Source organism: Electrophorus electricus, chromosome 9, assembly GCF_013358815.1.
Source record: "Electrophorus electricus isolate fEleEle1 chromosome 9, fEleEle1.pri, whole genome shotgun sequence".
In the NCBI taxonomy this organism is placed as follows: domain Eukaryota; kingdom Metazoa; phylum Chordata; class Actinopteri; order Gymnotiformes; family Gymnotidae; genus Electrophorus; species Electrophorus electricus.
The window spans coordinates 9,948,092-10,092,270 of NC_049543.1; the positions used below are offsets into that span (position 1 = coordinate 9,948,092).

General features: G+C 39.7%; 5 protein-coding genes across 8 annotated transcripts; 1 reads left to right on the top strand and 4 right to left on the bottom strand.

The window, feature by feature from the left end:
• Positions 1-6,855: 6,855 nt before the first annotated feature.
• On the bottom strand, positions 6,856-61,901 carry pdzd2 (PDZ domain containing 2). Of its 2 annotated transcripts, XM_035530017.1 has the most exons (26): positions 61,883-61,901; positions 61,309-61,419; positions 59,046-59,995; positions 38,961-39,438; positions 34,516-34,661; positions 32,868-33,000; positions 32,107-32,277; positions 28,805-28,904; positions 28,407-28,552; positions 27,606-27,725; positions 27,168-27,282; positions 26,275-26,348; positions 25,681-25,897; positions 23,961-24,078; positions 22,807-22,939; positions 19,776-19,857; positions 19,252-19,355; positions 18,658-18,829; positions 17,714-18,564; positions 15,545-15,689; positions 11,065-13,843; positions 10,157-10,274; positions 9,568-9,669; positions 8,981-9,254; positions 8,441-8,575; positions 6,856-8,160 (listed from the first exon to the last, which is right to left on the bottom strand). In XM_035530017.1, the coding sequence occupies exons 3-26, from the start codon at positions 59,552-59,554 to the stop codon at positions 7,994-7,996; spliced, it is 7,389 nt and encodes a 2,462-aa protein (XP_035385910.1). In that variant the 5' UTR covers positions 59,555-59,995; positions 61,309-61,419; positions 61,883-61,901; the 3' UTR covers positions 6,856-7,993. The 2 variants fall into 2 exon arrangements, with proteins under 2 accessions (XP_035385910.1, XP_035385911.1); XM_035530018.1 differs by lacking the exons at positions 59,046-59,995; positions 61,309-61,419; positions 61,883-61,901 and adding an exon at positions 49,166-49,575.
• A 15,285-nt stretch (positions 61,902-77,186) lies between these two features.
• On the bottom strand, positions 77,187-86,265 carry golph3 (golgi phosphoprotein 3). 2 transcript variants are annotated; one of them, XM_027029058.2, is made up of 5 exons: positions 86,173-86,265; positions 85,797-86,067; positions 82,314-82,445; positions 81,651-81,765; positions 77,187-79,976 (listed from the first exon to the last, which is right to left on the bottom strand). In XM_027029058.2, the coding sequence occupies exons 2-5, from the start codon at positions 86,004-86,006 to the stop codon at positions 79,552-79,554; spliced, it is 882 nt and encodes a 293-aa protein (XP_026884859.1). In that variant the 5' UTR covers positions 86,007-86,067; positions 86,173-86,265; the 3' UTR covers positions 77,187-79,551. The 2 variants fall into 2 exon arrangements, with proteins under 2 accessions (XP_026884859.1, XP_035385755.1); XM_035529862.1 differs by having other exon boundaries at positions 85,797-86,244.
• A 2,828-nt stretch (positions 86,266-89,093) lies between these two features.
• mtmr12 (myotubularin related protein 12) lies at positions 89,094-104,331 on the bottom strand. The gene is made up of 16 exons (XM_027029744.2): positions 104,067-104,331; positions 102,835-102,892; positions 102,220-102,359; positions 99,157-99,229; positions 98,819-98,955; positions 98,655-98,742; positions 96,507-96,630; positions 94,549-94,624; positions 93,886-93,983; positions 93,347-93,471; positions 93,144-93,222; positions 92,974-93,044; positions 92,700-92,869; positions 92,379-92,555; positions 91,789-91,947; positions 89,094-91,554 (listed from the first exon to the last, which is right to left on the bottom strand). The coding sequence occupies exons 1-16, from the start codon at positions 104,133-104,135 to the stop codon at positions 90,964-90,966; spliced, it is 2,235 nt and encodes a 744-aa protein (XP_026885545.1). The 5' UTR covers positions 104,136-104,331; the 3' UTR covers positions 89,094-90,963.
• Positions 104,332-104,966: 635 nt separating this feature from the next.
• On the bottom strand, positions 104,967-123,571 carry zfr (zinc finger RNA binding protein). Of its 2 annotated transcripts, XM_027028934.2 has the most exons (20): positions 123,491-123,571; positions 123,183-123,264; positions 118,173-118,455; positions 117,648-117,792; positions 117,159-117,398; positions 116,794-117,038; positions 116,416-116,616; positions 115,744-116,050; positions 115,216-115,409; positions 115,000-115,119; positions 114,410-114,555; positions 114,135-114,300; positions 113,658-113,860; positions 113,408-113,558; positions 112,941-113,082; positions 110,044-110,141; positions 109,057-109,152; positions 108,573-108,684; positions 107,104-107,201; positions 104,967-106,928 (listed from the first exon to the last, which is right to left on the bottom strand). In XM_027028934.2, the coding sequence occupies exons 1-20, from the start codon at positions 123,558-123,560 to the stop codon at positions 106,746-106,748; spliced, it is 3,282 nt and encodes a 1,093-aa protein (XP_026884735.2). In that variant the 5' UTR covers positions 123,561-123,571; the 3' UTR covers positions 104,967-106,745. The 2 variants fall into 2 exon arrangements, with proteins under 2 accessions (XP_026884735.2, XP_035385636.1); XM_035529743.1 differs by lacking the exons at positions 104,967-106,928; positions 107,104-107,201; positions 108,573-108,684; positions 110,044-110,141 and having other exon boundaries at positions 109,067-109,152.
• A 365-nt stretch (positions 123,572-123,936) lies between these two features.
• Positions 123,937-127,300, top strand: sub1b (SUB1 regulator of transcription b). The gene is made up of 5 exons (XM_027028944.2): positions 123,937-124,043; positions 125,808-125,877; positions 126,045-126,164; positions 126,463-126,571; positions 126,871-127,300. The coding sequence occupies exons 2-5, from the start codon at positions 125,809-125,811 to the stop codon at positions 126,948-126,950; spliced, it is 378 nt and encodes a 125-aa protein (XP_026884745.1). The 5' UTR covers positions 123,937-124,043; position 125,808; the 3' UTR covers positions 126,951-127,300.
• The last annotated feature ends 16,879 nt before the right edge of the window (positions 127,301-144,179 follow it).

Below are 144,179 nucleotides of genomic sequence, written 5' to 3' on the forward strand. Positions count from 1 at the left end.
TCAGTCAGCAACCTGTGACCTAATGAAATACCTTTTGACTTAATAACAGCGCTCAAAATATGTACCCTCACTGCACATCAAAAGACCCACTAGCAACCCTGCAGCATTATAACATAACCTCAATGTAGTTGATTATCTTAATATCATGTTTCATCACCATCACTTTTTCCCATCATCTTCCAATATACTTTATGACTTTGCAACAAAGCTGTTGCAATCCCTTGAAGAGCAGAAATGAGCCAGATGACCAAAGGTCGTTAATTTTTTAAAATTAAATCCACTTCCTGGACTATAAATGTTCATGCTAGCATCAGCTCCTTCCACCTCAGTAGAAATATTAGTACAAGATAAGCACAAGGTAAACTAGGGAGAGAGAGGATGTACACACAGAGAGAGAATGTACCACAGCCAGTGACTGGCACTGAATTTGATTCACTTTGATTCACAGTTCTGTCCAGGCTTTGGCTGAAGATGACAGTAAATGGCTGGAGCCCATCCAAGCAGACGGCAGCAGTCCAGCTGTGCTGTATTAGACAAGGCTGCAGGTAGTGACTGGATGTGCTGCCTGAACAACTCACTTCAGCCACACAGGCCTTTCCCTACCACAGACAGTTTAGATACGCTCGATGAAATCAGAATGACTGAGATCATGAAGGTTTTTTTGTTGTTGTTTTTAACAGTTGATTTCCACTCGTATAGAAAATGAGCCTTTTTTCTCTCTGAACCGCTGCTGAAGAATCTGATGAATTGTTTAGCAAAATGATGGTTTCTTCATCCCCGTTGATGCACCTTTGAGCCGCCTTCTGATCATTTTAATGTACTGCATTATCATGCCTGCAAACGAGTGCTGGAGGTATCCGGCTTGTAAGGTGAAATCTACTGACACAGATCGGTAGAAACAGAGGCTGTAAAAAACATGCTGGTTTAAAGACAGGAATGGCATGAGGGTACTGAGTGTATGTACTGAGTATATGTGTCTGTGCAAATGTAAGATAGCGAGAGAAAGAAAGGGAGAGGAAGTGTATGAGAGAGGGTGGGAGAAAGATGAAAAGAAAGGGGAGATGAGAAAAGCATGGCAAGATAAAGATGAAGAGAGAGGAAGAGTACTTCCCACACCATTTGAGTTGACTATCTGCTGAACCTGGTTCATTAATCCCAATTTCACAAGGATGCAGACAGTTGCCAAGTGTGCCAATGTAACGCATATATGCACCTCGCTGCAATTTATCATCAACTTCTCATGGTACATAAAGCCTGCTTAAGTGGCTCAAGACCTAAGATCCAATTTAATAATAATGTTTATTTTCTTCATCACCATAATCTTGGTTCTGCAGGTAATCAGAATCAGAATCAAAATAATTATTTCACCAAGTATATTAAACATACAAGAAATTAGCCTTGGTTTGTGCACACATTTAGAACGCAACATACTAGACAGAGCAGACAAGTACACAGACTGTTTACACATATTTAAGATAATTAAGATGTTAAACTAACAGGGAGAATTTTTTAAGTAAGTATACAATAAAGAAACAATTATCTATTACTTACAGTATATTGCAGAATTAAGTGAACATTGTACAGTTGTTTACAGTGCATTGTAGGGGTATGGATACTGTACAGTTGTGCAAAGATGTGTTGTGTTACAATGGAGTTGATCCCCATTAAGAGAGATAAGTCCAGAGTGTCCGCTGTGGTTAATGATTGCAACACCTCTGTAGAAAAAAGATATTTGCATGTCTTTTTGTGCTTGGCTTGATGGCCTTGGTGGCCCTGAGTCTTCAACCTGAAGGAAGGGGCTGGAAAAGGCAGTAGTGTCTGGGGTGAGATGGGTCAGTTATAATCTTGCCAGCATGCTTTGTAACCCTGCAGTTGTAAATGTCCTGAAGCGTGGGCACACTGCAGCCAATGATTCTCTCTGCTGCCCTGAGTACTAAATGTTTGTTTTGTTTGGCTGGGAATGAACTAACTTTATTCACCTAATAATATGGTAAAACCATCTTCTGTAGTGCTGATTCATTTTCACTCTGACGCAAAAGAGTGCTGTCCGAACTTCTTTCATGTAATTATTGTATTCTCTTTTATCATAGGCCAGATAGATTACTGCCTCACTTTAAATGAAATTGTTATATACATTTGCTAAGTGATTTTCATGGTGCAATATTTAACTGATAGCTAAAATAGACTTTGCAGTGATGTAGAATTATTGTGTGTGTGTGTGTGTGTGTGTGTGTGTGTGTGTGTGTGTGTACATGCACATGTGCATGCCTGTCTATGTGTATATGGAGCTCTCTGCCTATATGTTTAAAAGAGCATGTATATTTCTTAACTAAGGATGTGAGAATTCTGTTATGACAGTGTTTCACCTCCACAGTATGACTAAATATCCAGTTGCCTTATTGGGTTTGTTTGAGGAAAAGAAACACTTTTCAACCTGTACCAGCCAACGTACCCAGTTATCTTTTAATTAAAGAAAACATCAGAAAACAGAGCAAGGTTTTTTAAGGAGACATCTGAAGAATATGAATGAAAACCTTCAATACTCTGATGGAAATTTACCCCAGAGGGGAAAACGTTATCAATTCATTGCAAAAGTGCCAGTAAATATATTTGTGGAAATATACATGCCTATGTTCCAAAGACATTCTCTCCAGCAGTAAGCACAATGTGACTATGACTCCATACCCCCTCACCCCTCAGCTTATGCCCATTCTTCTAATACCTCAGTGGAATGCTTGAGCCATTTCAGCTTCTCATAGGTATATACTTTGGTTCTTAGCATAGGTCTAATTTATATGAAAAACTCATAAGCACATTGCATAAGTTCAAATGTACGTTACACGATTATACTGAGTAGTTCTTTATTGTGCATGACTGATATCTGCTTGTGAATAATATCGTGCTTTTTGAATTCATGGACATATGATCACAAGTAAAAGGTCTAAGCAGGCAATCTCAGAGACAACACTGCCCAAAAAGGCTCGGGCATTTTCAGGAACTTCTGAAAGATTTTGGGCACTGGAATCATTTTGTGTTCTATGTTTGTGCATAGATACCGGTGCATGAGCAAAATAAAACATGTTCTTATTCTAATCAAGCTTGAAGCTTATTAAGAAATAAAAGGCCCGGCATAACCCAGCCCTCCAACTTCCTGTTTTTCTTCTGTGAAACCAACATGTTGATTGGCTCTTTATATCTGAGATGGGCAGATGAGAGAGCAGACTTATTTAGTAGGCAGTGGGCCATTTTCCAACCAGAGGAAAGCATGTGTGCTCATCTCCTTTCGTCCTCTCTGACAGCAGTTTGAACTCACATTGTGGATTTTGTTAGACCACCCGTCTTCTTTTTTTTAATGCATCAAAAGGTATCACATTAAAATGAAAAATAACATTCGAGGAGGAAATAGTTTACACACACACACACAGGCTGATTCTAGTCTGGCAAGTACATATTTATGTATTTGTAGGAGACATTAGCCTGAATTGACTGCCTAATATGGTCCTCCTTGGATGGTATTAGTTGTTTAAGATTGCATGCCACTTACTTGACAAGTAAAGGGTATAATGACGAAGCATCCTTTTTCACACAGTCTGGTATGTCTTCCTTTTGAGCAAACATCTTTAAAATTCCACTCCCAATTCCATTTTCTCACAATGCAATAATTCAGAGGACTGTTCAAAGGAGTGCAGCAAAGTGAGAAATGAGATGTCGTCAGTCAAAGCTCTGGAGAGATACACATATCACCTCATGCCATTCGTTTTGTAACCATGGGGTCAGAAACCGAGTGTATGAGAGTATGTGAGGGGGTGAGATTACAAATGTTTGGTTTTTTTGGACAGTGAAGAAGAATTAACTGAAGATATTATGTGGCAGGGCAATTTGGAGAATGGGAAGTATGGTCTCACTTTGAAACTGGAACAAAAGTAGTAGGTTCTTGTAGGGCAGAGGTGAAGTCAACTTGTGCTAAATTACTTCAAAGAATAACAGTAAAAATAAGGGAATGCTCATCAACAGAAAGTGAACGAAACATATTATAGCATGCTTCATTTATTTAAAAGAAAGTTGTACTAGCTCTGGCAATCTTCCAAAAGTCATTCTATTCATAGAGTCATTATACTATCCACAGCCTTCCCAAAAGTCAGGGGCATGACTCAGATAACATTACAATTAACGAACTAGGAGTCTTCATGCTTCTAACTTAATCACTCATTTCCATCGCATAGTAAATTTGCTATAAAATTTAATGAATATTGATATTATTCATATTCACATTCACAGCACACATATATGCGAGTTAGCCTGTCAGCCTAAGCTGTATTCAATACAGTCCACTGGTCACATCTTCACATGTTCTGAGGACAATCTAATTCAGTGAAGGGTATGTGTCCAATTTTAAACTTTGTTCAAGCCTATTTGTTTATTTCTAGGTGAAAATGTGCCTTTCAGTGGTCAGCAAAGATGGTCACAAACCTTCAGTAGATATTAATTAGTCTTATATATGACCACACAACTGGCATTTTGACTTGCTAATGTACACATAGATTAAGGACAAAACATCTATTAAAAAATCCCAGCAAACTCTGAAGAAATGTTGAATTGAAAATCAGATTTAGAGTGAGTCTCTTACATTTTGGGGTTTTTTCCCTCAGTGTCTCAGAAAATGGCAGGATCTCTGTCTCTTATGCGCGTGACGTTGTAGTGGTTTTGCTAACACGAGATGGGTGACTGCTCAGAGCAGAAACAGGAAGTGTGTGAAAACCGAAACTTATGAACTGCAACATTTTCTACATCACTGAGTTTTCTTTCTACTATGTCCTGTTATTGCATCCAAACAAGCCCTGGGTACAGTCCAGATTGAACAGGGAAATTACTTTTAAAACATTACACATTACTCATTACTTTCAATGAAAATTATTAAGGTACATTACAATTTTACTTTCTCTTTTTACTTTTGCAATCTCTGAATCTAAATATAGCCTATAACCAAAGGATATAAAAGAGTTAACTAACCTATTCTAAAAGTAACTTATTTCCTTTAAGTGAAGTTAGCATTGCCAAAAATACAACACATTAGTAATACAAATAAATGTATTTAATTTAATAAATGTATCGAATTAATTAATTAATTAATCCAATTTCTACTGAGCTGCAAGTGGATATTTATCCCATTGAGATTTTTGGATTCTGGCAAACGTACAATACTCTAATCTTTCAAACAACATTTTCACCTAAAAATTCTTAATTTGTAGTCAGTGTTGTGTTCTTGTGTTAAATAACTTTTCAAAATGCAGATCTGAGCTTTAAGTTCAGAGTTTGGAAGAGATTCACTCTGGATTCTAAGTGACTGAAATCAGCTACAAAATTTGCCGCATGGGGAGGCGAGGAGGCCGTCACTGATACACTCCTGTCTCTTCAGTTTTTCTAATGTCTGTTTTACAACTGTTACATCAACACATTCTGTTTCCACCCATGCATACTGATACAAGCCATTTTTACAGTCTTCTGGCAAAAGAAACTCCATTCATTTCCAGGTATGTAAACCTCAGAGCTTTTGCAATGCCAAGACATTCAAAAACATCTGTAGCTTCATCGTACCACGGTCAGTTGGGAGCATCCAAACACCACACATATTTACTGAACACAGGGTCCTGCTACGAAGAGCCCCCTGTCTGGCAGGCTTTAATGGATCCTTGGCAGACAGAGAGCAATGGTAAGAGTCTCAGGAGGTTGTCACCACCATCTGGACAGGTACAAAATATAAATAATGCTTCCCTTGCTAGCCACCTTTGTGTTGTAGAAGCAGTACATTCGTGCCATTGTGCCGCAGCTAGGCTAACAGCATTTTCCCCCCCCAAAACTGTGGCGGCGCATGCAAAGTTTCAAGAGAAACTGGACGAAATTCAAAAGCACTTTGCTTGCACAGCTGATGAAGGACCTCTGTGTGAAATGTCGTATTTCTCGGCAAACTGTGTACTTCACTTCAATTTTGAAAATCTCTGCATCTTTTACTATAGTACACTGCAGTTATTGACTTGGAATCTCAGAATATGTATAAATCAGTTTCAGTGTCAATCCACATTAGAATTGGAAAATCAAGCAATCTGAGTGACTTTGGTCAGAATTTGGCACAAGCAGCATGAATCATTGAGCCCTTCCTGTCAGGTGTCAACAGTTCGGGCTGGTGGAGGTGGAATAATGGTGCGAGAAACATTTTCCTGGTGTACCCTGGGTTCTCTGATACCTGTGGATGGATGTTTAGACAGTAGGGTTTACCAAAGCAAAGTGGCCAACCAATATCATCCCTTCATGTCAGCTGTTAACCCTATGGTAGATGGACACTTTCCGCATGACAATTCACCATGCCATGGGACCAAGAGGCATATGGCCATGGACTGGTACCTGGAACATGACAGTGAGTTTTTCTTGCTTCCCTGGCTTTCACATTTCCCAGATCTTAATCTTACAGAGCATCCCTGGGATGGCCAAGAATCCTGCAGAGCAATGTCAGCACCTAGTGGAACTTATGTTATGATGAATTGCTGCGGTTCTTTAGGCCAAAGAACATCCAACATGCTACTATATATATATTTTCTGTGCACATATATATATATATATATATATATATATATATATATATATATATATATATATATATATATATATATATATATATATATATATATGTAATACTTACGTAATGTAAATTAAAAGGAATTATGGGATTTCACAAGTAACCCTAGGAAGGAAAATAAAAAGTGAAAAAATTGCTGAAATGGATGAAAAAAAGCATTGCTCTTGCTATCTAAAGTTAAAATACCACTGCATAATTGACCAAAAAATATTCAAAAATAAAGATTACCGCTGCACTGAAAAATATTTAATGTCTTTACACAAGGGAATTATCAAGAAATGACTGGAGTTTAATACATACAAACATTATTTATAATTACTTATTTGATATGCAATCATTATAAACAAATTTGTGTTTAAAAGCCCAGATACATTAAGTTAACGTATTGTTTGTGGAGGCAGCAATATTTACACATAGCAATTCAAGTAAAATAGAGCTATAGCATTGATGAAGTATTGATACAACATATCAGGGTTAGGGCTCACTGGAAAGTCCCGCTGAAAAATATTCACAGCTGCAGGGATACAATTAAGTAGTCCTGCAAGAATTCAAGAAGCTCAGTCTGCAATTCACAATGTTTTTGGTGAGATGTGTGCTTATCTAACCATACGTTACCTTGAATGATGGAGCGTCCAGGTCCATTTGAAGTAGAATATTTCAAATATAGACTGTGCAACTTCTTACGTTAAAGCATTCGCAGAATGGATGCAATAAAATAAGCATCTTTTGAAAGCAGGAACTATGGACTTCCCATGAGGAGACTGGATAGGAATAAGTTAAAAACCAGGTAGATATGCATGCATGAGTATGCATGACATTTGTCAGTCTCAAAGCTTCAAATCTGGTTTTGTTCAAACAAAATTTCGTCTTAATAAGATTCCTTTTTAATCTACTTAGAAATAAAAAATAAAATACAAAATAAACCCATCAATAGGAAATCGAGGAAATGTTTTAAATTAAGACACATTATATTTCTGTGAAATTATGTGTAAACAGAATTTCATTACAATTTAAAGTTTCTTCCTACAACTCTGAATGAATGAGTACTTAGCTACACTGATTGAACAACTAGCCAGTAAGTAACCAAGTGACTACTGTAAAGCATAAACTGGTTCTTAAGATTTGTTTGGGTTGATTTTAACATTTGAATCAAAACAAGACAACACCGTCTCAGTCCTACAAAAGGTCACTTCTAAAGGCACAATTTCTCAGTATAAAACCCATGAGCAAAAACTTTTATCACAGGTTTGCAGTAAAAAAAAAAAAGTATAAAAGGGAGCAATGGCAAGCCTCATATGTACAATGTGTTTGGCACTCTGATTCAGTGGAGAATATGTCCACAAAACACAGACTTGTCGGCTGTCATACTGAAGTCCTGGGTTTTCTAATGACTAACTGGACAGGGCCCTCGGAGACGGTCTTGATGAAGTTCCAGGCATCAAAGTGTTTTAGGCCTTGCAAGGACCTGCCATTTATAGCTAGAACCTCATCTCCCACATCGATAACCCGTGACAGTTCAGCAGCACCTCCTGAGCACAACACAAAGAGCAATACCATGTGAGATGATCCCCCCCCTTCTGTGAATGTTTACCAATAAAACAACTGTGAGCCACAAAAATTCAAAAAGAATTCAAAAATTCTTGCCAATCATTTCAATAAATTAATGACATACCAACTTTTTAATGTGACATTAACTTTCTACTGTCACTCTGGTACTATGTCAGATGCATTATGTTAATGAACCCTTTGGACAACTGTAATGTCTCCCTCTAATGGAGGACTGAATGGACCGAATGAAGGGGAAATTACCTCTGAAGATCCGTTTGATGTAGAGTGGTCGGTCCCCATTGGCTGATGCTTTGCCTCCGTCTAGACTAATACCCAGGCCTGCTGCAGTCTTCAGTAGCTCCACACTTAACGCACCATCCGTCCCGATCTCCATCACTTTAATATGCCAAGCCACAACAAATGTTTGAATCAGCACAAGCAAGCAGTAAAAAACATTACACACACACACACACACACACACCCACACACACACACACACACACACACACCCACACACACACACACACACACACACACACACCTGCAGATGATTCCAGGTGAGTAAGTGCAGTATACTGTAGTAAAAGATGAAATGTAAGAATTTTGCTTGCATAGCTGATGAAAGACGACTGTCCAAAACATCGTTTTTCAGGAAACCTTGTGTACATCACTGTAATTTTGTACATGTATATCCATCCAAAAAAGTTAAATGTTGAAATATTCCACCTATAAATAACATACTAAGTTTCATGCAGTAGTGTGATTAGTAATGTATGATTGCAGGTTTCAGGTGCGACTTACCTGTTCCGTTCTCTCTCCTGTTGATATGGTAGGTTGGGCAGGGATAGGATGGGGGCCGTAAGGAATGTTCATTCCTGGCTGAGTCTGGCTCACTGTCCTTCCCTTTTTGGATGACTACAAGTGCCTGCTTGGGCAGCCTGGTCTGATGTAGACAAGACAGGGCCTCGCCATGCGTTGTCCCACTTAGACTTCTCCCATTTATGGATAGCACAGCATCTCCCCGACGAATGGTACCTTCCACTCCAGCAACCCCTCGAGTGAACACTCGATGAACCTGTCCAAAGTAAGCAGATTGTACACTTCTTTGTGCATATTATACACGTCTTTTGTGTCAACCACAAGAGGGTGACAAAAAAAAATCTAATCTATATCTAAACAGTTTTATAGATGTATGTAAACCAAATAGATCATTTCAATTAAAGATAATGTTGTTGATCTCTAGTTTATTTATTTATTTGCTTTTTATTGTATTAGAAATAAATAAATAGCATAATGCATGATAAAATACAAGATAAAAATGTATCTATTTAGATTATGTAGTCTATGTGCATTAATTTAAAGAAGTGTGAAGAAATGGTTGCATTTACCCTGACTACTTTGTGCTCCAGGTCCACTCCTCCAGCGATGCTGAAACCCAATCCAGAGCCCTCTTCCTTCACCAAGACCACAAAGTAAACATCCTCTTTAACCTGAAACAAAATGTCAAAATATTTGTCAGATTGAGTTTTAACAATACATCTCTTAAAAACCGTCATTTAAGGAACACTGCATTAGAAACAAAATAATCAAACCTTAAATAAATCTTTTTAAAAAGGTCCCGATCAAAAGCCTGGGTTAAAATGCAAATGATAAACAAACAGAATAGCATAAATACAGTGAAATTACATAAATTTCCCTAACACTGTGATGTGTGTATCTTCTTGTGTCTGACACATCTTCCCTGCATATCCCAGCAAGGACGTGGTGGTTGTCAAATGCGTGTGATCATGCCACTCTTAAGATCAAAGTACTAGCTCTCCACAAGGAAGCTTTTGATCATGCTTGACAGGAAAAATATCATTTGAGATGAAAAGATATGCAGTAAAGCATTATACTATTCCACGATCCCTTGATGGGCCTACTGTAACACTGCAGAATCAGCTGTCTTCGATGCAGTATAAGCGCCCACAGTATTACCTCTGAAACTCTGTTTAACTCTGATATCAAAGTCATCACATCCACTTTGGCCATAAGGGAATTTAGAACCTTCTGCACTCTCTTCTGGTCCAGTGGAGAAGATGACAAGTTATGCAGACTGGGAAGGGAGAAAGAAGGAGCACGGGAGTCAGAAAGCAGCTTACTACAAGTGTCATAAAACAAAAATCTACAGTAAGAGGTGCCAAATGTTAGTCAGGTATAAAGTATCTAAAAATACTTTCACAGCACAAATAATCAGCTAACCTGCACAGCAATAACAAGGCATAAGGCTTTATTTTTTAATATACTGACAAGTTCATTTAATGGGCCATTCAAATAATTGCACAAATAAAACATTATGTATTTGGTACCATTTGCATTTACAAACAAGCCATTTGCATCAATAATTCCAGGGAGAATTCCTAGTCCTAGTCTTCCACAAGAAAATTATTCCTATGTAGCATGACATAATAAACTGAACAGCTGTTACAAAACAGAAAAGCTGGTCTTAGACAAAGAAGCAAAACAATAGTGTAGAGGATTCCAAACAGAAACAGTGATTCCAAACAGTGGCAGAATTAATGTGGATTTTTAAAAATTTGCCTTTTAACTAATTTTAACAGACATTTGTGATGTTATTTTCTCTTTAATTGTAAGATGTGATGCCATTTCACTAACAGTTATTCAATATTAGCCTTAACCCAGAGTTTTCATATTGGTGCATGCCATTTTTACACATGCAACCCAAAAATACACGAGTATACATACTATCACACATACATATCACATACACTCACGCATACATACAAACAAATGCACACAACACTATACCTCAACCAGTATATGCATTACAAAGCTTTCTGTGATATTCAATAATAATAAGTGTAAAATAGCTCAATGCCACTCACCTTATTGACCAACTTGAACACTTTATGATTTGCTCGTAGGGGTGACCACCATTGCTAATAGTGACAGGTGTTTCAGAGGCTGTCATTCTGACTGTGGTCACCACAGTGCCCTGAAGGTTGTCTGATGGCAAATCTTTGGGCCTTGCAGGATGGATTTCAAGCTCTGTCTTGAAAATGACATTGCCAGGGTCACGTGAGAAATCCTCTGGGCTTAGTTTGTCCAGTTCAGGCATGCTAAGAGCCCTAAGTTCCCGCAGTTTTAAGCGTGACAACCCCCCACGGGCACGTGCATTCCGGGATCGCAGCACTGCTGGAGTGTGTGGTACAGGAGTGGACTGAGGTATAGCATTCTCAGTGTTTGTGGTCTCCTTTATGAGTGGCCCAGAGGTTCCAGTTGAAGTTGCTGGATCAAAGTTGTTCAGAATCACATTCAAAGAGGAATTCTGTGGCTGCAGAGTTGAAGAGGGGCCTAAGTTTAAACTGTCTATACAAGAGCTAAAGCTCCTTCTCAAGAAGCAACAATCACTGGATTGGGTGTTGATGGAGTCCATGTAACCAGACAACCTCCTGTTAAGAGGAGTTTTAGAACTAGTGGCATAAGATCGTATGTCTATGCACCTTACAACTGGCCGATCAAAACTTGCCAAGTTCTCAAAGGACTTGATTCTTTGTCGAACAGAAAAGGGGTTAGGGTCAAGGGTGCCACTGGTATATGTGGAGCTCCTGCGGTCCAGTGTCCTGAGGTAAAGTTTAGATTTGCCTGGTTTAAGACTAAAAGTAGTCTCTGCAATGCTTCTGCTCCTGAGACAACTGTCTGCTTTGCACACACTGTGATTTACATTATCAGCAGATTCAGCTGGACTTCCAATAGAATTATTTTGCTCTGGTCTAAACCCAGAAGACTCTAATGATATGATATGAGATCCACAGTAAAGTTTTTGTGTTTGGTCTTCTGGGTCTTTGAGCACTAAAGAACTTCCTTGAATTTGGCTTGAATAAACACTATTTGAAATTTCCTTGCGTGCCAGAACTGGTGTGGATGAAGATGAGGATGGGGAGGAACATGATGAAAGCCGCACCTCAATGAAGGTCCTTTGTGTAGTGGTGGTAGTCTCACATTTAGATGTTAGCTCATTTTTCTTTGTGCAAGAACTCCCTTCCTGCATTTCAGAATTATGTTCTGCCTTTAGACTGTCATTGTTTTTTAAGGTGCTGGAGACATTTGAAGCACTCCTTCCTTGGCTTTGGTCATTTGTTTTTAAGGAAGCACTACTCTTCTCCAGGGATCTGCTCATTTTTGGACTGCTTGTTGGGGTGATTTTTCTGTCCACTGGTCTAGGGGACTGAATGGGGGAACAATTGTCTTTTTTTGCCAGTGGACTTTCAGACTTTGCCGACCAGCACACTGGCTGCTCCTGGCCTTTGCATTTAATTTTTATACTTAAACCTTTAAGTTTGCTAGAGGTAGTTGACTTTTCATTCTGTTTAAACCTGCTATTTAGAAGAGGTGAGACAGGGTTATCGTGTAGGGCCTTGGGTTCCAAAGTTCTAAGAGAGTTAGTGGTGCATTTAATCTGACCCTGAGAAAGAAGACTAGAGTATGCTTTTTCTCTCTCTTTCTCTTTCGTAGTCAGAGTACTGGAGCTTTTCTCACTTCCATAGTTGTGATTTATAGCCTTGGGCTCCACAACAGTGGAGGCATCTGAGATCAATAACACATTTGAATGCATCTTAGAGTTTCTTTCTTGACTCATGTGGTGGTTATTCTGAGCATCGGGAGCACTACTGACACCTGGTGGTACCTGGGTTGTTGTGACAGGTGCCAAAGCCATTTCACATTTCTCATCAGTTTTATGGTCCAGTGGCTCTGAGCTTGCCGGCGTTCTCTCAGTCACACACACAGTCTCCTCTTTTTTGGGAACTTGTTCAATGTCCCCATTAAAAACAGACTCTGGATGTGGGGACTGGGGACAGGACAGACTCTGAGACACTGTGAGGGACGCAGAAAGGTTTGCTGTCTCTGAATCAATGTCCTGCAAGGGGGAGGAAGATGCTGTCTGAAGAACTTCATGAGTGCTCACCTCTTTATCAGTCTGGGTGCCTGAGAGAGAATCAGCCTTTACTTGATTCAAATCAAGCTGAGTGAGTGTGCTGTAACATAGCTCGATTTCCTCTTCTGAATCAGTATCCTGGGGATTTTGGCAGTGATCCTGTGGCTTCTCTGTTTTCACAGCACCGTCAGTGGCTGAGTCACTCTCAGAGTCACTATCATGCAACATGTCGTACATGCTTGGTTTCACTCCACACTCTTTCACAGAAAGAGCTGCGGCTTCATTTGGGAGCTGACTGAAGTTTCTGGAGTAACTGTTTAGAAACGCTTTCCCTACTTGCATAAGGCAACCTCTGTTTTCTGAATCTAAGACAGGAAAAGCCAAAATTTGGGGTTGGACTGATATGGCAGTTGGACTCTGCTTAGGTTCAGAGCTCCTGGTCTCTGCTACACATGCAGCTGTCTCTTTGACATTGGGAACAGTTTCTGCTGAGGTGACAGTGTTTTCCCCTGAGTTTAGTTCAGCTACTATATCATCAATATTAGTGACAGGTACCTCATTGGTGTGGCTTGTTTTCACCTGTTTTGAGTTTGGCTCTGGGAAGGAACTCCCTATGTTTGCAACCTCAGTATTGCTGATTTTCTCAAGAATAGCTCTAGATTCATCCACCTTTGTCAACTGTTCACAGCCAGAAGACTGGAGAGTCAGACTGGAGAGTCGATCTACAGCTACAAAAATTAAAACAAATGGATTGGATTAGACAAAATACAACACATTTATGTACAGTTTAAGATCATCAACATTGTAAATATGCTATATAAATTATATAATGCTCTAGTAAAGACTGTCTGAAAGTACTGTATCTCTCTAAACTAATTTCACAATTTAGACATAGACTGACGCACTGCCTATTATTAATCAACATTCCACTGAAAAACTGGGACAATTTTTACCCATTATCCAGAAATCAGAAATCCAGACTTATATATCAATTTACATGTTGCTTCAAATTATACCAGAGCTCCTGCAATCTACATCATAGCTTGACATTTTGACAATTAAAAGCACATCTGGACCCGTAACTCATAGGCGTATTAAACTCCCATACACAATGCTTGTCTCTAATTTAATCCCCTGTACCTACTCTAGGAACAGTAATACTAACTCTGAGAATATGCTGTGAAATCAAATGACTTTATGACAAAGCCAATACAAAGCCAAGTGGATAAAAATTTGTATTGCTTCATATGATGTCAAAAATAAATTTGAACTGGAGGTAATTTTTCCATTGTTACATTGTATCATCTACTTCATGGAACTTTCCAATTTTGCTTGAAAAATAAGGATGGGTTTTAAAAAGGGTTCACCTCCCGTTCCAGAATACTTTTGTAGGTATCACATCATAAAGCAAGTCTATTCTCAATATAGGCAGTAGTTTAAGTAAAGAAATTCCACTGAATATCTTTAAAAATCATGTATTCATCATCATGGTATTCAAACAATTGTAATGATCACACTGACTTTCTATTGTAATGTCAAATGTATAACATTTCAGCATGCACTACCATATATGCATTAATGCATATGCATGAGTTATCAATATATTTGATGGACAATGTATGTAATAAGTATACATACAAACAACAGGTCCTACTACAGTCAAGCACAGACAGACAAATTACCATTCTAGGGTAATTAGTGTTACTTTGTTAAAAGTCATTGCTGTGAGTATAAAACCAAGGACAGATTACTTATTAGACATACATATTATTAACACAAATGATTCTTACTTGCTTTGCAAATGACACTCTTATGCTTAAAATACTCACAGTAATAACTCTAAATCTACATACTATGCCCAGATTAACACACACTGAGTAGACACCGGGACTCTATGGTCACTAGGGTAGTACATTAATCAGTAGTCACCATTGATACAAAGCCAGCTGATTGCTGTTCCGTTTGAGGTGGAGAGGGGTACTGCCAGCAAGGGTAAGCCTGGTGTGTTCCTACATCTTTAAAGTACCATGGGGAAAGACAGACTGTTCTCTTTATTACAGTTACAGTGGCGACGCAGACTGTAATGGGCACATACTTAATAGTATGTGCAGAAATTTCTTAAAATATACCACAGTCTCTTAAAGAGGGTGGATAATACAGTCATCTATAGCTGTGTGAGACTACACATAAACTTTAACAGCAGCTGCTGTTCATATTAATCTCTGAAATTAATATGTGCCCTTGATCAAAGATTTCTTGGGTAAATGAGCTTGGCTACTGCATTATAGAGCCAAGAACTCTTTTAGGTAGCTATGACACTATTATGGTGTTATAAATAAAATAGCAAATGTGTTGCCAATGTTCCAATTTGAGAGCAGTGATCCAACTTTAAAGGACAAAAGCATTGCTGACATAAAACACCCACTTACCTGAGACTGGCTTCTTAATCTCTAAGGTCAAACTGACTGGCAGGTCATGCATGAGATCACAGATTTCCTGATAGGATGAGGTGCACACAGGGGTGTCACCGATTGCTACGATTTCATCACCTACACTCATTTTCCCCCTGGCTTCCTAATGGTGGGAAACAAGACAGAGCGAGAGCAAAAGTGAGGGAGAGAGAGATGAAATAAAGAGAGAACCGTGTCAGATGAAATACTGCCACAAGAGTGAATTTTAATAGGAATGTTAACAGGAATTAATAGGAATACTGGTAATTGTGGTTTACTTTTTACTATAGTTTTGCTATGTTTTAATAAAGTGAGTTTGTGTTATGTTGTAATAAAGTGACGGATTCAGAATAATTTATTCCAAATTGCAAATATTCAGAATATTAAATTAAATTAGCATAGCATAGTCACGAGCCCTTTATAAAGTAGTATAAAGACAGTAAAATAGCACTGTGACGTTCGGAGGCAAAGCAGGATGCGGGGAGACGAGCCGTGTATGACACACTGAAACGTTTTATTATAAACATAGACAAAGACGTGGTAGACAAAGACGTGGTAGACAAAGGACTTATATACATACACACTAACGACACACAACAAGCAGCAGGTGTGAAACACAAGGAGGGCGTGGTCACGCAGACGAACACACACGCTCACACGGGAAGACGTTTGGGGAGAAGGGCCGTAACGTGACAGAGCCCCCCTTCAAGGGCGCGACTCCCGGCGCGCCAGCCTAACGGGCTGCAGACCCGAGATCAACGCCAAACGGCAAGGCCAGAGGACCGGGCAGTCCGCCATGGGCCAGCGCGAGCAGGAGCGCGGGGGGAAACACCAGGACTAGGACAACAACAGACACAGGGATAGACGCACTGACCGGAACAGGCACTGACATGAAGGGAGACAAGGCAACAGGTACTGTGACCAAGACAGGGATAGACACAGTGATCGGGACTGGTACAACAACAGGATTACACAAATGGCTGCTAATCAGTCCAGGGAAGGCAGCAGGGGCGCCAACCACGCCCCCAATCGTTGGCAGGGTCGGCGTCCGCCCCGGCTGGACAGGATGCCTTTTCGCCGACGTGTGTGGGGGTGGCTGCTCAGGCTTTGGCGCGCGTGCCTCCGGAGATGCCTTAGCCGACTGGCCCATCTCGGGAGCGGGCACCGGTGATGCCGCCTTCTTGCCTTTGCATGGATTCGGCTTAGGCGCTTGAGCTTTGGGGCTGCGATCCTTTGCTGAGGGAGTGTCCTCCTCAAGGACAATACCCCATGACAAGCCCCCTTGGGCCGCCTGCTTGTTTTGGAGCGGAGTCTCCTGGGCGGTGCCTTAGGTGGCACCTTGGGTGCTGGAGGCTCTTCGCATTCAGAGTCCGCCAACACTGTGTCCATATCAGAAGGAGAATCCCAATGGAGAGCCTCCTCCACCTCCAACACCAGATTCTCCTTCTGATCGACCTCTGAGCCAGATCGGGAGCTGACGTCTGTGTATTCCCATCGGAGATCGGTGTCCGTTTGGCGCTCACTCTCATCTTACTCCTGTAAGATGAGAGCATAGTACTCCTGCTGGTCCGCGTAAGGGTAATAGGACCCCCTCCTCTCTCCATCACCTGCGTAGCCCTCCGAAAGGTCCATAGTCCATGTCGTCTGATTCGGAGGACTGGAAGTCGTTGTACCAGTCTAGATTGTCGGACGTAGCCTCGTGGGACTCTCTCGCTTCCACACTGGGACCACGCTCCCCTACTGCGGGAGTCTGGAGGGTACCCAAGAACACGGGATGCCTCCCTGCATGAGCTAAGGGCTTGCGCTTACTCCCCTTCTTCCCTTTCCTTTTTCCCGGCATCCTTTGACGGTCGTTGTTTCTGTGACGTTCGGAGGCAAAGCAGGATGCGGGGACGAGCCGTGTATGACACACCGAAACGTTTTATTATAAACATAGACAAAGACGTGGTTAGCAAGCTAACCTGGTTCAAACAACGACAAAACTAGCATGTAGACAAAGGACTTATATACATACACACTAACGACACACAACAAGGAGCAGGTGTGAAACACAAGGAGGGCGTGGTCATGCAGACGAACACACACGCACACACAGGAAGACGTTTGGGGAGAGGGGCCGTAACATGACAAGCACACAAGGGTACTTACCCTCTCAGCGGCACCCCCTGGCCTCAGTCCAGTGATCAGTATCTTCAGAGGTGATGACTTGATCTCCAGATCTAGCCCAAAGGACTCGGCCTCGCTGCGCATCAGAACCACAGTCTCAATTGTACAGATCCCCGCCAACTCACTGGGCTCTCCTCTCCTGCAGTGGTGTTGGGCTTTCCCTGGGGCCCACGCCCTGCCCTGGCTGGAATGAGCAGAAGCAGCCGTGTTTGGAGAGGATTCCTCGCCTTTGGGCCTCTGTGGCAGGCTGGGGCACTCGGTGCTCATCATGCTCTTGACACGCGTCACAGCTTTGTGTTCCAGCTTGGGTGAGCGCTTTGACTCCTGCCCGTCACGATATGGCTCCTTCTTTACTCCCAAGTTGGCTCCACCCCCTGCGGCATTGTGCTCAGAGCTGCGGATAGGCATGTAGGGTGAGTCGGCGCCGGAAGGCTCGCTTGGCGTTTCCTCCAGCTCTAGAGAGCTGCCAAAGAGCGGAGTTGCGGGCATCTGCCCCTCGCTGCCATCCTGGCTCTCGTCATCTACTTCCACCGATGAGGTGGCTAAGATGATGCCCGAATCTTCTTCCTGGAGGCGGGCACTGTCCTGTTTGGCATGCTGGAGTCGTCGGAAAGGCCCCGTGTCTTCGTCAGGGACGAGCTCCTCGTCGCTGGGCTCGTCCTCGTAGCATATGACCCGCCGCTGCCGGAGGAGGGGGCTGCAGACAGAGCTGGGGCTGCTGCACATGCTGGCCTGTTGGGCTGTGTCCGTGCTGCTGCTCACGGGGCAGGAAGGTTTACCACAGCGGTCTGCACATGAAGGGCTACCATCGGCACAGGGGCTTTCTTTATAAACTGTAGACACAGAGAGAAAGCAAAGACCTTCAGTGGAATTACTTAACAGTAGAGCCACTTTACAGTAGTGATAGAGAAGGTTTCTGAGCTTACAGTGTGAATGGGGTGCTGCTTGCTCATCCAGTGAAGTATTGCAGCTCCTGGTGTTGTGATGCATGTCATCGTCACTGGAGCCCATCGCCATGGTTTCTGAGAGGGAAGACTGGCTGTGCACATCATGGGAGAAGTACTGGGAGAGCTCAGCCTCAGAGCTCAGGGAACCTTGCTGTTGATGGAAAGGTGGCAAAATAAAGGCTATATGGCTACTGTTTTGTACTCAGGCACTGACACTAAAGAATTTTAGAAAATAATTTCATTAATATTTTATATTAGCAATGAGTGAGGACGTTGCATTGATAATTTGGATACTGTACTTAATCTAAGTTCTACTAATCCACTGAAAAGACATGGTGTTAAAGCTTTACTTATTATTGGTCTTTTTTGAAAGGTTACTTAATATGAAGCTTCCTTCACACCTGAAGAAAACCACCAAAGGTCAATGCAAAAATTAAAAATTCCTCATATGTGCTGCCTTCTTTTGCAGAGATATATTTGTAGAAATATTAATACTCAGAATACCCAACTTGCCCCAGAAACATTTCAGCCAGCTATGACCTCATGGTGTTAAAGTGTATGCTGGTGCTTTACCCGGCTGGCAGGCTCTAAGAACCTCTTCATAGTCCAGCTGAGAGCCTGGTTGCCCTCAGCCTGCCTGGTCCTCACTGTGGGAGAGGGGCTCTTGGTCAGAAGGCCTGCAGAAAAAGCACATGGTAACGAGCTACAAGTTGGCCATGTTGTTTATGGTTACAGTCAGGTGTGAGCTACAAAACTGTCCAACAAAATACAGTACGACATAAGTTTGTATTTGAAATTTATAGTAACTATCAAGCTGTTGGTCCATAAGAGAAATGATAAACAGTCAAACACCTCTGATAGGCAATTCAGTCGTAAGAGCATGATGACTGATGAGATCTTTTAAAACCGAATTTCCACAGTAAGTAATGAATGATGAAAGGAGCTCAGCAAGGCAACACTAGCTATTAAGTCAGTTCCACAAACTAAAGGGTAATTTGATGAGAATGCGAGCATTTCAGAGTTTCTACTGCAATTCCATTTTTAGTGTACCAAGGCTATTCTTGGTTATTTAGGAACAAGTATAAGGAGCAGCTTACCCAGAGTGTGGGAGGTATGGCTGACCATACTATCTCTGTGAGTAGAGCGAGTGATGAGCTCATCCATCTCCTGCTCTGACACCTGACAAACACACACACCAAAACTTAGATAGGATTATGAGTCTACTGGTTCTTAGGCCTTGAAAGTGAAGATCTGAGACTAAATTAAAAAAATGTCACTAATGTGACTGCAGAATGTTTTGTTTTAACTTATTTTCATATAAACGCTGATGGGTTTTTAGACTTAGTTTGCTTGATGAATCAGCAGTATTACAGTTTTGGTAACGTACAAATGGGGTTTACACTACCAAATGAAAACTAAATATGTTATGTAGCAGCCAAAAAGCAAGAATGAAATGTGTGGTGCAAAGTGACCACAATCTTCTTTAAGTTCAACATATTTTCAAGTGTGATATTCCTTTGGGGTTTGTATCAAAGATCAGAAGGAGAGGTTTCATTATGAACATGATTCTTGCGATCAGAAGACACACTGAATTCTGGTGCCTTCCCCAACAGCAGGCTTGGACAGCACAATTATGGTCTGTATCACAAGTCCTCTGCAAGTAGTAGAGGGTGAAGTGCTATAACGCTAAAGATACGTTAGGTTAGGCCTACAAATTAATGAATGGGAAATGGAATTGGTTCTAGTGAGTGGCTAACCAACATAGTAAGATTAGTAATGTTCACTAGGTAACATTAACAACACATTACCTTCAGCAGTAAAAATCTGCAAGTAACGCTAAGAAAGTGATTTAAGACCTGTATCAGTACTCTACAATGCTGCCTACTGGTGAATGAACTATAATAGGCAGCATTACTAAATTATACAAGGTTTATTGGTAACAAAATGAAAAATCCTTCTTGTCCCCTGAGCTTGGAAAATGCAAGATTTTAATGAACTTTGTTAGCAGTACTTACAGTTTAGTAATGCTGAAGTTCATGTTTGTTAAGTTTTGACAGTATTGGAACTTTATTGTAAAGTTTAACTGAAAAGGATAATCACATTCCCAATTAGATAATTTTTATGTATTATCTACTTTTTTTGTTTTTTTGTTTCATTTTTGATTGGTTGCTATCATATAGACTGAGTGGATGAATACTTTAAATTTACTAGCAAACATTTTCACATTAAACCATTTGGAGAAAGCTATTGGCAGTCTTGGGCAATCTATGTTATTCCTTCACCTCCCAAAAACAGAGAGTCCAGAAAGTTTAGCCCTTCTTTTGTTGGTTCTGAATTGCTTTCACACTTGAACAAAGCCACACCTGAGTTTGTTTGGCAACGTACCACAACCACACCTAGGTTTGGGTCTAGGTGTGGTTGATTGGTGTACACACAACTTTGAATAACATGTTCACACCTGCCCAAACAAATCAAAATTAAGGAGGCAAATGGTTCGAAATAACCACACCAAAGGAGGTAGGTCTCAAACGACATTAAAGACTTCCCTTCCCAAAGAGTATAGCTGATAAGGAATTATGGCCACTAGATGGCAGTTCACAAACTATTTATAATGCAAAACATCAATTAAAGAGTGACTTAATGAGACAAGTGCTCATGTCTAAACAGGGGCCTGGAAAGCTTCTTGCTCTGTGTCTGTAATTGTGTGTTACTGGTAGTTGTGGCTTTTTCATATATTCCTATTACTACTATATAACAGAACACTTACAAACCCATATGATTTCAACACCATTTCCTGATTTCACTCAGCTCCTTAAGACAATCTTCTAATAGAAGGTTCTACATTAATTTGGCAGAATCCTGTCTGGAATTTCCTGAAGTAACTGCAGATTGTTATATGCAAAATAAATTTGACTGGGTTCAATGCCTTTGAGAACTTTCATTAAAAAACAATAAAAACAATTTTTTTCTAATAATTTGATTTGAATCATTGGATGACATTAACCACTCAACTCCAGACAGAAATGTCATAGCATCTTTGACATTTGTTGCTTTTGTCTTATTATATAGCAGGAAGATACATATCGACAGATGACATGATGCACCTAATGTTAATGTCAGTACCACAAGCTGTCAGGTGTCATGTACAATAACAATTTGTGTATCTTTGTCCACTATAAGGGACAATTCCTCAGTTCATGTTCCCCTTCAGGTGTAGCTGAGCTTTGACTTTCAGTGTCTGTTAATGTGGCATCCTGTCAAACATTTTGCAGATAGAAGAGCACAAATGTAAATCTTTGTGTGACCTAGTGTCTGGGAACAAAGAAAGAAATCATCAGGTCCTCCTACTATTATGTGTGATTAATGTGACTAATGACCTTTAATAGGAGTAACATTTTTTTGTATATTTGTTTGCTTGTAAAATGTAAAATGAGAGACGAATTTTTCAAATCCAAATATTATCATAGCAAATTTTAAAACAAGCCCCCCCCCCCCCCCCAACACACACACCTTTGTCTTTAAGAGGTTAATGACCCCTGAGAGAGGTTCTTGACTTCTTTCCTCCTTGCGTTACATGGTAAGAGTTAATGTAGGTCTCAGGTGCATGCTCCATTAGCATTAGCAGCCATTTCGCGTCAAGAGCAAAGTGGCAAGCCCCTCCCACCATGTGCCACCATGGGCCGGCCCTCGACGCCACTCACTAGGTGGTGAAAAGGCCATGCCGCCGGCACGCAGGCAAACTAATGTTGTGGCAAACTAATGTTGTTTACTTTTTGGTAGGCCTCAATGATTCATACTAAGAGATAATTAAAGTATTAATATTGGTGGATGACGTTGTTAGCTATTGCCTGCTGCTCATATGGCAGTGGGGGGCGTCCAGCAGAGCACTACTGATGCAGGATCTGGGGATGGTTATGTAGAACTCTGAGGGTTTAGCCATCTACGCTTTCAGAAATTTCATGGCCTGTCAATTTAGATCTTGACAAGATAAAACTATGTGCCTAGACATTTCAAAGCTGAGTAAAATAAATTAATAAATAAACAAAAACAAAAAAAAGTGTGTGTGTCTGTGTGTGTGTGTGTGTGTGTGTGTGTGTGTGTGTGTGTGTGTGCATCATTTACACTTGCCTTAGGGTTGGGATGTCTGCTTATGATGAGGCTAACTGGGCCAGGTCCACATTCGCTCAGAATAGCATAGGCCTCACTTAAAGCAGCATGCCGAAGACTAACAGAATCTACCTCCAACAACTGGTCCCCCCGACTGAACACACACACACACACACACACACACATGCACACAAATGCGAGAACACACGCAATTATAGAGGTTGCCTTCATGAGCTTTCCTCTGCTGATAAAAAAATGTAAGACCTCAAAACTGTACAAAAGGTTTGACATTGATGAATATGACATGACAGTATTTTAGAATGTCCTTCAGCCCCTCTGGTGGGGAAAGGGTGACATGACTAAATGTGTGTATTGCGCTTTTATCTTCCCCCATGGACAGCTGCAAACACTTTCACAGAGAGATACAACATTCAGAGGCCCAAATCTCTATCTAATCCCATAAAGAGCGTATTCATGCCCGCTTGGCACCCCAGACGCATTCTTGTTAAGTAAAAAAAACAAAAAAAACAAACAAAACAACATTCTTTGAGATGTTTCATCTTGATATGCACACCAACTTCAGCACACACACACGCACACACGCACTCACACATATACACACTCACACACACATACACACACACACCCCACAACATAAGATGAACTCCAATGTAGACATGCTCTTAAATGTGTAGACATGTGCATACTCACACAAGCACATTGTGGGCTCTAGGGGGAATATAGAAATTTCCACAACTAGGACTTTTTCCCTTATGGGGACTGATTCCTGCCTCTCCCTTCCTTAATTAAGCAAAACTGATGGAGTTCAGCTAACAGGTCAAAGGGAAGCAGCATCTTCTGAATGTGACCTGTGCCATGCAGATTAACGACCTCTAAGCATAAGATAAGCAGCAATATTTTCTTAATAAACTGCACTACAGTTTAGACATAACAGTATTAGGCATAATGGAATTATCATACATGACAAACAGAAAAACCCTTAGTATAGTGCTGCCAGTAGGAAGAATTGTATTTTATGTAAGATGTTCTATATACCTCAATTTGTCAATTCCTGATGGCAAGTAATTTACTGAACAGTTGTGTGCAAACCAGCTTAAGATCAGATGCATGTTAGCAGACCCTGAGGTGAATTTGTTTTGGAAATACAAACGGACCTGAGTCTGCTGTCCATCTTGGCTACGGACCCTGGTGCCAGACTATGAATGTAGATCCCAGGAGCACTGTTTTCCAGTGTTAAACAGCAGGCACCAATGCCCAGCCCAACACCAGGCTCTAAAAACAAACAAACAAACACACACACACACACACACACACACACACACACACACACACCTTACATATTTATCAGCATGACAGTAGATGTGCTCCCAATGAATCAAACCCATGACCTTGGTGTTTTTAGCATCATGCTCTCCCAGGTGTGCTACAGGAGCTGTGCAGATAGTGCAAGACCAGGAGGTTTTCTTGATAACCTCTAGAGCAGGAAGACATTTCACTGTGAAGGGTCAAGCAATAACCATTTTATGAAAATTCAGCTAAATATTGGTAGAGATGTGCATGTAGGAATTCTGATGCAAATTTCACTTTTATAATAGATTCCCATTTGCATTCAATATAGGCACCAGCTAGAAGTGGCTTTTTGTGGCTTATTGGATGAGCACATTTTTTAGATTCACCCACAATAAATCAACTTTGTGCCATCAATGTTTTAGACCCACTTACTCTAACAGTGCATTGGTCAAATTTACACAGACCCAAAAACAAAAGTATAAATATAGAAAAGAAAACGTGTATATTTTTATTCAATTTGTATTCAATTACTATAATTTCATTACAAATACTATTTGTACTATACCATTTGTAAATACTATTTCTAGGAAAGGGCCCACATGGGCTGGAACTGTTTTATTATAGCAGTCAATACAGTCTGGAATATTTAAACTGCAGTCTATAAGTAATTTGACAGACTCTTTTGATAATGATATCATAAATCACAACAGCAGTTCTTACGCGTTACTTCTATGCACCAAAGCAAACAAATGCTTCAGAATTGCATGCATAGTGCTTCCCATGCAAGGCAATGTTTCAAAACGCACATCTAAAACAACTGTGCCAGTTTTCAGGGCCTACCAGTTGTTATGGAATGTTCTTAAGTGGCCAAGTGAATCACTTGATCTGATCCCCACCGAGCATGAAGGGAAGGCAAACGAAGGATTTGCAACCATGTTAATTCGACATGTGTTCAGCCCTTGAAATCAGTGGTTAGCTGCAACATTCTCCACTGAACCCATAAAATGACTGAAGTTATAAATTGGGCTAGAGGAGAATAATTTGATAAGCACTTTATTTCCTTACAGCCTGTATAATGAGCAATGGCTTATGAAGTCTTATTTTTTTACTTACTTATTTATTTATTTAGTGCAGAGTTAGTTCCCCATGAATAAAAGTTCATACTTTGGCAGCAGAATTTGTTTGCGAGAGCAGTTTTCCTTTGCTATAACCACCCAAGTGTGAGTTTATTCCATTAAAGACAGACTTAAAATAAATCACTTGAAAGTAAAACAATTTTTCTGCATATTTCAGTGAGTTTTTGTTTCCAACAAAACTTGGCATGAATATGTGAAGGCATATGTATTGACTGGTTGGTTGTTGTGACAGGTGCCACACATAAGTGGTTGGTTCACTTATTGAAACCGAGAACGTACGTGCACAATAGGCAGTCCAGGAAACTTTCCATTGCAAAACTTAGATGGTTTCACTCTGGCAATATTTAACTCAAATTAACTTCACATCAGTTTTACCTGCACCAGAAATCTGATTGGCTGAGCAGCTTTGCTCCGAGAACTGATAAGAAATCAAAGACAAAGACGCTACCTTTATTTAACGTGACCTCCATAATGATGCGGTCCTTGGGGCCTGGGCCCTTCCGACACTCTCCATCATCAAAACTGGGCAGCACAGGCGTACCGCCGCTGGTGTTGGAGTTGGGTGAGCTAGAGCGGCTGAGCAGGGTGGGCGTTGGGCATGGCGTCAAGCTAGGGCTACGCAGGCGCGTACGCACCGTCAAGGTCACCACGCCTTTCTTCAGTTGCTGTGCAAAGGGAAAACAGAAAAGAAAACCCCATGGAAAACCTGCAATCACTTTATATTACTGCATAATGGAAATATAATACACAGTTTTAGTTTTATACTGACCGTAGGAAAGTGCTGTTAATGAGATGCCCTGGCCACATACATAGAAAAAAATTATTCCCACAGTTGTATCTATTAAATACCCTGAGAGCAATTGCAGAATTCCATGGAGTTTCTAAGGGTGTCTTCCAGTTAGACCCTTTGGCCCAGACATTTGATTCCCACCCATCTTAACCCCATTGTGAGTAGCAGGCTTAACCTTAAGAATCTGCATGTTGCCTAAGCCTAAATCCCCACATCTGACTTCTGCCTGGCTGAGCCGACGGAGCAGTTTACCTTAAAGGTCTGAATGGCCTGCTGATGTGTGAGCCCTTGAAGAGATTCTCCATTCACTTCTAGAATCTCATCTCCTGAATTAGATAATGAGAGACGGAAAACATATGTAAAAAATACCAGATAATCAAGATTCCAGGAAGCATTTTAAAAAGTATATGAGCACAATGAATGGCACTGAAATATTATTAAATCCCTGGTCATGAAACTAGAGACTTTGACATGACATAAATCAACGGATTCAAAACTTCACTAATTTAATGGCTATATGCATATGAATCTCTCTTGATATGCATCAGTCTTCTTAAAGTTCTGAACTGCTTTTCATTGATAAAAAGATAAATATGAAAATTGAATGAAAAACACCTTTAGACAAGGAGCCACTTGCTCTCAAACTCTTCCATATATTCTTCCATAAATTCTCAGTTCACCATAATTTTTTTGCCAGTAAGACTATGGGAAGTAGTAGTATCAAAGCATTTCGTACAGAGACACTACACAGTTTAACACACATCCTGACGATCTTACTCAGGCAGACATTCCTAAATAAAAAAAAAAATAGGAACCTGTTCAAATCATGATCACTTAATGAGCTATATTTAATGGTTGAAAGAGTGATTTTTTTAAGGAACTATGAAGATAGAATCACTGCTAGTCTGATAGCTTGTACCCAAGGGAACCCCTCAGCACTTACCCACTTGTACCCAGGGGAACCCCTCAGCACTTACCCTCTTGTGTCCAGGGGAACCCCTCAGCTCTTACCCTCTTGTGTCCAGGGGAACCCCTCAGCACTTACCCTCTTGTGTCCAGGGGAACCCCTCAGCACTTACCCTCTTGTGTCCAAGGGAACCCCTCAGCACTTACCCTCGTGTCCAGGGGAACCCCTCTGCACTCACCCTCTTTGAGCCTCCCATCTGCTGCTGCTGCTCCGTTGGGGAAAATGGTCTTGACGAATATACCCATCCTTCCCCGTGCTGAATCCTGTCCACCGACAATGCTGAAACCCAAGCCCTGGCCAGGAGGGAAGGGAGAAGATTCACTATGGGACTGGGGAACCAGGATTTATGACATTAATGAAGTTTTAGTTCTATAACCTGCTTCTGGCATATGCTGATAATGTCGATGGCCTCCTGAACAACCGTGGTAAGAAACCTGAATTAATAAATCCAGCTATAACCACCAAGTCCGTACATATTTATCAAATAAGCAAAATTAAACAATATGACCCTTTATGATTTATGACTCATGACCTGACTATGCAACACAGGTCTGTCTGAAGTGATGGCCAGCATAATGTGCTGGCAGTGCATCTATTGTCCAGAGAGGCCACTCACCTTGCCCTGTCCTTTCATCAGGACGATGTTGGAGATAATAGATGGCTGTGCCAGTCGCCATGGAGACTCCACTTGAACAGTGCTTAGGGAACGTGTCGATTTTTTCACAATTTGATATTCCTAGAGAAAATTATCAAAGAAATCCTGGTGAAAAAAAGCTTGACATCATACCAGATGCTATTTATTCTTGAGTGTGATAAACCACTAAGAATGATTATTGCCTTGATAATTCATTTTGCATGATCTATGAAGCCTCAAAGGGTCCCAAAATAATTACAGTTGTGCGACCATATAGGGAACACATTCAGACCATAACGAATGCCCTAGATGATCTATTACTCCCGCCTAGTCAAAACAAATCTCTCACCAAAATTGGATGGTTGCTAAAAGCATCACAGAAATAATAAAAGGTTAATCTAAGTTCATTTCACTTTGCAAACATCTCCATCTCTCAATTAGCTCTTGACAACTATGGCAATTAGTGGATCCTTGATGATCTCACAGTCTGTGTTAAAGTAAGAGACTGGTCGATAAGACTGGTCTTTGATGTACCACTGCCACCTAATTAAACATCAAAGGAGACTTCGACCTTGGCAACGCTCTCTTAAGGTGACTCTGCGTCTCTTCATTACTTTCAGAACCATGAATACTTAGCGGAACTTTTTCAAACATGACATGCAATAAGACAGCATGGGCACAAGACAGTATAAGATATAGTATAAGATCTTAATACTATATCGATAGTCCTTAGTGATGAAAAGTCCTTAGCGTAAAAATGGAGCCTGAGGATAGCTGACTGACCTGTCGCACTCCAACAGTGTCCAGCTGCTGAGGGAGGGAATGTTTACGTCCACCACGTACCGGCTTCTCTGGCATGTCACTTGCTTCTCCGTTTTCAACTACCAGCTCATCATCTTCCCCAACAGACTCTAGACGGCAGCCACCCCCTAATAACATCAATGTCAACATCAACAAAATGGTGACATTTATCTCAAAGACTTTTGAAATGTCCGGGCCTGAGTCAGGCAACAAATACATCAAGAAACATTTTTTAATCTTGTTTGGCCAAAGGGATGTTTCGATTTCAATTTTGACAACAACTTCGGGTCAGAATCCAAGTAATGCACACGCATTACAAATTCTCCGCACTCTGCTTGTGCTTTTGGCTTGATTAAAGATGGCAGCCGTAGTGTCCTGACCTTGAGATCTGCTGCGGAACTTCATGGGTGCTGGGCTGCGGCAGCATCCTTTGGGTCCCTCAAACCGTCCACGCTCGTCCGGTTTAGCCATCTCGCTGAACTGAGTGAGGAGAGAGGGAATTAGTGATGCTGCACCAAGCTAGCCAAGGGAGAGAGGTCTCATCTCCATTTCTTGAGGAGCCCTATAGGAAAACAGTGAGAATTTGCTTGCCCTCTGTCAGCTCTCTAAACATTTGCGGATGGGCCTCAGGAATGTTTTTCACAGCTCTGTATCACTTCGTCACAGCCAGAGATTTTTTTTAAATGATAGCTGAAATCTTAAAGTTTCTCCAGAAATGGCCCTGCCTAATGCTTTGTACAAATGTGTTCAAATAGCAAATTACAGATACTAACAGCCAAGATGTGAGAAATCTCAACCTATGTTGAGTAATTGCCAAAATGTAATCACCTAACTCTGACTTACAAAAAAAGATGAGCCCCTGAGATTCTTTCCTTGATTTAGATTTTGATTTGGAGCATTTATTATGTCAGTGGTATAATTTAAAAAATTAAAATGGATATACAGGACATAACTGCATGATTTTTAATTCTAATAGATATAACATTAAGGTCAGTCAAAATTATTGCTGTTGGTATAGCTTGGCTCTCTCACTTGAAGCCTGAAGCAGGATGTAAGAATGTGAGCAAGGGACCACAAGACCACACAGTAGATGATTTTTCTAAAATTCTAGAATTATTTTTCTAGAATTTGTGTGGCAAATGAATTGGTGAGAAAAGAATACATTACTTTTAGAAGGCAGAGATTCACAGGCACTACAACATGCAAAAAAATCAGCCTGGCTTGGTAAACCTGGGAGTTTGGGATGGGGGCTGGAGGCACCAAACAAAATGCACCAGAAAGAACTTTGTGGACATCAGTGTTGTAGAGACATGGTATGTGTTTACCTGTCTGTATGCCATTACCTGAATGAGACCAGAGGGACAGGAATGTTAAGAATGGCATATCTGGATAAACAGAGCCAAGCCATATCAGCCGCTCAAATCTTTGCGGCCAAAATGTTCTAGATTTTTCAGCTTTAAATTGCATGGTATTAATACTGACCTCATCTTCACATCTGATGAACCCACAGAAGACCTTCCATTCTCTAAAACTGTTTTTCTGTACCTCACTAATAAGTTGTGGAGTAATATGAAACAGGTGAGCTGGCAGTGGTGGCAAAGTAGCAAACCAAAAGCAACTTGAAAGACAATAAGAAAAAAGGGGAAGAAGCAACAGACTCACATGGCACCACACTAACGTTGCCCCTCTCTTCAGGTACACACACACAAAACTTCATTTTTACCCCTGTTATTTTAAACGAAGTAAACAGCAATGCTACATATCAACAGCTTTGCTCTTGAGCTGTGGCCCTTGTCCTTAAACGAGTCTAAACATGTGGGAAAAGATTCACACCTCTCATTTCAGACCTGCAGAGAGGAAGCTCTCCTCTCATATTTGATTAGACTGATTAGGGAGTCCTTTGCTGTCAGCAAAGCATGCATGTCTCCTGCATGAGCGCGCCGCAGATAGCCACAGAACGGGCCTGTGGGCTTCCAGGAAAACCAGCGCACCACTGCTCCTCACACAACTTGGTGTGTGACATGCACAGCTGTGTGACTCTTCTCTCATTTTCGTCATCATTCTCCCCTTCTGCTCTTGCTTATCTCACACTCTCTGTCTTCAGACAACACTATGCCCACCAGATACAAAGGAACCTGACAAATAACTTTATCTGGAGAGCCTACCTAGTGTCAACACTGGCAATCAATACAAAACCTTCTCAAGCTCAGAAATGTGAGAGTAGAAGTTAGGTAAATCCTCAAAGTTTATTAGTGTGTAAGGAAACATTTGAGCAAGTGTCTGGTGTTCTACTATTAAAATGTCCACAAACACTACAAACATGGAAGGGATTTTCAATTCACTTCTAATTGATTTTACAACTTAACTGGTATCCCAAGTCATTAAGTAAATTGGATTTCATATTTTATTTTAGTTTTTCATGTCATCGGTCTCAGGTAATCAAAAGTAGTTTACACAGTAGCAAAGTACTAAAGAAATGACGACAGGGATGTCCTACAATTAGTGGGAGGTAGATGAATCATGAGGAAGTGTTGAACAATGGCAAATGAGGTCATTCTTCTGCAGTCCATCAAGAGCAAGCTACTCTAGCAATTCACTTTAGCCCCCAGGCTCAAATCATGCAAAGAAACCAGCTTCAGGAAGCACACTCTCAAACAAACAATCCATTCCCACGGTGAGGGGGTCCCAAGTTTTGAAATCTATGATGTACACTACACTTAATAGATAGATGCTTGCCAGATGCAGACTCTAGTAACTGCCCTGTATTCATGACTGAAATTAGCAGGCACCCTTCAATACTAATGCAATTTGATGGTGGGCGGGAGCCAAGCAAATTTTCATTTTCACATCCTGCAAACAAGAAGGAGCTGAGAAAAGCCATTTGAAGTCGGCAGTGGTAGTTTGGGGTGCAGGGGGGCCTTCCATCATTCCATCAGCTTGATGACTGTCCAGGATTACCTGCGTCATTGTTGATCGCCGAACTAGAACAGCATTTAGTTGCAGCTTGATTAAACTTTAACAATGTCTGACAACGTTCGTCTGATGAGTTGCTGCTTGCTCACAACAAATTAATTATTTCTTACCTGTGGTGCATCAGGGCAAACACTGGCTCTAGCTGCCTAATAGAAAACCTGGTAAAACAACAGATGAACTGCAAGCATACACACGAGCCCCTAGAACACATGGACATAGGGACAGTGATACAGATACGCTTGGTGGCCTAGGGCCTGTTTTAGTTACATGCCAAGGTGGTGAAATGGCAGAAAAATGGTTGACAGTCCTTATGCTTCTCAGGTCTTTATTGTTGCTTTCAAGTGTTGGTATGAGAGTTATAAGGGAAGAATTTTGAAGAGCTCATAAAACATAAATTCCTCCCTTTCAGTCAAATCTACATAATGCCCCACAGCTCTAGCTGTGTGAAGTACATCTGCAGTCGGCATGTGTGTGCAGACATGTGGTTAACATAAGTGAGAATGGAACTTTCAGTGATAAAGGATTGCAGCATGAAATCTATGTGTTCACAAACACACACACACACACACGCACACACGCACATACGCACATATGCACACATACACGTATGCACACACATGCAATTTGGCGGTCTATCTGGCAGCGACGGGAGGTGTGTGAGATGAAGGCAGGAGATAGTGAGGCTGATATGGCATAATGGCATACGTACCGAGTCCTGGGTGGGCAGGGAAAGGCTGCTGCCTCTCACGTCCTCCACATCCGGCTCCATGTTCTCCTTCTCCTCCCCAGGGGATGGCAGGGCGTCCTGCCCCGAGCACACGCTTACCAGGTCAGGCAGGCTGGTGGACGGGTACTTGTGGAAGTCCACTTCAGTCTCGGCCTGGGAGCGCCAGGGTAGAATCAAGTGGTTGGACAGAGAGAAGCAGAAAGAGAGTGAGAGAAAGCCAGGAAAATGTAGAACAGCCTAGGTTTATTTTTATCTTAATCTACTAAAGTGGTATGATGTGCACATTAAGGCTTCCCTCTTCTAAAACGTTTTAGATGTTTCAGGCTGAAGCTTGCATCTGCCTCACCCGTCAAAGTCGCAGTTGCGTTCGTTAAACCTTGAAACATTACATAGCAAAACTCCCAAATATCTAAAACCAGAGCAGGACTAAGTAGCCCTCTGAAATCACACCTGTCACAGGCAATAACAAAAAGCATGTCGAAACATTATTATATCTTGCTCATACCTCAAATTCTAAATCTGCAATCAATAGTATATCAATCAACAAAATGAGATAAAATTTGATTTAAAAAATTACTCTTGCATAAAGGAGAGTAATCACAAAGCTAAACAGGGTAAATATTAAATAAAAGAAATATAAATATTAAAATAAGATAACACTTTTATTGATCCCAAAGGACACTGAAGATGTGTCTTAGGGTTTGCCCGTATGGGATGTCAGTGTGAAGACTTTTCAGTCGTACCCTGCTGGCAACTACCAGCTGCACCAGGCCTGCCATGGAACGAAGGACTGCCACAGCCTCTTGGTGTGAGAGGCCCACCAGCGAGTGCCCATTGAACATCAGCAGCTCGTCTCCTGCCTTCAGCCGCCCATCCCTATGACAACAATAGCCAGTTTATCCTGTTCACAGCAGGAGCACTGATCTATGATCAGTACTACCCTGGATATGCTAATGATTACAATGGTACCCTCCTAGTTTGGTGGTGTTGGATGTTTGGGGAAAATTAGGTAGCTAGTGGGTAGAATCTGAGATGACTAACATTTGGGGAAAAAAACAGCATTCACCTTAGAATTTGTGAGGACATTGTGAGGGAAATTCAAACTGCCTTTGCTAACAACACGGATCCAAAGATCTTTGACAGAAAAAAAGATATCTGAGAAAAATCCCAGCAATGTAATTTTAAAGGCAAGGGAGCACAAAAATGATGGATATCACATTACTCTCATTAACCCTTCAACGATGAGATGCTTCACGAGGCTCTAGGGCAGAGCAAAACAGGCATGATCTGATGGATGCGTAGGGCTCATAACAAAAAAAAAAGTATAAACTAAGGTTCTACCTTTGTTTGTTGTAGACTAACATTCCACAGAGCTCTCACAACATTTAAGAACTTCCTGTCAATGAGGCCCAATCATGGAAGTCTTGTATGACTGCAGCAGAAACAGTCCACCCTTACTGTGAGGACTCTGAAGGGCTGCTTATATGATCCACACAGACCCTCTACTTCTCAGGAGCTCATATATCATAAGTACTTTGTACTTTATTCAAGGTCTGTAAACTAATCCAAAGGCAAATACCGCAAACTTCATTTTTTTGTGCTAAATGTTTCTCCTTTAACTTAGAATATCACCTACGGGGTCAACTGAAATGTTTGGAGACGAGTGATCTCAATCTACCTCGGTTCCTGGCTCATTACCGTCCAGTTGTGCTTTCATAAGCCTCTGCCAATGATTTGCGAAGAAAAGCAAGTCAGCAAATTCCATAACATATTATAGCTTTAAACACAGTCTGTGTGTAGGCGTAGTTGGAAAGATATTTTGGAGCAAGAGATATATTGGAGCAAGAGAAGAAAGACTGAGTGCAGGATCTGAACAATACAGGACTTTCCCACAGTTTAACATTTCTCAGTCATTGCTGCATTTTAGTGCATTGCCCTGTTTTGCAGCAAAAGGAAATAGTGGAACAATTAGGATACGTCAGCATCATATGCTACATTATAACCCTCTATAACAAATTTTCATTTAAGCATCTATACAATGCTTGTTTATGTGTACTATTAATACATACACTTGATCCACTATGTGGATCATCCTATACAATCAGTGACAAATAACATGACTGCAGCATCCTTTCTTAAAGAATATCCAACAGCATTGTTAAGCTAAGGCTGATATCAGCAAAGGCTGGTAATAGAAGTGTATACATTCTGAATCTAAACACGGACACTGCTGTGGCTTTGAAGATTAATGAGCGTCCTGGAGAGCACTCGAGATGGCAAGACACTTTGCATATGGATGAAGAACCGTTGGGGCAGTGTGTCCACAGTGCCCCTGGTTGCCACGGCACCGCATGATTGTCTCTTAGCAATGTGGGGTGGGGGAGGGATTACCTTTGCGCAGCTCCGCCCTCCTCCACGTGGGCCACGATGATGCCATGCGGGGATCGCTTGGAGCCGCGGCCACCCGTGATCTGGATGCCCAGGCCATCCTGCCCTTTCACCATGTGCATCTTCCAGATATGACTACTCTCCCTCTGCTGTAGAGGACCGGTGGGGCCGAGAGAGAAAAAGAGATGTGTTACTTTCTCAGAATAATGTTAGAAAAGTGGTTTACTTAATGAGATCATATTTACATATTTCCTGCCAAACGCTTTGCCTTTGCAGCCCCAGCTGTTACGTGATCTTAAATTAGAGAAAGTATTTTACAGCACTTCGCCGCCTTTTTCTGCACCAGCAACTACTTGCAAAAACTATCTACAACTTTTCTGACAGAAACTCGCCTCCTCAATTAAACACATGGCCATCTACTGCCTGCAATGCAAAAAAAAGGAAATTCACTTCACCTCTGGAGTGCCATTCACACTGAATGGGACAAAACTAATGGGTTTTCCACCCTGCTCAGACGATCCCACTTTTTGATCCAGACTGCTTCCTTTTTGGAGTACTCTACAAATACAGAGTGAGAGACTTGTAGAAGCACCTGCCTGTGACAGCCGCTGAAGGCAGAGGCCCCAGCCACCTCTCTGCTGAGCAACTCCGTTAATCTCAACATGTCTGCTGCCATTACCGTCACTGAGAGCGGAGGAACTCTAAGAGAGGAATGTTGTAGTGCTTTCAGCAGACAAAAGAATTAAGGGTGGATGAGAGTTCAGGGACAGCAACAGAGCTGTACAACAATGATTTCTGGGGTTGGGGTTTAGTCAAGTCTCAAAGGATTATGAATGAAATCCACATCAGAACACAAATGACTAGTAAACTATTACTATGGTTGTTATTTTGGTTTATATTTCATGGAAATTATGTAAGACCTTCTTGAAAAATCAACAGAACAATGGCTGAGCAGTTCAAATGTTTACCATGGCTCACCACTTTAGGGGTGATGCTAGGGCAGTCACAGATGTCCTCTGGCTGTTCCTGACTTCCTGACTTAAAATATAACACAACACAATGTTTCCTATAGGATGAAGACCCTACTATCACAGTGCCAGTGATAAAATATGGATGGATAAGAGAATCCATTACTCTAAACAAAGCCCAGTCTGGCGTAAAGTTCTAAGTCGCCCTAAAGTGTAGACTGCCACAAAGCTCAGGCTTTATTACATCCTTCACTTTAACCCTTTTTGTAAGCTTAACGTAGGTTTATCCAGGATTGGCTTTGTACCATCGAATTTATATTTGAGCTAGCTTTCCATGCCATTGTGCCCTACTAAGAGCCTAGGTCTAAGAGGCACTACTAATAAAATGTACATCACTAAGAATTGAAGACATTACTCCCCAGAACATCTACTAAAATAAAGTTTTTTTCTGGTAGTACCGCGTGGTCCTGCTCACCACCTCTTTCCATTAGTCTGATGTACTGACCTGGTCTGGACACATGAAAGGGACAGAAAACACTACAGGCCTTCTTTTATATGCTAATGTGCTCACATCAAAAGTGTCCAATTATACCACAGAATAAGAGGCTTCAAGTCTTTACTGTAAACTATACTCCCCTGGTCAAATCTGACACCAAGAAGCATGAGGAAATGAGAAGCTCAGGACAATATTCACCTACAGTAGTAAAGCTGTCTATATGTTTCTTTTATGATACATTGCTGTATGTAGCATATAAGTAAGATGCAGGCTCTGAAATGCAGCACACTTGTAGAAAGTATACAAGAACAGGATTTCACTTAATGAGAGGATTCTGCTTTAAAAATAACCGTCCCAGGGTTGAAAATTGCAAAACAGGCTGGAAGAAGCGAAGAAAACTCACGAGTCAGGAGACCATGGTTTAAAAAAATAAATAAATAAATAGATATAAAAAAAACCACAGTTAACCACAGTAACTATGTATAGGCTAAGTTTGGCAAACTGGAACAGGCACAAATCAGAAAACAGTAAGACAAAACACCAGGATATAGAGTGGTTCAAAAATGACACCGTGAGTGAAGGGGACTTTGCAGAGCACTGTAGAAGGACATGGATAACATAGCCAGGCAGTGATTTGGCCCAAACAGGGTACAGGTTGATATCATTGGGGATGAGCTTGGGGGAGGAGCAAACCTTGTAAACAGCCACATGAGTGACAGTAATGAAAAAAAATTTAAGAAAGAATTGTAACTAATTATCACTGTCTGAAAGTGGTTTAAGGTATTCTGGCTTTAAAAGATCTACCAATTAAGTTCAAGGATTTCATTGATCTACTATGCCTTTTTGTAGCTAAACAGAATTAAGAAGTTAATTAATTGTTTTAGGCAATTACCCTTGAGGCTTTTAGAACATTATGGTTATTGGTTCAGTCAAGAACAGTGTGCTGTTTAACATTCAACCTCTAAAACATCAGGCCTTTGTGCGACTAAAATAGCATTAACTTTGGAGCCTCGAATTCAGAGAAAAGTTCCTGTGTCGATTTAACTCTGAGCTTTGCCTTCTATCAACATGCTGGAATCAAACTCCTTTGAATGTAGAGCCTGAGAAAGCTAGCACTCCCAGCATGAGGCACTCAGACCTTCTGACAGATAAGCAAACAGTCTGACTCTGTCAGCATGTAGGTGCATGTTAGTGCGAGCCTTTTCTATGAGATCCAAGAGGAAGAGACGCGTCTCCTTAAAGAAAGGCTGCTGGCGGGGGTGAATCACTGCTGCTGAAAGGCTGCATGTTGCAATGAACCGGTCTGATCCCACCCCCATCCTCTCACCTCTCAACATTCCCACGACAGCGCTCCACACACCCCAAATACAACCATGGGCACACCTCCCAGCAGCACGTGCTAAAGGCTTATGGCTTTTTTTTTTTACACACAAATGCAACACAAACAAACAAGCATAGAACAAGCCAAACCAGATGAGCATAGTCACTTTTCTGGATTTGAGCTACCATAAACCCCAGTAGAAGTCATACAAAACCAGAGCAACATGTTGCTCTTCTTGAATGGGAGATACATTTTATAGGCATTTCATAAGCAGATATAACAGCCTAATATTGTGAGTTGACTGACAACTTCCAGTATCTAGACATGATATCTAAAGTAAACAAGCACACATTCCACAAAAAGGGGACCTGGTGTACCATAAAAATTTAACCCTGTTCAGGATCTTGCAAGCAACTTTCACTCAAGATTGTGAAACTTGTGTTTCATTTTGTCCCCTGTGAAAAAAAATGGAGACAGATACAACATAAAGCAGACTAAGTAGCCTCTAATCCTAATTCTTTAAAGTGGTCTGTCAGAAATGCCTTAACTGCATGAGGCCCACAGAGCCAAATCCTACTTGTCTTTGAAATACCATGCGATTGGTCAAAATCAAACTGCTAGAAATTCTGATGTTATCCCTTGAAGCTGCAATGAACAACCGCTAGTGCATGGACTCATCTGCCTGCAAGACAGCATGGTTATTTTGAGCTAGCCAGCCTCCTTCAGACATCACAAGGCATATTGGTTAGGCGAAATGCCCGAGGTTCCCTCAGGGTCAGATCAGAAACATATGCACTTGGGCACACTGTGGGCCCCAAAATAATTACATGATGAGCTATAACAGACAGTTCCTTACAGCACTGAAGGATGATGGTGGAACTGATGGCAATGGCACTGTTCTAACAGAAATGGTGCATGGATCACAGTAGCTGTTCACTGATGTGGGATAATTCAGTTCTGCTATTCATATTAGGCATCTACATGTGACAACTACTGATTATGGCTTGGCCTCTTGTCAAGATTTCAGCTGTTAAATGTACATGACTGGGAAATATTAGTGAGAATAAACCAGTTTTCACAAAATTCCTAAGAGATGTCAGTTGTATATCAAACTAGTAAAGCTGTAATTGCTGGTAAATCTGTAAATGTTAAATGTCTTTTTCCATAATACCAAACTAAAATCCACAAACGAGTTATCCCCTCAGTAAGAACATTGAGACAGAGGGAATCTTTCTTAGAGAAACTTCCAGTCAAGGCACCAGCAAAAAAACAAAACATTTAATTCTGATATGTCTACTTTGGACTTTGGATTGCTAGTTTTGACAACAAAAATTCAGTTAAAAATTCTATTTTTACAAGATATAAATATTCTGCTGCTGTTATATATCTGGCTAAGGGCTTTTTTAATGACAGCGCTAACCCACCTTTAGTTCTATGGAGAAGACAGATATTTTAGACTATTTTTAGACACTGAGCAAATAACTATGTCCTGTCTTCTTCACTGCATTCACATTAGCAACAAATTTATAACCATTGTAAAATATATTCATTAGATCTCCTTAAAACTTTATCTGGAACACTGCACTGATTTTGGTTTCATTTAGTCTGAATACAACTAATAAGATATCTATATATAGTATCAATGGATTCCCTCTGGTTTTACCTTGTTGGGGGCTTCACTGGTTATTGACTCGGCCTTCAGGCTGCCTGACAGCCGTGAGTAGGAGCAACTGGGCAGCGTGGCAGTGCTACCAACCCTCATGTGATTGGACAGGGGCACATCAGGTCCCACAACTGGCCCCTCCTCAGTTGGTGTGTCTGTTGGGGTGCCCAGCTCTGGAGATGCAACTTCCATCCCGTTGGGGCCAGGGCCATTCTCATGCTCGCACTCCCTCCCATCCTTGCTGTCCCGCGTGAACGAGGAGCGGGAGATGACGCCGAACTTGCGCGTGCGCTTGCCGTTCTGCGTGGGGCTGCCCGTTGGTTCCAGGGGGGTGCTGTCGCAGTGCTTGGCACTCCCAGCACAGATCCTGGTGCCAACCCCGGCGCCGTTGCACAGATGGACAGGGGCCTTACGCTTAATTCTCCGTAGCATGATCAGATAGATGCAGCCACCATTCCAGCACTGATCCGCCAGGTAGCTGCGCAAAAGAGAAGGAACAACATATGGTCACTTTCCCAAACTCCAAAACCACAGGAATGCCAAAGAAATATACTAAATGCCTAAGAATGTACTAAACTAACTTTGTTAAATGCCCCAAAACCAAAATGTTTCAGATAAGTCTACATGCTTATACACACATGCTACATATTGCAATGCACAGAACACCAAAATCAAGGTAACAATTCAAATACCAGAAAACAGTTCCAGCAAGTTCCTAAGAACCTAACTGTTACACAATTTTAGGATTAGTGAGAGTGGATTAGTAAACCATTACTCTTCCAGGGAGGGGAACAGCAATAAGAAATCCATGAGCACTGTGCCAAACAGCCAGTCAGGTGCAATGAAAGAGTCACAGAGGATAAAATGGATACATAATAGATTACAGATCAGGTTCAGGAACCCTTAAGCTTAGCATTTTCTTTAAAGAGCTTTGGCTTTTTATCTTAAGCCGCAGGATAAAAACTTGAACATTTTGTTAGCCACATTCTAAATAACCTCATAAAGCCTGCATGACCGGCCAACCCCTTGGCCACCACTGAGAAGGATTATTGTTGCTATATATTAACTTAGGCCATCTAACATGTTAAAAAGAGCCACAGTCAATTATTTGCTCTGTTTTCCAAAGTTTGGACAAGCAGTGTCCAATGGTGTAACAATGGTGAATTTATAACAGACCTGGTTCTACAGAGGCAAAATCACATATACTTTACTATCCCCCTAATAAAAGAAATGCAGATCACATCATTAGACTGACAAAATTAGAAACAAAGAAACCTTGTGAAGAAAATTCAACACACATTGTGCGGAAAAGTCTTTAAATATCAGCACACAGCGGCACACAGACGTCAAAGTTATGTCCATACACTGACCATGTCTCCTCTATGACATTCTACAAGTATTCAGTCGGCATTAGGTGCAGGCGGATGATGAGACATGCTGCTCTAGACAGTTTGTCCGGCCTGAAAAAAGCACTGGGCATGTGGGTCTGCTACATATGACAGTGTTCTGACTCACAGTACAATGCTGATGGGATGTACCAACAAAGCATTTTTTTACATCCACAACACCACAATGAGAATACTAAGACCCTAATGAAAGAAAGGCATGTGTCTGCCTGTGTGTCAGAAGAGAGACACACAGGTTGAACTTCGATATTTGAAGAAGCATTTTAATGATGACCAAAGAATGCAATGGCCAGTCTTGGCCAGTATCTGTAAGATTATGAAAGTCTGATAATGCTTGGATGCTGAAACGAGGGAGGAAATCTTGAAGAGGCACTGATTTTTCATTATCTTCAGAGGAGTAAAACAGATAAACATATCAGTAAATGTAAGCTCCACTGTATGCAATAAATAATTTCACATGGAAGGCAAAACATTCTGCTAATGTCCTTTTCCAATAACTTCAACAGTTCACAGCAAACTGCATATCTTAAGATGAAAATAAAGAAAACCAAGTGAAGAGGAGGACCACAGTCTTTATTTATGAATCCTTTTCCACAGCACCTCCAGCTTTAAACTGTAACATTAACAAATGTAGTATAACTGAATGATGACACCCTGCTGCAGTAAATTAGATCTGTATTTATGTGTTTGTGCAATGAGATATGTAAATGGAATTACATTTGACCTCTTGCACAAAGTCTAAAAATGTAATGACATAAATAATACAACAAAGAGAGACATGTCGGAAACCGGAAGTCTGCAAGGACTCTGTCTCCCAGGATCTCTGGAATAATGCGCACAAGGAGAGGCCAGACATTCTTAGGCAGCCACTTTGATGAAATTTGTTCTTCTGACAGAGCTCTGTGTTGCTTCAAAGCTCCATTATGTTTTCAGTCAGCATGAGAATATACGAGTCTATGCCTTTACCTTCCTCCTTTTCATCCTTATCTAGCTAAAATGCCAATTCTTTTATCCATTTCTGCCATGGATCGGTTATATGTCCCAGTGTAAACAAAGACACACACACCCACACACACGCGTAGGCACACACATACACACTTGAATATCAATTGGTTTACCAGCTACAGCTCAAGAGGCATTTTGCTTGCGCAAGCTGATTGGACTTCTTCAAAAACATTATGTGCTACAGCCTCTACATTTACAATATACACAACTAAACTTCGAAAAGTATGTGCTGCTGTTATACAGCATGAACCAGCATTGTTACATAAACCGCTTATCTCACTCTGGAATGCCAACTTTCTTATTGGCCCTTTCACCGGAACATTTATATTGCTACTTCCATGCTAGAATAAAGATTACTGTGGAATCCTTTTGGATGCATGTCTAAACATCTTTACCCTTGACACCACTTCTCTGTTGCACTACAAACAGGTTCTCAGGGAAACAGGTTTCCTGGGGAGGAAACCATTGACATAAAACACCTATGTAGTATAAATAGCTTTATAGTCAAAGCATCACTAAATACATTTTAACTGATTTTACTCCATAAATTGCTTTGCACATAGCTTGGGTATTGTCTGCTGTGAGTAAAAGATCACAGGATTTGTAAAAACCATTGTAACATTGATCAAATAAGACCAATATCATTTACAAATCAGTGAAGGAAATACGAGGCATAGAAAGCTTCACAATTTAGTGGCTACAGTTCTCTCATCAAATGTGTGGCATACCCCAGTAAAGTTTAGTCAAACTTCAGTCATCACTCCCATCACCTTATGCCACCTAAGCAACCACATGTTCACCATTAGGCATAAGAAAGGGGGGCAGTACAGCACCAATCTGATAAAGACAAACAATGAGGAAGAAAAAAAAAGCAAGCCATGACCTCAGCTTTGGCACACTGACGAGGAATTCGGCTGCTGTAAAATGCTAATGGGGCAAAGTGAAACGAAACAGCAGTTTCAGCCCTTCTGCTCCTTGAGAGGTTGAGCCTCAGCTCTGTTACAGCGCTGGGGGGAGAATCCAAACAGACAGGCTTCGACATGTCTCCAGAATAACGGAGACCAGCACATGGCAAAACCGGGCCCTTGGCTTTCAAAGGCCACAGTTTCCTGAGAGTGCTGGCCGGATTGGGCAGTGAGGTTTTTAAGTTCAATGGAGTGATGAGAGAAGTGATGCGGTGATATGTCTGGATGGTGGCAGGTTGTACAATGTGCATCGCTATGCAGGGGTCATGGTAAGAAATTTGGACATGTTTTGAGACAAGGAATTATGAATTTGAATAGAGTTGGGTTTATTGTCCACCTGAATAGTAAAGAAACAGACAATAATATATAGCCTGGTGTTTTTGTAGGTGTTCCTATGTGCACCAACAGAACAATATCCAGAACTCATGCGTGCACCTGGCTATCAGATGCTTCAACGGATCTGGCATAATCCTGAGAACTGGCCTAAGCAATGCAAAGAGCTCATATTTCTTGGATTGGATCTGGATGGCGCATAGCAGTGCATCATAAGCTACCTACCGTTCAGCCAGACAGAAATTCCATTCGGAAATATAAGATTACGTTCACTCGCATTACAGCGGCACACTTTTTCTGTGCCCCTTCATGATCATCTTCAGCACGGTGTAGAGTGAGAGGAGGAACAATCTCCTTGAGCAGTGGTTTGGTGCCTGCCAAAGTACACAGACTTAAAGTAGACAATCTCCAGCAGGAGCAGGGGGAGCAGAAAGCAACATATGTTGGGCTGCTGTAAAGGTGGAAGTCTGGGTTCCTGCTGTGCTACTTGAGACACTATAGAGGAAATCTCCCAACTGTACTACCACTGGCCCATAGCTAAAGGAGTCTATGATTATTTGCCTTGACCACTGATCGACCAGCAACACTGTGGAAACAGTCAACAGATTTAAACATATTTAACAACCAACAAATGGATCTGTCTCTCTACTTAGCCGTCAAGGAATAAACATATGGACAGAACAGACTATGTCATTTGATATACATCTTAATTTGATTACATTCTTGTGCAGTAACCAAATGAGTCCTAATTTAACAAAAAATGCAGAAAGAATGTTGTTGCATAACAGTTAAAAGGAAATTTATGTGGATGTCTATAACTGTAATTCACATTGTCAATGTTTTATTATATTATGTCAAGGTCATTAGTAATAGAACAATTCTTTGTTGGAGAAATAACCTTAAACTCTTAACCTTAACTCTACATAAGATAAGCTGCTAAGGACCAAGATCGGAGCATAACAAAAATACATTTTTGAAATAAGAAACATCACCCATATTCTACAGCACATGGACTGGAGTCCACTTGCTCCACATACTATAATGACAGATTAAATCAGTATAACTATACCTCTCTATCCCGGCCAAGACAGGAACAAGCACATGAACCAAACAGATTCCACTTCTTATACATAATAAACTGAACCTGTTAAACCACCCCGCTGTGCCCAAAGAGACAAGAACCAGTATGATATAAAAGAAGCTAAACTGGATTTCATTAGCTCGGTGAATGAATAATTTGAAAGGCACAGATGTGGATGAGGACTAGAAAAACAGACATTAAGATTAGTATAGGTATCTTATAAGTATCATTTGGTCCACACAATACGTCTCATATTGTATATACCAAGAATCATGGAAAACATGTCAATCTTGAAAAACTAGCATATTAACAAACACGAAAAACCACTCTAATTCTGAAAAAAAACTACCAGTACAATTAACTTGCTACATTATGGAAGGGTCATTCTATTTCAGAGTACAATAAAGAATAGAAACAGAGCAATTACAATAAAAGTACTGTTTCATTGTAGGCACTGTCCAGCAGACCAACACAGTGCTGAAATAATACTTTAGCATGGCCATATAAAAGCAGTAGTTTAGTTGATCCAAACAAGGTGGAAAAGTTGACTTTAAGGGCAGGTGACCAAGTCAAACAGTGAAACAAAGCATAAATGAGAGATACTGCACTGCAATATCAATCAAATTAAAGCCACTGATATCATTACTATAGGCATCACATGATTCATCATCACATATCCAGTAAACTAACCTAAAAATGTTAAGAGGAAACAGACTGCACTGATAGTGTTGTCAAGCAGACAAGGGTTCTAGAAGGCTCTCTCAGCTGTAAGGCTGCAGCTGAGTGGAGAGAACTGAGACACACACAGGACTTCATTAACCACTGAAGTGCTGTGTTATGAGCTGCTTTGTGTGTTAAGGTGTCAATTTTGAACTTATTCAGAAACGGTCAGCACACTGCACATACTGTAGCTCCTTTACATATTTGGCAGATAAACCACAGAAAAGGGTTATTACAATAGAGAAAAATGCATGTACAAACCCTTCAGCAGGGCCTAATAAATATTTCACAGACTTTAGAAGAATGGTTTATGGTTAGTGTGTGCATGTAAGTCAGCTGACTGTCGAAGACAACATTAAGATTCTGTGTTTGAGTAGTTTGGACAGAACTGCTTCAGTAACCATCAACGAAAAGGAGAAGACAACCAGTAAATAGGAAGAACCTACATCTTAGATTGGTTCAGTTTGAGGACACTGCATTGCATCCAGGACTTTATTTCCTTAAGAAAATATAGTAGAACAGCTATGAAGTGGAAAACATCATTGCATAGTGGTGTGCTCCTGCATGATACTGTGCAGCCAAACTGTGCAATCAAACGTTTTTAGATTGAGAAAATCATCAATGTACTGCATAAGAAAAAAAATGCTAAAACTTGTAGGTAACCATACCAAAATAAATCAAGTCCAATACACCATAAGTTGCTTTTAAAAACCTTGTTTGTAAAGAGCACTGAACTAATACATGACATGCCTAATGTAAATGTGGGTTTTGCCATAAATGCATTATCATGTAACCTATGCACAAAGCTGAAAATAAATATGTGAGAAATGCAGCACTCAAAATTATTCAGTATTTGTTTGGGTTTTATGTGTCATTGGTTGTTTCACTGTTTCCCTACTTCTATTTTAAATTCCAGTCACCTTTTAATGAAAACTTAAATAATCAGGGAACCTTATGGACACTTTGCATTCAGAAAACACAGACACCATTAGCTAGATACAAGGGCTAATATCCTCCAATGGCCTTCAGTAGCTTTGCAACACATTACTGCTCATACCACTTATATTGGCGTACATTCATATTACTGCATTCAACATATTGACAATGTTACATGCCAACCACAGTTTTACAACTAGGGTTAAACTTAGCATTTCTATTAACTAATAGGCTAATTATTATTTAGGCAGTTAGCAAGGTATTCCTTGTCTTTGGTTTATTAGTCTTCCATCTTCAAGAATTGTCTTATAATGAAACCCAACATATAGACTTTTGCAAGATCTTATGGACATAGTATGTAATCAACCATGCAGAAAGGCTGTAGCAGGAATGAAATGCAAATCCAAAATGCTCAATTTAAGTGCTGAAATTAAAATGGAAGAAACCCTGGTCTCAATGAGCTGACTGGCTAACAGTGACTAAAAAGAGGATGTAAAAATTTATATATATATATATATATATATATATATATATATATATATTTATTTATTTATTATTATTATTTTTATTTATTTATTTTTTTTAACCATATGAATCTTCAAAAATGACTTTCCTGACATTATTTATTATCTACACTGAAGTTTTGCTGTCTCCCAAAAATAACTAGTGTCACAAAGCAAAGCCTGTAGGTTACAGTTCAATAGGCTGCAAACAGCAGGTCAAGTGTTATTTTCCTTAAATTGGTGCCATGACCCAGATCATCACTGGTTAGAGCTCATAGGTCACCAGGAAAGCTCAAAAAGGAGGTGGGTCAATATCAAAAGAATGGAATCACACATATCAATCTTCAGACGATGAAATGGCTAATGTAGAATCGATTTCTGACTTTTACATTACATAGACAGTTATATGGGCAGAAAACAACCTGCATAACTTCAGAAATAAAGACTGATTTTAGTCCTTTAGTCCTCAGTTAAAGCTCTGACACCATAATTATGGTAGACATGTTCAAGCTTTTGTTTTCTTCCTTGGTATCTCAAGGTTTGAAAGTTTTTTATCCAGTTATCAGTTTCGTTATTAACTAAAATACTCAAATAGCAGGATCAACCAATTCACATCCAAGACAAATACTGTGAGCCTTTCTCTAAATTGATTTATAACTGAAATAACTGATTTCATATATAATTAATATAATGATTTAAAATGAGAATCTGAAAACTATCATACCTTTTGGGATTAGGATTTGGGATTATATGAATGAGAGAGCATAACCTAAAGTGTTAAAGTACAACTGCAGGGAAGACATTCTATAGTGTGGTGGGGAACTGAAAAAATAATCTCAGCCTTATTAACCAGACTAGAGAGAGGAAATGGTGCCTGCCACAAGCCCCTCTGCAACTAGATTCATCAGACAAAACTTGCTCAGATGGGGAGCAAGATTTAATTACGCAAATGTTCTTTGGAGCAGAAATCCACCCTCAACAACATCTAAAGGAGCTTCATATAAACAAGTCTGTGTATGTGCCAGTTAGTTCAAGAGTCTGGTTTTCAAAACAGCTGACCAATCTGGTAGCTCTGAAATGCCAGCTAACATAAGGTTCCTATTATCATATCATCATCTCAATGTAATTAGGAACTCGCTCAAGTCAGTGTGTCTGGGAGACCTGCAATGGAGAGAAACTGAGGATGAAAAACAACAATAGGGTAAATCTGCTATATGCAACACCAACCATAACAGCCCACAGGAACAAAATTATTACTACTTTATTTTAAATACAGTGCATCAAAAAACAAGTCACTAGAGACAATCAAGAAAACAAAATAAGGTCAACTCCAAGTCAAGTGTAGAGCCAAAAACAGCCAGAGCCAAAAACAAACTCACAAACTTAAACAAAGGGACCAACAATGCAAAACATATCAGCCTCTGAAATTACTTTCACACCAGAGAAAGATGGTTTTCTACCTCTAAACCAGTTGGTGCTGTGAAAAACAAAAGATAATATGATTATTTAGCATAACAAATATGACTCAAACACAACCCTTTGTTACATATACAACTGAGGCCAAACTGTTGCCATTACACTTTCAAATTTTCATATTGCAAGAGTTACAATAAATACACATTATTAACAACTAAAGAGTTTTAACAGGGCTTTTTTTCTGCTTTCTCAGTAGCATTTATTGTTCTATCATGACAATAGTTGTAAAAGTGTTAAAATAGCCTAAGGTCATTCAAATAAACAGCAGCAGCAAATGCATTATTTTATCTGATTCCTTTCAGGGAGGTAAATTTGTAATTATGTCTTGTGTATTTCTCATTTGAAGCTATGTGGACCATGATAACACATGAAGCTTAACTGACAGAACATAGGCTAATCATAACTTACACTGCCATCATAATAATAGTCAGAAAAATCACAATGTTCCCAAAATTGTTCAGCTCTGTTTCTGGCTAATACTAGCAGATCTCCAAAGTCAAACTGCAGATAGACTGAAAAAAGCAGACATCACAAAAACTACCTATAACACAATTTTCAGGAAAATAAAAGTAATGCTCTATATACAGATTATATAAGAGCCTTCAAAAATTCAACCAGTTCACCCAATAAATCACCAAAAAAATAGTAAAACGACAGGGATAATCGTCAGAATGAACACAAAGTATAAACACAATAAAATGGTAAGATTAGGCCTACCATTCTGGATTAACATTTAACAAACAACTCTGTGAAGACTGCAAATAGATCTAATTAATGTCTCTCATGGAATAGCTTGTTGTGTCTTTGAATATGAAACATGGGCTTATGTTCATTCACAAATGTGAGCTCATGACATGGTATTCTCAGAAGTCAGTGTAAGAACAGGGAGAAAGCAGAGTATCCATCTTTGTCTAGTGCTCCAGGGGAGATTATGTGGCTCAGAGATAAGAAGATTTCTCTGCTCCACTTACCCACTACGCCCATAGAAATAGAATGCTTCCCACTACAGTGTACAACACTCCCAATATATGCAGCACACGATCCTGATTTATTTTAACATGAGTGTACAAGAAAATATGCAGTATGAATATGACAATGTGCTTTTAAAAGTGATGTTCTATGTGCCTTTAAAAGTGATGTTCATTAATTGGTTAAGAGTCCAAGTCCCTGAAATAGACTATCACTTACTAATTTGCTTGTTACTGTTAATGTTCTCCTTAACAGTAATTGTCAGTGACATATAATACTGGCCATATATGAGGAATGAAATTACTATGCATAGGCCTATAATTGAGTGTGTCCAAGATTGAGGATTGACCACACAGAAAAAAAATCAACAGGCTATCCTTATATAATGCACGTCCATTTCTCGAAAAAACATGGCAAATGCTTTGAGACTGAAGTACGATGGAATTAGCAACCAAAAAAATAGCCAATACATGAAGGACTGGTTTACCACCACTTCGATAATAACATGTAAGAATATTTAACTAGCTACAGTTTGATTTAAACTAGGTGAGTGACAAATGTGGTAATAGAAACGTATAAGAATTAAGATAATTAAGTAATTTAGGATCGTATTCCTAGCCTAATAGAGAACCAGACGTGTCTCACTTCTAACGGTTTTAATTTGTTCAAATAAACCAGCAGAATACTTGAAATCAAACATAGGAAAGATAAAAGCCAATGAAACCATCACACCTGAAACGTAGCCGAGCTGTTCAACAGAATACAGTATTACTTTAGTATATATAAGTTACAGAAATGTTTTCTACCTTACGTTTTTTTACTGTTTCATCTTCACCTATGACTCCAAACAGCGACTTCGCTGACAGCCGACTGGCACGTTGTTTTAACCGTGAAAAATTTCTGGTTTCATGAGTTCGATAATCCGCGAAGCAACAGTCGATGTGAAAAGATTTTTAAACGCTTTAGCAATTAGATATAAACCTTTCATCAGCTCTTCGCTGCGTTATTCTAAACTCTATAACCGCTTTTTTTCCACGGTGTGTCTGCTGAAGGCGACAAGGACTTGTGGAAAGGCTGGCGGGCTCCTCTGTCCTTGGTTCTCTCGCACACGCACACAGTTTGAGCGCTGCAAGATTTTCTAATGCGGACGCTTATGTTACTAACACAAAAAATCCTTTGTAGCATATCTTCACCTTTTTCAGAAGCACATTCCAACTTGAGTTTGCTCAACAAGCGGTTTATCGGAACTACAGTGTCAGATTATATTCTTTCCTTGGCCCGCCCCTTCCCATGACCAGTAGTCTGAGAGTCTTTTCATCTGGCAATGATGTACACATAATGGACATAAATTTCTCAGGGCTCAGTAGAACGTATCCCATGAACTGTTTCAACTTTACGTGCTCATAGAAAATCATATAATATTTGAATTATGTTTCCGAAGAGTGGGATAACTGCTTTTGAGCAACTAAGCCCTGAAAGTATAATGTGCCTTAGATTGCACGCACTTGATATTCTCATTAAAAAAAAGATACATTTCCTTGAACACGTTCTTCATCCTGTTGATCTGTTATATTCTTCCAAAGACCATAACACTCCCACAGTGTACCAAAGGGCTCTCTAAATCTTAACTCCAAAAGTAATAAACTTTTTATAACTTCTTAGGGTCATTTAATCACATGCTGGGGTCATTCATTATCGAGCATGCTATAAAATGACACGCCAAATAATAGAACATTATATTTTATGTAATTAAAATGAACATTTAACATGTGTAAAAGATCTAGGATATTGGGAACTAAAAGTGAAGGCTCATAGCTGTCACTGAACTATAGCAGAATGTTTTTTTCTTGCATCCTGTTACTTCCTGTTTTGAGTATGACAAGCCATGTAACCAGACATGTGACCAATAATAACTTAGTAGCATAAAGGACATGTCAAAATATTACTTTGTGTAGCTATATGATTTTCCTGAAGGAACAAACTGTTAATAAAAACAAATAAATAAAGATGCCTATATATGAGCTATCCCAGATTTCTTCCTATGTTGCCATCTATCTGAATTATATGTACTGCAGATTCTGAGGAATAACAAAAGTTATGACGAGTTATCCATCAAGCAGGTATCACGATGCTCAACTCGATCTTCAGATTTCCACTTTATCACTTCTTTATGAAAATCAGGTTCCACACTATGGGAAATGTAAGTAGGATTGCACAAATAAGCTTTATCAACAAACAAGGTTTAAGTTAGGCTTTGGAAGGGAAATAGCAATGCAAGGGTGTTTCAGGTTTGTTGAGGGATGTTTCCTTCAGTTGTAACCACAGCTGCATTCTTAGCTGGTGAGGTGAACAACACGATTTTTTCTGAGTTTATGATAGTGGCAAGTCAGAGAGAGGGACACTTAAAACCTGTATTTTCAGACAATTTATCAGAAAGAATGTTTCTGTCTGTCTGTCTCTCTGTCTGTCTGTCTGTCTGTCTGTCTGTCTCTCTCTCTCTCTCTCTCTCTCTCTCTCTCTCTCTCATAACAAAACTAGACTGCAACTGAAAAGAAGAAAATACCCTTTACCATATTTTACTATTTAGGCCAGAGGAGACTCTGCTTAAGAGAATTAAATTACATCAACAAACAAATATCACAAATGTCTTTGCTCTCCACTGATTTAATTTCCATAAGCGGCACCTGAGTTTCCACTGGCTGGCTGTCTCCTGCCAAAGTCTCTTTTCATTACACAGGACATCTGAGCTCTGGCGTCTGTCTGGGCACACATTCTTCACATAACTGAAGTTTTGTGGGGAAATGTCCTAAAGACACTAACATCATTCACAACCCATACCCGCTCTGAGAAGACGAGGAAGTGTACTCGAATGGTACTAGAATATACAGAGTGGTCCATAAGTAGCATGACCACATTGATTATAACAGGACTTGAACTGACTATTAGGCTTTCTTTCATGGATATTAAGCTTTAATGTAAGTATATTTCCTTCTATATTGAATGAAGAATATCACAGAGGGAATGATTTCTTGATTTGTTCAAAGTTCAACATAAATTGGCTAAAACCCAAGGCAAAAACAATTTTCATTATGTGATATCAACTAGGCTAATGGTTTAGTTTAAAGAAAAATTACAGTGACCATTTTTTAGAGCCATGATCACATGATTTCATTTGAATGTTCTAAATTTAATGTCTGGAGAAAACCAAGTCACTTTGAATATTACTTCAAATATTTGAAAATACTTTTGCGTTGCTGCCATCTTGTGGACAAAAAACTATTAGTGACTACTACGGATACGCTGTTCCAATGTACAGTAATAAACATGATATGCCTTGCAACAACAGATGTAACAAAATGTAAAGTAACTACATATTTTAGATGATGTCAGAACTGATCACATACTAGAGATCAGCTCTAGAAGGAAAAGGTGCACAGGATTATTTTTGCTTCAATCGTAATAATCACCTCTGCATGAGACCACGTCTAAATAACTGAACTTCACTCCTGTGACATCAGAGATTACACCCTTTACTCAAATAAACAACTAAACCTAGTGTCAGAAGAAAACATAATTTGAAAAACACAAAGGTGTCTGAACACCTGTCAGTGTGTCTGACCAGACTGCAACTGAGCCTCAGGAGCGGCAGTGTTGACCTGTGCATGTCCTTATATCGGCAGTCAGCAACATCATGGCCTCTTCCACGTTCTGTTGCCCCTGCTGCCTGCTTTCTACAGCCTTGCTTTAGTGGACATTGATTACAAGTGCCACATAGCCAAACATGTTGGAACATAGAAGACGGGTGAAGGTGGGGATATTAGGATTGCCCTGCCCAAATCCCCCACCCCAAATGTGGCCAGGAAGTTTTGTGGAGCTTTCCTGCTTATTTCTACAGTGAGGTCCTATGTACACTACAATAAGTATGCCATGAGGTACAGTCATGAATAAGCAAACCGCCATGTGGCAGTAAGGCCCTTCTTTGTGGAACTCAAAACAGGAATTTATACAACATATACAAAGGGCTGTCAGGAGCACAAAGCATCAGGTGTGTGAGTGTGTAAAAAAAAAAGTGAAAGTAAAGCGACCTTGAGTTTGAGAAAGGCACTATATAAATGCAACTAATAATAATAATAATAATAATAATAATAATAATAAAAAAGCTATTCACTGACCAACATATATAAAGCCTACTTCTGCCCTCAGGCATTACACAGCATAGAAACAATGAACATGAGCAGAAGCATCAGCTTCTAGTCCTTGCCTAAACTCTGCTGAGCTATATGCACACTCCTGTATAATCAAGACTGCTTTGCTTTTTTGTACAATGAAACTCTGTTACAGCTATTACAATACTGCACTACTGTCACTCTATGACAGTTTGATGCTAACCACGACAAGCTAAAGCATCTGTTAGCTATGCAAATTGTTTGGTGTTCTACATCTACACTATAACCGGGTGGAATAAATTCACTGACCACTGAATATATTTGAGAAGATTTAAATTTTGAGGGGTTTTTTTATTTCTTTTATTTTCTCCCATTTTTCCCTATTTTAGTCATAGCCAATTCCCAACCACTACACAGCTTTCCACGATTACTCCACAGCTGCCAAGCAAGGAAGGTGAAGGCTGTCACATTCTTCTTCCGAGACACATGCTTTTTCAAATTACCACACGTACAAGGCCGGGGGGAGGTGACAAAACACATTCGGAGGATGGGGTTATCCACCCTTTCTTAATGCATGAGCTCACAGATGCCCATGATTGGTTAGTCTCAATCTGATTGACAGTGGAGAGAGAGAGTATGCCATCCCTCCCTCTCTAACAGCACAGCCAATTTTGATTTCTCAGGCTGTCAGCTATGGATGGCTGTGGCATCATTTGGATTCAAAGACGACACTGAAATTCATTAAAACTGGTGAGCCTTAACTGTAGACAGTGTTAATATACCAATAATATGAACTATAACTTTTGAAATGAGGAATGCACAGAGAGCACTGGATACTGTGCAATAATAGTGTCAGTTCAGTTCTTATAATACCACAGCCTTAATTCCATATGAATGCTTTGACCACTGTACCACAACTTTTTATTAGAACATTTTTGGTTAGAAACTTTTGTAACCTTTTCGATTACAAAAAGCAACAAACCATGGATGCTGAGAAGCCACTGTTCAATCAAAGAACTGTCAACTCTTTTACTAGCCCGTAGCTTTTCATGTGAATCAACTCATATCTTCCACTGTGGGAACGTCTCCTTGATGTACCACATTTCAGATGAGTTACGGTTTGGTTCTCTGTAAGCCATGGGAAAAGTGCAAAGTCAGGCTTCACTTATGCCAGGGAGACTATGGCAAGCATAGCCCTTAGTTATCCATGGTAAAGATGCTTACCACTATGAGTTGGCCCACAGAGGGAAGACGCAGACAGGAACAGAATTAGAGTTCAAAGCAAACAAAGAATACAAGGGCTAACTTACAGAAGGGGCTTTGACACTGAAAGCAGGCAGATCTCACTAGTCTCCATGTTACTAGAGGTGACACTTGGGTATAAGGTTAAAATCTATTTGCAGTGGACTTGGGATTGTGGTTTTGAGAGGACAGATAAATTGATTGATGGTATGCAATTAAAATCACTATGGCGCAATGGCACAGTATATGTCTATAAAAACTAATTATGACAGAAACTGAGACTGACAATTGAGAATCATTGTAGTGGGAACCTTAATTTAATTGTCACCTTGATTCTAAAGTGCCTCCTGCCAGATATTTGTGGTTAATTTCAGACTACATCCAAGATCTTTGGAAAATTCTTTTAAAACAGCTCTTAAATGAGCAGCAGACTGTACAGAACCTGTTTGATCCAGTGTTTGTGGTTTGACATTTCTTAAACAGATTGAGCCTTAAAACATTTTCTGACAATTTCTCTGAATTCAGAACTCCAATTTATGGAAAAATGTGTCATGGCTCCTATAGTGTTTTTCTAACTGTATCATTCCCACCCTCATAAAGCCTTCTCCCACTGACCATGTGGAGAACACTTTGCATTGCCTGGAGGAGTGCCACTGAGCCATTTTCCACAGACAGATGCTGAGCCAGGCTATAAAAAAAGGGAAAGTCATCCAAAACTACAAGAAGACACATTAAACTTTTCTGGAAATTTCTTTTAAGGCCCTTTTTTGTACTGAAAGTATTAACATGAAAAGCACTTGATTCAGCTCAGCACCTTTGAACATTTTACAACCAGGCAGAGTTCTTTCTAGCCCCAAGGCTCACTCATGTCAAACCTATGGGACCGAGCACCTACAGCGCTAGCTACCCATTATAGACCTCCACTTCAACTCAGGGAACAGTGAAGGCAGGGCTGCAAGTATCCACTTCTGTGGTAGTGCTGAAGGATTCATCCAAGGCCAACTCTGTATTTGGTAGTTCTGACAGCCACTGGCACAGGTAAGATGAGAGGAGAGTCTGGTGAAAGGAACTGATTCCTGTGGTCAGACCTTGGATTTCCTGCTTAGACCAGGTTCATTTTTGTCCAGTCTCAAATGTCACTGCCTGTGATATCCTGATCTAATTTCAGATGTGAGAATCTGTGGTATTAAACAATCTCTGTTAGTTTTTTAATCCTTGCCACCTGTAAAGTCAAACAATGCTGTCTAATTTACACACATCAGCCTATTATGTATAAAATAAAAATTATTCATTGTTTAACTTGTACTTTGTAATGCTTTACTGCGGTTGAAGAGGCTAGCTATTTTTCTGAGCACAGCAGTCCATTAGGATATCCTGATCTTGTAAAGGCTGTAATTTGATCACTGTTTTAAGTTTCAAATTCTCAGGGACCTGAGCTACAATAGCTTAACCTCAACGAGCACCAAACTGGAAACTAGAAGGAAATATAATACTTATCTTTTTCACATCCACCACACTAAATGCGTTTATGGCTACTTTTCCTCTGCAAATCTTTTTTGACCCCACCAGTGCTCCTAATATACATCTTCTAATGTGCTCTTCTTTTGACAGTAATCAGTCTACACTGCGTGCACGATTATTAGGCTATGGAGGATTCTTATCTTATTATTTCTATGTACGTTTTGTAAGGGTTGGTGCCAGGCCAAGGCCCCCTCCGGCCACCAGAGGGAGGCCTTGAGTCAGGCACGCCACTAATTAGGCTTAACACCCAACAGCTGGGCTAGGCCTATATAAGCCCAGTGACCCAGTCCCTTAGTGCTGGGTCTTTGACAAAGTTCTAAACCAAGTGCCTAGCTGGTAACTTTAGGTATTGAGGTATGTGTTTTTACACATCCCTTCCTCTCTCCAGTTTTTCCCCTTTGTGCTACACCTTACTTCTGTGCTGCGAGGGTGTCTGTGTTTTTACACGTCCCCTCCCCTCTGCAGTTTTCCCCCTCAATTCTGTCTCTCTTCCAAGGCTCCCCTTATCCATTGCAGTTCCTCCCTGTTTTCTGGTTTTGTTTGGGAAGTTTTAGTTTGGTTTTCCCAAGGGCATCAGGGCTGCCATTCTTCCCGTGGCATCTTTGGTTCTTCCTTTTCCCACGCTCGGCGTGGTGTTTAGTTATTTTTTCTCCTCTAGGTTTGTCGTCCTCCATTCCTTTGAAGGGCGATATACGCACAGGTAGTTTTATAGCTGCCGCAGTCTAGCGGGTATTTGCCTGCCTTGCACCAATGTGGCTGGGGTTCAAATCCCCTTTGGTTATTTACTTTTCTTGTTTACCTGTTCCACGATCTAACTGTTCTGCACAGGGGCCCACCATTAGAGCATAGTTTCTCACCCAATAGGCTATCGGGGTCATCACGTAGCTGACCTGGGTTCAAGCCCACCTTATACATTTTCCAATGCCAAACTGTATAAACTTGAATGAGAGGGTTTGGTCTAAAGTGATAAACACCTTAAATGAAGGCATGCTTATTTATTAGACTGCTTCATTACATCAAGTAAAATGGGCTACAAAAAGAGATTTAACTGACAATAAAAACTAAAAAAATTGTAAAATGCCTTTTTTTTAATTGTAAAACGCAGCACTCTTGAAACAGCTAAACAATTGAGGTGTGACCACCGGACAATTAAACATTTTGTTGCAAACAGGGTTGCAAAAAACATAAGGAGAAGAAAAGGTACAAATGAACTGCAAGGCCTGACAAAAATAAAAAATTATGCTTTCAAGACCTGTTCGGGTTGAACTTGGACTGAAAATCAAATACCAAACCTACTGCCAGTTTCTAGAAGACACTTTCTTGAAGAAATAGTACAGGTTCAGGAGGTAATTTAGCAACATTAAAGAATGCCATTCTCTTTATACAGGATGATGCTTCATCACACACAACCAAGAACTCCACTACTTGGTTAGTTAGGAAAGGCCTCAAAGATGACCAATAATAAGAACTTGTCCCCTTTCCTCACCTGACTTAAATCCTATTAGGAACTTGTGGGCTGTTTTCAAACATTAGGTTTACAGGGAGGGAACACAGAATACCTCTTTAAATAGCTCCACCATTTCACTGCGAGTTATACTGTGTATGGCTATGTATGTGACGAATAAACCAAACTTAAACTTAAACAGCATTTTGGAAGCTGTCGTTGCTGCTTCAGCAAAAGTTGATTGTGAACAACTCAAGAAACTGATGGAATCCGTGGATGGAAGGATCATGGACTTTACTGAAAAGAAGGGAGACTATGTTGGTCACTGAATGTTTGTTTTTGAAAGGCTCAAAATGCTATTTAATGTCTTTTTGGGTTAATTTATTACACGTATATTCTCAGTTTTTTAAATAAAAGTGTGATTTTTTTTAGTTTAGTTGCTTAATAATTCTGCACACTTATGTATTTTCCTGAGAAAGAAAAAACCCTCACTTTTCCTTTGTAACACTGTAACATTCCTTTGTAAATACCATTTTGAAATAACTGAGAGCACTCTATTCGTTCAACAAAATCCTGAGGAATAAAATTTGCCTAATAATTATGCTCTCAGTGTAATAACCCACAAATGACATTCATATGTCACAGAATTGATGAGATTTTCTTTTCCAGTAGCAAGACATCATGATGTCATGATTGTCGCGCTTGGTTTTCGCGTCTTTCTGTCCCCTTTATGCAGCTGCCCTGTTGTGTCTCCCTCAGAGATATATTACGACTTGCAGCTTTTCCTTTGCCATGAGAGCTTGATATGTCTGTGATAACAGCTGCATTTCTTGGTCAAAATCTTGTGCCCCTCCCTGGAACCTCCTCCCTTCCCCGCATCGTCTCATCCGCCTGTTCGCATGGATGGCGAGACTGGTTTGGACCGCTGCGAGAGCAGACTCTGTGGCCTATTCAGGAACACTTCCCATTGTTAATCAGCAAAGCATACACTGCCTAATTACAGAGTACAACCGCTAAGGACAAAACACACTAACCAAGCAACTGTGGGCACATTGTTCATACTGGTTAAAGACACAGGGAGATAGGATGCTGCAGTTTATATACACTTGCTGCTGGATCTGCTTGTGGCCATTTTATACTGTTAGCTACATTGTTAATACATTTTGTACAGTTGGCTGTGGATGAGCCAATTAGACAAGCAGGGTAGAACAGTCTGGCCACAAGCAGATGTGTCAGTTCCCATGGTATTCAGTTTTTCACCACCCAATGATTTGGCCACAGTGGTATCTAAGCCCGCGAAGGGGTACCAGACCAGACAAATGAGTTCTTTTGAATTCTATTCCAAGTACAAATTTCTGCTTAGACTACCAATAGGAAACACATGTAATGTGATAGCACATTCCAAAATGTTTTAGTTTTGTGTCCCCATTGTAATGCTACAAATTTTGCGATGATGTCTTGGTAAGATGGGTAGAGAAAAAGTATGGTGCGTCATCTGCATAATGGGTAATAACACCAGTCCCAGCACTACTGAATGAACTGTGATTAATACAGTGAAAAGATCTATGTACCAATTTTTGCCCACGACCCCTGATTCATCACACTGGGACTCTTGGCAGCACTAATGAGGGCAGACAGCTTCTCCAGATGGAAAGCCAGATCTGAGTGACCAAAGGCTGTCTACGATCTAACACACATATCCTCCTCCGAGCCAGAAGAACTGGGCAGCAATGGGGGCAGAGGCATGTTCTCTGGCCCAGGTTCAATCTCAGTGCCATAAGCTTCTATATGAAGTTCCATCCACCTATGTCAGGGAACATGTCTGTGCAAGATACAGTATGTCTGATGGCAAAGGTCACAGAAACAAGATTGTAGTGTCATAACAGAGTCTAAAGTATCTCTGATGTATTGCTTAAATATTTAATGACAGCAAATGTACAACAGGAACTGAGTGGAAATCCAGGTTAAAGGGAAGTTTCTGAACCCATAAATTCTACAAAGGGTCATCAAAACCACAAACAAAACCTCCACAATGAGAAAAACCATGCTAGGTTGATTTACATTCTTGTAAAAAGGTACAGTACTTTCTCAATTCAATAAAAAGTTAGTAAATTTTCATTTTTCAGAATGCATACTAAATAGTTTCATCATACAGGCAAATTATCCATATAAGCTAAAGCCTTTCCAAAGGTCAACACCCATGCAGGGCACAGTTCTGCAAAGTATCCCTCCTTACAAAGCACCAACGCATGTGGAGACCATAGAGTTCAAGGCAACATACTCGATTCTCGATACTAGATCACCCCCAAGGGTCCTACCTGGCTCCAGTTACATCCACCCCGACCATCAGTTGCCCGTTGAGGGACAGCAGCTCATCTCGCAGCTTGATGTCCCCACAGCGCGCTGCCGGGCTTCTCTTCTTCACCTCCATCACCCAGATGCAACCCACATCCAGCACAGGTCCCTGGTCACCTTTCCTGCGCCTCCGCCGGCTCTTCTTCTTGCCCTCAGGGTCCCCGAAGATGGGGATGTTACCGAAGCTGAGGCCAAACTCAGGCCCATCTCCATCAGCCTTGCTGATGTACACTGCCCTTACCTCCACGTCCACCTCCTCTCTGGATGTGCTGCCATTGCACGGAGGACCCTCGCAGTCGGTAAAGTTCAGCTGGATGTATTCAACCAGCTTTCGGATGGCAGCCCGACATGGGCCGATGCTGCCTGCGTCGGTGCCTGGCTCTCCCTCCGGGTCCTGGTCTATGTTATGAGCCCTCAGCCAGCTCTCCAGCAGGGGCAGGTAGCTCAGCGCATTCTCTTGGGTGATGGGCATCCTGACTGCTGGTACTGTCCCTGCCTGGGCCTCCTCCTCATGGTGGGCTGAGGTTGCCCCAGTCCACCCCACCCCAACTCCCGTCTCTGGGGTTGCCGACAGCGGCACGGGATCAGATACACAAAAGCTGGCTTGCCTCCATCTCGGCCTGGCTCGCTATGAAATGCGGCGCCCCTTGGACTCTAGACCTACAGCGCTGACATCCCCTGGTGTTACGTTTGGCCTATGGAGGGCCATGATGTCATTCAAAAACACAAAGGCAGAGGAGAAGATGAAGGGGATAGCTTTTTACGCTACAAGGGGTAACCAGAGAAAACGTGCCATTGGCCAGTCTGCAAGGTTTGTTCCAAATCCAATTTCCAGTGCAGAAAAAGCAGAAATCATAGGAGCGCTGGAAATAGGGGACTTAGAGCCTGACTTCCAGGCATTTCAAATATTCACCTAAAAAGGGGAAGATTGAATCTTGATTAGAACACATAGAAAGACACTCTATGATGTGACAGGCATTTCCTTTCTTTACCTATTTAATCAGCTTGACTTTGTAGATGTTAATCTGACAATAAATGCACAACCCACTGGCCAGATGTTACCATGGTGCAACTGAAGCTCTTTTTTTAGTGAACCACATTTCTGACATTTTTAAGTATACACTGTTGGCTGTGACCACAATAAAATTACTACTTTAGATTTGGTCTCAAAATAGCATGAACTTGTGGTTCAGAAAAGCTACATATACACAACTCAAGCTTACACATGTGCTTTGCCTGCAATCAAATACTTGGTAAAGGAATATTAATGTGACTTTTACAAGGTAATTGAAAAAGTTTCAATATTGCACATCAGCTATACATTAGCACTGAATTATCATTCAGAATTATTAAGCACAATTATTCAGAGTAAAATTTGTAAGATATATAGATAGATAAAAAGACACATGTAAAACACACAAGTATCTAGTAGTAACCCATCCATTACTCACAGTAACCTACAATAGTCAATACCCATGTAATGTTCAATACCTATGTACAATGCCCTCAGTGACTCAAATCCAAATATCTAATGATTCATGAAGTCATGCGGTCAAAATGAGGCAAGAGACTTCTATTGAAACAATAAAAAGTACAACAGTTCTTAGATGGGCATTCATGGCAATTCAGTGAATCAAAAAGCTCTGTGTTAAAGCATACTTTGTTCACACATACTTTACTGTACTGTTTCCCCCACTTTATCCACCATTTCCATTCAAGAGCTAAACGCTGAGTCTCATGCTGCAGCATCCTGTCCCGGTGACACTGAGGGTCTACACGGCCCAGACTCACCCTCAGATCTTTAATCTAATAGGATTAGCATTTCCCCCCTCTCCTGTCACTTAAAACCACAATGGCCACCCTCATATCACCACTTCACTCCTTGTGTGTTCAAGGCTAACGGATATGTTGAAACTATTTTAAAATAATCACCTCATTCATTGCTATTCATGATTGATGGAGGATTATTCCCTGTGGTCCCAGACACTGAAGTGTTTGCGAACATGCAGAGGCTAACAGCATTGAAAAGAGCCCCTGCCAATAATAACATCCTCCTCAACACTCTGCCGCCCCCCCCCAACCTGCCCCCCACCCTCAACAACCTATGCTCCCCCACCACCACCTTCCCAATGGCTGGCAACTGTTTTCCACTGAACAGAGAAACCAAGAACAGTGACTAAAGCTGAAATCAACACTTTTTGCTTGGTCCCACTCATTGATATTCACCTCAAAGTCCACGTCTGTTTAGTATTATCCTGCAAACAGAACCAATGGAGGAAAGCCAGAATGGCACATGACTGTGTCACTGCACCACTTTTGAAGACTTTTTCTCAACACCTAAGAGAAAGCACAAGTGACACATTGAGTTCTACTAAGTGCTGTGCACTTTTGCTTCCTGGGTAATGTAAATAGTGCTCTACAACTGTAGTTAAGGTAAGAAGATTTGGGCCACCTGTATACACAAATCAAAGAATGTTATGAAAAGACATATCAAAGGCACAAAATACACTGTAAAGTCAGCAACTGTATGATGAAATGGAAAAAGAACCTAATTACCAAAAATAAAAAATATGTTTGATGTTGAGATAACAATGAGCAATATCAGCTTGGACTGGTTCACAAAGGAAGAAGGAGTATAAGTGAATTTAATTACCCTCTGGAAGGAAGGGGGAGTCAAAGGAAACACTCAGAAACATGCAACAATGACCTCTGTTAGGAACATTACTATTTGTGCTTTAGACTGACAAAAAACAGTGATGCAGCTTTCTCTTCTGCATTAGGGTTACATTTCAAAAAATACCTTTCCTGCTGCCTTTTTTGATTCAGTCCACACAGTGAGGTAATGGAAGTTAAAAATAAAACTGATGACATGATCCCAGCAAGTATGAAGAAGCAAATGTCCTGAGTCTTGCTGAGGAACCAAAGTACAGCATGTATGACTCCAACAATGGCCGGTCCAAGAGTGTCAGCCACACAGCGAGGGTGGTCTTTCACAAGCACTTGTTTTTTTTCATTAAAGGTAGGTTGTTGAATATTCCTGCCACTGACCAGAATGTGCTAGCTGGATTTCTTTTCATTGATACTGAGCTTTGTGGTTGTTGAAAAACATAAGGTCTACTCCAAAACTAGCACGGACCAATAACAACTTGGAGGGCAACTGTGGGAGTTTACTTTGAGTTTTCTAAAGTAGGCCTCTTGAAACCCTGACTAATGATAGAGAACGTGACCAAGGGAGGGGGTTTGCGGCGGGCTCTTAAATCACCCTACAGGGTTCTGCCCTTGAGTCAACTTGTCACCACTACATAATCTACATTGTCATAACGGGTTGGCTCAAGCTTTGATGTCATCTCCCTTTTGATCTCACAAATGTCTTTCTCAGTTACAAAAGTAATAGGTTTCATTGTTACCAGAGTTGCTAGAATACAAAATATAATTTATATAGCTTTGTTTATATAGCTTTGTCTGACAAGATAATGTTCATATCTGTAAGTCTTATGTACAACCAAGCCCATTTCTATTGCAACACAGAATGTGTTATTTTATTAATAACAGGCATAAAACAGAAAACTAGTTGCTCACCCAAAAATATACTTATTGAGCAACAAATCATTGTGCCTAAGTAAACATAATACAATTGGGTCTGCAACTAGTGTTTTGAAAACACTAATCAAATTCAGTTAACTCACACTATTGTCTATAAGGCCAGGAACAAGTGATAAGTGTTGGAGTATTTCAGTGAATGAGTATTACATTTATGTCAGTAGGTTGAGGGATGTGGCAGGGTGACAGAGGGGGATAGCTATGTTAGGTTAGAGGAAAACCCTAGCTCTGGTTGCTAATGGCAGTGGTACAGATGGCTCTGGCATGAATTGACATCAATCTGCTCAAGACATGGTGCGTTAATCCCATGCTGTCATGATTGTGGGGTGGGGGGAGGGGGAGGGGGTAGTTGAAGGAGACCCTCAGGATTCCCCAAACTACAGAAACTAGGTTGGAAACAGGTGGAAAGGTACCTGCCCTAGGCGGAATTGCCTCAGGTTAACACTTGCATTAATCATGCCCCCCACTTGCTAAAGACTTCCAAAGCCTGGGCGTGAACTGTTAATTGATAATGATGTTTTTAAAGCCGAAGGAGTTCCACGCGCAAAAACACTAAGAATGAATGACAATTAGGGGAGAGCAGTTAGCATGACTGTATTTACAAGATGCTAACTGGCTGTTAGTAACTTTCCTCCACTTTTAGCATCATCATTTTTGAATGAGCTCCATCGTTGTCCTGGAACTTCTATGGCTGATTCAACAGTATTTCCCCTACATGTGAAGTGGTGCATAAAATCAGAAACGCATCCCAGAATCACAGGAATTAATGCAGTGTTCCGGGACAATAGTTTAAGATCACTGTGTCACTTCTGGGTGGTCAAGACATGGTGATGGAAATGTTCATCCAGTGAAAATCATCAGTGTCAAGGATTATTTCCAAGTCTCCAACTATGTGTTAGACACCCAATTCAATTCAAAAGATGAATGCATGTGTCAAGTTGTATCTTGACATTAAAGTAATCCGTGTAGAGCAACTATATGCAATTTAAGTAGTGATTGTATTGTAATAATGCATTTTGAGTATACTATAAGACAGTATTTGTGCTATGTACCATTCACAACAAAAGAGCCTTTATGATATCTAAAAACACAGTAACTAAGGATTTAGAGTAACTAAAATCCAAACTGGGTCAGCACAATCTGTTTTGTTAAATGTTATTTTTTGGCTTTCTTTTTCATACAGTGGTTTAGGTGCACGTTGTCCTTGACTTAACCTTTTTCTTTATTCCTTATCATTTGTCACTGATAGTGTCATTGGGACTGTGGGGTCCTGTACAAATATCTACATTAGATGCTAGAAAGCTTTGTTTGATGTGCACTTATTTACAATCACTAGTTTGCACAATCCCTAGTTTCCTTGCTTGTTTGTGTGTGTGTGTGTGTGTGTGTGTGTGTGTGTGTGAGTGTGTGAGAGAGAGAGAGAGAGAGAGGGAGAGCCTGATAGATAAAAAAAAAAAAAGAAAATGAGACAAAACCATAGACACTATGGCATTTAGAACACCTATCAACTCTGTTTCTCTCCTCAATGTTCATCATAGATTATGACACAGGCAGCCATTTGTATTGTCTGCAGAGTCAGCAGAAAGCTAAGAAATATATATAAACTTAAGCAGAAACCATATATTGTGAGCCATTTGGGATGATTTTTTAAATCAATAAATAACTTGGCTAGAACCCAGAACACTTCATAAACAAACAATCAAGCCGCTGATTTTGAACAGGGTTGAGATTAACAGATTGCACAGACAACTGGCAGACATAGTCTCGCATGACCATAAGGCAGTTACGTGACCACTGATGTAATCAGTGTGGACTCTACTGCTAATTCTGCCGTCACGAAGCATACAATTAAAGTGTGGCCTGTTTAAATCACTTTTTTTCCACACACAGGAAATTTTTCATAATACATACCTAAGCAATTGTACTCAAGTCTGATTGCAACATAATTTTTTTTTTATCTAATGCACTAACGAGCAATTAAAGAGGTTGCACCAGTGTCACAGGAATGTGTGAACCATTACTGCAGAAATTTTAACTGTGTTTGTGTTTTGACTATCATTTGAAAATAAAAATTTAAAGGGTTTCTTTTCAGTGTTTTAGTTTTCTATCTAGTCAACAGGAACAAGCATTCTAAGAAGTCCTAAAAATGTGTTGAAAGTACTCAAATTGAAATGAGATTTCATCTTTGTGTGTGTTTGCCCAGACTTCAACAGACCTGAGACCGTGAGGATGAGTGTGATTAACCAGCAGACGACTGATTAGTATGGCGTGTATGGATATCTGAATGGGACCAGGACTGCTGTCTGCACAGCGCAGGCGAGTGTGTTTGGCACCCTTTGTTTTCCACACTGGAGCAGTCTGTGTGCCCCCTCCCCCGTCCAGGGGGCCCATATGGCCAAAGATTACCAAAGCCCCTATTCCAGCCCACATGACACGGCACTACAACCGCACAATATCATACGGAGGCCTCCTCCTTCGGATGGGAATGGAAGATTTAATGGACTGCCAACACAGGAGCCAGCCCTAGAGGCCAAAAGTGAAACAGTTGAGAATGGTGGTAGACAGATAGATGGTTCTAGAGCACATCAAAGGGGGGCATTTCAAATAAAAAGCTCAAAGATCCATTTGACTTTGATTCTGAGTACTTTCTGCCTGTGTAAATAAAATTAAAAAAAAACAGTTTTCTAACTGGAAAAGGAAAGACTGCCGACAAACACTACTTAAAATGTAGTGTTACATAAAATTGTAGTTGCAATAAATAAATCTTCATATACTATAAGACAAAATGCATATTATGTAATACTAAACATCAACACTAAATATCTTTAAAATCACCAGATATGATCACCAAAAAAAATTATTGCTACATCAAAATTAACAATTTTTAAGTAAACAGACTCTTATTTAATGATCTCCACACACACACAAAAAAAATTAAGCATGTTCATAGTGTTATGCTAATTTTCAAATGATGAATGACCTTAACTCCACTCCCCCCACAGCCTTATGCAAATTAAACATTAATTAGCACCCAATGGTTTTCCTTCGCTGTTCACCATATCAAATAGTTCGTATTTGGCCCCTATGGTTACTAAAAGGGTAGAGAGACTCTATACATGCTGGTACCTACTGACACCTACTGCACACCTGCTGACTCAGATTCACAGTGATGGGCACTTGGAAAAAGGAGCTCACTTATTATTTAGGTGCAGTCACTGTTCACATGTGTTGTTCCAGCTGCTTGTGAGTCATAAACTGCTCTGGTCCTAAATAACGTTTTTATGTAGAGTACAGTACTGTCTTGTATTTTTTTCAAAGCAGAAAAACAGGTACTTTTCTTTGGCCTGCTTCACTTAGGGGAGAGATCTAAAGAGTATTACCACTGTAGGAACTTAAATGTTTGTTTTTATATTTAAACTTAGCTGGAGAGTTAGCATGTGATTTTTAGTCCAAGACAAGTAATCCCATTATTAACATTATTGCCATCTTCCACTAATGGAAACCATGATGCCAATCTCAAATTCACAGCGTCTGCTGGCGAAATTGAGCATATGGTCCTCAATGTCTACTGAGCTCATCTCTAGGGGATGATTCGCTAAGCAAACTCCCAACACACTATAACAGTTTGTGGCGTGCTGGAGGGGGGGCTTATTTAAAGCTACAGCTCAACAACCCGTAGGTCCCCTCCTACGGTGAGTGAATGAATTGCTAAAAAATAGCTCCTGCATGGTTTAATGTTCCCCAAGGGGATCTCACCAGCATGAGGACTGGGTTGGGTAGTAGGGAGGACAAAGGAATGGCCCATCAGGACTGGGTTGGGTAGTAGGGAAGGCAAAGAAAGGAATGGCTCATCCTGGAGCAAACGATCAAATGCTGCAAGAGAGGAGCCAAGAGGGGTGGCCTCCAGCTGGGTATGCAAGCGCTGCGGGGGGGTGCCGGGAACAACCGCCAGAAACACACACACAGATGTCAGAGGTGAGACACTGCCAGCCCTTAATCACAGCTCTGAGATCTTAATGGAGACAATGGCAGGCACTTATATTGGGCTCTCATATGTAAATGACAACCAGGGCCGAATGCACACAGTGACATAGTATGTATATATATATATATATATATATATATATATATATATATATATATATATATATATATATATATATATATATAAAATTTTATGTTTCCCAAAGCATCATGGTAAGATATCTCCTCAATGATACTTCTGGGAAATTCATCCCATTGGTGCAACACTATTTTAACAACAGTGTATTAGATTAGTGTGAGAAGAAGTAAGTGTACTGCTCTTTTGTAGACTCAGTACAGAACAATGTTGAATGTAGGAGTGTATATCTATGACATTCTGCTTTTTTCCTTTGTAAATAATACTTATTATTGCTGTAGATAAACATTATTTTTTGTCTTCTGTAATCTTCTTCTAGAGTGGTCATTTCAACAATAACTGATTGGGGCTAAAGAAAAGTCCTTCAGTCTGTTGGTTTTTTTCATATGAACTTATTCATTTTAAATTAGTATCTCTCTCTCACACATACACACACACACACATACACACAAAGATATCAGTGGGGACTTCCTGGTAAAACAAAAGGATAACAAGAGCCTCTCTTGTTTTAACATTTTGAAACACTGAGCCTTCTTGTTAAACTACCTTATTTTGTGCAGTAGTAAAAATTACTGGCCATTACTTTCAGCTCTTATTGATTATTCTGTATTTGGCAAGTTATATTATGAACATTATATAAAGGAAATAAATATATTAAAACGTAATGTGGTGTGCCGCTCTACCTCAGTGTGTGTATGTGTCTATATCCTTGACCCATGACTCTTACTCTGTGTGTGTCTAAATAAATAAACAAAAAATAATAAAATAAATAAAAGACCTTTACAGTCCACTTTGAATGTTCCTACACTGTATACTGAAAGAGGAAGAGATAATACTTCATTTTTTATAATAACTCTTTACAATATATATTTTTACCAGTCTTTGCAAAAAGGAGGAAATACATGGGAAGAATGGGATAATGATAATGAATAATGTGATACTACCATATGATTAAAGGCATCAGTCAAACCTTTCTGTGGCATTCCTTCTGGGTAGATGTTTACCACAAGCAGTGCAAGGCACCATTTAAAAGCCATACATCTATTTATAATATCAGCTGGGTATTTTAGCAAATGATCTGGTTGGTGAAAGTCTTGCCATTACTATGTAGGTCAAAGTGCTAAATACGCTCTGGACAAAACACGAACTTGCTAAACAGACTCACCATCATTATGCTTGCTCAGTTAAGAAAACAAGGCCAGCTAGAAAAATTTGATTCAATGTTGAAAAAGCACCAAGTATTCTGAGAATCTGAGATCCTGCGCTGTAAGTGGACAGGGCAGACAGTGTAAAGCCAGGTGCAAACAGCCTGATCATGGTACTGGTCAAAATGACGGAGGCGCACATCTGGCCGAGTTTGCATTAATCCAGCTTTTAGCAATAAGGGTTAGCTACATCTTGTAAAAGCCAACCCCCCACCTCCCAAAAAGTGTGAATACAATGTCTTTTGTCTACACATTGAATTGCAGCTGTTGCATCTGTTTACTCCGACTCTTTTCTGCTCTTGCTGACCAGCACAGAGACTGCACCTGGAAACTATGTCCTACATGTCAAGACCAAATTGTCTGGTGGTTACTGGTAGCTGAACAGTGCAAGTATGCATGACAAGTTACAGCACTACTGTGGTTGGATTGCATCTGCATCTTTGAAGGTATTCTGTACCCCTTTATATTTTTTGAAGCACCCCAAATGAGATTAAATGCAGGGAGTATGCTTGTGGGGGCACTGTTAGCTGACTCGGCTCCACTTACTGCCAAGTGCAAGCTGGGCAAGAATGTGCCCTGGCACTTTCAAGCTTGACCAGTAACCTCCAGAATCTTCCATTAATAAACAGACCATCTCTGACATAGAACCCGATTCTTCATGCCCCAAAAGGTTGTCTCACTGTCACTTAAACTGTGTCACTTCACACTGTGTGCATTATGCTAGTTCTTCGATTGTTACTTGCAATAGAGAGGAATTGAGGTGTGTGGGATGATGAAGGGCTCATATTTGTCCTGTTGGGTGCTATAAATGAATAAAACACCACTATGTATGTAATGGACACAGGACTAGAGCAGTGAAATAGCTCTGATGCTAGAGAGAGAGAGAGACAAAACCACAAAGAGAACGAGAGCTGCAAAAGACAAGAACACCTTGGCCTGTTCTTTTTCAGAAGTTTGCAATCTCATTCTGCACTAATGTCTGCTTTTCTCCAAACAGCTGGAAAACAACTGGTGGCATGTGTGTCCACGTGGGTGTGAGGGTGTTCTCTACTAGAAAGTCATAGCATTGTTTTATTAAACCCAGGGCAGGAACAATTACTTGGGAAACTGTATGCCATTAGTGTTCAGAATTTCATAAAAGCAATACAACATTTCGGTAACAAGGTATATTAAGGTGAGTTCCGAGAGCAATGCTAATAAAGATTCAGTACTGAGCTACAAAATAGAAGGCAGACATATATATTTAGGATATTAGTGATGATTCATAAGATCATATTATAATAATTACTTTTGCTTTTGAGACAGATTCCACCAAGCATATGTATTTACCAATGTGTACAATATGTGAGCTCAGAGCTAGTCCAGGGCAGTTTGATGAAATTCCTGACATGGTATAAAGAAATGTAAAAAAAAATGTTAAAGCCAACTTAAAACTAGAATCCCGTGTTTCAAAAAGCATTCTTTTGCAATTACACATTGAAGCTGTGTTGAATCATGTTTGCATTGGATTCAAACAGTTTGATCTCCACCTCTATTAAAACACTTCTTCGTGTATTACCCCATGGCAACCATAACATGTACCTGGAATAACATAGCTTAACATATAATTGTATTACAGAGAGGCCTTGGCTTTATAGTGTTTCACTACAGTATCTAAATTCCATATGCCCAGCATCTATGAAGTTTTTTGTGCTTTTCTGGGTTTATGGTTAACATTTTGTAGGACTATAACCCATGACTGAGAGCGCACTTAAGAGCTCGGAGAGCTACATCACAACTCCCTTGCAAACACAGGATGCCAATCCTATTGTACTAAAATTAAAAAATAAATCTAAATAAATCACACACACGGGAACATGGGAAGCCAAAACAATGTGCCTCAGGGAAAGACAACTATTTGATTTTTCCTTTGGAACTTTAAAACACAACTCATTTTCATATACTCACTAATTTCACACTACAGGGAAATATGTAAACATTCTATGAGGTGAATCACTGGCATTCACATGCTCTTTTTAGCACTATAACTTGTTAAATGCCCTGAAAATTAATGGATTTTTTCTACTCTATGCTGTCTGTGTTAATAAAGTCAATGAGTCCAGTCAGTGCACATTAGACTGAGTACAACTAAACAGTTAAGACTGAACAATGCAACACAACAGTATAAACCTAAAACATACATGTTATCAAACCTTTTGCTTACCAGGTGTGGAGCGTTCAAAAAATGCAATAAAGAGTTGTTAGGATACCTTACACCAGCACTAGAGCATCCTCCACAGTACATACCACTCTCCCACACACTGAATTCACTCTCCTTCCCTGCACCCTGTCCATCGTAAGAGTGGGAACTGTACAGATGTGTCCCCTTCGTTCCGAGTATCTGATCCAGAGGAGGCGGGGTCTCCCCACCCACCAACCCCCATGGGGGACGGCCGTGTGCCCACTGCGGTCTGGCTTGGCTCGGACAGAGCTCCCGTTTCCCAGCCTGCCGGCAGTGTGCTGCTCTCTCATTGGACCCTGCTACTCTGCTGCCATACCTCCAGACCTTTTCATTTGTATAGAGCACCCAGACCACTGGTCACTTTTTCCAGCATGTTCACTCTGAGTCCTTTTCTGTGACACCAGTAGCTTCAGGCATTTGGAATTAAGTTTGCAAATGTTTAAATGGGGAACGATTGACTAATGAAAAAATAACAATAAAACCTTAAAATGGTTATAGAGATTAATTCTAAACTACCTATTCTACTATTTAATATAATTTTCTTCATGACTGTCACCATCCTCTGTGCCTGTCCATTGTACTTGTATTTCAAAAAGCACTATAACTATACGAATTCAAGATGGCTCGTAAATTGATATGACTACACTAGATCAATCGCTGCAAACATTGTAGCAAATAAATAAATAAATAAATAAAATCAGGTAGTAACTCAATGGTGCATAGATAATGAACCCCAGCCTTTATGGGAATTACGCTCAACTAGTCCTTAACGACGAAAAAAATTAAGGCATTCATATTAATATAAGTTGATGACCGTCCAGGCCAGAATGTGGCGATTGGACATAAACCACAAAGCGCTCCCGCGCACAAACGGACGGACGCGCGCAAGCTCGCACTGGCAGACGTGTCAAAACAGATGAGGTTAAATTAAAGAAACCGAGAGTCCCTGCAAACACTGCGCTAAACTGTGTCTACAACTGTGCAAAAGTTGAGATCCCGTTATTCCAGAATGAGTCCGCTAGACTCAGCGTAAGAGTTCGTCAGTTCAGATGAACTCGAGCCAGTAAACAAAAGCGCATGTAGCCTACACAAATCAAATGGGTATATTTATCATCCTAAAACACTGTTTACTAATTCTGTCAGTTTCCCCATTTGGTGAGAAATAACCTTAATATGGTTATTCTAGCGACTGCTCACCAGGTTCGTAACCAAACACTGAAAATAATTAGCTAGCAAGCTAGTTATATGAAAACGAAGTTTTAAACTCCTTTTATATGAGCTACTAAATTCCTCTACGGTTTTCTGCTTCTATGTACGAGATGTCTATTTAAATAACACGGTAAAAATCGGCACATTTTCTGGAAACACGAAAGTATCCCCAAGTATCGCGTAGGCCTTTGCCTGTAAGTATTCGACATGAACGCGTATAGTTTCTTTCAATGGTTTTGGTTTACAGATATAGATGTCAGCGTTAGGATCAAAAGTAGTCTAATCACGTTCATTGTTACCTCTCCCGAATACACGGCTGATACTGCTTTCCTGGACGTAGACCTTCAAAGCCAAATCGGTCGAATGCCGAGGACTGCTCTCTTCAAAGCGTTTTGAAATGAACGCGGTCTGAAAGCCCATTCACAGGACTGCCAAAGGAATTCAATGGACACTTTTTACAACTGCAGGACCTAACTCGGGAAGTTTGCGAGTGCCCACTTTATTGTTGTATCCCCTCATTAATCAGTCGTTTAAGTCGTTGGTCTAAATTATCCTGATATGCCGTCAAGAGTAGCCCACTATTTCTCAACACATCGAGGATGCAGTGTAGCTGTATTCCGATCCAAGCAAGCGTGCCATTAGGTGGTAAACGTGTTGGGAGGCGGCGTACGATTATAATTTCTGATTTCAGCCTTCCCCTGTCCAGTCAGAAGTTGGCTCTATTGTAACCGTCCTCGTTACAAGAAAGCTTTACAGCCCCAGTTTACACTGTTGGTATTTGCAATCACAGTTGAAATGAAGCAGAAAAAAAATCACATATTGGTTATTTAGCTATTTATTTAACTTTATATCCATCTATGATGAATCTTATTTAAGAGTAAAAGTAAAAACGCAGATAGTTATATAACCTAAGAAAATGTTAATAAAATCACGGTAGAAGTCACACATTGTGTCTTTAATTAGGATACAGAAAACAGTTCTTAACATGCTTTACTTCTCCCTGCAGATGAAACACTGATGAGACTTTTGGGAATTCCCACTATTTAGATGTGCCTAGGCATGATAAAACTGACTGGTAAGAACATTTCAAAATAGCAATTTCTGGACCAGATCATGCAACTAAAACTTCACTTTTTGTAAATGTATTTCCACAGTGTGTGTTTGTGTCAGATCAAAACTCTAATCTGAAGACATTTATAAATATTTAGTATTTTAAATTCTCAAGCAAAACACTGCCTGCAATTGCCTATTGGCATTCAGAATATAGTTATTTACTATTTACTTACTACTTCTACTATTACTATTATGACTACTACTACTACTACTACTACATATATATATATATATATATATATATATATATATATATATATATATATATATATATATATATATGTGTGTGTGTGTGTGTGTGTGTGTGTGTGTGTGTGTGTGTGTGTGTGTGTTTGTGTCAGATCAAAATTCTAATCTGAAGACCTTTATAAATATTTAGTATTTTAAATTCTCAAGCAAAACACTGCCTGCAATTGCCTATTGGCATTTAGAATATAGTTATTTACTACTTACTTACTACTTCTACTTACTTACTACTACTATTATGACTACTACTACTACATACATATATATATATATATATATATATATATATATATATATATATATATATATATATATATATGTGTGTGTGTGTGTGTGTGTGTGTGTGTGTGTGTGTGTGTGTGTGTGAGAGAGTGAAATGTGGGATAAGGAAGGTCTAAAGGAAATGTAGAAGGATGTCTAAGCGAGGTTTGACACAAAAAGTCACATAATTCCTTGGCCTGTCCTTGTTCCACCACCATTTTCTCAGCAAAGAGGAAAGCCGTTTATGACCAACATGTAAACTGATGAATATCTTTTACACTTTTTACACATAACAGAGTACAGTGTTGCTATTCAGATATATGGACTTGGTCAGTATCTTCAACACATCTGCACAAAGATTGTCTGTTTCCCATCAGGCATGTTTGATTTATATCTATAGCTGTTACACATTAAACCTGTACCTTTCAAGTATATGAACTTCAAGTGAACTAAACATTACAAAAAATGCATTCTACCTCACCTGTGCTTCTTTCTTCTGTTGTGCTTCTTTTAATACAAGCCAAAAATAGAAATATGAATCATATTTTAGTGACTCATAAGATGAATCTTCATCTTATTGTATTAGCAAACATCAGATGTCTTGCCTTCAGTGTCTTTCTATTCTACTAAAACACAGTTGTACTGAAAGCCATCTGTGTTGCAGATGTTACAGATATTGTGTCAGGCTTGTCAAAACCACTCATGCATTTACATAAAGAAGAGATCTACCTATTCATATAAATAATTCCTTAGAGAAAATATATATATATATATATATATATATATATATATATATATATATATATATATATATATATATATATATATATATATGCTGTACTGTATTCTGAGTTAGTTTTTTGTTAGTGTTCAGAAAAATACAACAATGCATTTAAATGTAGTCACAGTGTACTGTGACTCAAAGAGACCACACAGGCACTGATTACACTCACTTTTCAGCTGGCTTTGAGTGTCAATGCTACAGAGGGAAGAAGGTACACCATAATGGCAGAGCAAACACCAGTTCATCTGTATAAATCATGGCAATCTGGCCTTCATAGTGCCTTCTACTACTTTGACAATGTCTGAAAACCTATTTTAATTACTTATACTGTAGGGAAAAATGTAATTAGAGGTGAACTCCTTTTGAAGTAAGTGTTTTTATTGTGGTCTGGACAGACACACTGCACACTTTTACCGCAGAAATGTCGTCCTGCTATCTGCAGGCTCTAGGCTACACAGTTAGAAACCGAATAGCCCTGAGACACTGTAGCCTTGGCAGACATATGCCATACAGCAAGTCTATATTTTGTTTAAAAATTTTAAGAGATATGTTTCCTTAATTTACATGAAGTTTCATGTAGTTTACTTACAAATTACTATGTTGGCCTAGGTGTCTTTAAAGACCATGTGTGACATGGCAGCAGCAGAGGAGCCAGTGGAGCAAGTGGAGGTTGACAGGTATGTTTCTTAATACAAAGAAACAAGTGGAGGTTTACAGGCATGTTTATTAATACAAAGAAATAAGTGGAGGTTTACAGGCTTGTTTATTAATACAAATAAACAAAAGGCATTTAGCAACGCAGAGGGGTTTTGAAGGTTTTGTAGATGATAAAGAGGGTGAGGCATGAGAGTGTGATTGGTGGGAGTGTGTGTGTGTGTGTGTGTCTTCTGGATTGGGTGTTGACCAGAGCTTGACATCCCACTTAAAGGCCACAAAGAAAGCAGACTAAATGCAAGATGGGTTCCTGGCAGGTGGGTCAGGATTTAGGATCGAATTGTCGTGAGAGGGCATCTGCCTTGGTAATGTTGGAGCTGGATCAGTAGATGATGGTGAAATGCAGTCAAGAGAAAGTGGTCTGGAGGATTTTATGGTCCGTGATGATGACTGAATTCTGGGTGCTTTCTAAGCAATGCCTCCATTCCTCCAATACTAGCATGATCGCCAGCAGCTCTCCATCACACATTCCGCAGTTCCTCTCAGCCGGAGAGAGCTTTTTGGAGGACACCACAGGCTTCAACTTGGTGTTTACTCTGGAACGTTGGTACACCACCACTACCAGTCCTATGTCCGAGGTCTCTACTCAACAGTGAATGGCCTCGAGGCCTTGGAATGCTGTAGGACAGAGGCGGTGGTGAAGGCTATCTTGAGCACCACAAACATACTCTCCACCATGGGTGTCTACATAAGCTGGTTCTGTTTTCCCTGTGGAGGATTTGTAAGGAGCTGGGCCACACTGGGGGGGCAGATAGGGCCTCCTGGATATACTGCTCCATGACCCTAGTCTCCTCTTGGGAGACAGAACAGACACTGCTGACATTCACCACCAGCTTAATAGCATAGTCGTTGCTCCTGTGAGGTGGGAGCTGGGTAGCCTTGATTGAACCGAAAGTCATTGTATGGAGTTGTAATAGGGAAGTTGGAGTCTGGGCTCTCTATAGAGGTGGACCAGAGGAGCAGAGCCACAGATGTAGGGCAATGGGTTTGACAGAAGGACCAGTGGAGGATTTAGTCATAAAGCCAGGACATGAGTGGATTATGTGAGCCTAACTGAAGAAGCCCTAAAGTAACAGGGTGTGCAGGAGAATCAATAAGGAGGAAGGACAGGTATTCAGAGTGAAGGGCACTAATGGACAAATGGGATAGCAATGCTTCAAACAGGGAACCGGTGCTCACTAGCACGATACCCCAGGCTTTGGCTCTCCCTGTCATCTGACTTATAACGGATGCCACCTAGGTGTTGTCAGGAATAAGTAGCTGGAACACAAAGTACACCTCGCACTGAACCAAGAAGTCTTCACACCCCCAGGATCCTGTTTTAAACCTCACGGGTATATGGTAGGATTGGAACCTGGAAGATAAGGAGTTTACAGGCCTGCCCAGTGCTGACTGTGGGACTCGCAGAGAGCTTCCACGCAGTTGGCAAGCTGATCCATGCTGGCTCGAAGCTTGTGGATCTCAAGTTACTGCTCTGCCAGTTCGATATTTGCGGGCTCAGTGCCTTGGCCGGATACATACCACTCCCTGAGCTCGGTTCACCTGGCTCTGCATTCTGTGACAATGCAGCAACAGAGAAGCAAGGTGCAAGTGAAGGTTGACAGGCAGGTTTATTAAAATAAAGAACCAAAGGTGCTTAGCAACACAGAGCAGTTTTGAAGATCTTCAAGACTTCATTCATAAGAATTGTATAATGTATTGTTTAATATTGAGCAATAAAATGAATCCTGTAAAATATGCATCTTATAAGCATGACATGGTGAGGACTCTGAATTTTTAAATCTGACCCACTGCAGTGCTTCTTTGCTTAAGTATCCTACATTTCTAAGAGCAGCACTAACCTTGAACTGCATCTGTCACTTCCTGTAGTCTGCAGACTTCTCTAAGTAAATAACCATAATCTGAAACCCCCATTATTTACCATTATTTATGTATTTCAGAGAGATAGAGGTGAGCTAGGATCAGATTTCCTACTGTTTATGTGATCTTTGTCTCTTTGTGCTGTACTGTGCTACCCTGATCCAGAAACAACACTGGCTGAGGTTCCCTGGGACTGTGGCCTCAACCTCAACTATAGCCAGCTTGTAGCATTGAGAGTGGCTCACATGAGCCTGTTCATAAAGTAGTAACCATTTCCAGGTGCGCTGCAAAGCTCCATACCAGTCATCCAGAAGAGACTGTGTACTGCCGGATGGGTCATACGCTGGCATGTTCTAAAGCAGCTGTTCCTACTGGCCATAGCACAGCACAGTTATAGTCGTAGAGAAAACAAGGGTACCTCAAACCATCCAACGGGCACATTCCTGGGGGAACAAGCAACCTTTCAGGCATGTAAGCCTGAATTGCTGGCTAAATAGCTCACAGCTTTGCACAAATTTAAGTTTACAGGCATCAGTCTCTGTGCACTCTCCAAGCTAAAAATGAAACAGTGTAAAGACAACTCTCTTGCCAGCAAACAAAAACTGGCATAACAGAATATTTCAAAATAAACTAAAATACTGACATTGGAAAAGGTAGCTTGCATGTGCATGGTGATTCTGTGGAGATCAAAAAAGGGAGAGAAAAATGAATACAGGAAAAGACATGCCTCACACAAGCCTATGTCTCACGTAAAATAAAATGACAGATAAATGAGTTTTTGAGGCACTTCCAATACCTTTGTTTATTTGGTAAGAAGGAAATGTACAGATACGGGTCCCTTCATAGTGAGTTCTACAACTACACACAATTTCAATGTTTTTTTTTTGTTTTTTTTACCAAAACCTTTGCTACATATAAGGACAGAAATAGCCAAGTCTTTGAGGCAAGCATTAATCATAATGAACAAAACAAAAAACAAAATTCAGAAAAAAGTATGTATTAGCAAATTATTGCTTAAATGAGTAAAGGTTGGCAACAAAATAAAAGTCATGCGACATTAACTTAATCATATTAAAATAAAATTACTGGTCAAAATAAGGTCTCCTCGGTAAGTTTTCTTTGATGGCGCCAAAAATATATATATTTTCAAAAAAACAAATCTGAATACGAAACGTTTCTTTCAAAATATACAATGCCACCCAAAAAGCTGATATTCACCAATTAGGTGACAGGCCACATACATACAAAAGGAGCCATGTTTTCATTAAATTTGGAATGTAATGTTAAGCAGTCTGTAATGTCTTGCTTCTGTTATGTGCAATCTGCCTCGTTCTCATATTCCTGACAAAAGTACAAAAATAGTCAAATTTACAACTGTTAAACACACAAGGAAACTGTGAAAGTGAGTCTCATTTAAAATGGTCATTTGAATTTTATTTTATTAGTTATGAATGAAATTCCAAGAGGAGCACATAAATATGGAAACTGGGGGAAACTGCAAGCTGTTTTCATCTTTCAAAATTCAAGCCTGCATCGAGACTTTTCATTGCATACTGCCAAAACCGGCACATTAGGACAACGCCTCTTCATGGTGCTACAGAGCTGTAAGCCTGAAACATTACCAACATCAATGCAATATCGCTCTATAGACTCAATGGACAGCTGGAGCGCCTGTCTAAAGGAAGACAGTGTTATTGTAAAGGTATATTATGATGGCGGTGAGGGCCACCATCTGGAGCCATCTAAGCTATTAAACCATTTTTCCCATTTTAAACTAAAGGATGGGAAAAGAAATCCCTTAAATTTCCTTCAGAGATCAAGTGTACCACTGAGGAACAGTTCTTTGAATAACATAAAAACTAGTTCACTCAGTTGTTCTGGAATGCCATGTCACGTTGAGGAATAGCTACAGTACACATTGTAACTTAGGTTACAAATCTTGTAACCAGTATCAGGCACATAAAATTACAGATGTGGTACTGCTTTACCGCATGTTTGTGGAAACTGTAGAGTCATAGCACTAAGGTGACAAAGCCATTGAGAGGCAATTAAAAGAAAGAAGGTGAGGTCTGAGAGGTAGAGCACATAGTGTTACTGAAATAGTCATGAACAGCAAACAATAAACCTTTTATGCCACTCCATGAAAATAAAAGTTGGGTCAAAGGTCTTCCAGTTTCATTGGGTCAATCCCAGGAAACAATTATATTGGGCTTCTTTGTTATTTCAATATTCCTTTTATTTTCACCACCCGAGGAGTCAGCCTTTGGGTTCCCCTGCCAGCGAATGAAGACACCAGCCACATCTGATATTTGCAAAACCTGGCAAAACCTGGCAACCATCAATGAGCCATGACACACAGTCTTGGTTCTTGGTACTGTAAATTGTATTCATCCACACACAAAGAGCCACTGTTGTCACGCTGATGCTGAGCTATAGGTCTCCAGCTATTCTTTGTCCCTAAAGGGAATGTTTATAAACTGAGACCACCAAGTCTGGTATGGAATAGTGATCTGAAATCATTCTACACAGTGAGTTTTTCATAAATCACAGTCTCTGAATATGTAGATTCTCCAATTTGTTTTGATTACAGTTCTTAATGAGTGTACATGTTTATCTCAAAATCTTGTAACACAAAATTAGTTTCAACCTGTGAGCATAAGAAACTGATTCAAAAAATAATATATTTCTAAAATTAATTAATCTTAATATCCATGACCTGTTCAATCATGTCAGCAATATGAACCCAACCCTGTTTCTCATGGTACAGGACTGAGAAAGGAAGAAAGCCCATTTGTCCATAAAAATAAAAGGGTAGAGATTGCTCCTGCAATTCATGTTCAGACAGAGTGTCCAGGTTGAGAAGAAACCCCATGCATGTAACAGACCACAAAAAACAAAACACAAAGGGGAGTAAGGTGTAGGCGTGCTCTCCTTTACCTTCATCGAGACTGTGAAACCCAATGACAAACACTGTAGAGAATGCAGAAGGGAAGGAAGTTCATATCCATAAGGAAAGACAAAATAACAAAAAATAGATAGTTCTGCAGAGTTATTGTTCATTTCTGACAAACTAGGACAACCCTTTCCGCATTTGTTTCACTACTCGGTGTGAAGTCCATTTAATTCCCTCAAGTCCTCATTTGGTGAAAGCGGCCACCACGGCCCAGAGCAGCTCATTGCTATTGGCCTTCATGCTCTCGCCTTCCGGCTCCAGGTCCAGCAACTGCCGCACCCTTTTCATGGCCAGATCGTACTGGTCATCCAGGAGTGGCGCAAATGCGTTCTCCAGCACATCTGAGGAATGCGCCAGGAAGATGAGGGCCAACAGGCGCTTGTCCATGCGATTCGGGTCATTCACCCACTTGTCCAGCACGGCCTCCTGCACTTTCTTGATGAGGCGTTGCTTGATGTTGCTGTTGGTGAGTGGGTGCGTCGTCATGTCAAAGAGCAGGAAGTTCTGCTTCTCGGTGGTGAGCACGCCCTTTTCCACAAGGTTCTTGGCTAAGCGCTCGCGCACATTCCGCAACTGGTAGTGGAGCTTCAGGGGGTTCCATGTCTCACCTTCAGGAGAACAGATCCCAATTACTTGAGTACAAAATTAATATAACTGGAAGAAATGCTAATTTTTTTTTTCCCATCAACCACTTATCCACCTTTCTGAAGATTCTTTGCAGTTGCACACTATGCTCTGCCATGTGTTTTACTTTGCTTTAAAGTAATAGACATATGATGAAACCTACCATGACTGGGTCTTGACCACGAATCCCACTGCACATAATTCCTATTTTATGTAGCTGCACCCCTAGAGATGTGTCACTATTGCTTGACAAACACTTTCCAATAATAAAATATACCACTCAACCAAACAGCAAAAAAAGAAGCATTTGGTAACTGCTTTGACAATTATAAGGATCAGACAGCAATTTTATGCAATTTTTTGTTAAAGGTATACAGGATCTACTGAAGTTTTTGGGCTCTGGTTTAATTCTGAGCAGATAGTTTAAAAACACTCTAGGGAGAAGGAGTTTCTTCCATGTTTAATGCTTTGATCTCACTCTTTCATCACCTAGCTTCCCATGGTGAGTAACTTCCTACTGAGCTCACAACCATATTGTCTGTCAGGGCTAGAACGCTAAATAAGTGATTCAGACGAGAGCAAGTCTGAATCTTATACTTCATTCTTAACACTCCTGACGTCTACCAACTCATATCATAAGGTATTAAACCTGTTTTACCAAATAAATCTAAAACTTTGACTATAGTCTCCAAAAGTAGTCCCTTTACTATGATAATTGTGCCACAGGCCAAAGAAAACCTCAGTCAAACCAATAATGAGTTTAATTATGGCAGTATAATGGTGCATGTGTTCATCCCAAACAGTTGTGGTATGCATTTTAGTTTGATGCATGCAGTCGTACAGAGAATGTGTGGTAGCCCAAGTGCGAACCTTAAGCTGTAAGCCAACAGTAACATGCTATGCTATGCATAGATCAAGCTTATTGCCATTGGACTGAATCAATGACCAGCCCCGAAATACAGCAAATGCAAATGACTTGTAAGAACTATAAGATCTGCCTACTTCTTTCAAATCTGCTGTGTGAAAATGTCTAATTTCCCAGTGATCTGAGTGGTGCACAGCATTGTAAGGTATGTATACAGAAACACACAAACATGCCAATGCATATTCAACATCACCACCCCGGCATTCAATCATGTTACACAGAGGTAGGCAAATGTAGCGTTAGGAGTCGTGTCCAAGGATTCTTATTGGTATAGCATGGGGCATTTGCCCAGATGGGGGATTGAACAACAGTTCCCCATGGAAGAGGCAGTGTTGTTACCCACTACACTATACCAACCAGCTAATCACTAGATCTAGGCAAAATAAACAAAACAAAAAACACCCCACCACACAAAAATACCCCAAAAAACCAAACTTAACCCTAATTGGGGGGGGGTTATACAACATTAGGTGAAAAACTAACTTGCCCTACTGTCTGTTTGAAATAAATTGAAACAAAAATTAAGCCCAATGCATTTGTTTTTTTGTGTTGCTTTTCTATATTGTAGAACAGACACTGATGTTCAAAGTTGCAGTTAAGTGAACTGTGACTTCTGCATACAGTCACACCCCTATTTTTCAATTTTTTAATGTTTTTTTTTCTTCCATGTCATGAAAACAGATCAGTGCACGTAAATGTTATGAGTAAATTAAGTAATACGCTTCCTACTCACCACTAAGAAGCTCAATCCAGCTCTGTACAGTCTCAGGTGGCTGGGTCTCTTTAATATGTTTCAGAGCCTCATCCAAGAGCACATCACCTGTTGCAGCATCAGACTTACAGATGACCTGTAAATATGCAGTGCCAAAGACATGAATACTATGTTAATTAAGCAGCTTGAAGAAAATACAGCAAATTCAAATTAGAATAATGATTACTTGTAGTACCAAACATATGATGATAACTTGTATAACTGGCTACATTGAGTGAAAAATATATTGAAGCGCTCCCTCTTGTGTCAAATTACTACCTAATGTATGTTTCATCTCAATGTACTGAAACATTCTCCAGATGGGATTGGCCACTGGCCTCTATCTGCTTCAAAAAGCTTGAGGTCTTTGCACAAACGTCACTGACATGTTATCAAAGCCAGGATTTCCGAAAGTCTTAAACCGCACTCCTGACAACGTCCCACCTCCCCCCTTCATAAACAACTGAAGAACTACCTATATTTGTTAATGTAACAAGGCAGGAACTATTATGAACTTGTACTGTTCGAGGGTCAATATATGTGAACAAGAAAAGCCAAGAGGAAGCCAGCCTGAAAGTTGGATTTGGGCCAAATACAGAGGATTTTCTGTTTCCACAGGCTCTCAGGTGATAGATGTGGTCCCACCTTTCTGGCAAGCAGGCTCTTTCTTCTCATGCCACTTGCCTCGAGCTGCAGCCTCCCTCGCAAGGCCAGCTCGATGAGCATGCATCCCCGCAAGCCCGACGAGATGCAGTCGTTCCAGAATGAGGTGTAGCCCTGGTCAGAGACATAAACCAAATGAGTCACAAAAGTTCTGAAATTAACAACAGTGAAAAAAAAGTATTTGTGGAATTATTTTCATATTAGTTACTGAACAAAGAGTAAGCAAGAGATAGATAGTGAGAAAGAGAGAGACTCACTGATATCTTCAATAACTGTCACTCCTACCATGCGGTCTATAATTGGTCCATCAAGAGGCATTTTACATTAGCCTTCATTTGAAACAAGCCAGGAAGACTAAGCCTAAACAATGGCAAATACTCAAATGTTACACGTTCACGGTAAAAGTATGCACTCCACAGTAACAGACACATGACTGTGCATGTAGCATTAAATATGAAGAAACAGAAAAAGATGAGCCAGCACAGCATTTTGCACAAGACTCCAAAACTCACTTGGATTTCATGTGTCAACATTATTTCAACAATTAAAAGCTCAGGATCAGAAGAAAGAAAATAATGTTATTTCAAAGCAGCTTTGCTTGTCTTGTGCCACTAGTTTCTAACGATACAACTGCAGCGTCATGCTTAGCAGCGGTCTTTGCGAGGGGTATCTAGTATTTAACAAAGCTAGCTTTGTAATGGCCTAGCCAGCTCGTGCAGAGAAAGTTACGCTGGCACAACAGGCTTCTTTCAGGGTGCTGGCACCATAGCCGACCCCTCGCACATAGAGTGGAGTTCTTAGTGGAGTATGAGGACACTTTGCTGAAAAATGTGAGCTTATAAATTTACCAAACTATTTATCCATTAACCATTGCTAATCATGCGCTTGTCTGCAAGCTATAGTATTGTGGGTCTCTGCATCAGCAAAATTACTAAAAAAGATTTATTAAAATCTTTTGCAATCCAGCAAATGTTTTACATTTCAATTAATGCATCTGAAACACTGCAAATAACTGTAGCACAATAGTTACTTTGAAAGACTACATAAAGTGCCTTTTTGTTACTTTTTCATTTTTGAGTTTGGAATAAGTTAGTGTGTTCTATTAAACTACTACAAAGGGTGAATACTTGCAGAAATTGCTTAGAAAGTCATACAACACTTGCTGTATCACTAAAAAAAAAATAGGCACAGAAATTTTTCTACCCATCTCCCCATTTAGTATTTCTCCAAATGAGCAGAAATAAACCTGTATGGTAGGGCCACTAAGGGGTTTATACAAATGCCATTTCAATGTTTAAACTGTTACTGATCAAATATATTGCAATGGATCCTAGTTATCAACAGGTACTCCCAGCAGTGCACACAGGACTACTAGGTACTTTTGCATTCTTTGTCATGAAGCAATATAAGCACAAGCCATCAGTGATTAACTACAAGGTGTACAAGATAGCCACCTACAGGAACTGTCTATACTCAGCAGGTCATTTGAATGTATGTCATACCACTGCAATGATAAGATACATTAGGTACAAAAGTATTCTGAAGAGTGATGACAACACAGAAAAATAGAACCCAAATTTCCATATACTGCATTTTATGTACTGCAGTAATATTCTGAGTTTGCCATAATCCCCATGCACATTAATTTTTTCATAAAAAAAGCCCACTTCATTACTTTACACTGAAAGCTCACAGCACAAAATAATAAATACTGCAGCCTTCTTTATTATCAGCAGTGCACACACCAGTATTGTAATATGAATTAATTACTGACATATTTAGCAACGCTGGTAGTACAAGCCTAATAGAGGAGGTTTTAGAAATTGATACAATCAAAGATGCAATCACACATACATCTCTCCACCTCACATTTTAGGACTGTATAACATTTTTAAAGGCCACATAGAGGGCCATTATACTCAGTAATTAGGTCAAAATGAACACACACATTGTTGCAGGATTCAAAACTTCTCAGTCACAACAAATGTTGAGAGCTTTAAGATTTAACTGAAGTTGCAATGGACAGTTATATGAATCTTTTAGTTGCCTTTTCTTTGTGAGTGTACTAGGTAGTTTCAACATGCAGACATTGTTCTTTATACAAGTCTAGCACATAGAACTAACAGTTAGGTCCATTTCACGTACCAGACGGAATCACACCAAATAGCCTTCCTTATCTGAAGCAGAACACCACTAAATGCAGATCTCCAAATGAAATAAACTGCCAAACCATGCACAAGCATGTTTACAAAAATCATCAGCCTTTGTACTGTTCAGGTGCCTGCTCAACTGTTAACACTGGCTAATACTTTCATAGCAAAGAAACCAGGACACGACTGGCAGATATTATGATATCTTAACCTGATCATTTCCAATGTCATCATTTTTACTGTGCTCCTACTATTAAAAAAATGAAAACCCGACCTCAGTGACTGATTTTTTTTTAGGAACAAACCCAGCCATTAAAGACAACCTGGCAGCACACCAGCCTCAACAATTTAAGCAGTCTAAACACACAGGACTTACTTTACTCAAATTATATGCATTGTGAAAGTTCTAACTTGTAAATACATAGCTACATAGCTGTAGCCAACTTTTAACATACTGAAATCTCTTAACGTACATCTTCGAAAATCACGCTGCGTCTGTATTCAACATAGTTTGACTTAGTGTACTTGTCTGTTTAATTAAAATGTTCTTAAAGAAAGAGACATCAATTTCAGTTTTTTTTAAATGTAAAATATTCATCTAAATTAAGTAAACTTCACTCAAATACATTAAGGCAGCCTGTGCTTTGAATGGTATAAACAAATCAAACAACTTTCAACCATAATAGATACAGATTATGCTGGCACATTTACATTTACTTTGAGAGCCTAGACATTTTTGATAATATTCTTTCTTCTGTACGACTTTGCTAATTATCTACACGATTAATTTCGATGTTGTATTTTGCAATGCAATTATGCGTAAAGGGAAAAGACAAATCACTAAGAATCCAAGTGTGTTTGCGCACCCTTATGCTATTGACTAGAAAAAGCTAACTACCATGCTAGCTAGGTGACTACTGTACGCTAGCCACCTAGCTAGTTACTGAGTTACCAACAATAAGCTACAAAAAGCAAGGTTTACAAATGAGGTAACATCGACATGTGCAGCCGCCAATTGCTGCAATGATAACAGCTGACATCCTTTTACATGTTTTTATTTTTTACCGATCTAGTAGGAAGTAAAGATGCTAAGGAGCTACTGGTAATAGTAGCTAGCTAACTTAGCTAGCTATGTAGCGATGTTATTATGGTTAAATCAAAACTAAACAAACTACTGATCAGTTATGGACTACTCAGCTAGCTAGCTACCATGTTGTTCAAAACCTCGCTAACGTGTTACCTAGCTAGCATACGGTAATTAACTAGCTAGCTAGCTGATGGGATGAGTAAAATTGATTAGGAAAAAAAATAAAACCTCGCGGTCCTTTAGCCCCAAAAGCAAAACTTCTTCCATAAGGGTCAATCTGGTTTCTTTGGAATCGCCGCTGTCCTCTTCGTCTTGTTCATCTTTTCGGAGCTCGTACTCTTCTTCCCCAAGCCCCTTATCCTTATCGGCCGCGGCACCACGAGAGGCCTCGGTCCGTCTCTGGACAAGGCCTGAACTCCGCTGGGTCAAGGAAGTCATCGCTAGCTGTAACACAAGTCCTAAACACGACAGAACCACCACCCTCCCAGACAATTTCTGTCTGAGATTGGAATATTTTATTTAGTCCGAGACATAAATGGTCTTTAACTGACTGTTAACAAACCACAGCAAACGGAACGTGTGTGTGTATATATATATATCTCACTTCTTCAATCCTTGCTAAGCCTCATCAAATTAGCTACAGTTTGCAATTCTCCCGAGTTGGTAAGAAGGTCTAACATGGCGACCAAGGATGACGTGATCAGTGGATGTGGCATCAGAGCTTCACAGGTATCTAAAGTCTAACAAAAATGTACTACATGGAAATATCTGGGGGAAATCCGAAAAAAAAAAAAAAAATCAGGGGAAAAAACATGATAATAATAATAGTTATAAATGTTATTAACTTCAACTATATATAAATATAAATATTTATTTATTTATAATATAGATTTAAAAAATAGAATATTTTGCTTCAGCACACTGCAGTTACTCCCTGGAATCTTCTTCAGATATGTTCCTGTATATGATGCCTGCCACTTGGTTGTGGCGCCTTTGCACAGTGTGCATTTTGGGTCATGCCTAGTGTGATATGCCCCTGCTTTGACTGACTTAGTGCTTAGTGCTTGATCTTGTGCTGCCATTTGCTTCTGTGCTCTCCTTCAATCCCACCTTTTCCAGCCATTTGCCTTATGTTAGCCACCTCTGCTCTCTGTCCATGATACATTTAATGGAGGGGCTTATCGCACTATGGCATCTCCTCTGCTTCTAGTGGAACTTTAACCCGCACAGACAGTAGTGTATAATGGTTTATCACTAGACAGGAAGTGTCTAGTTTATTCATCAATCATTGTTATTTTCATCAAGATTTGGCAAGTTGAGCCTGTTGGCTGGTTGATTATTTGAAAGCAGCAAATAACCAGAAGCATGTCAGAGATCCCTTATGTATATGAGTGTTATTAAAATTTCATAAATCTTTGTTGAAAACAATCAATGAGCTGTTCATCAATCAGCTGTAAGCTGTTCAGAAAAGTTGTCCCCCCCCCTTTTTTTTTTTAGATTGTTAGATTTAACCTTTTACCATAACTTTTACATTAGCTGTTTAGCCAACAGAAAGCAGATATTCATTTTGCATACAAATTATATACTCACTGGCCACTTTTTTTTAGGTACACCTGTTCAACTGCTTGTTAATGCAAATATCTAATCCACCAATCACATGGCAGAAACCCATTGCATTTAGGCATGTAGACATGGTCAAGATGATCTGCTGAAGTTCAAACCGAGTATTAGAATGGGGAAGAAAGGTGATGTACGTGACATTCTTGTTAGTGTTAAATTGGCTGGTCTGAATATTTCAGAAACTGCTGATCTATTGGGAATTTCATGCACAACCATCTCTAGGGTTTGAATAGTCTGAAAAATAGAAAATATAGAGAGAGTGGCAGTTATCTGGGCAAAAATGCCTTGTTGATGCCAAAGGTTAGAGGAGAATGTTCAGACTGGTTTGAGCTGTTAGAAAAGCAACAGTAACTCATATAAACACTTTTTACAACCGAGGTATACAGAAGAGCATCTCTGAACACACAACACTTCAAACCATGAAGCATATGGGCTACAGTAGTAGAAAAGCATACCAAGTGCCATGCCTGTTACCTAAGACCATGCCACTGTGGCTACAGTTCACACAGGCTCATCAAAATTGGACAAATAAGATTTAAAATATGTTGCCTGGTCTAATGAGTCTTGATTCTACAGTAACATTCAGATGGTAGGCTCAGAATTTGGCATAAACAACATGAAAGCATCGATTCATCTTGCCTTATATCAATAGATCAGGCTGCTGCTGCTAGTGGTATAATGCTGTAGGGGATATTTTCTTGGAAGACATTAGGCCCTTTAATAAAGACCCTTTAAATGGCACAGGCTACCTCAATATTGTTGCTGAACATATCCATTCCTTTACAACTATAGGGTACCCATCTTCTAATGGCTACTTCCAGCAGGATAACAAGCCATGTCACAAAGTTCCGATCTTCTCAATCTAGATCCTTGAACTTGACAATGAGTTCACTGTACTCAAATGGCCTTCTCAGTCACTGGATCTCAATCCAATAGACCACCTAGAGGGGGTGTACCTAATAAAGTGGCCTGTGAGTGATGATCCAGTCCAGTAGTTTGCAAGCCACATTAGCAAAGTACCTGTCTAATAATCTGTCAAGAGAAACAAAATGTAACATGCCCAGTGTCTTCTGCATGATAACACTGCAGAGCATTCCGAATCAAAGGATTTAATCAAATGCAGTTCCCTTGACCCACATCACATGAATAGTATGTAGGGAATATAATATATCTTGTGGAATGGAATGTCTTATTGACATTATACAGGGCTGGATGTTCAAGGAGTATTACAAGGAGACATATGCTTTCTTGATTCAGGCAAATAAACACACACACACATATATATACATTAAAGAGAATGTCGGGCCTAGTTCATACTGGGCTCACAAACTGGTGAGTTGCTGAAGATGAACTTAAGATTAGGGCTAGATAGATTTGGTCATATCCTGTCTTGCCATTTGGCCCACAATCTCCCAGATTCAAATATCTCAGCAATATCCTGTCAATCCGAAACATAATGTGTAACATTATAGTAACACTGCAACAAACAAACAAATAATGATTACCAATAACAAAATTCTAGTATAAGGAATATGTTTTTAAAAATATTTAATAAGTTTTTTTTACACTTACTTTGTACTTCTACTCATTGACTTTGAATTTTCTGTGGTTAATTATATGTTTCTTTGCAAAGCTTTGGACTCTTCCACTGTGTGCATAATAAAGTGTTGGTTCGTTGTGGCATTTGCCACATCCTGCTTAATGAATTTCGCATCATTTGTCATATCAGCGATTTTTATTTTGTTTTATTTTTTTGTTTTTGTTGTGTTTTCTGCTGTCAGATTAGAATGATGTGGTTCAAAATACTGACATATTATGCTCCATTCACTGATTAACAAACACTTGAGTTACTTTCTATGTAAGAAAAGCACAGGTCGTTCAGTAGAAATATTGTAATTTATTTTATTACTCTATGCTTAATATTTATTTGCTTTTTCTAATAGTATAAAGCCATATTTAAGGACAAATATACAAAAAACATAGACACATCTGATATTTTGCATATTCACATTCACCACATATAGTCTACGAACTCTGTTAAGTAATACCCCATTGAAACTGGATCAGCTTTATGTAACTTCATCAATATCAGAGAGCAAAGGAGCACTTGTGCAATCAACATTTTTAAAGCAGCATTGGTAGAAACTTTGTGCATAAAAAAACCCATAAAAATTCTTCTTGAACAAGTGCCTTAAAAAGCTTAAAATAGTTGTGTTTTGTCAACTGAGAAAGACCACAGAACAAAATTAAACATTAGGCACTTGGTATAACTGACTGCATACTGATACAATTAAAACTGCAACATCAGTGTGGTAACAACATAAGGCACACTTATTTTGGTATACTATAAATGTTGAAAATTGGAAAAACATGACAATTTGGTTTTATATTGGCATGGTGAGCTTATACATTCTATTAGATTTGTGCTACACAACTCTTAAGTGTCTTCTTGTTTGTAAGAGGATACCAACAACAACAAAGACCAACCAACCAACTAAACAAACATTTTTTTTTTTGGTGCAAAAATGATGAATATAATAAATTTGGTGTCTTTAGCCTATTTTATAAGTTGTTTACATCAGCAAATACAATTAAATCAGAGTATAAAATCCTTTAATCTAAAGCCATGACAACAAATCCTTAAAGCAGGCATATTTCTGATTTTATGGGATATTTCTGACTTTCCTTATTTTGGTTTCCTGTTTTTGCTGAGGCTGTAAAATTAAAAACCACCAGATGGCACCAAAGCAGAAGTAATCAGATTTAGGAAACATAAATTTTACGACTTGGCATTCCCATGAAAAAAAGTAGTTGAAAATATCTATGCTTCCTATCTGTAATTTCAGGTTATTTAATAAAAATAAACCATATGTGTATTTAAGCTGTACATATATAAAAAAGTAATACTGGCCGTTTTTATCATTGATTTTTACTGCTCAAGGCATGAGCTAGCATACCTTTCATAACGGGAGTGTATAGAACTCCACCAGGTGAGGAATGCAGAATAAAGCTGAGCTAATGTCTAAATTGTAGGTTTCAAATCTCCAGTGAAGTTACTTACATGGTGGTTTAAAGCAAAACAAAAAATAAAAAGGAGGACATAACAGTGTCTTATAACTGTAAATAAATCTAATAGACTGTTTTGATTTTTAAAATTGTTTTTTGGAATCTTAAGACAAGTCTTTCATTACTTTAAAGTAGCTCATACAGCCAGTGGCTAAAGCATATCTATTTGCATTATGTTCTGAAATATTTCCACACATTTCTTAAAAAACTCCACAATACTATATGAATGAATGACTTTTTTTTTTTTTTTTACAAAATCTTTGGTACACTCTGTACATTATTTTAAACTGGAGATTTATATTTTATATTTAGAAGTGTTATCCAACAATGAAACATTTCAAAAAATAATACCTACAAAGACCCTTATGAATCCTTTCAACACCTTAAAATATAAATAAGCCCTCCCTGATGTGATAACATATGTGATTATAGACATGACTAGACTGATCCATATCAGAATGAGTTTGTGCAACAATATGAAAACTTAATAAACACAGAAAAACATAAATGAACAACATGCCATTATTAAGGGAACACTTGGTATGAATAAGGCCTCTAAACACATACAAAAACAACTTCTTTAGCCAGTGTAGCTCTAAGCATCATTAGCATTTCCTGCTGAATGTATTAGCTGCCAAAAGCTAGCCTAACTGTGTATTTTCCAAACAGATCCTTTTAAGCAAAGTCCAAAAACAGAGGTATCACATTCCTAAACCAAGCTTATAACCTCGTTGGTCTCATCCTCTTGGCTGGCTAGCTTGTCGGTCACCATAAGGCTCTGCAGTAGGCCTGTGGGAATGACTGGCTTGAAACTCCAATTGCGGCTGGCGGCGAAGGGGAAGTAGGAGGAGAGGCGCAGCGAGGTGCGGACCAGCGCGAGCGACATGGTCTGCGGCCGGTGGTGACCCTCGCCCATGCTGTCCCACCAGCCTTTCTGGGCCAGCTCCCTCTGGAGCGCCCGCACCTCACCCAGGAGCTCAGCCAGCTTGCTGGTGATGGCCACTGACCCCCCGCCCAAGATCTGTGCCTCCGGGGTCCAGCGGAGGTAGCGCTGCATCCAGAGGCGCATGGCGGGCCCATCCAGGCAGGGCAGGAGCAAGCCGTGGTAATCCAGTGGTTTCTGCTGCCAGGCTTCGTAAAACTGGCGTGTGGCCACCGCCGGAGAGTCGGGAGGCACCATCCAGCGGCTGAAACGCTTGACCCGGAGCATCTTCTTCAGGCTTTCTGCCTCGTCTTTGAAGAAGCCCTTTTTCGGCGGGGTTTTGAAGGCCGAGCTGGGTAAAGACAGCTGCCGCTGGTGCTACCGAATAAAATGATAAGCTTTTGATATGCTTTATTGGTATAAAAATATGAATTACAAAAAGAAATTAAAAATCACTATCATCACTAACATGACAATTAATCCCTTAAGACAGATAAAAGATGAAAGATTATGTTTTAAAATGTAACAATGCAACATTGTAACAAAATGTAATTTGATGGCTAACAGAAAACTACTACAAAGTCTGAATCAAAAGAACTATGTCCCTTTTACCTTGATTCTTGGAACTTTGCGCAACACTTTCTCTTGCTTGAGCTTCTCAGCATACAGAGGGTTGATAAAGAGTTCCTGGGCCTTGCAGTCAAACTGCATCGACCAGTCCCACACTGCAGGCCAGCTCAATGGACCTCTTTGTGAATGCTGTAAGGTAGCCTGCCAAGGCAGTCAAGCAGTACTAGTCAGCGCAAGGCATGCCTGTGAAGTGGCCATGGAGAACATCGGCGCACACCTTACATTACAGAGAGGGAACTGTTGGTCTTTTAGCCAGACCAAGGGGCTATGCCACAGCAGCGTTACTGTGTACCTACTGTATTGCTGCACAACTGGAATTTTAAGTACATCCTTCTCAGATGTTGAAGCAATGTGAAAGTGATTATTCACTGCAATTACAAAAATTATGTAGCCTATTCTATGTATGGAGAGGTGGAATTCACTGGCAAAATATGGCTGGTTTATGATCAGGTATCACCTTGTATGAACTATCTTATATAATGCAACAACATTTGAAATGGACAGGGAGTTGACTGCAATTAAAAGCAACCATTCACCTTTCCACTGTTGTAATGAGTGGGTGCTAGCTCTACCTTCAGGCAGCTCTCCCTCTGAAAGGCAGAGTTGAAGAGGAAAGTGCCAAAGGCTGGCACATGGATGCTGTCAGACAGGACAGTCAGGTACGTTTCGGAGAACTGAAAGGCTGGGCTGTGCTGCTGAACCAACTGCCACACACACTCCAGGAAGAGCAGGAAGACTGGGGACTGACACTGTAGAATATACAAACTGTGTCATAAAGCACTGAGTGCAAGTCATATGTACACTGCAAGAACCTAATTTATCGGGCACGAAAACAGTTACAGGCATGCTTGGTGACTAAAATGAACTGAATAACCAACTGTTGAGCCAACTACCTCCTTGTCCTTCTGATGGAGGTGATTACATCGATCCAGGAAAGCATGGCACCCAGCCACCCATTCTTTCTGCACCAGGTTCTGGAAGCCTGTCAGTGTTCTGCAGTGAGGGTCCATCATGATCTGAACCAAGCTGGAAATTACGCAGCACAAATCTGAACCTTCCTCCTCTGCAATCAGCCAGGGACACAATAGCAATAAAAAATATGTTTAGATGGGTCCAAGAGCTCAGACCATCTGAGCTTTGTGTTCAAAAATAACACCTTTGACGTACCCGTGATAAGGACATTTGTGTTTTCCTTTTCAAGACATTCTACCACTTCAACTGCTTTTTGGAGACACTGCCTGCAAAAGATTTAACAATGGAGATTTCCCTCATCTGTGACAACAGTTTGGGAGGTACCACTGTATCTTTTTTTGGGAGAAAGAGCTGTATTTCTGAACCTGATAATGTCCAGCCAGCCTGTGTTTTCAAGAGAAGAGAACCACTTTACATCCGACATCCAAAAATCAGTTGAATTATCTACAGAGAAGAAAGGGATTATATTTAAAAAATCCCTATAAAATACATACAAAGAAAGACTATATGTCTAAGTACATCTTCTCTTTCTCAAGACCAAAAGCAAAGTGGGCCCCTGAGTACTCACCAATGAGAAAAAACTGCTTGAACTTGGTGTAAGACTGCTGAATATCTTGAATGTTTGGAAGTGTTTCCAATAGATCCTCTATTTTTACAGAATAAAGGTGGGTTTGGGCCACTGCATGCAGCATTCTGCAATAGAATAGAAAAAAAATATGAGAATAGGGTATATTTTATTTTTCTCCTGAAGTACGCAATGCATATCAGGTAGGATGTCACAAGATATCAAGATAGTCACTTGTGTTTACCCCTGAAATCACTGCAGGGAGGATGACTACTTTTCATGGTCAGATAAAGAAAGACTGACTTAGAACTTCTAGAACTTATAGTTGTTATAGTTTGTGTATAGTTTGTATTGGACCTACATTAGAACCAATGTGCCCTCTCTCTAAGAGAGAGAATCAAAATGGTAATGAAATTCACAAGCTGTATACAGTATACCTACGTAACCTAAAATGCTTCGATTTGTAATAATGAGTCAAACCAGTAGCCACTAATCAGCCATATGCCAATGATACTAAAAAATGAGGATCTCACTGTGTTTACCTCTCCATCCAGGCCTGTGCCACACCGTCTTCCTGGGTTACAGGAAGAGAGGAGGCTTTGAACAAAGCACAGCCACTATGATGGGACCAACACCATATCTTGAAGAAAAAATAAAGAGAGAATGCCAGCTATTATATCATTTTATGCCCTGGAAGCATTCATGCCTCATTTTCTTCTATCCATCCATCCATCCATCCATCCATCCATCCATCCATCCACCCATCCATTTCTAATTAATCAAAAACATTGCTTTCAAAACTTCATTAGAGATAAAAACCTGTCATCAGGTTTTTCTGAATAAATACAGTTAGTGTCTATACATTCTCTACTAAATACAAAAGGATAAGAATGTGCATTATGTATTACTGTCAAGTGTAATGCATAATTATACTATAGCAAAAAGACCTATGTAGAATACTTTGTGAAAGATAAAAAAAGAGCAAAAAGCTACATTCTTTTAGAAGTAATACCTCAAATTCCCTTTGTTGACAGTATAGGCTTTCAACTTTAAACTAGTTAGTATATCATGCACATTGATGCATCACAAATTTATTATGTTTTATAATTAACATACATAGCCCATTCAAAACAAAGTTGTATTAGCCAAGTCTCATTAGACCAACACCTCAACAAATGCTGTTAGTTGCATAATAAAACACTTACAGGTAATCCCTTTCCGGGGAATTTAGATAAATCATCATCACTGACAGCTGCCGGGATGATAAAGTACTTTGGTAACCTAGAAAAACATCTGAACATTAGTGTTCAGGTATCAAGACAGAATTTTGACTATTTTTTTAATTTTCCATCTTTTTATGAAAATATTTTCTCATTGCTATTTATGAGCATGTTTTAGTGCATGCACAGTTAATGGTGTATGAGATTGATGTGAGTTTAGTGTACATGAGAACTCTCAATTGTATGTATTATAGTCTGGCTAAGGTTTTGGCAAAAAGATCAGTAAAAAAGGAATTAAAATAGCCAACTGAACAAATTAACTCAACAAAGTTTCTGCATGTCATGCAGAGTAGGAGACAGCAATTTTGCAGAAGTGAAAAAAAAAAAAAGATCCAAATCTTGACAAGAGAAATTACTTGAGGAGAGTCATGAGTCAAAAGTAATCCAAAGATTATGGACATTTCAAGAGTGTTCAGTAGAAGCTGATACAGTGAGAAAAATCTGGGACCAGTTAAAATGGCTAACATGGTGTTTTAACATTTATCTGGGCTTATCTAGTGTCATATGCCACTGATGCAAGATGTGCATGAAGGTAATGTTAATTCTGTTGTGGAACTGATACTGGTTTGCAAGTCAGCACAGCATTGAAAACCGAAGCCATGACGGTTAATGATTTGACAAAGGGGAAGCATTTGAATTCTGAAAAAGAAAGTGCTGAGAACAGATCCCCATGAGACACGCTCACTAACAAAGTACTGTTTCTAAAAAAAAGATGAAATGTCCATCAGTGAGACTCATGCAAAAGCCAGCTCAAAGCTGTTCTGAGGCAGCTCTGCTTTGGAGGTAAAATGAACCCAATTGCTTCAGCCTGCACACTGTATATACCATAGACAGACAGACACACACACACACACACACACACATATACATACATACACACACACACACACACACGTGTGTGTGTGTGTGTGTGTGTCTATGGTATATAAAGTCCATTTGTTTTTTTGTTAGCCAGCTAACAAGCTAAATGATGGCAATTTGATGTCTTGTTGGCACTCTCATGATGTTGTGCGGTGTCTGAGAGAGGGCATGTTCCTGTTTTTTTAAAATCCAATACTCCCTTTTTACTTGTTGACGTTGGGAAATGTCTTTCTGGCATGTGCACCCATGTAAATGTTCCCTCTGATGAAGCCACAGAATGGTATGTAAATGCCCTGCTGTCTCTGAGGCAAAAATCAATGTAGCATAGTACTTTTGCTGCAGTATGTTCTTACACACTTGCTCTTAAAATAATTTGATAGTCACAACAGAGGAACCGCATCTTTGAGTATGCGGAATTTTAAACTCTCAGCCCATTGATTGCTAACCAATGACATTAATCTTCACCCACTGACTGTTAACCAAGTACATTTGTTCTGTCTCCAAGGCAGCAAAACCTTCAGAACAGTTTTAAGTTGTGGTTTTGCACATGAGCATCAGTGGCATAAGAGGTAAACTAGAAAAAACTGTGATAATAATAGCTGAAAGGTAAGAGAGAAGTACATTATGGTGAACTGTATTAAATGCGAATGCATTGTAGCAAGTCAAAGTAAAGAATGAATGGTAAAGTTAATTTATAGAGGTGCGCAAGGCAGAGACCAGTTACTTTAAAGGCAGGACATCAGAGTGAACCATGGCGCGGAGTGAGAGGACAGTACAAACCTCGACTTAAATGAAACATGTTCATAGTTTTAAATGGAGTGATGAATGTATCATTGGTGGCAAACAGTTTTGATCATCATGCACCAAGGATTATCTAGAGTCTACACAAGAGCAAAAGTTCAAACCTCAAAGTTGAGATTAAATATATCTGAACAACACATCTTAACACTTTATAATGTTCTATAATACTCTAGAAGTGTGTGCACTCTGTTGCTCAACTTCATTCAGAAGTCATAGCTTACCTTTCAGAGAGTTCAAAGTTCTGATTTTCAGTGACTATTCTACAGTTTCCCTTGGTCCTTTTCATTTCTTGGCTCCAGTCTTCTTGTGAGTCAAACATAAGAGTCCTCTGTGTCCTCTGCATTTCTGCACAGACATCAATAGAATTGAGATATTCAGTCCCACATTAATTCATTAACATTGACAATAAAACCAGGTTTTTCAAATAAGCAAGGGAATTTCAGCTATCGAACACAGGGAATCTCCTATTTAAAATATTTATTAATTTTAATATGAGGTGCTTAAGTAGGTAAACTGAAGCATATCATATTGACTTACGTAACTGGGACCATAAAGAAGTGTTGGGGGAAAGAATACCAAAAAAGCTGACTGCTGTTCAGATTACTGAGATGTAGTAGACTATGACAAAAACCACATTAGTTGAGATTGGCACCTCAGATCCAACATATATAGTTCAGCCACAGAGATTTAACTATACACATTTAAACTAAGTTTTTAATAAATTATGTATGTTTAAAATGTTAAACAATCATTTTTATTTGATTGTTATTTGATTATCCATAGGTATATATCCTTACACATTGAAAACTCTGGAGGACACCACCTTTAGAAGCCTACACAATGACAATTGCCAGGTGAGCATATACAGTGTAACATATACAGCGTATTTAATCGTGTGTGTGTGTGTGTGTGTGTGTGTGTGTGTGTGTGTGTGTGTGTGTGTGTGTGTGTGTGTGTGTATGCATGTATGTTTGCTGTTTATCATAGGCCTGATTCCTCAGCCAGATCATCACTAAATGTGGGTATGGGTACAGATTCAAGAGTAGAACTACCATTAGCCACCTCCTGCACTTGGAGTGACATCAAGATGTAACCCCAAACAGAAAGGGACATTGAGTCACTGATCCACCTAACCAGGATCTAAAGCAACAACACTGGAGTGGCATTTAGGCTGACAGTGTGGATGGCAGATGAAATAGAAATAAAAAGGAAAAGTAATCCTGGCAGATGGAACTGAACTACCAAAGGTCATAACTGACCTGGAGCACAGCTACAAATACCTGTGGATTCTCCAGTTACACTGGAGTCAAGAAGGACAATAATGTCCATTGAATGGTACGGCATGTTCTCAAGAGTCAGGTGAATGGGAATAATCAGATCAAAGCCATCAAGACACCCAGCAGTCACAATAAGCTGGCCAAGAGAAGACCTAGAAGCTGCTGACGTCAAGACCAGAAAACTTCTCACAATGCACACAAAACACTCCACCCAAGATCCAGTGTCCAAAGGCTGTATGTCAGCCACAAGGGGAAAGGGCCTACAAAGTGTAAGATGCACTCTCCAGGGTGAGACATGAAATTTCTATGAACAGTAATAGCCTCCAACAATGAGCTAATGAGGGAGTGCCTTAGAAAGATGGGGGAGATGGCAGGATAAGCCTCTCCATGGAATGTATCACCAACAGATAGCAGAGGTTGCTGACATAAACAATCTTATTACTAGCTGGAAAAGGCAGGACTGAAGAGTAGCACAGAGGCACTAATCAGTAACATAGAAGATATGACCCAAGGAGTATTCTGCGCATAGGAGCCTCTGAGACAATCCCTCACAAAGTAGCAGGATGCAAGATTCTGGCAGGAAAAGCACACACTAAGAGGCACAAGCAAGTGGCAGGGATCAAATACAGGAACATTTGCAAAGCATACAAGCTGAACTCCCCAAAGTTCACATGGGTGGTAAACAACAAGCCTTAAGATCCTCTGGGACCTCCAGAACCAGACAAATAAGCAAGTAGTGGTGAACCAACCAGTACATTGTGATAGTACATAAGATGCAGAAAACAGCAGCGGAAATAGCTATTGTAGTCCAAATGACGGAAACACCCAAAGGAAGGAATATGAAAACGTAATGAAAAAAACAGAGAATATTGAAGGTTAACGTCAAGGTTGTCTCACTCTCTGATAAATGGTCTTAATGTGAGTAAAAAAAGATATGACCACCCACTGGAAGGGTGAGATAGGCATTCATTGATACATTTTTACACACACATGCACAGTATATATCCTTGATCAAAAAGACTTACATATGACAGAACCAATTACACAAAATACATAAATGAATAATAATTGGCAAATTATGAAATTTGATACCTGGTCCTTTTGTGTTAGCATAGGAAAATGCAAAGACACACTTCAGCGACTTTGGCTCCAGGCAGTGGTGGACAATTCCCTGAAATATCTAATGCAAAAAGGCACAGGTTAGCTTTGGCTTTAATGTACCACATACATGTATAGTTAACATTAGGCTGAATCACCTTTTTGGCTTCCTCTTCTTTGGTGAAGGTTAAACAGAACTGGAAGACACGCAGGTCTTTACAGTGAATGATCATTTTTGATGGATACTTATTCTTCAGCATGCCTCCAGTTATCAACTTTTTCTTTTCGTCATAAACTGTGGAACAAGTGAATATTCAGAGAGGTATTACACATCAAGGACATAACTGTTGTAAATCCTTAGTGATATGCTGGCAAGTAAAGCTGTTGGTCAGTCTGATAAACCAAAACTTGCTGATCCAGTAACATGTTAATTATATATAATTTTATATAGTAGCAAGTTTATATATTGCAGCATGTCAATTAATTTAAGCGTTACCTCCATAAAGACAGTCCACGCACATCAGAGGAATGTCATTTTCTCCATACAGCTTATTCTTGAAGTGTTGTGTCTGCAAGTGTGTCATACAGTGGTCATTAAATGTAACAATATAAACAATTTAAACTGAGGTGTATGTGTGTATTTATTTATTATTTACAGAATCATTTGGAAGAGCTGTAGTACTGCACTGTTGTACTGTAAGAGGCACTAAAGATACAGATACACTGGTAAGCAATGCTTCTGAGCTCTTGTTGAAGAAATTATATAGCCAGTGTGAAAACAGCACAAGGAATTCATACTATTGTGTGCACGTGGGGTGGACGTTTCCTGCTGATAGATGGTGTCTTTTTTCACACCGCTCAACTGTTGACACATACACACTAAATTTGCTCTACCAAAACTTTACTTCCTGCTTTTGCCTCACTATGATATCAATCTAAAGATCATCTGTGCAAACGACCAGCAACAGTGCATCTCACTCTACTAACTCTCTAAGAACTACAAAGAAATAAATAAAGAATAATAACAGAATTTAAATCATTATACCTTTGGCACTACTGTGAAAAAACACTTTTTATAAAAACAAACAAACAAAAAACGAAGTTCAAATTAGCCCTTTAAAAAGGGTAATTCAAGCAGTGAGACTGCATGTGATAACATATGAAGGCATATTTAGAAATGCTGTTGTTGGATCCAGTTGTATTACTTTAATCCTGATTGAATTAACAAATACCAATAAATATTAAGAGTAAAACAGCAATAACCTTCCTTGTCTGATATTTTTTGATGAGTACAGTCTCACTGTACTCATGCACAATTTAATAGTGGCTGTGTTCCCACTACAATTACTCTGTCACTGAGTCAGAAATTCAAGTTCCTGAAACGGCACTTAAAAGTGAAAGCAATCCCTATTTACACTTCCTCTTTGACAGTCACCTGGCATGAAGACCAGATTCACAAACAAAACCACTGCAACTTTAAAACAATAAATCTGTATCTGATGGAAATGCTGACTGAATGAATCCATTATTTTTAACGCATTACAATATCTAGACGTTACATTTGTATACAGTTCTGTATAGTTAGATTTAGATTTGTATACAGTTAGATTTAAACAGAAGCTACAGGAAATATGTACACATTTGTATACATTTGCACAATACTGTACATTAGTGTGAGTTAATATTGTCACTGTTGTCATTATTCCATCATAGTTTTCTATTATATCTTTAATTTCTGGAGTAAGATGGTACAAAGTTGATTCTTTTTGCTGATATTTTAGGATGTTAGAACTGTAATAAGGATCAAACTACTTCCTAATTTAAATGTTCTGAATGTTAAACTGGAAGCTCAAAAGCTTTGCCATTTAACTGTTATTTCCTACCTCAAAGCTGCAAGAGGCTCAAAGGTTTCACATTTTGTGAGTTAATTCAACTCAATAAAAGGTAAGCTACTTGCAAAGGAAATATATTGCACTGAAATTATGCAGTTATGTGAAATACAAAGTACACTCTCTTTGAATTCTATAGTTTTATGTATCAGCACATAAAAAATCATCTGGTCCTTAGCAGGTCTAAAAATTAGGTAAATACATCCTCAGATGAACAAAAACACAACAGATTCCACCATGTAATTATTTATTTATTTAAGATGAATGAAGCCAAAATGGAGACGCCATGTGTGAAAAACTACACCCCATGAAACAAATAGCGTGTAGAACCACCTTTTGCAGCAATAACCTGAAGTAATTTCCTGTATCAGTCTCTCACATCATTCAGGAGGAAGTTTAGTCCACTCTTCTTTACAACTGTTCTTTATTCTTTATGTATTTTACACTCTTCTTTATTGCTTTAGTTCATTGAGGTTTGTGGGCATTCGCTTATGCACAGCTCTGTTAAGGTTAGCCTTCCACAGCATTTCAACTGGATTGAGGTCTGGACTTTGGGCCATCACAACAGCTTGAGTCTTTTCTTTTTCAGACATTCTGTTTTAGATTTGCTGTTGTGCTTGTTGTTGTTGCTGTTGTGCCTGTTGCATGTCCCGATTTCAACCAAGCTTTAGTTAACATTCAATTCTCAAATACTTTGTTATACAGAGAAGTTCATGGTCAATCCAATGACTGCAAGATGCCCAGGTTCTCTGGCTGAAAAACATTCCCAAATCATGCTTGACAGTATGTGGTGTTTGCTGATATGCTGTTTGGTTTTCACCAAATGTGAATTATGGCCAAACATCTCCACCTTAGTCTCCTCTGTCTATAGGACATTGTTCCAGAAGTCTTGTGGTTTGTTCAGAGGCAACTTGGCAAGCTTAAGATGTACTGCAGGCATACTGAAGTACATCTTTATAGAAAGAAAAAGCTTTCTTCTGGCAACCCTTCAGTCTTTTTTCTAATTGTGCTGTCATGAACATGAACGTTTAACATACTGAGGCTGGGACCACTCTTCGGAAGTTTGGCAACTGTCTTGAATGTTTTCCAATTATGAATAATCTTTCTCACTGTAGAAAAATAGACTTCAACTTGTTTGGAAATTGTCTTATTACCCTTCCCAGATTGATGGGCAGCATCAATTCCTTCTCTAAGATCATTGCTGATGTCTTTCCTCCTTGGCACTGTGTTAACACACACCTGAATGCTACAGACCAGCAAACCAAGAAAAACTCTGCTTTTATAGAGATATTATATATGGTCACACTTGCTGATGATCAATAAATCAAGAGCATTTAATTTGCAGCACCTGTCTGCTATTTAAGATCTTCTATTTATCTAATTTTAAGACCTGCTGAGGACTAGATTATTTTTTATTATGTCCTGATACATAAAACCACTGAATTCAAAGAGGGTGTTATTATCCTTATCTATGATCAAGCAAAAACAGTATTGATTAATTCCTAATGCTGGCCAGAGGCCAAAATGTATCATATTAAATTTGTCCAACAGTTATGCCATAAAAGCAATCATATATCTATCTCAAAAAATTATGTTGGACCTATACCAATTCCAAAAGCATTGTGTGTAATGGGGCTTTATTCATTCCTAGCCTTCTCACTGGTCCTTACTGGCTCCTCCTGCGGAGTTTCATCACTGATGAAAGAGACACGGAAGTTGGTGCAGAGAAGTGTGCCAAAGATGCCCCGCTGAGAAATGTCATCTTGCGTGTACTTGAGGATGGGGTTTGTACTGCAGAACACGACTTCACCTGGGGATTGGTACCAGTTAGTGACATCACTTAACACACAGTGACCATCCAACATAGCTCACGATATTTCATGAGGAAGATGGTGACAAACAAACCACAACAGTAACCAACACATTTTTAAAATTATTTTCAAAGCAAAGTTCAGACTGATTAGGGCTGGAAGTCCCAGTATTCAAAAAGATATTATACTTTATCATTTAATTAACGAAAAAAAAAAGAAAAAGTGTTTTTTTTTTCTTTCTAATGTTTGTTATATGGGAACTAAACATGTTCCCCATGGGAGGAAGTAGAGGTCCTCTGAGTAAGAGGAACTAACAAAACCTCTCATTAAAAGTAATGCACAGGCTTGCGTAAAGCACACAAACACCACCAGACTGAAATGATGTAAGCAATGACTATTTAGTAATAAATCATTTGTAATAAAAGACAAACAATTATGGAAAAAAAAAAAAAAATTATAGCAATTTCCCAATACCTGGCAGCAAGTTGGGATGCCTCTCTTTCTTTTGTGGTTCTTTCTCAGATTTTATTTCCTGTTCAGAAATACATTTTTTTTTTTCAAATAAGAATGCATTTCAAATAAGTGTATTATATTCTGACAAGTACAGGAAACAAAATTTCATGTTTACTGTCAAGTCATATACACTGTCATTCACTTTTTACATAAGGCTGAAAAACCAAACGGTGGCTGAATTAGTACCCAACTACACATTAATAGTATTCCAAATAATTAATGCATGATGCATGCATGATGGCTTACATCAACAACAACATTAATCCGAAGAGGCTGCAATCCTCCAAAGACCTGAATCAGGTCTTGAATGAATGACCTGGTTGTTATTCGTTGTTGACATCAGTAGTGAAAACAGTACTGAATAGGAGTCTCACAGATGGAAACAAATGAAAGAAGACTTCATCTTAAACGCAGAAGTCAATACTTAAGATCAGAAGTCATTACTGGATTCGCGGGTTATTAACCTAAATGATCCATTAAAGTTTGCTTAACTCACTCATATTTTCTGTGATATACAGAATGCCAACAAGCTTTTCACACAGAATTAAAGAATTTAGAAAAGGAAGAAAACAACTTATTTACTATCGTTATTTACATCGAGTTGAGTGGAGAAAATCCTGAGTGGTCTACTTGTGCTCTGATATGTCTTTCAGCGCTTTATTGTGGAAAACAAATACAGACAAGAAATGAAATATCCCACTCCAATGTCGACCCACGCCCGCGCGGGCGCACGCGCAGCACGCATGTCAGTGAATGTCAGCATGAAAACCACATGCAGCGATGTTGTGTTAGCATTATTGAATTTTGTATTACATAAACTGTCACTAGTAAATAATAAAAACTATTTCGATAAACTCATCGATGTACTACCCGACGAACCCACAAATCCGAAACTTCTTAGCTTTTTAAAATGCTATAAGCAGGTTTAAGAATTGTTCTTGTGAACAAATTACTAAAGCGATCTTTAAATTACGTTGCCAAAACCATTTCTATATTTTCAACAATAAAAACTGAAGCTTGTATTTAGAGACTTCCAGGTTCCCCTAAACTTGAGCAAGGCACTCAACAATGTCAAACTGAGCTGCAACCCAGCCAAACCCCTCCCAGTACATAGTCTACTACTGCTTAGAGCTTCTTGTTTCTTCTTGCACTTTCTATTCCACTCGAAACAATAACAACCATATAAGACGTACCTCCGGCGTAACATAAGATACGAATGATGGTTTGGTAGATTTCGCTCCCCCGCTTCCCAAACTCAACATTTCTGCACTCCGTAATCCCAATTCCCAACCAACCAGGTGGAAATCCGGGAGAGCTCGAGCACAGCTTCCTTCTATCGGTTTTGAAGGCAGTATTCCAATGTTCGTGGTTGAAGATTAACCTGTTTGGCAGTAAACCGCGCCCGTCCTACATTATTGGGTTTCTTCTAATGAACTATTCATTTGTAGTGTGCGTAGAGCCACTGAATGTTATTGTATTATGTAGCTGCCAATCAAATGTTATCTTCCATACGCTTCTACTTCCTGAATGACGAGCGTAGACGTCATACGGCGTAGCCGACTACGCCCTTAATTGGAACAGCCGTTTTCTGGGAGCGTTGTAGTGATTACATTTCAGCCTAATTTGACCTTATCTTACTATTTATGTCAATTTCTCAATGCACTGTTCTACAGCCTTGATAGCTCATGAATAATTATTGTAAAAAAATATATTCTTATATTCATGAACACTAACTATCCTAAGGGCAATGGCGTTTATCTTGAGAAAACAGAAGCACACAATGACCCAACATTGTTGAGATATATACCTCACCCAAGGATGAACCACACATGTACTCATGCCCTCATAAGGTTACAGAGGATATTTTCCATTTCAGAAAAGGTAGTGACATGGTCACTTCCTGACTATTGCCAGTGCAAACACAGGAGAGACCCTCCACACATCCTTCCTCTCCTTGAACACACTGAGTTCCATTAGACTCACATGAGGGGGTGGGAGTTGAGGATAAGGATACTTTGCAATTCATAAGACACCTGAATAGAATGCATTCTACACCAACATGCATGTTAAATGGATTACCAAAAGAAACTTACTTATTCTGTAAAGGTTTATTATGTCTATTGTTATGCAGTAGTACTATGAGAGCAAATGACAGGTGAATGAAGGGATAGAACTACATTTGCAATTACCCCCCCCCCAAAAAAAACAAACAAACCCAAAAACATATTTTTCAGCAAACTAAGAACTGTAAAACCAAGAAGGTAGAGGGCAAGCAGATGCTCATCTATAAACTGAAAACAAAAAACTATAAAACATTAACAAAACTTTAACACTGCCATGCTTTCATAAAATTACACACTTTTATTAAGATCTATTGCAAGGTTAGATATAGGCTTATTGACGTCATATATTAGAGATCATACATGGGCTACACACAGCTTTATATGATCATATGTATATGTACACAGAGATACATTTAAGGATTACAACACTAGAACGCAAAAGATCAGACTTGGGTCAGCTACAAATTTGTGATCATTGCTCTGTCAGGAACAACGGTGTCAATATGCACAATTTCCTTCACAAACGTAGTAGAGAAGCTAGCCTAGAGGACCACACCCCTGTGTGAAAACTACAAGAGGAAGGCAAGGTCAAGAACAAGGTCCAGACATTTTTGTTAAAGTCTAGCATGTAAATGAACAAAAGGGGCAGCTCATTCATGTACGTGACCCAAGTCTACATGCAGGAAACAGCATCTGTCCAGAAATGCAATACATCTGCTTAACAGAAGTCTGTGAACATTAGAACATTTTCAGACTACCCTTTGAACAAGCTCAGCTTCACACCAATTGCACACATTAGAATATGTTCACGAAATTGTGTGCGTTTGAGGTTGTGTTATATTTAGTCAAAAGATCCTCAATTAGAAGACAGCCACCTCTCTGGCTGCATTAGCACTACATAAAATGTGCATCTAGACATTCTTCAGCCAGCACCGTCACAATCACATGACAAATGTACAACTAGGTCATGTTTAGCTTACGTTTTGTGGTTAAATGGAATGTATCCATCCAAAACACAAATGACCCCCCCCCCACAAAAAAACAAAAACAAAACCCAAACCAAAAAGCAGATTAAGCAAAGCTTAAATTTAAAAAAAAAAAAATAATAATAATCCCCACATTTAAACCCAAAATAGCAACCACGTCGGAACCTGTTCCTAAAAATGCCCAGCTTAGCACATACTAAGCAAACAGACCAGTGGGGACAGAGAGAATTGAAAATGTATGATTATGATTTTATGATTTAGCAGGAACCTCAGCATGGCTCCATTTTGTTGCCGGATAGGGATGGTTAGCATAACCTTGAAACTGCTGCATACAGCATGACCTTTAACGGTATCTGTACAAGTACGCTTATATGTCCATTTCCTCCCATCGAAAAGCAACCAAAGCCTAGATAGCCTGTGTCTCCAGAATACAGAAACAACTACACTGACCCTCAGCACAAACAAAACCTATAAGCTTTACACAGTCTAAATGAATAAGTGTTAGTCACAGGCCATTTTACTCCATTTTTGTCAGCAAAACAATTCTGCCTAATATGAATGCTTTAGTAAATCATGGTGCATTAAGGAAATGAAGTTCAGCATTTCTTCAGCTGGCATAGTAGGCCTTTGCAGGGCACTAGTAACAAAACTGGAAGCCAATAAGGTGGTGTTTAGCAAATGGCTTTTTACAAGTCTCCAAATTATTTCAGGAAAGCAGGAACTGGCATGCACGGAGACCTAGAAGAATCGATTTTTCGCACCACTGGAATACACAGAATAGGAAATGGCTGAGTGTCAGAAGTCCTGTGTAGCTTGTTGAAATTCAGAAGCCATCATAGTCCTTCTTGTCCTTCTTCCCCTCACCCTCAAAACCATCGGTGCAGTCGCTGTTGTCGCGCCGCCTCTTCCGATTGTTCCGCACATTGAAGCGTGGGTTGAGCTGAGGCAAAGGGTCCATTCCCAGAACTTTGTGGATCTGACGGAATGCCAGGAGCCTCAGGGCAAACTGTGGGGACAGCACCATGTCAACAATGAGGACATGTCTTACTCTGGTCAAAAGATCCAACTATACAGAGGTAAAAGTTACAAAATAAAATCTCTTGTTCATTATTGACAGCTCCCTCTAATGCTTATTGCCAGTCTGACATCTACAGCGATCATTGGACAAATTTTAAGATTACCTGAGCACTCGATGTTGTATCTTCTCTCTGCTGCTCCTCCATGGTGGACAGCGTGTCTGTCGGATTTTTCTCACATGGGTCTATCAACCCTGGTCCACCTGCATCAAAAACATTAGTCCTTAAACATTCAGTGCATTCTTTTTACATTTTACTGCAGTCTACGATGAGTTAGTTTGTATTCTATTTTGACCTTATTCTATTGTTGCCTCACAACTGTGTGGTTATGTTGTAGAAACTGAGAAACTGCTGATACCCAAAAATCTGGAAAGGGATAACTTCACTTAACGCACAACAGCCTGTGTTATCTACAAATTGAGACAATTCCAAAAGCAAAAATACCATACCCATCAATACTGAGCTATTAAAGAGTAGCTGTGGTTCCTGAGGAATTCAAGTGCTCATTTAAAAACCACCCCCCTTAATATTAGTGCAAATTAAACACTAGCTTTCATAAGCAGATCAGTAAAAACGGTGGTGGGAAGTGTGGTTTGGTGTTGCTTGGATGATTCAGGGCTTGAGTAGTTCGATACAGCATTTCATTTAACATTTTAATTCTGCAGAACATGAAGCCACCCATCAAGATTCTAAAAGCACAGACAAATGGAACATCTGAAGTGTGATCTATAGCAAAAAGCCATCAACCCTTCCGACGAGCCTTAAAAATAAACAGTTTTAGAAAAATGTCTGAGCACATTTACAAGGATCATTTACATTTGATGATCAGATTCATGCAGTTCTGATAACTCAAGTGCTCATAACAGGATACTTAGATTTCTACGGTGGGATTAAGTCCATAATTATATTTCCTGAAATCTGATAGAGGTGGATTTTAGCTCAGTAATCAGGTTTATCAGTGCATATATCCATATAATCTGACTTTTCCGACTAGATTGTGCATGTGTTACAACATCGCTGGAGACACAAATCTGTACCAGAAACTGCAAGTGATTAACAGCCAAAACTAACCAAACAAAAACCTCCAAGGAAAGGAAGTTTTGCATATAACTTTTTTTTTTTTTTTTTTTTTAAATGGTACATTTCAGTAAAACAGTGTGGGCCTTTAAAATCAGATTACTGCCAGACTCGTAGTTTTGTGATCTGATTACTTGCGTGCATATTAGCACATTAATCAGGTTAAAGTCTGCTTTCTTCCTATAATCGGAATATTGAATGCATGTCAATAACCCTAGCTAAATGTCTATCCGAAATGCTGACAGAAAAAGATGGATCTAAAGATTCTGGTGCTGCAAAGGTAACAGCATCCTTGCCTCCCACAGCTACTGTAGATCAATTTGGCAGAAGCAATTTGCATGCTTTTTTTTTTTTACTGTTTACAAGAAAGTCTAATGACAAAACCTAAGACATCCAATGAATGAAAAAGCTTTGCAGGGGATGGACAGGGAATTAAAATCTGCGCAAAAGTTTGTTTACTAACTACAAAGCTGCATGGTCTGCAGGCCCAGTCTTACCGGGGAGCAGAATGCCAGAAGCAATACATTCAAACACTCGCCGCAGTGCATCCCCAGGGCTCATGGGTCCAGAGGCACTGCTGATCGCCTTCTCCACAAGCAGCTCCATGGCCTTGGACAGAGAGATCAGTTACTGTAAAACTTCGTGTCCTATAGGCAAAGTACTACATAAAGAAGCACTAAAGCCCAGCACCGAGTCATCTCTCCATGTCCTTCAAAAGGACATCAGGTTCCGAAATAAACAGACACCAGGTGGGGGTGGGGGGTGGTAGGAGCTGCACACAGCTACAAAGACTCTGAAGGTCAATTCATAAACCATTGCATTTGGACTCCTGTTTTGACCAATCAGGTATTCTGAACTGAATAAGCTTTAAATGGACATCAACCACCCCCCATCTTTACTGACAACCCCAAGCTCTTTAGCACGAGCAGAAATTACATACGGCATTTTTTTTTTAAACTCAATTTTGTGGTTCTTACTCACCCAGCTTGGAAAAGCAGACCAGGTCGGTACTCGCTGACAAAGGTCACGCAGGATACGAATTACAATCACACAGGACTGGAGACCATTGGCCCTAGCCTTCAGCGCAATAAAGTCAAGTTTAGTTGACATGGGGACAGAAACACGAAGTCATACGACATGGTGGGGGCTCCGAAAGAGGTGCAACACTACTGTTCACAATGGAAGCTTGTACTTAGTTTACAGACCCTTCAGTCAGTGCTTACGAGTTAAGCTGCCATTCCCAGCAGTATTTTACCTCGTCGTTAGTATGGGAGTTCAAAGTTTGCAAGATGCACTTAGAACATCTCCCTGGTCATCTTGTAAACCCTGACCTCAGTTTTTTTTTCCCAAATACTTCACAATCAAAAAAACAAAAAAAACAAAAAAAACAAAAAAAAAACCTCATTTACAAAAGATCAGTTTGAAAGAGCAGCATAGGAACTGAAACAGTCAAGGAAATCTGCTTTACTTTGCCTGTGTGTTTGCTGAGATAGCAATGTCACAGTAAACTAATCAGATATTCCTTGTCTCTCAATCCCCATTTCAAAGATAAAAAGATTTAAAAATAAATAAAAAAACAAAACCAAAAAACCCCCCCCAAAAAAAAAAAAACAAATCACAAAGAACAGTCAACATGAAAGCTCTTATTGATGATCTTTCTATGCAAAGGTATTCTGCAGCCTTATGGAATCATTTTCTAAAGAATCACATTAAGAAAATTAACCTGTATTCAAGGATGCTTAGTTTGTTTGGACCAGGAAAAAAAAAAGCTCACAGAAAGCAAAACAGTTACAACTTTTGTGATTCCTGGTCATGCAAGAGTAATTACTGCAGGCATCCTTGTTTTTGCTTCCTACAAATATATTTAAGGTTCACAATTTCAATAAATTAAATTAAGAAATTAAATAAGTAAATGAAAAGAATACATCGCATAAGGCTACATGAAGAAAGAAAAATGATGTTCCGAACCTGGAACCACTTAGCGTGGCGTAGGGCAGCCAGAGCGTCAAGGCATTTTTGCCTGTCCAAGACGTCCGCTGGGTCTTTCACCATACCCGAGGTTACATCTAAAAATGGATCGAATTGTCAAGTGGCGGTGAGGAACGGGTGTTTGACCAGGTCAGAGAGACTGCCAAGAACACATTGCCACACATACCAAGTTGTTCCCGTGATCACTCATGTGGCTACTTTAACCCGCACATTTTTACCTTGTCCGGTGTGTTATGCGGCTCAATAACTTTGGTGTGCCTAGTTATACTGCAAAAGGAAATGACTAGCACTGATGGGGGCACAGTGCTGACACATTGCGGGTGGTGAAGTAAGTAGGACGAAAACATGAGAAAAGTTCTCAAAGTCCTGAACAGTCTAAAACGTAGCACTAGGGAACTATAGACTGGAGAACTTTATATAGTACATTCTATGAACAGTCTTGGTTACCAATTTATCGCTGAATGCAGCTCCAGTGGTTTGGTTTCAATGTGGTGTTCTATTATGTCCATAATAAAGGGGAGTATCGTTTCTTGCAACTAGGCCTGTAGTTAGTTTTTGCAGGGGTTTTATTTAATAAAAAAATAAATAAATAAATTTAAAAAAAAAAAAAAAAGGGGGGGGGGGGAGAATTTCACAATTTTTCCATGTGAAAAAATTGCAGAATATGCTACATTCCAATACCTATACATTTGAGAACTCAAAGAATTAGCATCAAATGCCAACAGGCCTATAAACCCTGACTACTTTTACTGTTTCAGTGGACATCAAGTGTGCTAATGCACAACACTATTTTGCAGCATATAAAGCTCAGTTGTAACTGCAACTTTGTACAGTTTAATGCTCTTATGCGCTTCAATAATTATGAATTATAAATGGGTATATAAAGTTCAGAATTATAGAAAAAAAAAAAGTACAGAATTTATTGCTCTTCCAACTGAAAATAAGTATATACCCAAAATGTGTCATTATACTGATTCTCTTGCAGTTTTCTCCAACCACAGACTTGGCGTTAGATGCTAGTTCCATTCTCTAGCCCACTTCATCTTCTGAATGATTCAAATGCTTTAAAAAACAAAAGAAAACCCACCCAAAACTGCTTATAGGCAGATTTCATGCATGAAAAAAAGAAATTATGAAATTGAGACTCTCCCCCCCACCTATAAGTAATTCCACAGTACAGTAAAATATTTCTAGTGTAGAATAACAGAGGGGGCTACATTTATGTCTTTGCATTTATAATTCATGATGATACATAAAGGTTGAAGGCTTGCTAAAAGACGAGTGCTTGGTGTGATCCACTACAGTGGCATGGCAACAGTAGGTGTGGCAAAGTGTTTGAGGTTTTTTGGGAGGGGGACCTTGGTCAAAAATCCTTCCGGAGCTGGTAGACGTAGCCTCAGATGGGGAAACAAGTTACTCAGAATGCAAGGAGGCTTTGGCCTGGACTTGTAAAGCTTTGGATACATGAAGGCAGCAATGCGTGCTGGAAAGAAAACATGAAGCTCCCAGCAAGAGGGGTTAGAACATCACTGCATGCATACCTGTCATGAGTGGGTTTGGAAACCCCCAAAGGTCATTGTTGACCAAAGGCTGTAAAACCGATGCCCGATCAAAGATTGGCCTAACAAAGCCTTTAACCCAAAAGATTAAATGATACTCCCCTAAGGATCCAAACAGCAACGGTGACAGTACAGATTTGCCGGCCACATTTACAATCATTTCAGTAGCTTCTTACCTACTTAAAAAAACTCCGTTGTCAAAGAAATGAGACAAAGGAAGGGTTGTCGCATATGTTTGAGCCAAATTATTTTTCCCACCTAGGTAAAGGGTTTCTAGAGTGTGAAAACGTATTATTAAACAAGATGTTCTAAACACCAATCTCATCTTTTACTGTATGGTGGATTGATTCACTCAGGGGAGCACTTATTTTATAACGGGGGACCTGAGAACGGTGAATCTTCTCACCACCAGACAAAATAAGATTTGTTTCCTGTGGGGACATTACATACTTTCCCACAACTTCCCAACATCTCCAAGGTATTTCACCATTTCCTGCAGTACTTCTGATGTTTACTTTAGTAATCCCTGTTCTTATTTAAAAATATTAACCCTTGGCCCTTTGGATATGCAGAATAGAATCCCCTGGAACACAGGAAACAAAATTGAATCTTACTCAGGACTAACTAGACTTACACAATGCAAAACACTTAATCATGCTTGTTTTTTTGGGGGGAGAGCTTCAAGAGCACTGAAGAGGTGTTACAAAGACAGAGCCCTGAGCAACACTGCTGGCAATTAACTACAGGTCAAGTTAAATAAAACCTGGTAGTGGTGAAGGTAGCTGTCAAAAGACAAGACAAGCGATAGGACATCAAATCAGAATGTCCACCCTATACAAATAGGCAACATTTGATAAAGCTAAACTTAGAATTTCACGTTGTTAAAAATATCGGCCTTCAAAACATTGACATGTTCACAGGTTTTTTTTTTAGTAGTAAGCTCTTAATCATTCATTAACAATCTTTTTAAAAATAAATATTTCTTCCTAAATTTAAATGAGTTAAGAGAATTTAAACGTCTAGGACTTTTGAAGGCACTCAATGGGGGATTTCCCTTTCTATTGCAATTTGCTTTCCATTTATAACATTTTGACCAAGCTCAAGCACATACCAGGTTTTATGCATACACAGAACATATCCTACTTCTTCAAAAGGAAAGGAGCAAAGTTGCTCAGTTTCAGAGGACGATACAAATGATGCAATGCTATTCAAATCTGGTACCATCTGTTGTGCCAGCAGATGGGCTCTTTAGGGTATCAAATCATGTCAAATTAATTTCATAGGTGGTCGAGTTAAGGGAGCAACATCTTTTCCAACCTCCATCCCGGGTGTTCTCTTCCCGGATGACTGGTGAGGTCAGCGTGATGGTCACCTGCATCTTGGGCTCAGTAGAGGAAGTCAGGATGATGGCAGCTTCTTGAACAGAGCCCTTTACCTCATATTTCTCTGGTGTCACCAGCTGAGAAGGAAATAGATTAGTTGACACTATAGATGGTACCAAAGTAGGAATCTGACACTACCTAGTTGCAACAACCTACTGCACATGAGCTACTGGATTTACAGGTTTCTTCTGCAGCCCAACACAAATGCCCTGTTGCCAATTCTGGACCAAACAGAACCTGGCAAGTAACATTCAGCAAGTTTATAATATAACAAATACAATAGAATAGAATGGCTACAGTAGGCAAAAGATATCATCTTCAAGTTTCTGGCTTGGGTTGGGCAAAGGACAAAAAGATAGAGGCTCATTAGATAAATAAAACAAATTTGCACAAGATTGGTACCGTGAGCTGTTTAGGGAGGTGTTCTACAATGCGTGATAGCAGACTCTTGGTGGGCTTCTCGGAACAAAGGAGAACCAAGTTGACATTCTTGTCTCCACGCAGGAGGAGCCCTTTTGCCAGTACACCAACCCTCATTACACCCTTCAAAGCTCTGTAATGAAGAACGTATGTGCAAATCTTTATTTTATCTACTGCTTTGCTTGTGGGCTGAGTTTACAGGAGATTAACTGAGAAGCAACCATCAACTTGCCTGTCTTTGGAAGGTTCCTTCTTTTCTTTGTCGTCTTCTTTGCCTTTGTCTTGATCCGTAATGATATCTGACACGAGTTTGAGGGCACGCTCAGTGATGGACACAATCTTCTGGATGGCCTGCAGCTCATCTTCAGATGGGTAAATAGCTGCATGTTTGGTCATCACATAGCGATCATCAGAGGAATCAGGGCGACGTGGGGGCTGAAACAAAAGCAGGTCACAACAAGCAAATCATGAAGGGTAATGATATTGCTCAATTTATGCATGTAACATGTATACAAAACAGGAAATTTTTCCTTAATCTGTAAGTGACCATAACGCAACATGAGTTGCTTTGTCTATATACACCACTTTGATCCTAACTGTACTTAATGAGGAATCAAATCAATACTGAGAGATTGGACTACCAAGAGAGGTCATTGAGGACTGCATGGAGAAAGAGAAAAAAAAAAAAAAAGCCTGGCTGAAGACTAACCACAGGTCCTTGCGGCTGTGGGATGGGCATGCCAGGCCTCACACCAAGGAGCCCTGGGGGTCCAGGTGGACCCTGTGGATAACCACCATCAGGCATCCTGCGCCTCTCCTCCCAGTGGTGCTGCTCTTCCTCCATTCGACGCCAGTACATATCCTCCTCATAGCGCCTAGATAGCAAGAGGGACAGGGATGTGAGCTCAAACACCATCTTTTATTTGTTCCAGCATAGCAGCATTTTGATAAAGATCTGATCCAGACGTAGAGGATCCTCCACACCTCATCTCCATTCGCCAACGCTCCTCTTCCTCACGCCTCCTCCAATACTCCTCTTTCTGCATCTGCTTCCTCATCTTCTCCTCCTGAATCTTCCGTGCTCTGATGCTTGGCTTCACTTCCACCTGGAGGTCTGGGTTAACCTTTTTCTATGTTAGGGAGGGAAAGATTTTAGTATGAACTGCTTTATCCAACAAATTGACAGAGACCACCTTTTTTGACCACCATGAAATAAATCAATAATAAAATCCTGTTTGAGATTACATTATTGAACAATGCAGTGGGGTCTGCATGACATTTCTGGCTGCATGAATTATTGCACCCCCCCCAAATAGTTTCCTGCTAGAAAAACTGCTGAACAGAAGAGGTTTTTAAAAGCAGATTCAAATTCAAAAGAGAAAAGTACAAGTAGCAGAACACTGTGGTGCATGTCTATCTTTTGATAAAATATCCAAGCAGAAGGATGAAAATTTTGCACTACAATAATGAATTCACACTGTCAGTCTGAAAATTAGGACTGGCTGTGACTTGCCAACTATAGATGAACCTTGATAGTCTAACCTGGTTTTACAACATAAACACCACCCACCAACCTTATACTGCAAGCGATGTCTTCTTCCTTTTAGATGCATTTCCTTTGCATTGGGATCGTTAAAGCTACATTCACACAGTTTGCAGTGGAACCTGATGACTTTTCCTTCATCATTCCGAACCTGTAAAGCCCAACCTCTGTTATGCATAATTGCAAATGAAAAACAATGTTTTAGTAAATAGACAAATGTTCACATTCTGTACTGGTGCCAATATACCTCTTCAACATAGTCATGCCCAACAGGCTGCACATCACTCTGCAAGGCTGCCAGAGCTGATTGTGGTGACAACGAATCAGGTGCATCATTTTTAACTTCCTGTGATGGTATGGCCAATGAGGACTGCGCAAGTTTAGCTGCCTCAACCTTAGAGTCATCTGTCTTAATGCCAGTAGTCTGCAACTTATTTCCCCCTGTGAATAGCAATATAATGTTTTAGGTAGAGCATATCGTGTGAGCATTTATGATTTTTAATGTGCGTCAGACTAACTGTAGATAGATTAAAAAACCCTATAAATTCTAAACGTTACATTGACGGAACTTATCGAATCCTCAAATTAATACAAATTTAATTGGAGAACAAAAGGCAGTTTAACTGGCATTATACATGTCTAGCTGTAACCAAGTAGCTTAAGCAGTTTAAACCTGAGAAATAGTTTAACTGTCAATGGGTGTGCTGGCTGAAATTTCACAAAGCGACAGAACACATGTGCACATGACAACACATTTACTCAGAACAGCACTTGCCAACAAAGTTTATCTTGGGCGCGTTGACCTTCTTGACTGCAGCTGTAGAGATGCTGCTTGGTGCCAGGCTCTTGCACTGTGCAGCTGACGTGGAAATGTTGTTGACCAGGCCGACGGGCTTCAGGTAGGACGAGTTAGAGAGAGTGGGGGAGGAGGCAGGCACAGCAGAGACTGTGCTGCTGGTGGAGCTGTTGACGGCACTGGCTGTCTTGCTTGGGGCCGATGTGGTGGAAGTGGATGACTGAGTCACCACGCTAGGCTCTGTGGAAGGGATGGGCTTCCCCAGTTTGGTGTGTAGTTTTACAACCTGGCAAGGAGAGGGAAGAGCATTTATCAACAGAACAAAAATACATGTTTCAAACTACACTTCTTGGCATCACAAGTTGTTTATTTTTATTGACAGACATCAACCAATTCATCCAACATTTGTCTAATGCCCACTTAAGTCAGCCCAACAGATCTTGAATTGCAGTCCTCCATAATGGTCATCCATTCATCAATATTTAGCTGCTGCTTTGCAAGTCAAGCCAACATGACTTACAAAATGTACATTTTAGTTTAATGTACTTCACCAAATAAGGTCAGTCTAAGACTTTAAAAACCAGGCACACAACCACCTTCCCCTTTTCAAACCATTACATTGCGGTTGTGGCACGGGGATAAGTCACTCACCTTCTGGTGTTTAGCACCACGGATGTGTGCTGCGTAGGCATCAGCGCCGGTGCAGGCCACATCACACAGCTCGCAGCGCAGCTGGTTCTGGGTGCCACGTGCCGAACTGCTGCTCCCACTGGTGGTGCTGCTGCTCTGTGACACCTTCAGTGCTGCCTCCTTTTTCTTGTGCTTCTGACCCTCCAGATGCTCTTTGTAAGTCTACAAGTAAACAACGCTAAGCATAGGCAGGCTCAATACACTGATGTTCTAGACCCAGACCTCATTAATGGAAGGCGATTGTGTAAAACTTATTCGGGACACCACAGAAATCAATGCAATTTAACACACATGCACCCATCCAACAACAAGGATGCACCAAAAGCTGGGCCTGCTCACCTGTGGGCCGGCACAGCTGATCTTGCAGACGTCACAGTAGTGTATCTGCGGTGGCTTGGGTGGCTGTTTGGGCTTGAGGGTTTTGTTCTGGAAGGGCGTCTTCTTGGTAAAGGTGCTGCCCGTCCAGGCGGCTGTGGCGGCGGCGGCTGCCACAGCTTGCTTCTGCTGCTGTTGCTGCTGCTGCTGTTGGTAGTAGGAGGAGGCAGCCGAATACACAGCAGCCTCGTAGCCCGAGTATGACGTGCCTGACCGCGGGCAAGAGCAGAAGCTACAACCTTGTGCCTACTAGCCCCTCCCCATCTCGACAGGGACGTAATCTTCAGGCCCACTTGATTGGACAAAATAGTTAAGGGAGGCAGGCTTACCGGAATACGTGACTGCATTGGTGCTGTAGGTGGGGCTCTGCGAATAAGACGGCACTACAGAGGCTGCAGCCGCAGCCGCCGCCGCCACCGCTGCCACTGGCTGCACGGCCGAAGACACGGGGTAGATGGAGAAAGTGGAGGTGGCCGGGCTGGGCGTGGCGGGCTTTATGGCTGTAACCTGACGTGTCTGCTGTGCCTGAGTGTATGGGGTGGCACCTTGGCTGTATCCAGTTTTGGGAGCTACAAGGGAAAAGGACAATAGGGTTGTCCAGGTTGTGCATCAAAGCCATTTTGAAGTTCCCGTCTGGAAGGCTGAGAGAAGTGCAGCATTTCTCAGACTGCATTTTTAGAATACTGCCTAATGGCTCAACAGAATGAGGGCTTTAATTTTTTTTATATCTTATATTCAATATTAAACAAATTAGCTGCCTTGTGTAAGAATAATTAGCCAACATCCTTGGAAAGTGTTCATGCATCACTTGTACAAACCTGTCTGGTAGTAGGTCTCCGCTACAGTAGGCTGTGGCTGGGCCGCTGCAGCGGCTACAGCTGCTGTCGCTGTAGGCTGCTGGTAGTACTGTTTGCTGTCATAAGCCACTGCCGGAGCTGATGACCGCACATAAGAATAGGAATCCTGCAAGGGTGATGGGAAGACTAGTTACATACAAGCTGGTATGCACAGTCACAAAGTCAGGTGCAAAGCAGTGATTAGCTAATGCAATTTGTAGTTAAAAGGGAAGTTCAGAAGTCTCCATGTGCCTGCATTTCCACCAAGTTTAAAAGCCCAAAAATGGACAATTGCACAACAGTATTTTGGCTGCTGCTTTATAGAATGGCATTTTATAAAAACACATCTGGAGACCAGAGTGAAAAGTAAACTGGCATTGAGATTTAAAAAAAAGGTTCAGGCAAAGATGAGAGGAAAACCTACCCACCTTCTAACCAGAAGGTCAAATGAATAACTGGCCTACAAGCAGTTAATCTTTATGCACCATTTTAAAAAAAGTACTTTACCTGGTAGTTTTGGGAGGTGACAGGAGGTGGCGGCGGGGGCACCTCTGGCTGTCGCTGGGCATATCCATAGTCTGTAGCAGCGTGTGCAGGCTGGTATCCTCCGTATGCGGCAGCGGTGGCTGCTGCTGCCACGGCAACTGGCGCGGGCCTGGCTACAGCAACAGTGGCAGCGGTGGGGGCGTAGGCAGCGGCCACAGTGTGCGCTGCCACTGGTGCCTGGTGCACAGTGTAGCTGGCCACCGTGGTGGGGTGGGTGTAACCTACCCCAGCGGTCGGCTGCTGGCTGAAAAGGGTGGATAAAAATGATAAGTTAACAGGTTTTAAAATGTAGCATGTTGGTCCAAAACATTAAATACATGCTTAATCTATATTTCGGTCTACACTCACATCTGGACAGCATGTCATGCTTTTGTATTACACACAGAAGACACCTTGTTTCCTTTAATCAATCCTTCAAGTTCTCATGACAGTTTAAAAAAATAAATCTTTAGATCAGATGTATACAAAATCGATGTATAGTGGGTCTGGATCCTCTTCAAGATGTTCAGACCATCTGGATTGGATAACAAAAGCCTGCTGGATTTTTCACTTTTGAACTTGCATATTACTGATGGAACAAAAGATTAAATTAAATGTAGAAAAAAATTAAGACATTTACTTAAATAGAAAATAAAAGGTACATTTACTTATCCTATGATTGATCATTTAGTATGATTGCACATTGCAGGAGGGAACACGAACATCAGTACACATGAACTCAGACAACCAACATTCACATCAATAAGGTCGTCCAAGATTAGTCAGCTCGCTTAGCACTTGCAACGTCTGATTTCAAAACACGTGGCCTGGAATTAAATTAATCTGTTCCATGCAGAAGTTATCACAATAGCCAAAACTGAAAAGGCTCAATATAGGAGTAAATTATGCCACCTTAAGCACAGAAGAGCTTAAAAATTTAGAATAGCAATAATTAACTCAATGTTGCCCACTGAGGTTATACTGTAGGGCCAGCAAAGCCTGTTGAGTCATCCCTAAGAAACAAGCAGAGATGTAGTACTTTAGTTTATTTACCATTAAAACATGCTCATCTCCTTGATGAGAACAGTTGCTTTCAAAGACTAGGACATCTAGACCCCTAGTCAATCATGCAGCCAGAGACCAATTCAAAAGCATCTTTTTAGTGAAAGTTTAAAATTGTGTTTATATAATAAATTGTTTATAGCTGCTTCTAAATTCTTAAAGACAAAATACTGTTTAAACTTTGACTAATCAGGGTGCATGTGGCATTTCCAGACAGGACAAAATGGCATTAGATCAGGTATTGACAAAAGCAGTGAATCTTGCAAAAAATAATCAACGGCTGTAGTTCAGCTGGTAGAACATGGTGCTAGACACACCAGGGTCATGAGCTTGATTCCCAGAGAGCACGTTTTCAGTCATACTGATGCATGCAATACACTCTGGATAGGAGGATGCCAAGTGCCATAAATGTACATTTAAACAGCCACAGTTTAGGAGGTAGTCTACTTTCACCTTCCTGATGATTCCAATCCTTTCACATGTTGGAAATTATAAGGATGGCTTGGCAATAGTGCTGTGATGAATTACAAGCTATTTAAAATCAGAACTTGTCCATTTTGGGTGCAGTCTCCTTCCCACCACTAGCCAATTTAAAATTCCAACAAATGTTGTGCAATTTGCCCTCTACAACAGCAGATGGCACTTCCTATGATCATCTCACACCTTAGACAAAGTTGCATCCAAGTGTTCTATGAATTCATTTTACTTAATCATACTTGATTCATATGTTTTTGCAGAGAGAAATCATGTGTAAATCAGTCTGGCTACCTACAAGAAAGGATATTGCACAGCATTGCTTGCATACTGGCCAAAACAAGTGTCTCTTTTGCACTTTGACAAATTCCCCAAGCATTTCTTAAACATGGAGCATAGAGAAGCATTTCTGTATTCATGGAAATGTCTCAAAGGCTACATGAGCAACGTTGCCCACATCAGGAACTGCAATTTGTGGCTAGAAACAATTCTTGCCCCCAAAAAACAAAATCCTTGGATATCATCTTTAGGCATTCCTTGTTGAGCACCATAGTATAGTTGTACATCAACAGTAATTAACTAGCCAACATTTGCTACTGTTACACAACAGCTCTCCGAGCCATTTAGCCACCTCAATTACTAAACTTCCATCTGATACCATTACAACATACTAGTGCTAAATAAAAGTAGCGTATGAAGTTTCCGTGGACTGAAAGGTTGCATTTAAACTGCATCCTTAATAATCTCTGGTATTTTAAACAAGGTAATTACTTTGGTATTCACAGTTGTAGTTCAGGCTGCATGTTGGCCAGATGCATCATCGCCCCCAACTTGCATTTCTCAGAAAATTTTTGCAAGTACTGTTATGCACTGGTACCCACTTTCATTATATGTGCACAAATTAATAGTCAATAGTTTTTCTTAAGACAGGTGTGCTAATGTAGTATATGCACTTGTTCGGGAGTATGAATATCTGTATTAATCCCACTGCCAGTGAAACATTTCTATGGTTAAACCAGTGGACTCAACACCTGATCACTGACGCTCAACTTGGTGCCTTTGCAACCATAGCCAGCCAATGCCAAAATTATGACTAGGTCCAAATCTGTGGACCAAAATCTTTGAATCTTACTGCCATCACAATACATGTCTAATTTTATTGCATCAGAGGCCCACCCTTAAAATATCTTCAGTTTATTGGACACAGAGCACATGTGAATGCAAGTGATAGTCTTGGTGATATCTAGTACAATAACTTGCAATGAACCCACCCACAAGACCATCATTGCACACTTTAGAGAAGGATTTATACAGACTTCCAATTTACCACCAAATAAGTGTACACATCCATTTAAAAAGTTGTCAAATGGCATTAAAGCCAAATCCAATGTGCAACAATGCCAAGACATCTCTTGCACTTGGATGATTTTAGCTAGCAATTATTTTTTGGAGTCAACCACCACCATATTTCTACCAAGGTCACAATAGGCAAAAATAACTATTTATTCTAGCATAGTAATATCTTATTTATATTTTAAATACCAAGCAGGTGATGGGAGTTTTACTTTAAATGCACATACAAAAAAGGCAAAAAAGAGGTTCTCATTTTCTGACAATCCCCGTTTAAAAATGAATGTTTTGCATTCTGTAATTCACACAGAAGGCGCAAGACTCTGCACCTTGGATACTGCAAACAGCATATGCTTCATTCAAATAAAAACATGCAAATAATACTCGAGCTAAACTGCCTTGTGCGTTGCATCACCCTTATGTGAACACAGCTCCATCAGGACATACTGCTGGTGTAAAACATCTTATTTTTATGGCATCTCATTTTTAAATTGCACCATATAATTCAGTGTTGCTGAATTGAGCAAACTTAGTTTCAGGAGAATGGACATTACACTGCAAAACACTTAATTGGTGACGATCTACATCTGAATTCTTCCGACACTGTTGGAGGCAGAAAATCAATAAACCTCTTAATATGATTATATTAGGGAAGAAGAGTCTTCACACTAAACATGCTAATGTTCAATGTGAATCCCTGCAGTTGAGTTTTGTTTAGAGCACACAAAGTTAGTCATCACCACATTTCAGAGCAGCACAGATCTTGGCACAGATTTTATTAGCTACTTGATGCTTTCTTTTAAACAGATGGTTTGTCATACAACATGGCACTGCCATCTTGACAGTCACAAAACTATACTGGCAGATAATTACTAGTTTATTTTATTTTAACATTAAAAGCATGTTCCATGCCTTTGTCATCAGTCAGGCTCTACCATATCAGGCTATGCAATACTTAATTAGTATTATAAATGTAACCATCAGCCAAAACATAAAATCCACTTTATAGCGAGATAATACTGAATTTCTTGAGCCAAAACAATAAACCATTATTAGCACCTTGTGGCCAATACAGATATTACCAACCAATCGTTTTACCTTCATGCATGTTAACACGAGTTCAAACTAACCTATAAATGAAGGTCCAAAACTGTAAAACATGTTAAACAACAAAAAACCCAAAATTAATTACTTTTTCATAGCCATATCAAGAAAACCATCAATTATTGTAAATATACTTTGTATCTTAAATGCTTGGGTATAGAAACAGACCTAGTGACATTTAGCGAGTCCTTGAAAGCTACTAGCTAGCTTAGCAAAGTCTAAGCGAATCAGAAGAGTCGCCAATTCGTTGTAAGAAAACGTCAAACTTGTTATTGTAGAGGCACTAGATTGATTAACTTGTGGATAGCAACATCCAGTTACTTATGTAATAAACAATCACCTGCAACTATCCCATACATTATTTTTGGACTGTGTAGTTTAAATAAAATGAGCTAGGTTAGCTTGCTAGCTGCTTCAACTGGCTTCACCCTGACAGCTGACCAAAGAAACAACGGCGCGCCCGGCAGTACAGCAATGGCTTCAAGGCCTAGTTCGGAAAATGCATTCGAAAAGAAAGCTAAATAAATGCTGTTGGCATTACTGTTGATGCGCCTTCTGTGAAATTATTTAACAATAACTCCGCCAACTATGAGTGGTCGAGAAGGTCTCGTGTTTTTGTGAACAGGACAACGATGAATGTCATTTATCGCCAGCAAGCTAACTAGCAAGACAGACACCTTCCAAAAAACAGTGTTCGCCTTCAACGCCCCGTGACTGCCACTAACAGCCATTAGCTCAAGTCCAAGCACTATACAACGAGTAGCTAGCTTAAATTTCTGTTTAAAGCAAATAACACGCAATATGGAGAATAAAGCCTGCATGTAACGTTAACTCATGTAAAGCGACGCTGCACACCCTGCAAAGCGCCTCTCAGTTCTCCCCCTCCCCCACTGTTGAACAATGGCTAACGGGATAAACGTTAACGGCAACGGCGAACACTGAAACGCAAAGCTCCAGTTATGGGAGTCATACGTGGGAATAACAATGCCGTTAAGTCCTTACCTGTACTGGGCAGCAGCACCATGGGTAAATCCAAAATAGTTGCCGGTAGCCATTTTGGCATCTTCACCTAGCCGGCTGGGCACTGCAGAAGGGAGATTCACCGAGGTGAGCGCAGGCTAGTGAACGTTAGCTACGCTAACGCTAGCAACAAAAAAACCCGCATCAGTCACAGGCCTAATGATATGCATATCGAAATCAAACATTAATGTACCCTAATGTAACCACATATTACATGCTTACAACAATACCCAACATGTATATACCACTACATAAAATCGGTGTGTTATGTTTTATCCCGTTTTACTCACGATAGGTGAAGGAGACAACAGGACATATGGGAATCATTGGGTTCCTCTTCTCTGACGAACTCTGACTCATAACCCGCTGGATTTATAACATGGTACCAGGAAGTGGTCCGTGTTATACATGTGCGTCGCACATAGAGAAAACTGGGAATAGTAGTTCTGCAAAATTATTATTATTGTTGTTTTCTTTTATTTCTTACATGTTCAGACGTCATATGAAATACATAATTTCCAGTATATGTTAACATTTACGAGAGCAAATTTTAACTTCAGTACTTCAGAAAATGTGGTATCGCCGAAGAGGACTGAATACATCGTGTATCTTTCTTGCGCTAATTTCCTTTTGAAATAAATTCGGGTTATGTTTATTTTATGTATCCTTTACTACATACTACGAAAGGCCCTGCAAATAAATGATTAGAAAAATACATTTCCCAGAAATCTCCACGCTATTCAACGTAGCTAATGGTCGGTCAGCGGTCTTGGTACCCAGACTTCCCGCCGCTATATGTAACTTGCCTGTTGAGAGAGCATCCTGCTAACTGCATCGTTCAATGTAAGTCATCATCATCATCCGTCTTTAATAGCATGACAATAAATGTATTTTAACTGCACTTTTGAATGTAAATATGTATATCAACACCAGAAAGCGAATTCAGGGTGCTATCAGTGCGATAACAAAGTGGTTCTGCGATAGGGTCTTATCCCAGGCCTTGCTACCCACGTTTGACCTGCGAGGCGTGAGATAGCTGTGCAACTTATTCGTCAGTGTGCGTCCTGAATGTAGCAAGCTACTGTTTAAAGTGGGAAATGTAGCTAACAAAAACTACAAGCTGGCCGATTTAGCAGATCTGCTCAATGATGATTTCATTGCCTTAAGTCATTGATTTAAGTTACTAATTCCTTAATTCATGTGCAACATAAAATAAGACAATAGCCTTTACCTGCTTTGTTAAATGATTAGGTGTGATAGAGTCATAATGTACGTAAATGCGGGCCCTCCTAAACACTTGTCTTGGCGCTGATGGTGCAGTGCAAGATAGGCCACAACACTAACTTGTCTTCCCTAAATTTCCAAAGGTTCAACAGGCCAGAGAGAAGCTATCAATGGTGCTGTGGTCAGCCACTGTCCTACCTTAGGGTTAGGATTAGAAGGGCTGGGGTGTTTCCTGATCCTTGATGGAAATGGCGTAGTAAGTTTATGTTTCACCTGTCAGCCCTTCCAACTCTTGGCAGTAGTTCAGTGGAAATGGGTGTGTGAGATCTTTGTTTCTCACTACATGTCATGTTACACTCAGTGTTGATGATGGTGTGAAACCCTGTAGTTGCTACGGGACTGGTGACACCTGTTTAGCCCACTTCTGCATGGATATTTGGTGTCAGCATGTCTGATGTATCATTGTGTAGTTAGTAAAAATGAAGCCCCTTTAGTGCTTACCTTTCGTGTTTTACCTGCACAATCATTTCAAATCATGAAAGATTTGTTAGGCTGATCAGTAACTTTAATTGCCCAATTTTCAATATATTTTGTGCCCTATCTAATTTAGAATATGATGGTAGCAAGCCATTTTGACCTTGAGACATAAATTGAAAATACAGAAATATGTAAAATACATAAAATTTCAGGAAGGGCTTTATGTGTAGTCTTTTGCATAAATGCCTTCAGCCTATATCCAGGGTGATCTAGATGTCCTGAATAAGAGGTGATCGTTTCTGAAAAATAATAATTAGCAGGTCATAAATCCATGTTTACCATAAAGGATAGGATTTAACATTTTCAAATGCATTATAAATAAACTTGTTCCATCATTTCTAATTGTGAATAGAAACTCATCAGCTAATAGCATTAGCCTCAAAAAACTTAACACTCCCTAGGAGCTTCCCACAATAATTTGATGATTATTATTATTTTAATAATATATAACGTTTTAATAAGGTATGGATTAAATAATATCACATCACTTATTTAAACATACATTAGTAGCAGATTTGTTGTGTAATATGGCCTTTTTCATTAAAAAAAGGATAAGTAGCTGAAGTAAAGATGAACAGTTATCACGTCAGACTTTTTGATTTAATTGAGGCTTACTTTGTCTTACTGTACAAAATGTAATATTTAACCATAATGTCCAGATGTAAGATTTGCTTGAGCAGAGAACCTCTGGCTGCTTATGATCAGTACAAATGCTGTGAGTGTTTCTGCACCCTGTAGATGAGCGTTTGGGTTTTAAAAGCATGTGCTGCTGGGTGTTATGATTACCATGTGGGGGCAGTGTTGGCTCACGTTTTACAGTAACAGTCTTGCCATTGTCTTTACCAGCATGCCCAAATCAAAAGAGGTGTTGTCTTCTACATCTGGCAGTGACTCCGACAGTGAAGCTGAAACAAAGGTATGGTCATTAATACTTTCAAAATACCGCAGTTCACGCTAGGCTGGTAGATCCTGCCTGCTTTTATGTCCAGGATATGAAAACTGGCTTGGACATAGGCCAAATTTCAGTTGATATTCATTAAAATTCATGGGCCTGAATGCAGCAATTTATCACATTTGTCACAGGCTAAGAGGAAGAAGGTGAGTGCTCCAGAGAAACCTGCTAAAAAGCAGAAGAGTGGGGAGTCCTCCAAACCAAGCAGCTCAGCGAAGAGTGATCGAAATAGTGATGACAACATGTTCCAGGTTCACACCATCTTTCCTAGACATTTTCAGTACACTAGATTAGTATGCTGTGTGTGATGCCATCTTCAGCTATAAGTACTGCAGGAAGCAGTGTAAGTCACACAGACAGAAGGTTCCGGAGGAGGAAGCAGGTAGATCGATCCCCTTCGCAGAGAAACAGTAAAGGCCCTGGGTGAAAGTTTGAAATGGCGGTGGGGGGCGGGGAGAAGAAGTGTAGAAGTGTATACTAAACAATATTGCTGTATTGCTGGCTTGGGCAATTTATAATGCTGGAGTCTAAATAATATGTCCTTTTCAGATTGGGAAGATGAGATACGTTAGTGTCAGAGACTTCAAAGGAAAGGTTTTGATTGACATTCGAGAATACTGGATGGACCAAGCTGGTGACATGAAGCCTGGGAAGAAAGGTAATTATCAAAACTGGTGTCCCTGGTTTTCCAGAAGTTTCTGAAAGCTGACACTTTCTGCCTTTATCATCGCAAAACTCAAATAAATCAGTTACATAATTACATGACATGACAGTCAATTTGGTAAAAATTATGCTTTCATAGCTGATTATAGAAATCCTGGTGGGATCAGTTTGCATGATATAATTTTTATAATGGTGATTCATTTTGGGTGACGTATGCCTTCAAATGAATGCTCTAGGATGGTTTGTCTCTCCAACTTGATGTTTGTTCCATCAATTGTACTGAATCACCCTTAGGTATCTCACTGAACCCAGAGCAGTGGAACCAGCTGAAGGAACAAATGTCGGACATTGATGATGCAATTAGAAGAGTATAAAATTTGTAAAATGTATTTCAGCAGGTGGGTCGTGTGTGGCAAAGTGTTTTTAGAATTCCATACTTTGGCATCTGGGCACTTTGTTAAACAACAGATTTTGTTTTTGTTTTGTTTTTTTTGTTTTGCTTTTTTTCTTTCCCCCTCGGTTTCAGTGTGGCTGCAGTTTAGTTCAAGCAGAGTGTTTTTGTTTGGCAATTCAGAATTCACAACTGCTGTTCGATGTTTGCAATGGATGAAATGTAAGTCTGTAATGGGGGAGCATTGTTTTGCGAATAAAATGGCTACACTCTTCTTCAGATTTAGTCTACATAATAAAGAGCACAGTCGCTGCTTGAGTGGTTTCACATTGACATGTGCTTGTCATATTTTTGGTCTGGCTTGTCAGTTTGAATATGCACTAGATAAATGGCACCTACTAGCTTGGCTTCAAATGAATGAATCTCAGATGCTCAGCGGGTAGTTTTTCATAGCACATATTGAGGACAGCTTTGTGGTAGAATGCTTTTAACATTTAACAGGCCAGTGAAAAGGGTGACCTAAAATGACCGTGTTTGGCTCTCTGTGACGCTTGCTGCGTTCAGTGATAAGTGCCTGTGTATAATTTGCTTGCCTTCGCGTGGGACCAGGAATTATAATTGTCCATACACCCACTCAGACACAGACCAGACTCCAGAGCAACAACAGCCCTTTCAGCTAACTGTTCAGAAAAGCCATCTTGCACCAATTGCATTTGCTGACCAAATTAAATCAGCCTCTTAAATCACGGTAGCCACTGTATTGCCAGCACCAATATTTGAGACAACATGGTTTATAATGTTGCGTGCAAAGGCGCCCATTAGTTAAGATTACCCAAGGGGTAAATGCAGTGTGAAAACGTGATGGCTTTTTTCCCCCCATTTCTTCCTTTTTTTTATGCCACTCTGCACTGTGAATGAGTGAATATATATATATATATATATATATATATATATATATATATATATATATATATATATATATATATATATATATATATATAAAGAAAGTAAGACAATTTAAATTCAATAAATAAAAGATGGATTTAGAGTATTGATTTCATTGAAAGGGTATAATCATCTGATCAAAAATGTGATTTTTCATCTAGTCTTTGGCTTGCTTTTCTGCATCTTTGCTGCTGGTCAGGCATGCAATTTCACACGATGTAAGTGTTCATATTATAACATGATATGCCGCAGTACGACAAAGGTGAATGATTATTACATTTCTGCGTTTCACCAGTGGCAGCACAGGTGCTAGTTACTATGGAGATCTTTTGTTGCTATAGAGGTCTAGTTCTAGAAAGGAGGTGATTATCATTAATGCTATTGTCTAGCTGAAGAGTGGGGGACTTAGGTTTCAGGTCCTATTTCTGTACAGGTAGAGCGCATGCATCTGCTCTCACTCTCATCATGCTGGAGTGCTCGATTGTAGGCCTGAAGTTCAGCAGAAAACACTGCGAGCACGAGAATGTGTATGCACACCCACGCCTACATCAGTAGTGCCCTCGGAACATGAGGATGATGTGCTCACTACACATCAGTGTACAAAGCAGGCTTCCACAGTCCACCCCCATGATATAATCATATATGTGCCAAGTTAGGCAGCTGCTGATCAGGTTGAAGATGATCACATTTGCAATGCAGCAAATGCACGCAGATAATACACAGAGCAGTTCAGACACAATGACCAATTTTGGGGCAGTGAATCACTAGATGGTGCTAGTGCTCCATTTTAGCTTTCATTGTTCACTTGGTATGTTTTTAATTTTAGTACTCTACTTTTTATTACTATTAAATGCTAATATTGCTCTGATTTTTGCATACTGCATTAGTGCTACTGACATTCCTTTGGTTATGCAAATGTAAAAAGAAGATTGCTTTTTCCCATACTTGCTCCTGTACTATATTTATTATCATTGTTATTGTGATTAGTATTGGTAATATATTTCATTTTCCAAAGCAAAAGGAAATAATTCTTGTTGCAAATGTGAGTAATACCTATTTGTCTTAATGAGGAATTGCCTTGACTGTCAGTGTCACTAATACAAGAGGAATTTTGATACCTTTTTAGTGCGGCAATGTGATTTATGATTAATATCTAAATGGCCAATATGGATATTAGTTCTTGGGAGTACCATCTGTAGAATCATTCATGAACAAGGGCTTGTTCATATGATGGCTGTCCAAGGTTGCATTGTGGTCTGCACACATTTTAGTGGAAAAATGTCCTCCATCACATACACGCACGCAAGGCAAGTCCTCTCCCATCCGCCCGCTAAAAGGCACACGCTCCCCAACTGCTGTAAGTGTTTTGGAGTGCCCATTCAACCTGCACCTGGAGACTAGGCAGGGATAGACCGAGACTTGGCTGCTCAGGAAACGCCGCCTTTCTTCCCGTACTTTACGCTATACTTTGATGGTTTTATGATTGATCGAGGGAAGAGTATCCTGGAAAAGAGAGATGGGGGGGGGGGGGCAGTGGAATGGGTGTGCTCCACTAGTTCAGGTCACAGACGCCTCTGAAGTCCAACATCTGCTTCCATTTGAAGGGTCTGCAATAAGCCCAGTGATTGAACATCAGCGGCTGTGGTTGTTCGACTATTGCTTGTGTCATTGGAACCTGGGGGATTGTATTGCAGGTTTCGGCACTTTAGGTTCTGTTTACATCAGGATATGGGAACATGCAAGAGAACCTTAGCTCATCTTTGGGCTAATATCAAACTAACAATTGTTTGAAATGGGGTGGGGTATGAGGAAACCCTCTGAGCCTACTTTTTGATGGATGTCTCTGTCTCTGTTGTTTTACTCCATGGTGGCTAATATAATGGATCTTGTTTCTTGGAAGGAATTTGCTCTTCCATGGAGATGTGAAATGCATATTGATTACAGGGCGCCTTGAGTTTCCTGTCCGTGATGGGGATGGTTTTGGCTGTGAAGTACAGCTGGACCTTGCCAATTTCTCTACACTTTAATTATCTTTACAATGCACAAATGATATTGATAGGTTTACAGGCCAGAATCCCCATGTTTGACCCTCTTGAGGGATGAAATCATTCATATTTCACACATCATAAGAAAAACAAGTAAACTTGAGTATAACTTGAGGAATCCAGTTGAATGTTGGAGTGGGAGAAATTCCACACGGTTGGCCAATCAGGTCAACTCTGGTGGAAATGCTCCTGTTGTGGTACATTTCTTGGCTAGACCTACTTCTGTTCTATATGTATGACCTGTAGGATTTAAAAAAACAAACAAACAACAACAAACAAAAAAAAACACCACGTGTTGAGGTAGTTTGTCCCATGGCTGTTTCAAGCAAATATCCAGCCAGTGTCAGTTTAATGACTGCTCCAATTACTTTTGGCAAATAAAGAGGGAGACTAGCTATGCATTGATTCCTAGAGAGGCCAGTTCAGTGGAGCTGTCATAAATGTGAATCCAAATCAAAAAGGGCCATCTTTCATGATTAATGAGTGCCCTGCAACTGCTGTTGGAGAGGTAACCATTGGGAATGGGTGAAATACTACTTGGGATTGTCTTTAGACCTGACCATTATTAGTCAGTTCAGAGGCAGTAGATTGTTTTTGAACAGACCACATGCTTCAGAGAAAATTTTTAATTAAAACTGAAGTAACAGTTTGACTCAAAACAGCTCTTGCTTGTCACAACTTCTTAATTTGTTGTCTTAGCTTGTCCTGGACTTGTTAATTGGTTTATTGAAAAGGGGTCAGTGATATATGTAAGGCCACACTGGCACATACTGCATGTGGAATGTCTGAGGTAATTTGATATGATGGACTGTTAAACTGCCTCAGACAGCATTTTACACACACACATGCACCTCTTCAGTCTCAAGTTACAAAACAATTTTAGTGCTAACATATTCAACTGACCGCTCATATTTCGTTTAATTTATCCAGTGTCAGCCATTAAAACTGTAGTTGTTTCCTCACTCTCGCCTTGGAGTCTAGTGGAACACATGCTGATTGGTGGAAGCCTCAGACTCAGCATGGCCTCTCTTGCCGGGAGGGTTTGGCTGTCAGCATGCTGTCGAGCTGCCGGGCAAGGTAAGCGAAAGCGGGGGCTTGGTGCTGCCCACAGGCTGTTGACGTTGGCCGGAGCCCGCTGAGGAATGCGGCAGCCCCTGTTGACGGCCGCTTCCCCCACCCCCCGCCCTCCCCTGCCGGAGCTGAGACCCCGCCGGCTACAGAACCCCACTGAGCTGAACCTACTCAGGGTCAGCTAGGGGTGCCCCTGGCCTGTTCAACCGTCCACGCTTGTTTGAAAAAGTCCCTGGGGCTGCACACTGATCGTTCATACTGATAGAAGAGGCTTGTTCAGGCCAGTTTTTCACAGCCAGGTCGTGTCACTTGACCAGTTTAGAGAGTGGAAGTCTGCCCCAGGGCTCTGGGGTTCGTCACCTACTAGGCCAGATTTTCTTCACCTTTGGCCCATCATCAACTATTCAACAAGATGGCATGAAGGAGCCCAGCTGCCCAAGATGACACAGCCTGGAAACTCACCGCATATCCTCTGTGCCTTGTAGCACTGATTGCCTGTGTGGCAAAGCATTATGCAAGGAGTTCCATGTGGCATTCCAAACAGCCTGAACCATACTTTAATTCCACATATTCCTGAGGGACACAATTAAGATAGTCATGCTTGTAAATTTAATGCAATGCTCCAAAAGTGAAAAGTAGCTCTCACTATCTTCACTTTGAGATGGCAAAACCCAATGCCAAAACAGAGGGTGCATTTATCTACTACATACAATGCAGTCTCTGTAGCAAATAATTTTGTTATGGCTTTGTGCATTCTCAGTGGAATATCTTATCAAGGGGAAAATCCTTAGAATGAATAATTTGATTGCATTATTAAGCAAACTGCACAGACATTGGGTAATAATATCGCACATCTCTCAATTAGGATAATAGTGGAAAATACGTTCAACCATATGAATCCAGGTAACAGTGAAGGAAAATTTACCATGATTAATGGAAAAAGACCATTCTGGAATAGGGCAGTCATTAAGTATTCGTGGACGTGTTTGCCTTGTTTGTGCTTGTGGTTCTGTTTGAGGTTATGTGGAAGTACAACAGGATTGAGGGTTTTCCACTTGGCTTTGTTAAGAACTTTTCCCTCCTTTTTTTCCCTCCTGAATCCATAGAGATGTTTGAAACTCAGAAAAGAGACTTGAATATTAGTTCATTTTAACAGCACCGTATTCATCATTTTCTGTAACTATAATTTACATGTTGATATTGCATTTGTGCAACAGAATGTATTAATTCATTCCTTCATTATTAAACAAATATGGCATAGATTCAGTATTACAGACACATCAGCAAGAGGACAGAGAAACTAATGCTTTCACTTCTCTGTATTCAGACATAATTTCTCTCTTTTTGCCATCATATGAAAGCATTCAGAGTTGGTTATTTAGTTAGGCTCATGACGTCTCAGTTGACAAAAGCTGACTTTTTCCTTAGTTCCCTGAACCAAGGCCTCTGTCTGTTGGTTTTTGTTTTTTTAAAAAAAACCTCACACCCTGTCTACCCACTATCTTCCCACCATTTGTCACAAGAGCAGAATGTAGACAGTACCAGACAATGAAAAGCAGTAATACACCATTCAAATAAACTGGGGTTTGCAAAGGGAAGGGAAAAAAAAAAACTGGAGAATCTCTGACGTAAAAATGTCTACCACACACAGAATGTCAACATGTAGTGTTTCTCTTTGACAGAGGGACGTCAAAGCGTGCCATTTGGAGGATGTATAAACAGAGACCTGCACATCTCTTTGTAGCTCTGCTAAATGCTATCTGCTGTTAGAACCACACGCATTCCTGTGTGAAACCTTGTTAGGACCAGCCTCAGCCTGGCATTTTCTTTTTTCTTGTTTTAACTGGAATGGTTTAACATGCGTCAGCTTATAATGTGAAAATTACAACTTTTATTGTTTAGCTGTTGTATGTGAAATATGCTTATATGTTATAAGAATGATGTAGTTACTGTAGTTGATTTTGGCTTGTGAAGTGATCTTCTTTTAGGGCCTAATGAAATGTAGTGCAGTTTATCTGAAGGATGGCTCTCCATAATCCAATTCAGTGCCTGAGATAAAGCAACCTAGTGGACATTTAAAGTAACCCATAAGCTCTGGATCTAAAAACAAAGATGTGATATTCAAGCACTAGGTCTATTAGTGTTCCAATAACGCAGACTGTCTAATTGAATTAGTGGTGAGAAAAAATTTACGTGGTCACACACTCATGCTGGGCTGTTAAATCATTCATTCAGTGTTTGCCCCCAGGCGAGCATCACTTTACTAATTAAGTCACAAGCCTCATTTACAATGTTATTCTACAGTTCATGTTTCCATCTCATTTAAAAGGTTTAATAAATGCAATATTTTGGATTTAAACAAACCTCTAATGACAAGGAGAGGTTTTTAATGTGTTCTAAAGGGAGCAGAGGCAGTGTCTGCACTTCAGAGGTTAAGGAAAGTTAACTGGAATGTCTGCAGTGCAGTTTGGAGTAATGTCTGCCTGTATCATTATTTTGTTCCGAAAATCATTACTTTTATGGTGTCACATTCTTCTTTTTATTTGGTCAATGGTGGACTTGTAGAATAGTTCTGAGGCATTTTTCCACTCCTTATCGAATTACATATCAACACTGCTGAAAGATGACAATGCAAAGAGGAAACAGTCATCTTGGCTCTGTTTAAAAAATCTTGAGTTTTATAGGCATTATCATCACCAGTTCCGGCAGCTTCACATTATCTAAAGGCGGTGTCTCTTCTGAATCTTATTGCCTCGGTACCATGATCCATTGTGGTGGAAAAGGAAGTGTTTGGTGAGGGTGGGTCAACTGCACATAACTGTAAGGTAGGCTCCTGGGGAATGCAGGTTACCTTGACTCCCCAGGCCTGAGAGCACCAGGACCAACCTCCCCCTCCCCTGGGTCCTATTAACCTGTCCCTGAGAGTTTGTTTTTACATGCCTACGCGTTCACTGCCATGGCCTCTTTTAAAAGGTAAGAGGTATGCTGCTGCCAAAAGAGTTGCACCAAAATGGAAAAGGAAAACCAACAGGGGGTGTCTGCTGAACAACAAGGCAAAACATCCAGTGCTGTTAGGGGCATATTCAAATATGCACTTTGCAAGCTTAAAGATTCAAAACACAAAGCACAACCCTTTTGAACATTGTTGGCTCTGTCACTCTGGTACCTGTCCTATCATGCATTCTGTTCATATTAGGGAATGACTGTGCTGTATGTTTGCTTTACCAGTCTGTGAAAGCTACAACAATGAAAAAGCAAAGTGTGATTACTTTCAAGGCTGTGAAGTGTGGAAGGAGAAACATAATGCTGACATTGGGATAATGACTTGGGCCCTAAGATGTCAAACAGAAAGCATGCACAGGGTGTGCTGGTGGGGGAAACTCAAATTTAATCTCTACTCTTTCCAACTGCAGTAGTTTTACATTTACAGGATTCTGTCACAGATGGAATCCACATATGTCAAGGACATTTGGCTACATAAACTGGCCCAGTGTTTCAAAGGCAGTGTTGTTGCAGGGAAAAACAACTTGGTGGAATGTCGTTCAGTCCAAACAGTCAACCTCAGGAGGGTTTTCATCAAAAAATACTCCCTACTGTGCAACCATTAACAGCTGTAGGTCTCAATCAATCAGATTTCAATTGTTTGAAATACCAAAGGAAGACTAAATAGCCCCTCTAGACTATACAATCTGTTTCTTGGATTTGTTGTTCGACAGCGTTGTCTCTTTGACAGACACAGGCACACTACACACTAACTGCTTGTATATGAAGAAAATTCTAGGGAGTAGGAACCTCTGACTGAAACATCCTGTTTCTCTGAAAACCTTGTGTATGTCACTGAATATATAAACATGCATAAGTATGTAGGTATGCATGTATCTCATGATAGTTCTGAAATGACAAAAAAAAAATCTGCTGACCTAACTGTGGTGACACCTTTTATTTAGCCTATGGCTGTTGACAAATGTGATTTTGGGGGTTAGACAAAGGTGTTAAGTGTTTATTGATCACCAACGCTCACTAATTCTCACTTGTTATTGATCAATAATGCTCACTAATAAACGAATGTTTACATCAGATATAATCTTAAGGCATCCTTTGTTGAATGTCTAAGCATGCACACTGTGTATCTCATTTGGTTAATGGTATCTGACAACAGTAAATGTACCATTTCAAATTGGACCAGGTGTATTTTCTTCTGTCTGTCATACACAAGGCAAATGTATTTTTCCTGTCATACAGTGACACAACAAAACATACTTAGAGAGGCCACAGGGATAACTGTATATGACTGCTACAAACTATCTTCATACTGTTTTCTTTGGAGAAGAGATGTAGTTGCCTGTTGTCTAATGAGTGGAGATTTGATTTCTTTGGACCCATCTTGGAATATAAACAGCGTTGAGTGACTGAAACAAACATTACTGATACAGTGCAGATCGGGGATTTGGAGAGAACACGATGTTGTCCCAAGAACAGGGCATTACTGGGTGGGGGATTTAAGAATGGGGATTATTTCAATTACTCTTATCTTATTGTCCATGCAATTAACACTTTAAAGACTAACATTTTTAAATTAGAAGTAAATTCTCCAAAACAAAGTTTAATCCATTATATACTGCACTATTAATAATTCATCAGAGAGTTAGATAAAAACCCAACTTCAAGTTTTTGCATCATCCTATTTAAACTATTAAAACTATGATTTTGATCTTAGCTACCCAGGGGAATATATTTGTCAATAAACATTCAACTGACACAAACACATGATAATATGATAAGTGGGGGCAAATGCTTTCTGGGACTATATTTGATAAGAAAATCAGTTCAGACAGACCAAGGCACTGTATAAATATTTTGCTATCACATTACCCTGGGAGAATAGCTACCTCAAAAGCTACCTCAGTCAACGATTTGGAGCACTGGAAATACTAGTGTTTCACTAATGGGCTTTTCATGGTTCAACCTGCACTAGAATAATGGGGGATCCTCTTATCTGCAGTATTTGTTATAAAATGAGGAATGTGAATCAGAAAGAGTGAATCTCATATACTTGGTTTATCTCCAGAAGGGTCTGACAATAGGGGTATTCTGCCAGCAAAACAGCGCTTGGGAAAACAAAGGACATGTGCAATTTTACAGACATGCTGTAATTGACATGACATATCTCAACTGAAACCAGTTAGTCATTCAACACCAACTAGGTTTGAATTTTTTAAAAATAAGAATTTAAACAATGTAATATTATTAACTGCCCAAAAACAAGGATGTAAGAAGAGGAAATGTTTTGAATACTAAAGAACATAGTAACTGTAATGAAATTAATTACATTTTTAATCAATTATTATAAAGGAGCAAAGAAAAAAAAAAGGTAATTGGTGAAACGAAATTATTAATAAATGTTATTGGCCATTGCTCATTTATTTTGCCCAATTTCCTCACTAAGTCCAGAGACAGGGTGTGAATCAGATGGTGTCAAAAGCAAAAAAGTTTCATCAGTGCTCTTGGCATTCAGGAAACATGTCAGGCCATCATGGCAACCTATTGTTTGTTTGACCCACATGTAAAAATGATCTTACCAACTACCAATGAGCCAGCATTCAGTTGCTTCTGATAGCAGTCAAGCAAGTACAAATCGAATCCATTTCACATGCAATGTTATATGACTCTTTGTTGTCAAAACAATGTACCCAGTAAGTTTCAGAAAGTGGTGTACTTAGCTGTCATGGTCTCAAGTCAACATCTGTTTCCAGCTGAGTTAAAATTAAGCCTCTGTTCTTTCATTACCTTTTAAAATCAAAATGGTGTTAAAAAGAAAAAAGAATAAGAAAGAATAAGAAAAATAAGAAAAAAATAAGAATAAGAAAAAAAACAACTTAAAAATAAAGTGCTTTACAAATATCATGATAGTAATGTATCTTCTTTTTATTTCAGCCAGCAAACCTTTCCTCTCAGTATTTACCCATTACACAAGACTGGTATTTGGCTGTTGAGACCAGAATATTTTGAAAGTGCTTAGCTGCGAAGTGTGACACTGACACATTGAAACGCCTGGCCTTGTCTCTTTAGTGGTGGTCTTTCCAGAAACCAGTGAGAAGTCCAGTGTTTGTTGACATTTCCCACACTTTTACTTTGTGGGATGTATGCGAGGCAGTGCTTGTCCAATAAAGGTACGAAAACCAGACAAGACTCTTGGTGTCCATTAGTAGGTGGTGATTTGATTTCATTGGTGCTTCAAAAGTTGAAGTTCTAGAAGTGGTAATCTCTATTTACAGTCACTAAATCAACATTCATGCTATTCATCTTTTGCCAGGTTGAACAGGCAAAGCTAACAATGTGATCTAATGCTTTTTTCTGTTTATAACACATTTTTACTTCTTTATTTACTTATCTTCAAAGTTTATAAAATATTTCTAGGTAGTCAGTTTGAGAGTAGTAGAGCAATTATTTGTATGCCAGTAGAACACATATCTACTTTGATATAAAATGTGGATCTTTTTTCTGGGTATCAGCATGTGAGAGAAACCAAGAAAGAAAATTTTAAGTTCAAAGAAAATTCCCTTCAGGTTTAGACTCTGATTGTCTGTCATGTTAGTCAATACCTTGAGGAGTTAACCATTACTAAAAACATGGGTTTCCCTTGTTGATAACTGCCAGGAGTTTCAGCTTTCTTTCTTTATGTTTCAAATAAGATGGAATTAATTAAAGAGGGAAGTAACCATTGCCAACATCTGAGCATCACTGCACAGATTTAATGAGGTATCCTTTTTAGAAAAACTCAGTATGCCAGGCGTGTGGGAGTTTTGGCTAAACATCACTTAAAAGAGAAACTCAGCAAGTTGTTGACAAAAAAAAAACAAAAAACAGCTGTTGCACACTCATTTTTGCACATTTCCCTGTAAACCTTCATTGGATGCATCCAACGATTTGTTCTATATTAATCATAGTTGAAGTAAATGTATCATCTACTGGACAGGCAAATAAAAGTGCCGCAACCTGGATGATTCACTAAGAACAAATGTCTCCTTGAATCAGTCCTGTCTTTGTATTATTAGCCAGACACCTTACAACTAGAGCATTCTCCTCTGAGTAACCAACCCTTTGCATAATGTTCTTTATTCTGCATTCATCTAGTTGATTCATGATAAATAATTTCAACTATGTTGAGCTAATTTTGACCATGGACTTCTTTTTAAATGATTATTATAGGTGTGCATTACATTTCAATTACATGATCATGAGGTTTACATGACTGAAAACCTGATATATGATAACTTAGAGCCATAACTTACGCACATGTGAATTAAATGTCTCATTAAGACACTTTATTAAATTCTGAAACTTTGAACCATGTAACATTTTTTACCAAACACATGCTAAAGAATCTCACTATCTACACATCTCTTGAAACAGAATTATTTTTTTTCTCATGAACTCCTCAGATTCAAACAAATGCATCAAACAAACAAAAACTGCCATTACTGGGCTTCTGTGATTTGGTATATCCCCAAACATTTACTATGAAAACAAAACTATTTTCAGCTCACCCACTGGACAGTGTCTGCTGTTGCCAAGGCCAGGAATGTGCCTGATAAATGCACTCACTGACTCTGCCAAGTCCAAGAACCCTCCACCCTGAGCAGTCTGAACATGTCGATGGATTAGAAGCAGGTACCTCCATGAAATGGATGACGGAGCGGAACAGTTTAAATTTTTTACTTTAATGACAAAAGGTGAATTTTAGGCCAGGGATGTTATGAATATACAAAAAAGGGTTCGTCACTGTTTTCCAAAATTCAAATTGAATTATAAAATGTAGCAGTAATCTGCCATTGAGATGCAAAATATGCAAAAAAAAAAAATCTGCAGTACATAATACATAGTTTATCAGATAACAATTTCCATATTCACTTTGTAACAGTATTAGGATGTTTTAACATGCTTAATCAAAGAAGAATGTTGTCATTTTATGGTCCACGTAGAAGGGCATCAAAGGATAATGCATCTTGTAAAATTCACCTTGTGCTCATTTATACAGTCAGTCACAGTGCAAGACTTGGTACAACGGTTTGGTTGCCTTTTTGTTAAATGGTACCCCATTAGCTAAGATAATACTGAAGAGGATCCTTAAGGTTTTATGTTTTTTTTTCTTTTGTTGTTCTTTCAGAAATTTCATTTCTGTTTTAAAGTAGGGGAAAAAGAAGAAAATGCTCACACTTTGACACCCTCACCCCCCAGACATAAACTGTGGGAAAGACTCCTGAGAAAAGAAGCAACAGGACTATTGTAGGAAATTGGAACATAAATAAAGTTCCTGGCAACAGTCTGCATGGGGGGACTTTAGAATAAAGTGAAATCTTTTGTGTTTGTGTTTGCTTGCCACTTTTGCTGCTTCCGTAGAAAGAAAAAACATAATACACATACATCGCATCCTTTAAATTCATGCAAATATTGTGGTAAAATTAAGTAAGTAAAATGAACTTTTTTAAGAGGTGATGTTTCAAGAGTTTTGTTATTCAACTTGGAACTGACTACATGGCTTGTTGTCTAGATTGTCTTTTGTATCACTAACACCAAGAGAGTATGAGGAACCCTACCATCCCAAGCACAAGTACAGCCAGAGGTTTCCCTTAAGGAATGTCATGTAAGTTTCATTATAAAGGAAAGTTATGACCAGCCTTGACTTTCAAGAGCTTTGCAGAAAGCAGATTGTTTCAGCTTTCAGTGTGAATGACGCACCATAGGGCAGCAAACATCTTTTTTTGATTATAATTATTGTTATTATTTCCTTTCAAAGGACCTTTAATAAAATTCATATGACTTCTTAAAACAGGTAATGCCATCAAATCAGTATTTTCAGTTGTTTATTTCCTTGGTGACCATGCATGCTTTTGGCATGCAACAAATGCACACTATTCAGCTAACCCCAACAGCACCTGTACTGTTGCTTGATGTCAATCGAATGCCATGCAATTCCACAGTTACATGTGGTAATTGACTGTCTAGTCCTCTGTCTTCCAACATCAATTACTTTGCCTGAATGTTTACCATCCGTTGCAAGAAAGGGACAAAGCCCCAGTTTGTTTGCCTAACATAGTAACTGGTGCTAGCTTCCTTTAATGCTTGTTACTCTTCTATCCTTTAGTTACCTCCTTGATCTGTTTGAGGTTTCTTTGAGGCTGTTCAGTAGTTCCAGCTGTGCACTGTACTTGTGTAGAATAGCAGGGCTTGCACATGCAAGCATGACAGGCCTCTATGTGAGATGGTGATGGTAATCTTTCAGTATTCTCTTTTATATCCCTATGTTCAATGGATAATAAAAATAAAAATTATAAACATGTGGTCATGATTTTCTTGATGAGGTAAAGGCAGGGCAACGGCCAGCATTGGCTTACCTAATGGGGCCATGTGCCTTAGTACAGCACCCTTTGGAACATTCAAAAACCAAGCAAAAAACAAAACAAAACAATGTAGTAAGTGTGGTACTAACACATTCTGTTATTTTGCATCTAGTCAAGTGTTTTATTGAAGAAAGTCTTTGGCAACCTGGGCTACAATCTAGCAGAAACATGTGGCTTCAGCTGATAGCTGACCATAGAGCTTGCCGCAAATATTTTATACACGCAGCACAGTACTGCAAGTCGGGGGGGGGGGGGGGGGGGGCTTAAGCATAAACACTTTCTGTTGCTACCTATGTTGCTGTTATTTGTTTTGATAATTACTGTTTCTAACTAATTATTGGGGATACAAATTACTTCCTCATGGAGATCATCAGTATAATAATGCAAGTTTGCCCGCAGGCCATTTATATAGGCAAAGTGTGCCCACCTGGAACTGATCCACGACTGCGATAACATCACTCTGACGCTTCTCTCATCCACCTGTGATCTAATGTGGCTGAGGATCAGTAAGTGGCCCATATAAAGGAATAATGTTTGCAAAAGGGTCATAAAGTCTCATAAGGTCTCATGTCCACTTCCCAAGTTTACCCTTTAAATCATCTAATAGACACCAGAGTATTCCTTTTTATGGGACACAGTAGATGCTCCATAGCACAGCACTCATTCAAAGCTCCCTGTGGTTTTATGGGAAGCAAGTTTTTTGAAACAAGGACATATGCTTTGGCTCTGAATCTGCATCTCACATCATCCAATCAGATGGTGATTATAAATATAGTGGATAGAAATGCTTTGAAATTTTTATGGCTTGATCTCATTTTTGAAAGATGAAGTACCTTAACTAAACAGTTCAGACTCTCATATGCGTGTTTCCCATAATTGAGAGGATTCTTGAGATTTCCCAGGTTGATTAGTTCCTAACATCATTCTTCAAGCATACATAATCAATCACCTGCTGGTTTATTACAGAAGGATACACATACCATGGCCATAGTAATATGTTCCTAGGAAACCATATTCAAGAAAGGCTTGAATAGTAATGAAAAAGTATTCCCATCAGTATTAGTTTTAGTTAAATGAATCTTAATTAAATCTTACATTAATTAAAATAAATTAGATACATTAATCTGGCCAATATAATATTACTGGAATTAAGTTAAGTAAATTGTCAAAGGTTAAAAATCTTAGACCATTACTGGACTCTTTGTCAGTTCACAGATAATTGTCTTTCTTGTTGACTAGGTAACCAGTCAGCAGAGTAAAGCTCAGCATTTTAACATTCTCTACTGTATCCTTGGCAACAGACAGAGAAGAGAGCAGTAAAGGAACTCTTCAAAGTAGCAGTCACCTTTTGGAATGTTGAAAACCATAAATGTGATTTTTGTGACACTGCAAAAAGAATTATAAGAATTTTGCCATTTCTTCCATGTCCACTACGAAAAATAAAATTCTTTAATTACAACTTATACAACTTAACCACTTATGAATTTAATGCGCAATGCATGATTGACAAAATATGACCTAGAATATGTCACTTCTCAGAATAAAAGTGCTAGTATCTGTTTCTGCCTCTCATATTGTGATTACATAGACAAGAATTAAGTGGTCCTTGAGCCACATACCTTACATGGCTATAGGCATAAGAAAAATAATTTGTTTTCTTACATCTTATTAGCAGCAACCTGGTATGCAATCAGTTCTCTTAGAAGAGAATAACAAAACTATTCCATTGACTAGGCTCCTCTACTTCATGTAATAACTCTAAGGGTGATGTGAAAACCATGAACAAAAAATCAGGGCACATATAAATAAAAAAGAGTTTAAATTATAGTTTTGGAGTTAGCTTTAATGCTGGCCGTACACATTTGTCCTGTGATGAAGGAAATGGATTCTTGTTTTAGTACACAGACAATATACCCATAGTGTTTGTTCTTGATGTTCAACAACATATGTAAGTGGATTTTTTATGTAATACATAAGATTGTCTCAATAGTTAAAGGACATAATCTCCTGTTATAGAAAAAGGACTATTCACAATAATGTCCATTTAAAATAAAATTAAATCTAAGTGTTCCAACTGGGGGACATGGCTCCAAAAATTAAGAAATCTTAATTCTTAAGTAACTGCATGACAAGACTCAGGGCTAAACAAGACAAGCTCAATATAAACAGTTCTGGATTATAACTCCACTTCCTATCATGTGGATAAAGACGTTTCATATATCTGCATACAACATTACTGACCTAAGTAGGCCACACTGCAAAAAGCCTAGAGTCCAGTCTTTCTTTGAGCCCCATAGACCCATATAAACACCATAGGTGTTAATTTAACATTGAACTTTTTTTGCTGTGCATGGTGAGTGATTTCAACAGTGTGGTTATTCTGTGTTTTCTTTTGCTGGTCTGAGGGTGGAAGTGGAAGAGCCCTTAGTAGTGCCAGGTGCCAGCTGAACAGCATGGTTGGACAAGTTGAGACATTACTGTGTGGCAGGAACCGGAACTCTGAGTCTGGTTGCTGAGCTGCCACATGGTCTCGTTGCTGATGAAGTGTGACCACTTGACATTCTGCAGATGGCTCAGGGTGTTCATGTCAAAGAAATCAAAGTTCCTTTGTTGCTGAGGGCATTATGGGCTGTGTCCAAAAACTACACATTTTCATGCTGGAGGATTATTAATCTTGATTTGTGACTGGATATGAAATGTATGGCATTATCTTACTCGTAACATGTTACTACTTTATTTCATAAACAAATTGTTTTTTTCTTTCCAAATATATTTGTAGTCAGAAATCCAATCACTATCCAATCTTCACAGTGCCAAAATTCAAATTCCCTATAAATTCACAGATAATATTAAGCATTCTAATGAGAGACATCTACTATAGTAGTTAATCATTACTCAAATAAGCAAATAAAACTGGTGATCAGTAATTTCATGGGCAAAAGACAGTTATGGCTTAAATACACTTATGGCTTAAAAAACTTACTATACTGTATTACTATACTATTGTATTACTACATAAATACTATTTACTATATTTTGTATATGTTGTCCGTATTTATGCAATATGTTTCCCATTTTGATGGTAAATATCAATATCAATCATTTTTTAAAGGGAGCATAACCTGGAACCTGCAGCTTTAGTGTTATTCATAGTGTCAGTCCTTTAGTGTTATTTATAGTGTCTATCCTTTAGTGTTATTCAGTGTCTATACCCATTTAAATATAACAGGTTTCACACAAACCTGTCAGTCCAAGTGTTGTGATGGTTTTATAAAAATTGTTTGATTGTGCCAAGTGATACTACGAGGTAAATAGTTAATTTGCATGCTGCAGTGTTTCATGCTGCAATATCTTTTTTTACTACATCAATGAGAGTCATTTATGAAGTCACACAAATTTACTCTTTTCTATTTTCACAGATAACATGTTTGTGTCCTATACAATACTTATTAGACATTTACTGATTAAAACAAAGTATTATAATTTGATTAAATTATAAAAACCCATCTTCACAGAAAAATCTTTTATAAAATATATTTTAAACAATTCCCAGTAGAGTCCCAGGAGACTAGTTTGACATTTCATTTGCAAATACTTACTTCTTTCTCTAATTTTCATAATTCTGTCAATGCCATGTTTTTCCACCAGTTTATAATATGTAAACAAAAAGATTTAAAGGGCTCCTATATGTTTTGAATAAAACTTCAGAAGAGCATTTCAGCACCATATGTAATCACCAACGTTTCCTGG

Coding starts and splice junctions, on each gene's coding strand:
- sub1b (XM_027028944.2), top strand. CDS start 125,809: ATGCCCAAATCAAAAGAGGTGTTGTCTTCTACATCTGGCAGTGACTCC. Junction 126,165..126,462: donor GTGATGACAACATGTTCCAG/GTTCACACCATC, acceptor TGTCCTTTTCAG/ATTGGGAAGATGAGATACGT. Junction 126,572..126,870: donor CATGAAGCCTGGGAAGAAAG/GTAATTATCAAA, acceptor AATCACCCTTAG/GTATCTCACTGAACCCAGAG.
- golph3 (XM_027029058.2), bottom strand. CDS start 86,006: ATGACTTCCTTGACCCAGCGGAGTTCAGGCCTTGTCCAGAGACGGACC. Junction 81,766..82,313: donor AGAGCCTGCTTGCCAGAAAG/GTGGGACCACAT, acceptor GCATATTTACAG/GTCATCTGTAAGTCTGATGC. Junction 79,977..81,650: donor CTGGATTGAGCTTCTTAGTG/GTGAGTAGGAAG, acceptor GTTCTCCTGAAG/GTGAGACATGGAACCCCCTG.
- mtmr12 (XM_027029744.2), bottom strand. CDS start 104,135: ATGTTGAGTTTGGGAAGCGGGGGAGCGAAATCTACCAAACCATCATTC. Junction 98,956..99,156: donor CGTGGACTGTCTTTATGGAG/GTAACGCTTAAA, acceptor CTTGTTCCACAG/TTTATGACGAAAAGAAAAAG. Junction 92,556..92,699: donor TCCATCAGAAGGACAAGGAG/GTAGTTGGCTCA, acceptor TATATTCTACAG/TGTCAGTCCCCAGTCTTCCT.
- pdzd2 (XM_035530017.1), bottom strand. CDS start 59,554: ATGCCCATCACCCAAGAGAATGCGCTGAGCTACCTGCCCCTGCTGGAG. Junction 25,898..26,274: donor AGGCCATTCAGACCTTTAAG/GTAAACTGCTCC, acceptor CCCTTTGCACAG/CAACTGAAGAAAGGCGTGGT. Junction 22,940..23,960: donor AAGATGGACAGCAGACTCAG/GTCCGTTTGTAT, acceptor GTGTGTGTTCAG/TCGGGGGGACCAGTTGTTGG.
- zfr (XM_027028934.2), bottom strand. CDS start 123,560: ATGAGTCAGAGTTCGTCAGAGAAGAGGAACCCAATGATTCCCATATGT. Junction 123,265..123,490: donor TGTTGTCTCCTTCACCTATC/GTGAGTAAAACG, acceptor TCCCTTCTGCAG/TGCCCAGCCGGCTAGGTGAA. Junction 109,153..110,043: donor GCCACGCTAAGTGGTTCCAG/GTTCGGAACATC, acceptor ATTGCGCTGAAG/GCTAGGGCCAATGGTCTCCA.